This window comes from Lepidochelys kempii, chromosome 10 (genome assembly GCF_965140265.1).
Source record: "Lepidochelys kempii isolate rLepKem1 chromosome 10, rLepKem1.hap2, whole genome shotgun sequence".
Classification (NCBI taxonomy): Eukaryota; Metazoa; Chordata; order Testudines; family Cheloniidae; genus Lepidochelys; species Lepidochelys kempii.
This window is the reverse complement of record NC_133265.1, coordinates 39,409,776-39,553,954: the sequence shown is the minus strand read 5'-3', so window position 1 is coordinate 39,553,954 and position 144,179 is coordinate 39,409,776. Positions and strand designations below refer to the sequence as shown.

The 144,179-nt window shown below is 48.4% G+C and overlaps 1 protein-coding gene across 5 annotated transcripts; it reads left to right on the top strand.

Annotated features, from left to right (window-relative positions):
• The first annotated feature begins 80,785 nt into the window (after positions 1–80,785).
• Positions 80,786–142,933, top strand: LOC140918498 (coiled-coil domain-containing protein 33-like). Of its 5 annotated transcripts, none has more exons than XM_073363067.1 (11): positions 80,786–80,819; positions 111,555–111,691; positions 113,541–113,574; positions 133,990–134,123; positions 134,545–134,633; positions 135,485–135,616; positions 137,437–137,509; positions 137,987–138,108; positions 140,182–140,268; positions 141,245–141,361; positions 142,725–142,933. In XM_073363067.1, exons 2-11 carry the CDS (start codon positions 111,634–111,636, stop codon positions 142,785–142,787), a joined length of 909 nt encoding a protein of 302 aa, XP_073219168.1. In that variant the 5' UTR covers positions 80,786–80,819; positions 111,555–111,633; the 3' UTR covers positions 142,788–142,933. The 5 variants fall into 5 exon arrangements, with proteins under 5 accessions (XP_073219168.1, XP_073219166.1, XP_073219165.1 ...); XM_073363065.1 differs by lacking the exon at positions 80,786–80,819 and adding an exon at positions 107,034–107,110 and having other exon boundaries at positions 133,928–134,123; XM_073363064.1 differs by lacking the exon at positions 80,786–80,819 and adding an exon at positions 107,347–107,464 and having other exon boundaries at positions 133,928–134,123.
• Positions 142,934–144,179: the final 1,246 nt, after the last annotated feature.

Genomic DNA, 144,179 nt, shown 5'->3' with positions numbered 1-144,179 from the left:
TCTTTTCCTTGCCATAGAGGGGTTGCTGGACAGAGTACTTCCTTCAGTCTCCTTTCCTGCACAGATACAGCATGTAGACCAGTCTGCCTCCTCCACTCCTGCCTTGCAAGATTGATCCTTCAGGGCCAATTGCAGGGGCTGCTCTCTACCCAGACCTCTCTCCTATGCAGCCAACTTTTTCACTAGGAGGGTGGTGAAGCACTGGAATGGGTTACCTAGGGAGGTGGTGGAATCTCCTTCCTTTGAGGTTTTTAAGATCAGGCTTGACAAAGCCCTGGCTGGGATGATTTAGTTGGGGTTGGTCCTGCTTTGAGCGGGGGTTGGACTAGATGACCTCCTGAGGTTCCTTCCAAACTTGGGGAGGCACAGTCGGCCCCCTTTCCCAGCATGGGGCTGATGAGATGGAAGAGAAATAAAAACCAGCATGTAGGCCAAGGGGTCAGACTGGGCTGTGAACAGGCACAGGGCGGATCTGTTGAGAAAGGCAGGTGCCACAGATACCTAGCAGCTCACTTCAGGGAATTAAGCCTCAAAAGTCTATAGGCCTCGAATGCCACTGTGACACGGGGAGGGATTATTATCCCCACTTAGCAATAGAAAATTAGGGCCAGAGAGGTTAAGTGCAAGGCTCTAGCAGAGCCAGGAATCAGACCCACAACCATGTTCTGTGCTCCTAGTCCCAGGAGCCTTCCCCTCTCATTGGCTAGTTCACAGCCCCAGCAGGAGTCAGACAGAGCAGCACCTCTGAAAGTGAAGCCCATAGTGCCCAAGATCTGTTGTTTGACAGGGTTTGATTTTTTAGAAGCCTTGCACAACTCTCTTCCTGCTTTGTGTGCATGGATATCCCAGCTGGGCACACCAACATGGCCACAGCACGTGGAAATTAGGGACAGGATTGCTCTCACAATTCTAGAGGCAGCTGGAGGCTTCTGGGCTATTGAAAATCAGGCCCACAGGATCTTGATTTCTAAGAAGCAACCACAGGAGAGAATATGGGTTATTCAGAACCCTGCCCCCCTGCTCTGTTCAGCTCTGATCCATTACTTACATTCAAGCTCTCTCCATCTAAGCTGTATTGTTGTTTTTTCCAGAGACCGGATATGTTTCTCACCCCATCCAACATTGACACTCTTCCCGTCCTGGATCCCAAACTCCTGAGGAAGATTGGGGCAATCAGAGAGCCCTGGGCACAATCTTCCTCTCTTATACCATATGCTTCCGTCAAAGGGGACAAATCAAAGTTAGTACCTCAGCCCCTGGACAAGGTAAGTTCTCTCCTTTCCCTGCTGACACAGGTTGCCCACATAGGATTTAGGAGCATTGCATGGGAATCCAGGTCTCCCTGAGCAGGGTGCACTGCTGTCTATTAGCCAATGAGATTTTCTCAGCCCTGCACTGGATTTGAATGGGTCTCTGACCTACTATGGAGATAATAAAATGGCTGTTACGATTCTTTCTCTCAGCCCCTTGGGGATGGCATGTGCCATTCATTCCTTTTTCTTTCTAAATTGCAAGTGGCTTTCATGTTGGTGAAAGCAGCCAGATAGCGGTATTTTACACTGATGTGATAACCCTAATGCTCCCTAGATCTCAGAGCATTTAAGAAAGGAGGGTAAACATCATTCTCCCTAGTCTACAGGTGTGGAAACTTGCACGTGGACACCAGCCCCAAGATCACACAGAGCAGAGTTGGGAATGGAACCCAAGCCTCTGCACTTCCAAGTCCATGCACTGTGTCCACAGGACCATGCTGCTTCCTCCTCTACAGAGGCTTGAACCTACAGCTGCTTGCAACACAAATGATTCTGCTGTGCATGCATTTTTTGGCTTTGTTCTCTAACTGTGGTTACCAAGAAGCTTCCCCATGGGCCATACTTGCCAGCTGCAGAGATTCTTACTCCTTCCCCTGACCACTGTCAAAGACAGGATACTGGGCTAGATGGCCCATAGGTCTGATAAGATCTAGCAATTATAATAATATTATATAATCCCTTCTTTCTACAGGGACTCGGGTTTTCTTTCTTTTATCTAAGGGGACTGTTGGCCCCTTACTAAAACTTAGTGAGGGGGGAGATTGGTTGGCCATCTCCCAGTAACAAAAGGAAGGGTCAGTGGGAAATCAGGACCCTGAGACTGACAGTCCCAGCAGTTACCTGAGAGGCAGTGACCATGAGATGGTTGAGTTCAGGATCCTGACACAAGGAAGAAAGGAGAGCAGCAGAATACAGACCCTGGACTTCAGAAAAGTGGACTTTGACTCCCTCAGGGAACAGATGGGCAGGATCCCCTGGGAGAATAACATGAGGAGGAAAGGAGTCCAGGAGAGCTGCTGTATTTTAAAGAATCCTTATTGAGGTTACAGGGACAAACCATCCCAATGTGTAGAAAGAATAGTAAATATGGCGGGCGACCAGCTTGGCTTAACAGTGAAATCCTTGCTGAGCTTAAACACAAAAAAGAAGCTTACAAGAAGTGGAAGACTGGACAAAGGATGAGGAAGGAGTATAAAAATATTGCTCAGGCATGCAGGAGTGAAATCAGGAATGCCAAATCACACTTGGAGTTGCAGCTAGCAAGAGATGTTAAGAGTAACAAGAAGGGTTTCTTCAGGTATGTTAGCAACAAGAAGAAAGTCAAGGAAAGTTGTCCTTATTGAATGAGGGAGGCAACCTAGTGACAGAGGATGTGGAAAAAGCTAAGGTACTCACTGCTTTTTTTGCCTCTGTCTTCACGAACAAGGTCAGCTCCCAGACTACTGCATGGGCAGCACAGCATGGGGAGGAGGTGACCAGCCCTCTGTGGAGAAAGAAGTGGTTCGGGACTATTTAGAAAAGCTGGCCGAGCACAAGTCCCTGGGGCTGGATGTGCTGCATCCGAGAGTGCTAAAGGAGTTGGCGGATGTGATTGCAGAGCCATTGGCCATTATCTTTGAAAACTCATGGCGTTTGGGGGAGGTCCCAGACGACTTGAAAAAGGCTAATGTAGTGCCCATCTTTAAAAAAGGGAAGAAGGAGGATCTGGAGAACTACAGGCCAGTCAGCCTCACCTCAGTCCCTGGAAAAATCATGGAGCAGTCCTCAAGGAATCAATTCTGAAGCACTTCTAGGAGAGGAAAGTGATCAGGAACAGTCAGCATGGATTAACCAAGGGCAAGTCATGCCTGACTAATCTAATTGCCTTCTATGATGAGTAGACTGGCTCTGTGGATGAGGGGAAAGCAGTGGACGTGTTATTCCTTGACTTTAGCAAAGCTTTTGACACAGTCTCCCACAGTATTCTTGCCAGCAAGTTAAAGAAGTTTGGGCTGGATGAATGGAGAATAAGGTGGATATAAAGCTGGCTAGATTGTCAGGCTCAACAGCGATCAATGGCTCCATGTTTAGTTGGCAGCCGGTATCAAGCGTAGTGCCCCCAGGGTCGGTCCTGGGGCCGGTTTTGTTCAATATCTTCATTAATGATCTGGAGGATGGTGTGGATTACACCCTCTGGAAGTTTGCAGATGACACTAAACTGGGAAGAGAGGTAGATATGTTGGAGGGTAGGGATAGGATACAGAGGGCCCATGAGGATTAGGGGATTGGGCCAAAAGAAATCTGATGAGGTTCAACAAGGACAAGTGCAGAGTCCTGCACTTAGGACGGAAGAATCCCATGCACCACTACAAACTAGGGACCGAATGGCTAGGCAGCAGTTCTGCAGAAAAGGACCTAGGGGTTACAGTGGACGAGAAGCTGGATATGGGTCAACAGTGTGCCCACAACAGTGTGCCAGGAAGGCCAGTGGCATTTTGGGCTGTATAAGTAGGGGCATTGCCAGCAGATCGAGGGACATGATCTTTCCCCTCTATTCGACATTGGTGAGGCCTCATCTGGAGTACTGTGTTCAGTTATGAGCCCCACACTACAAGAAGGATGTGAAAAATTTGGAAAGCATCCAGCAGAGGGCAACAAAAATGATTAGGGGACTGGAACACATGACTTATGAGGAGAGGCTGAGGGAACTGGGATTGTTTAATCTGTGGAAGAGAAGAATAAGGGGGGATTTGATAGCTGCTTTCAACTACCTGAAAGGGGGTTCCAAAGAGGATGGATCTAAACTGTTCTCAGTGGTAGCAGATGACCGAACAAGGAGTAATGGTCTCAAGTTGCAGTGGGGGAGGCTTAGGTTGGATATTAGGAAAACCTTTTTCACTAGGAGGGTGGTGAAGCACTGGAATGGGTTAGCTAGGGAGGTGGTGGAATCTCCTTCCTTTGAAGTTTTTAAGATCAGGCTCAACAAAGCCCTGGCTGGGATGATTTAGTTGTGGATTGGTCCTGCTTTGAGCAGGGGGTTGGACTAGATGACCTCCTGAGGTCCCTTCCAACCCTGATATTCTATGATTCTAATGGGGAGAGGCCAGTGCTCCAAGTCAGCCTGACTGACAGGGCAGGCAGGGTAACAAGGGAGTCAGGAGGCTAGGGGAGTCCGGTCCTCCTTGTGAGCGGAACTGCTAGACATTGCAAACCCACAAAAAAACTGCAGAAATTGGGCTTGTTTTTGGCTTAATTGGCTTGTGAGTTGCTTGTTGACTAGTTTTTTGCTTGTTGCTTGTTTGGCTTGTAGCTTGTTGCTTCTTCTTTTTTTTTTTATAGGCTCCCTGCAAGCAGGGGCAATGGGTGGGGAGAGAGTCAGGGGTGCACAGCAGCCCCACCACAGTCCCAGACTGCACGACGGGGGGATCCAGTTCCATAGAGTGTGGGGGTTCTTAGGGGGATTGGCTTGGTTTGGCCTTGTTTTGAAATGGGATTAGCTTGATTTTTGGCGTATTGTGAAACTCGGAGTGCTTATTTACCATGTGAAAGTTGGCAACTGTGGGAACTGCCTGGAACAGAGTATGACCAAACTGAGAAGGGAGCAGGGGCCTGAGCTGAGCTCGGGAGCAGGGCCTCGCCAGCCACAGACAATCAGAGAAGCAGCCTAGGGAGCAAGTCAGTGCTGGGAGCAGAGCCACAGAAGTAGCCCAGGGAGCAGGTCAGTGCTGTGAGCAGAGCCACAGAAATAAGAGCCAGAGAAGCAGCCCAGGGAATAGGTCAGTGCTGGGAGGAGAACTGCAGCACCCAGAGCCAGAAGGGCCAGAGAAGCAGCGCAGGTGGCTGTAGGCAGAGCAGCAGCAGCGCTGGGGCTGGACTTGGGGCTGGAGCTGGAGCAGTACGGAGCTGGGTGCAGTGAGCAGCTGGGAAGAGCGAGGGGAGACCCTGGGCAGTGGACTCAGTGCAGGGAGACCCCAGCCAAGAGACCTTGCAGGCCAGACTTGGAGGGGTATCATAACCTCGATTGGGGGGAGGGGCGGACAACGCTGTGGGAAAGGACCCTGCCACCTAGAGTCTGAAGGTGTGTGGCGACCACCAGAGCAAGTGTCTGACCCGCAGAATCCCTGCAGCACAGCCAAGGCCTGGCCAGGAGGCCTGGGACGTGTGAGGAACAGACTGTGAATCATAGAAGATTAGGGATGGAAGAGACCTCAGAAGGTCATCTAGTCCAACCCCCTGCTCAAAGCAGGACTAACCCCAACTAAATCATCCCAGCCAGGGCTTTGTCAAGCCGGGCCTTAAAAACCTCTAAGGATGGAGATTCCACCACTTCCCTAGGTAACCCATTCCAGTGCTTCACCACCCTCCTAGTGAAATAGTGTTTCCTAATATCCAACCAAGACCTCCCCCACTGCAACTTGAGACCATTGCTTCTTGTTCTGTCATCTGCCACCACTGAGAACAGCCGAGCTCGATCCTCTTTGGAACCCCCCTTCAGGTAGTTGAAGGCTGCTATCAAATCCCTCCTCACTCTTTTCTTCTGCAGATTAAACAAGCCCAGTTCCCTCAGCCTCTCCTCGTAAGTCATTTGCCCCAGTCCCCTGATCATTTTCATTGCTCTCCGCTGTACTCTCTCCAATTTGTCCACATCCTTTCTGTAGTGGGGGGCCCAAAATTGGACACAGTACTCCAGATGTGGCCTCACCAGTGCCAAATAGAGGGGAATAATCACTTCCCTCGATTTGCTGGCAATGCTCCTACTAATGCAGCCCAATATGCTGTTAGCCTTCTTGGCAACAAGGGCACACAGCTGACTCATATCTAGCTTCTCATACACTGTAATCCCCAAATCCTTTTCTACAGAACTGCTGCTTAGCCAGTCAGTCCCCAGCCTGTAGTGGCACATGGGATTCTTCCATCCTAAGTCCAGGACTCTGCACTTGTCCTTGTTGAATCTCATCAGATTTCTTTTGGCCCAATCCTCTAATTTGTCTAGGTCACTCTGGACCCTATCCCTGCCCTCCAGTGTATCTACCTCTCCCCACAGCTTAGTGTCATCTGCGAACTTGCTGAGGGTACAGTCTGTCCCATCATCCAGACCATTAATAAAGATGTTGAACAAAACCGGCCCCGGGACTGACTGCTGGGGCACTCTGCTTGATGCCGGCTGCCAACTGGACATCAAGCCGTTGATCACTACCCATTGAGCCCGACATTCTAGCCAGCTTTCTACCACCTTATATTCCATTCATCCAATCCATACTTTTTTAACTTGCTGGTAAGAATACTGTGGGAGACCATATCTGAAGCTTTGCTCAGGTTAAGATATATCACGTCCAGTGCTTTCCCCATATCTACAGAGCCTGTTATCTCATCATAGAAGGCAATCATTTTGGTCAGGCATGACTTGCCCTTAGTGAATCTATGCTGACTGATCGTGATCACCTTCCTCTCCTCCAAGTGCTTCAAAATTGATTCCTTGAGGAAGTGCTCCATGATTCTTCCAGGGACTGAGGTGAGGCTGACCAGTCTGTAGTTCCCCAGGTTCTCCTTCCCTTTTTTAAAGATGGGCAATATATTTGCCTTTTTCCTCTCTCGATCGCCATGAGTTTTCAAAGATAATGACCAATGGCTCTGCAATCACATCAGCCAATTCCCTCAGCACCCTCGGATGCATTAGATCTGGACCCATAGACTTGTGCATGTCCAGCTTTTCTAAATAGTCCTCAACCTGTTCTTTCACCACTGAGGGCTGCTCACCTCCTCCCCATACTGTGTTGCCCAGGACAGCAGTGTGGAAGCTGACCTTGTCTGTGAAGACCGAGGCAAAAAAAGCATTGAGTACTTCAATTTTTTCCACATCATCTGTCACTATATTGCCTCCCCCATTCAGTAAGGGTCCCACACTTTCTCTGACCTTCTTCTTGTTGCTAACATACCTGTAGAAACCCTTCCTCTCCCTTGCTAGCTGCAATTCCAGTGATGTTTTGGCCTTCCTGATTACACTCCTGCATGCTCGAGCAATATTTTCATACTCCTCCCTAGTCATCTGTCCATGTTTCCACTTCTTGTAAGCTTCCTTTTTGTGTTTAAGCTCACCAGAGATTTCGCTGTTAAGCCAAACTGGTTGCCTGCCATTTTTGCTATTCTTTCTGCACATTGGTATGTTTTGTTCTTTAAAATATAGCCAGCTTTCTTGGACTTCTTTCCCCCTCATATTAGCCTCCCAGGGAATCCTAAGGGAGTCAGAGTCTGCTTTTCTGAAGTCCAGAGTCCGTATTTTGCTACTCTCCTTTCTTCCTTTTGTGAGGATCCTGAACTCAACTATCAACTGCCCTGACATTCCAGCGACGGCTATTTGTGGTTCCCTATGCCCACAGAGCAGGGTGATGGGTTTTCCTTTAATCTTTCCCATTTTTCCCTTATTTTTGTAATTAGTTGCTGTTTAATAAATTGTATTTGCTTTGAACTATATGCAATGATCAGTGGGTCAGGGAACCGTCCAGGGAGAGCACCCTGGAGTGGGGAAATCCTGCCCTGCCCTAAGTGACCACAGCAAGGTTGGGGGTCGAGCCCCCAGGAATCCAGATTTGTTGGGGTTATAAGGACTCTGCTACCCAGGAAAGTGGAAGGGGAGCCCTCGAGGTCAGGCAGGCCTCTGGGTAAAGGGCGTGGGAGCAAGGACTCAGATCCTTTCGCTAGCCCGTTTCACTGGGGTAGTGTATAAGCCAGGAAAGTTCCCCACAACAGCGGGAGCATTCCCCTGCTTACATTTAGGTTTGACTCCTGGGGGTTCATTAGAAACATAGATGGTTATTCCTGGATCCAGCCCGAGAAAGGCCAGGGCTGTAGCTTTGGGTGACTGGTTAGGGAAATGGTCCAGTTGCGCAGCAACAGGGTAAGCGTTCCCCAGCTGGGTCTGGTCAGACAGGGGCTAGGGGGCACTGTCCTAGGGAGAAGAGGAGGCTGTCTGGTATTAAAGAGGGAGCTGGCTCAGAGAGGGTTGGGCTGGAACCCAGTTGTGGGGGAGAACTGCAAGAAGGCTTTAGTCCTGGGTTGGGGACAGAATGTCAGGGCAGGTGAGTGGGTACAACTTGGAGGAGACGTGAGGTGAGAAGACTCCACATATCCTCTCCTATGGAGCAGACCCAGGTCCAGAAGTAGCTTCAGCAGAAGGCTCCTAGGGAATTGGGCAAGGACCAGAGGCAAAGGGCCTCTGTGGGTCACTGAGCTGACAAAAGGATGGAGGGAAGCGGGAGGGGAGTGTGAGTTCTCAACCTGAAGGGCTGGGAGTAGGTGGTGAGAGTGCTTAATTGGTGCCACTCTGGGAAGAGACTGAGAAGACATCCCAAAGCTTTGGGGTTGACTATGTGGGTGTTGATACTGTGAAGGAAGGGGGCCAGGTTCCTTAATGACCTGGCATAACTGACAATATTTCAGGCACGGAGCTCCTGGCTGAGAAGCGGGGCATGCGGGAAAGGGAGGGATCATTGCAGGCTGACCTTGGTGGGGACATGCTGTGTGATCCCTTCAGATGCAGGGGCACAGGCTGTTGAGCTCTCAGTGCTGCTGCTTGGGACCACCATTACCCCACTGTCTGCACAGATCCGTGGCTCAGGAAAGAGGGGGAGGTGAAATGGGAAATGTGAGGAGCACGGGGGGGGGGGCAGTAACTGTTTAGGTTGCACTGCCTCAGCTAGGAGGGGAGCTTTAGGCCTGTCCTGAGCACAGAAGCCGCCTGCTTTGTACCATACCCCAGGAGAGGAGTAGGAGTAGTCATTAGTGCTTAGGGCTCTAGCTCAGGAGTTGAGACCTGGGTTCAATTCCCTGCTCTGGGGCCAGTCACTCCACCTCTCTGTGCAGTGAGGATGGCTGCCCTGTCCTGCCCCACTGGAGCATGTGAGGATACATCCTGTAAAGATTGTGAGGTTCTCAGATACTAGGGTTGCCAACTTTCTACTCACACAAAACCAAACACTCTTGCCCTGCCCCTTCTCTAAGGCCTGACCCCCTTCTCTGAGCCCCGCCCCTGCTCACTCCATCTCTCCCTCACTCTCCCCACCCTCACTAACCCATTTTCACCAGGCTGGCTCAGGGTTTTGGGGTATGGGAAGGGGCAGGGGCTCTGGCTGGGGTGCAGGCTGCAGGGTGGGGCCAGAAATGAGGAGTTCAGGGCGTAGGAGAGGGCTCTGGGCTGAGGAATTGGGTTGGGATGCAGGAGGGGGTGATGGCTCTGGCTGTGGGTGCAGGCTCTGGTGTAAGGCCAAGGATGAGGGGTTTGGGATGCAGAAGGGGGATCCAGGCTGTTGGGTGGTGCCAAGGGACTCAGAGTATGGGAGGGGGTCCCGGACTGAGGCAGGGGGTTGGGGTGCAGGAGGGGGTACAGGCTCTGGGCTGGGAGTGTGGGTTCTAGGGTGGGGCCAGAAATGAGGGGTTCAGGGTGTGGGATGGGGATCAGGACTGGGGCAGGGAGTTGGGGTGCAGGGGGGTAAGGGCTCTAGCTGGGGGTGTGGGCTGTGGGGTGGGGCTGGGGATGAGGGATTTCATGTGCAGGAGGGGGCTCCAGGCTGGGGCTGAGAGGGTGGGAGGATCAGGGCTGGGGGCATGGGGTAGGGGCACAGGAAGGGGTCAGAGGTGCAGGCTCCGGGCAGTGGTTACCTCAAGCAGCTCCCAGAAACAATGGCATGTCTCCCCTCTGGCTCCTACTGGAAGCACAGCCAAGCGGCTCTGTGCACTGCCCTGTCCACAGGCACCACCCCCGCAGCTCCCATTGGCCATTGTTCCCGGCCAATGGGAGCTGCAGAGCCAGCGCTTGGGGCAGGGACAGCGTACAGAGCCCCTTGGCTGCCCCTACACAAAGGAGCCAGAGAGGGGACATGCCGCTGTTTCTGGGAGCCGCGTGGAGCCATGGCAGGCAGGAAGCCTGCCTTAGTCCCACTGATCCGCTGACAGGACTTTTAACGGCCCAGTCACCGGTGTTGACTGGAGCCGCCAGGATTCCTTTTCAACAGGGTGTTCCGGTAAAAAACCGAACACCTGGCAACTCTATCAGATACTGTGCTGATGGGGAAGGGGGCGTCCAAGGCCCTGAGAGAGCTCAAACTGAGCCTCGAGGGGAAAGTAGTCCCTGGGTTCTCTGGACTGAGGCCCAGATGGACTGACTGGGGAAAAATCCCTCTGTGGCTAGTGCTGTAGTAAACCCAGGGGTTTAGAGACCCTGGTGTAATGCCCAGATTTACTGTGTCTCTTCCTGGAGCTCAGGAGATTGGAGCACTGCAGAAGCCACAGGCTTCTTCCATGGAGGGGAAGGCACTTCAGCCAATGTAGCCCATTGACTTTATATCAGTACTCAGTAAGCTCCTACACACCTTCCCCTATCACAGGGGCACTGTGGCAGTGGGGAAAGCACTGACCGTGGGTGGCTTTATGCAGGAGCAATGCCAAGAACTGGGCCAGGGTAGAAGTGACATATCTACATGCAGGAGAGGGGCTGCTTGCACAGTGAGGCATGGATGTCATATGGGGATGGGGAAGTGCAGTGTTTTTAATTGGCTGCCAAAGCAGTAGGGTAGGGTGGGAAACTAAGAGACTGTGAAATAATCATGGCTCGCTGTAACTTATTCATGGCCTTTGCTGCCTCCTCCACTCTGTGAGCTGCTGGGAACAGGCTTTCTGCTCTTGGTGACTTGGGGATGCTGTGGTTGAATACTTCCAGTCCGTGCACATCCCCAGCCTCCCCACTCCATCCCGGCTTGTGTAATATGGCACTGACAAGCCCCACCCACCTCCACAGTCTGATCATGGGGCAGACTGCAGTGATGGGTGGGCTGTAGATACACTACCAAAAGAGCCAGGATCCTGGGGGGAGGGGGAACATTGATTTCAGACTCTTTAAAGAGCCTGGTGTTGATGGTTCTAATCCTGAACAACCCAACAAAAGCCTTTCCCAAGTCATACCCTGTGTGTGCTCCCCACTATACCTATCCCCACCTCCCCCATTTCATTAGGGGAATTTCTTCCCTCCTTTCCTCCTCTCCACTGCTGGGCCCAGAGCTCTCGAGATCTAAACAAATGGTGGAGGAGGAAGAAAATGTTTGAACTAGGCCATTTGTGCCATGGCTTTAAATATTCATCAGCCCATCAATAATCCATGGAGCTAAACTCTGTTTGAATGTTGCAGTGTCGCATGTGCCCAGTCGGAGATGAAGTTTGCTAACAAGACCTTTCCTGCAGGGAAGGGAACAGGGAGCTCAGCTCTTTGTTCACAATATGTTCGGTGGGTTTTTTACCAAGAAAAGCAGAGCTCCTTTGAGTTCGTAAACTGGGAGCTCAGCTGCAAGGTGTTCTGCTGAAATGCTTTTCACAGGAAGATTGGTGAGGATGTGGTCTAACGCAGAACTCTCTGGGGCACACGTGGCACATAGGAACTGCCAGATTGGATCAGATCTGAGATCCATCTAGTTCAGTGTCCCATCTTTGATGGGGCCAGCACCAGAAGCTGCAGAGGAAGGTGTAAGATCCCTCAGTTGCAGAAGTGGGATAATCTCCCCATCACATAAATCTCATCCTGAGCAACAATAGAGACTGGCTTAAGCTCTGAAGCATGAGATTTGATATCTCTTCAAAAACTTCATTAGCATCAATTATTCTAAAACTAGATGCCATTGTTATCCATATAAATGTTCAGTCCCTTTGTGAATCTTGCTCTCATTGCTTAGTGGACCAGGACTGAGTCCATGTCTGTTCTGCACTGAGAGCAGGACCTGAGATACCCCCCATACCCATTTGAAGTTGCTAGATCCATCTAGATGCCCCTCAATATCAGGGCTTGTTGTGCTGGGGCTATCCATACACACAGCGAGAGAGAGGCTCCTCCAAAGAGCTGACATTCTAAATAGACAGGGGATAGTAGACAAATAGACTATGGCAGGGCAGTCTTAAACCCAAGTGTGAGAATAGCATAGTAATGACGCCATTCCTAGCATGGGACTCAGAGACAATAGACATCTGTGTAATTAGTTTTCTTTCAGATGGTTCCATTCCCTGACATATTGCATGGCAATATAAATATGTAGGTTTGCACATTGAGTTCAGATTCTTGCCCTTCCTCCAATGTTTCCCTTTCTGCTGTGAAGTCTGAAGCCACACATCCTCTCTTCAGAATCAAATCCATCGCCCCCTTCCCCCCCAAAAAAAAACAAGAAAAAATGAGAGTTCAGATCTTTAGCTTTGAAAAAAATTCCCCAGGCTTTGTAGGAAGGTTTGAGTGACAGAGAAAAACAAACTGAAGGCTTAGTACCTTTTGAATGAATAGCTATATCAGAAACTTGAGGAGAAAAATCTCTTATTGCTTTATTAAAATATAGGAACATAGGAATTGCCTGAATGGATCAGACCCAAGCTCCATCTAATGCAGTATCCCACTTCTTACAGTGGCCAGCAGCAGATGCTTCAGAGGAACATGGAATAATCTGCTCCCCACATTGGTCTCATCCTGGTCTCTAATAGCTAGAGATTGGCTTAAGCACTGCAGAACAAATTTGTGGTCATTAATGACAACTCGGGATATTTCTTGTTGTTATCTATACAAATATCCAATTCCTTTTGGAATTTTGTTAAATTCTTGGTCTCAGCAGCTTCCTTTGGTAATGAGATCCAGTCTAAACACACTTTGTGTGAAATATTTCCTTTGATCAGTTTTGGATTTCACACCTTTTGATTTCATTGAATGTCCTCTGGTTTTTGTATGATGAAACACAGAGAACAGACACTCTGATCTCCCTTCCCTACACCATTCTTTATTTATATACTTTTAGCACATCCCTTCTTATTTGTCTCCTTTCTAAGGTAACACTTCAAATCTTTTCAATCTCTCCTCATAGAGTTTTTTCAGACCCTTGATCCTTCTCTTTGCTCTTCTCTGAACCCACTCCAGTTCTGCACTATTGCTTTGGAGATGGGGTGACCAGTCCACCACACAGGATCCCAAATGAGGCCACATCATTGAATTAGATAAAGGTATTATAATATTTTTGATATTATTCTCCATCCTAGTCCTTATGCATCCTAACATCTTGTTTGCTTTTTTGACTGCAGAGGTCTCCATTGAGCTGTCTGCCTTGATGCACACATCCCCTTCTTGAATTGATAGCTAATTTAGAGCCAGTTAGATGTAAGAGAAGTTTACATTTCTCCCTCCCATGTGCATTACTTTGCATTTGTTGACATAAAATTTCCATTTGCCATAGAATCATAGAATATCAGGGTTGGAAGGGACCTCAGGAGGTCATCTTGTCCAACTCCCTGCTCAAAGCAGGACTAGTCCCCAACTAAATCATCTCAGCCAGGGCTTTGTCAAGCCTGATCTTAAAAACTTCAAAGGAAAGAGATTCCACCACCTCCCTAAGCAATGTGTTCCAGTGCTTCACCACCCTCCTAGTGAAAAAGTTTTTCCTAATATCCAACCTAAACCTTCCACAGTGCAACTTGAGACCATTACTCCTCGTCCGGTCATCTGCTACCACTGAGAACAGTCTAGATCCACCCTCTTTGGAACCCCCCCTTCAGGTGATTGAAAGCAGCTATCAAATCCCACCTCATTCTTCTCTTCCAGAGACTAAACAATCCCAGTTCCCTCAGCCTCTCCTCACAAGTCCTGTGTTCCAGTCCCCTAATCATTTTTGTTGCCCTCCACTGGACACTTCCAATTTTTTCCACATCCTTCTTGTAGTGTGGGGCCCAAAACTGGACACAGTACTCCAGATGAGGCCTCACCATCATGTTGCCCATTCACTTATCTTGTTTAGGTCTCTCAGAAGTTCTCCACAGTCCTCTCTGATCCTGACTAGCCTAATTGACTTTGAGTCATCTGCAGATTTTGCTACTTCACTGCTCATTTCCCTTTCAAGATCATTAATAAAGATATTAAACAATGTGGGACCTAGTATGAAACCCTGAGGCCCACACTGTTCACCTTTAGTCCTAGTAAAAATTCACCATTTAATCTTACTCTTTGCTTCTGCCTGTTAGCCAGTTTTTAATCCATGACAATACTTTGCCTCTCACTCTGTGACAATTTAGCTTCTTTAGTAGCCTCTTGTGCAAGGACCTTTTCAAAGCCTTTTTGGGAGTCTAAATAAATTATGTCAACCAGTTCTCCTTTATACACACACACATGCATGCTGTTGGGGACACACACAACTGCCCACTTCATCCTGCCCTGAATTCGAACAGCTTTATGCTAGGTTGGGTACAAAGCTATCCAAAAGCCAGCGGTTCTGTGTGATGGCTTGGCTGATGGCAAATGGGAGGGGAGAAGGCCCACAAAACAATGTCTAATGAAGATGTGATCTGCCTTTTGAGTACATTGCGAATCCCTGTGCGAAGGGGAGCTGTGGTTTGTTCTGCTTCACGCATCATCACTGCACTATTGGCTGCATTCTGATTGCGTGTAAGTGGCAGGTTTTCAGAAGGATTCAGCCCACTGGATGGGTGTGGAGTCATTTTGAAAATGTGGCCAGAGGTGTCACAGAGAGCAGCCGGATAGTAAGGGCTTTGGAAAATTGGCCTATGTTCAGATCCCTAAATGGGAGCAGGGCTCATTTCCAAATCTGGGCTAATGTGTCTAGATGATCTAAATGTTCAACCCTGAATCCATTTAGCAAATTCTTTCCTATTACAACTGCATTATTCTATGGACCTTCGGCATCATACAGCATCTACCGTTTAGCTCCATAAAACGGATGACTGCCATCTTCAAACCTTTGGTACTGATAAATTGTACTGTTGTGTGAATAAATCACCCTGTACTGCAGTAATGCTTCATGCAATCTCTCCATCTGGTTTTAAAATAAAATGTCATTAAATCTCAGCCATGGTTACTAAGAATCGTGGGGGGTGGGTGAAGAAATAGTGTATTAGATTGTATTTAAATGCACTAGATGTATGCAAGGTAGGGGGGCTGCAAAATCACTTAAGTTCAGATTTACCAAATTGCATGCACAAATATCCCAGTTCCAGACCTGGTCACTACTCCTGCCAGTGGCTTGTGCACACATTTCCAATAATTGCACATGGGCACAACTCTGCATGTCTGGCTCTTAGCATAAACTCAGGAAATACAGACTGAAACACCAGAAGGTAGAAGATGAAAGGTGTGGGTGTGTGCATGGTGTGCGTTGTGTATGTGTATGCGTCCACTACAGTGTGCATTGGTGAGTCAGTGGGTGTGTCAAGTACACAGTGTATGTTTGTGTGTGCACGCACACGCACGCGCGCATGTATCTAGTATGATTTGTGTGTCTTTTGTGTAAGTGTCTACTTTGGGGTGGGCATATGTCTAGTACAGTGCATGTGTGTTGCTTTGGTGTGGGTATGTGTCTACTGCCATGTCTGACACTAGTGTGTGTGTGTTTAGAACAGTGTGCATGCATATTGTGTTGGTGTGGGTGAGCCTATGTGTATTTTGCGTTGGTTTGTGTATGTGCCCAGTACCATGTAGATGGGCGTAGATTTCTTGATGACATTAATGCTTTAGAATCATAGAATATCAGGGTTGGAAGGGACCCCTGAAGGTCATCTAGTCCAAACCCCTGCTCGAAGCAGGACCAATTCCCAGTTAAATCATCCCAGCCAGAGCTTTGTCAAGCCTGACCTTAAAAACCTCTAAGGAAGGAGATTCTACCACCTCCCTAGGTAACGCATTCCAGTGTTTCACCACCCTCTTAGTGAAAAAGTTTTTCCTAATATCCAATCTAAACCTCCCCCACTGCAACTTGAGACCATTACTCCTCGTTCTGTCATCTGCTACCATTGAGAACAGTCTAGAGCCATCCTCTTTGGAACCCCCTTTCAGGTAGTTGAAAGCAGCTATCAAATCCCCCCTCATTCTTCTTTTCTGCAGGCTAAACAATCCCAGCTCCCTCAGCCTCTCCTCATAAGTCATGTGTTCTAGACCCCTAATCATTTTTGTTGCCCTTCGCTGGACTCTCTCCAATTTATCCACATCCTTCTTGTAGTGTGGGGCCCAAAACTGGACACAGTACTCCAGATGAGGCCTCACCAATGTCGAATAGAGGGGAACGATCATGTCCCTCGATCTGCTCGCTATGCCCCTACTTATACATCCCAAAATGCCATTGGCCTTCTTGGCAACAAGGGCACACTGCTGACTCATATCCAGCTTCTCGTCCACTGTCACCCCTAGGTCCTTTTCCGCAGAACTGCTGCCTAGCCATTCGGTCCCTAGTCTGTAGCTGTGCATTGGGTTCTTCTGTCCTAAGTGCAGGACCCTGCACTTATTCTTATTGAACCTCAGATTTCTTTTGGCCCAATCCTCCAATTTGTCTAGGTACTTCTGTATCCTATCCCTCCCCTCCAGCGTATCTACCACTCCTCCCAGTTTAGTATCATCCGCAAATTTGCTGAGAGTGCAATCCACACCATCCTCCAGATCATTTATGAAGATTGAACAAAACCGGCCTCAGGACCGACCCCTGGGGCACTCCACTTGACACCGGCTGCCAACTAGACATGGAGCCATTGATCACTACCCGTTGAGCCCGACAATCTAGCCAGCTTTCTACCCACCTTATAGTGCATTCATCCAGCCCATACTTCCTTAACTTGCTGACAAGAATACTGTGGGAGACCTTGTCAAAAGCTTTGCTAAAGTCAAGAAACAATACATCCACTGCTTTCCCTTCATCCACAGAACCAGTAATCTCATCATAAAAGGCGATTAGATTAGTCAGGCATGACCTTCCCTTGGTGAATCCATGCTGGCTGTTCCTGATCACCTTCCTCTCATGCAAGTGCTTCAGGATTGATTCTTTGAGGACCTGCTCCATGATTTTTCAAGGGACTGAGGTGAGGCTAACTGGCCTGTAGTTCCCAGGATCCTCCTTCTTCCCTTTTTTAAAGATTGGCACTACATTAGCCTTTTTCCAGTCATCCGGGACTTCCCCGGTTCGCCACGAGTTTTGAAAGATAATGGCCAATGGCTCTGCAATCACCGCCACCAATTCCTTCAGCACTCTCGGATGCAACTTGTCCGGCCCCATGGACTTGTGCACGTCCAGCTTTTCTAAATAGTCCCTAACCACCTCTATCTCCACAGAGGGCTGGCCATCTCTTCCCCATTTTGTGATGCCCAGCGCAGCAGCCTGGGAGCTGACCTTGTTAGTGAAGACAGAGACAAAAAAAGCATTGAGTACATTAGCTTTTTCCACATCCTCTGTCACTAGATTGCCTCCCTCATTCAGTAAGGGGCCCACACTTTCCTTGGCTTTCTTCTTGTTGCCAACATACCTGAAGAAACCCTTCTTGTTACTCTTGACATCTCTTGCTAGCTGCAGCTCCAGGTGAGATTTGGCCCTCCTGATTTCATTCCTACATGCCTGAGCAATATTTTTATACTCTTCCCTGGTCATATGTCCAACCTTACACTTCTTGTAAGCTTCTTTATGTTTAAGATCCGCTAGGATTTCACTATTAAGCCAAGCTGGTCGCCTGCCATATTTACTATTCTTTCGACTCATTGGGATGGTTTGTCCCTGTAACCTCAACAGGGATTCCTTGAAATACAGCCAGCTCTCCTGGACTCCTTTCCCCTTCAAGTTAGTCCCCCAGGGGATCCTGGCTATCCGTTCCCTGAGGGAGTCGAAGTCTGCTTTCCTGAAGTCCAGGGTCCGTATCCTGCTGCTTACCTTTCTTCCCTGCGTCAGGATCCTGAACTCAACCAACTCATGGTCACTGCCTCCCAGATTCCCATCCACTTTTGCTTCCCCCACTAATTCTACCCGGTTTGTGAGCAGCAGGTCAAGAAAAGCGCCCCCCCCCAGTTGTCTCCTCTAGCACTTGTGCCAGGAAATTGTCCCCTACGCTTTCCAAAAACTTCCTGGATTGTCTATGCACCGCTGTATTGCTCTCCCAGCAGATATCAGGAAAATTAAAGTCACCCATGAGAATCAGGGCATGCGATCTTACTTTTTGAAGTCTGCTTGCCTACACCCTGTCAAAACTCTGGTCCATTTCTCAACCATCAGCTGACCAAGCCCAGCCTTAAAAACATACACAGAGAGAGAGTGTGAGTGAGTAAGTGAGTGAGTGGAGTGTGTTCCTGCTTGAAGTTTTCTGAAAAGTAGGAAAAATGCTGGCAATAAAAAAACCTAACAATAAAACAACCTTGGAAAGAGCTATTTTTCCTCTAGCCTTTTTTTTATTCCAACCAATCCATTGAGTTTTACTGCTTCATCTTTCATTACAGCATCCACAGTCTTATACATAACATAATAGAAATACATATAGTGTATCAGTAGGTGGATATTGCTGGCCTAGCAAACCCTATGTAAATGCACTGCAGAGAGCATTCCAGCACCAGACACGTTGCAAGTGGGGAAGGGGGTTCAGAGGTCAGGTCTCAGTCCCTTGGGCTGGGTTTGAGATCTAATGAGCATAAGCTTTTATCAGCCTCCTGATGCCATGGTGGGGCTAGAAATGCCCCTGGCTGGTGCAGTAATGGTGAGAGGAGACAAAGGGAGTATCAGGAATGGCAGAGTAGGTAAAGCATGGGGCCCAGTAGGAGAGAGCAGAGGCCAAGGTGAAGGTAGGGTCTGATTGCATCCCAGTGGACAGCAACACTGACATTGCCACACATTCACTTTGCAGCCCTTCTTTTTCTTATGATTTCCTCTGCTCTCCATTCATAGCCTGCCAGAGCCATGAATGGCAGTGGCCCCTGTATTCAGCTATCTATAATAACACTGCGCACTTAGGACCAATCCAAAGGCCACTGCAGCCAGTAGAAAGATTCTCATAGACTCCAGTGTTGGGCTAGACCCTTACATAGCACATTTACAAAGCTCTTTACAAAGCAGGAATATTACTGGGGTGCCACTGAGCCCCCTGACCCATCAGCCTGGGCTCCCTCTCACACTGTATTGCTGTAACAAGCTGCAAAGCCCTCCAGCCTACACTTTCACCAGCATTCATACAGGTAGGGACACAACCAGCTGCAGTTACATACAGGCTCTCTAATCACCAGCTTCCCAGCCTGGGACCCCAGAGCAGTACCGTCCTGCCCTGGTCAAATCTGGCCCGTATATGGGTTTAATACCTGGTCCGCCTCTCCCTCAATTTGAAGAGGACCATGCACACTTGTGGTAACCAAGCTGAGATTTTCCCCAGACAGCTTAGTCAAACGCACACTGGTTTGGATTAAAACATAAAATAAATTAACTACAAAAGGATAGATTATAAGTGATAGCAAACAGATTAAAGCAGGTTACCTGGTAAATAAATAAAACTGCAAACTGAGTTTAACATACTAGATAGGGTGAGAATTTGCTAATTTATATCCTACCTGAGTGATAAACAAGCTGGCAGATTCTTAAGGCATAAACTGCCTCAGCTTTGCAGCTTGGTTTTTTCCCCAGGTTTTTATATATAGAAATCCCTTTGGCCTGGGACCATCACTTTCCCCCTGTTCAGACTTTATTCCGCTGGTGTTTCCAGGTGTGTTGTTGTAGGGAGAGTGAGGTACCATCATGATGTTATTTTCCCCCTTTTATATCTTTTTCCCACTTGCTGGAAAGCTCTTTTGCTGTGACCTGGGTCAAAACAGTTCCCATTGTCTAATGCTATCTGAGTGGTTTCTGTTGTACACAGTTACTGGGGTAATCCTTGTGCTTGTGATTGCATTTCCTCACGAAGCCATTAACCTTGTTTGGCCTTTTTTACTGTTCTACCTGAAAGGCTTGTGGGTGTTTTCAACCTCACAACATGTTTCAGTAACACATATGTAGCCAAACTTCATAACTTCACATACAACGATAGCACATACAATCCAATGAGATATTAATGTCTAGAAGATCAAGCCTTTTAGAATGATACCTCACAAGGCACACTTAGTACAAAACATGTCCTAATTACATGACAGTGGTGAATATTGGGGTGCCAGGGTTTCACACTGTGCACTTAGGGCCAATCCAAAGGCTGCTGCAGCCAGTGGAAAAACTCACTGACTTCTATATTGGGCCAGATCCTTACATAGCACATTTTCACCATATTTTCATAGCACCAGCCCAATGGCTGTAAATAAAAGACAGGATGGTACCATCTGATGTATTGATGGTAATCTTAAACACAAAAAAGAAGCTTACAAGAAGTGGAAGACTGGACAAAAGATGAGGGAGAAGTATAAAAATATTGCTCAGGCATGCAGGAGTGAAATCAGGAAGGCCAAATCACACTTGGAGTTGCAGCTAGCAAGAGATGTTAAGAGTAACAAGAAGGGTTTCTTCAGGTTTGTTAGCAACAAGAAGAAAGTCAAGGAAAGTGTGGGCCCCTTATTGAATGAGGGAGGCAACCTAGTGACAGAGGATGTGGAAAAAGCTAATGTACTCACTGCTTTTTTTGCCTCTGTCTTCATGAGCAATGTCAGCTCCCAGACTACTGCACTGGGCAGCACAGCATGGGGAGGAGGTGACCAGACCTCTGAAGAAAGAAGTGGTTCGGGACTATTTAGAAAAGCTGGCCGAGCACAAGTCCATGGGGCTGGATGTGCTGCATCCGAGAGTGCTAAAGGAGTTGGCGGATGTGATTGCAGAGCCATTGGCCATTATCTTTGAAAACTCATGGTGATTGGGGGAGGTCCCAGATGACTGGAAAAAGGCTGATGTAGTGCCCATCTTTAAAAAAGGGAAGGAGGAGGATCCGGAGAACTACAGGCCAGTCAGCCTCACCTCAGTCCCTGGAAAAATCATGGAGCAGGTCCTCAAGGAATCAATTCTAAAGCACTTCAAGGAGAGGAAAGTGATCAGGAACAGTCAGAATGGATTTACCAAGGGCAAGTCATTCCTGACTAATCTAATTGCCTTCTATGATGAGATAACTGGCTCTGTGGATGAGGGGAAAGCCGTGGATGTGTTGTTCCTTGACTTTAGCAAAGCTTTTGGCATGGTCTCCCACAGTATTCTTGCCAGTAAGTTAAAGAAGTATGGGCTGGATGAATGGAGTATAAAGTGGATAGAAAGCTGGCTAGATTGTCAGGCTGTATGGGTAGTGATCAATGGCTCCACGTCTAGTTGGCTGCAAGTATCAAGTGGAGTGCCCCCAGGGTCGGTCCTGGGGCCGGTTTTGTTCAATATCTTCATAAATGATCTGGAGGATGGCGTGGATTAGACCCTCAGCAAGTTTGCAGATGACACTAAACTGGGAGGAGAGGTAGATATATTGGAGGGTAGAGATAGGATACAGAGGGACCTAGACAAATCAGAGGATTGAGACAAAAGAAATCTGATGAGGTTCAACAAGGACAAGTGCAGAGTCCTGCACTTAGGACGGAAGAATCCCATGCACTGCTACAGACTAGGGACCGAATGGTTCGGCAGCAGTTCTTCAGAAAAGGACCTAGGGGTTATAGTGGATGAGAAGCTGGATATGAGTCAGTGTGGCCTTGTTGCCAAGAAGGCCAGTGGCATTTTGGGATGTATAAGTAGGGGCATTACCAGCAGATCGAGGGACGCGATCCTTCCCCTCTATTCGACATTGGTGAGGCCTCATCTGGAGTACTGTGTCCAGTTTTGGGCCCCACACTACAAGAAGGATGTGAAAAACTTGAAAAGCATCCAGCAGAGGGCAACAAAAATGATTAGGGGACTGGAACACAGGACTTGTGAGGAGAGGCTGAGGGAACTGGGATTGTTTAGTCTGCAGAAGAGAAGAATGAGGGGGGATTTGATAGCTGCTTTCAACTACCTGAAAGGGGGTTCCAAAGAAGATGGATCTAGACTGTTCTCAGTGGTACCAGATGACTGAACGAGGAGTAATAGTCTCAAGTTGCAGTGGGGGAGGTTTAGGTTGGATATTAGGAAACACTTTTTCACTAGGAGGGTGGTGAAGCACTGGAATGTGTTACCTAGGGAGGTGGTGGAATCTCCTTCCTTAGAAGTTTTTCAGGTCAGGCTTGACAAAGCCCTAAATGGGATGATATAGTTGGGGATTGGTCCTGCTTTGAGCAGGGGGTTGGACTAGATGACCTTCCAACCCTGATATTCTATTATTCTGTGATTGGGAGACAAAGTAGCCTGGTTGTGCTCTGCATCTGGATTCTTGCAAACATAATGCAGGAGGACAATGTCACTCCTTTTGCAGAAAGATTGTGGCTTCAAACAGCAAAATTCTCACCCAGCGCAAATCCACGTCTTTCTGTGCCTCTTCAATTTTTCTTAGTGACAATGTCTATTTTTGTTCCTTTGCACAGAACAATGGGGGACGGGGTGAGCACTTTCCAGTCTGTGAAAACTTGGTTTTTTTTTTCCACCTAAAGTGAGAATTATTTTCACTTGGCTTCAGTTAGAACAGAAGGGCTTTCAAGAGATTTCCAGATGCACTAGCTGGGTTTGTTGTTTTAAGTACCTACAGCTATCCTTTCAAAATACCTCTGTTTGTCTGCATAGAAACAGCTTCCTGACAGTGCGTGAATCTGGACTGGCACCTGATAATAGAGCAGAATGTCCATAAGATACTATAGGAACGTTTACAGTCCCATTGACAATCTAGCTCTTCTAAAATGTTTCAGGTTCAGGGACTGGGAAACTCATCTGATCATAGCCAAGTGTTGGTTTGCCTGCTAAGCCAAACTTAACAACTGGGGCCTGTAATGCAGGTAAATCACTTCCCATTAACATGCCTGGATCCGTGGTACTTTGGGGAGCCTGTTCTGGATCTTCCAGTTATTGCTTTAATTAGATACAAATTAGAAAGCGAGGGAGGAGGCTGGAGTAAGACATGCACAAAAACCTCAGCCCAGGGATAAAAATACAAGTTAAGGCACCAGATCTTCAGCCAGTTTAAAGCCACTGATGTCAATGGATCTGGCCCCACATGGCCCAGTGATAGGAGTGGGCAGCATGCTCCATTAGCATATAGCTCATGGCCTTAGAATTCCAGATGATAATCTATCTCAGAGAATGTTCCCCAACGGCCAGGTGAGATGAAAGGATCCCGGTGCAGTTTCTGTTAGGGAAACAAAATATGTTTGCTTTGCCAGTAGAGTACCATACCAGTGCAATGCCACTGGGGGTGAGAGGGAAGCCAGGCCTGCTGCATCTGCCTCTTACTGAATAGCTTTGTAATAGGCTACAGGGCTCTCATATCAGGAGATGAATAATTTAGAAGTGGTATTTAAAGATTCAGTAGTGTTTCTCCAGACTCTTCAAACTGGTGTAATTTATTTATTTTTAAAGGATTTTCTGCCTTGTTACTCTTAGTTCCTCATCCTTAGGTTCCTTCAGGCTCCAGATCCTTTGTTCTGCTTCCTTGAGCAGTTTTTTTGTGTTTGTTTTTGGCTGTGCCAGCAGAGGTGTGTCTGGTGGGACTGACTGCCATTCATTCCCCTACTGGCATTTCTTCCCCTCCACTGTGAACTTTCCATGCATTTGATCAAATTATGTTAACAACTCAGCTGGGCGTACCACCGCAAATACATGGTAGAATCACGCCCTAGATACATGCATTCTTGTCTCAGATTCAGCTGCTTAGATTTATCTCACTGAAGCTGGGAATCTTGTCAGTTCCATGCCATGTAGCTGTTTGGTGTGTGAAAGCTGCCCATCTGTCCTGTTTTCTAATCACCATGTGATCTATTGGGGAGGAAGAGAATGCCAGCCATATGGGCTGGGTGAAGGGCAGTGTGGAGGCATGATGCACCCACAGAGTGGTGCCTCAGAGCCACTCCTTGGCCTGGCACAATCAGAAGCCACACTGGAAAGGGGCAGAGGATTGGATTGTTGCACATTCCAAAGCTTGCCAGGGGAGCCCAGGGTGCCTCTGTCTGCAGCTGTCACAATGCCATCTAGTGGCAAATAATAGCATTCCACAGCCCAGCTAGAAACCTAACCAAAGGCATTTCAGCTTCTTATACTATAGTGATTGTTGCTCTATTAATACCAAGGAGAGGAATGGGCCTGGGCTCCCAAAGATGCAGGGCCTGATGAGGGCTTTAAGCCACTGGATGAGTGAAAAGGGGCTGCTCAGTACCTGGAGGAACTCTGACTCCGCCAGGGTCTCCCAGGCAAAGCACACTGGTGCTGTGATTTTACCATCCTTCGGAAGGGGGCAGCATGCATTCTCATGTAGTCTTGTGGAGTGGGGGCAGGGGCATACCCTCTCTTGTCCCTTTCTAGGCAGACTAGCTTTGACAGCCCTAGCCTTGTACAGTGCCTTCACTTCCCCCAGTTTGATTGTGGCTAGCCCAAAAGGGAGGGAAAAGGTGGCCTTGTACCTTCTCTGTACCCCATCTTTACCATGCAGGACCCACCAGAATCAGCACATGGGTGATGGGAACATCCCACGATTTGCAGCATCAGTTCAGGGAACCACTCAGAAGCCTGGATGTTTGCCAGTGCTATGTGAACCTGACAGATCTGCAAAGCTCACGCTGGAGATGGCCCTCTCAGGAGGTCTCCTGGTCAATGTCTGGACAGCCTGTAGCTTTTCTGCTTCCAGCAGGACCAGAACCTGGAAGCACAGCTGCACTGAGAAAGAGAAAACAGGACGTTAGCCAGACTTCCTTGATTCAGGAGGCCTTGCTCAGTCACATGGGTATTCATCCATTGTGTGTTTCCCAGGAAGGTTCAGTTCTGTGCGTATGGGGAGGGGGATTTCCATGGATCCAAACCAACCTGAAATGTGAGAAAGTTTGGATCTGGATCCCCTGCTAAGAGCTGCACACAGGAAGCCACTTGCAGTGCATAGTAACAGCACGCTGCAGCTTTATTAGTCCTACAGGCTTGTGAACAATATAAGCAGCCCTGCCCAGAGGCTCCAACTCCCCCAGTTCCTGGGCAGTGCTGGACCCCCACTCTGCCCCAGGTCTTTCCCCCCCTCCACCCTTTCCCTCAAACCCCCATCTCCACCCTGCCTCTTCCAGCCCTGTTCTGCCCCCTCCCACTCCTCTTCCTGCCCCTGCTCCCCCAGTGCTTCCTGAATGCCACTGAACAGCTGATCACAGCAGGCATGAGGCACTGGGAGGAGCTGATCCGTGAGCAGGAGGGCTGGCAGGGGAGGAGCTGATCCGCAAGGCTGCCGTGGGTGCTGAGCACCTGCTATTTTCTTTTTTCAGCAGATGCTCCAGCCCCAGAGCACCCACAGAGTCGAAGGCCATGGCCCTGCCTCTATAGCAGGTTAAACCCAACCAGGGTCCCAGCAGTCCATCAACCTGGGGAAAGGGCAGCGTTGCAAAGGCTTTTCTTTCCTGTGCATGGTGTGTTTGCTCAGGGGGAGAGGGACAGTTGGTGGCATATCAGTTTTTTACATCCAGTCAGGGGAGCTGAAAAAAGATTCCAGCACCATCAGTTTGTTCCTCCTGCCAAGCATCTGGAGAGCCCCCTTCTGGAGCTAGCCTGAGTTAGGCCATAGCAAGGAAAGAACACTCAGAGCCTGCAAAGTGGCTTTCTGTTGTGTGCTGCTGATTTGGGGCCATATGCACCCTCCCCTGTATCCGATTGCCCAGAAAGGGAGCACTGAGCTGCCTGCAACAAGGCCTGGGCTGGGCCACCCCTGGACCAGGTACCCTTTGGCAAAGTAGCTGAGTCACAACATTTACTAGAACAGGATTCCATCCATGTTCAGGGACTTGCCCATCAGCACTTGTCCCCAGCCCTCCCCTGCACCAGCCTGTGTCCCTGCAGTGCTGCTCCCCTGACTAATCCCCAGGGCCTAAAAATCCTCCAAGGGGCAGTCACTGATACTCCAGGCACCAGGAAGACAAGACTCCTACAGCTGTCTTGAGAAGGGATGGTGGCCTCTGGAGTAGATGTTCCCAGACTCCGCCTCCTCTCCCTTCAGCTACTGCCCATGGCCATGCAACAGACAGGATATTATGGTACCACTTGGGCATCTTCTCTCTCAGTGCAACTGATTCCCTCCACATCAGAGGGAAGCAAATAATATGTAGCCTGTGTGATGTTTCCCCTGGGGTGCCACCTGGAATTGGAGTACCATTGAGCCCCCTGACCCACCAGCCTGGGTTCCCTCTCACACTGTGCTGCTCTGTCAAGCTGCAAAGCCCTCCAGCCTGTACTTTCACCAGCATTCACACAGGTAGGGAGACACCCAGCTGCAGTTACATGCAGGCTCCAACCACCAGCTTCCAAACCTAGGACCCCAGAGCAGTTCTTGCCCTGCTCAAATCTAGCTGGTATATTGGTTTAATACCTGATCCACCTCTCCCTCAATGTGAAGAGAACAATGCACACTTGTGGTAACCAAGCAGAGATTTTCTCCAAGCACTCCAAAACTCACTGCTTTGGATTAAAACATAAAACAAGTTTATTAACTACAAAGATAGATTTTAGTGATGGTGAACAGATCAAAGCAGATTACCTAGCAAACAAACAAAAAATGCAAACTAAGCTTAATATACTAAATAGATTGGATATGAATTAGCAGATTCTCACCCTGAGAAATGATACAAGCAGACGGCAGATTAAGGGGCAAGCTGCACTTGCTTTACAGTTTGGAATCCCCAGGTCTTTCATACACAGGCTAAAAATCCCTTTAGCCTGGGTCCAGCATTTCCCCCAGTTCACTCTTTGTTCCTCAGGTGTTTCCAGGAGTCTTCTTTTGTGGGGAGTGAAGAACACCAGAGGATATTACTCCTTGCCTTATATGCTAAAGCTATATGACAGGAACCCTTTGTTTCAAAGCTTGATTCCCAGACTGGTTTGTGGAAAAATACTGACATCCCAAGATGGAGTCCAGAATCATGTGGCCTGGTCACATGTCCTTGTAGAGTCATAGAAGCCATTACTTACAGGCTGTCTGGAGTGTTCTCAGGAAGGCTCACCAGGTGGGAAATAAGCTTCTCCTAAGGCCTGTTTTTCCTAGTGGCCCATTTTCCTGAATAGGCCCTTCCCAACCAGCTATCTAGACTGAAAACATTTTGTATAGTGGGTGTTACCCATGTGTAACTACATTTGAAGTACAGATACATAGTCGGTATTTATAACTTCAGATACTGAAATGATACATGCATACAAATAGGATAGTCATATTCAGCAAGTCATAACTTTTCCAATGACATCTCACATGACCTGTACTGCATAAAATGCATCATAATTATGCTCTAACCATATCATAATATCACTATGAAGAATATGGGGTGCAGTGTCACAGCGTGTAGTCTAGCAGAGACAGAATGGGAGCCTCTGGAGAGCGTGCCTCAAACTTTGTAAGTCACAAATGACATGGCCTAAGGAGCCATCGTGTACCCTTCTCTTGGGGGCCGTTAATCCGGGTCCCACTGTCTGGTGCAGGAGAAGCCTGTAGTCCAGAGAGGCCCCAGATCAGTTAGGTGCAGGAGTGGCTGAAGATCAGGAATAAGGAGCCATGTGAGCATGAGGGGGAGATCACACAGATCAAAGGATCAGGTATGTGGGCATGTTTGAATGTTCAGACTGCAAGATCTAACTGCAGTTGAGAGAGAGATCATTTTTATAGCTCTATTGAGAGGTATTCATCCATCAAATTATTCTCTCTCCTTTTGAATTAATATCTGTCCTGTTCTACACTACAGCTGCATTCCAGTGTAGCTATCCCAGCAGCACCCCCTAGTGTAGGCACACTGTATTCCAACAGAAGGGGTTTTTCTGCAGGTGTAGTAACACCAGTTTCCTGAAGGACATTAGCCATGCCAGAAGCACTCTGCTGTCGGCATAGCTGCATCTGTACTTGGGGTTTGCCAGCATAGCTCTGGTGGCTAGGGAGGTTTTTTTTTTTTACCCCCCTGTCTGACAGACAGATATGCCAGCAAAATTTTCTAGTGCAGACCTAGCCTCCCTCTAAAAACTCAAGACCATCATTCTCCTTATCTCCCAGCACTCCAGCAAGGATAGCAGGGAACTAGTTAGACACTTTAGGCCAAATTATGGTCTTAATGACACCCCCTGTGCAGCATCAGTTCAGCCATACAAGAATATTGGGCAACGTATGGCCTTGTGGGTTTTGAACACATCAGGTCAGATCAGTGAGCATCAAATGCAGTGAAGACCTAGGACATTCAGAGGCTGCCTGCCTTCTTTGGGTGTCCATTGGACCAGGCCAAAGCAGCTCTCACTCTCCACCAGGTGGGATTCATCTCTGTGAAGGGGGTGATTTCCATGTGGTCTCTGTGCTGGATGAATGAGTGGGGCCCCCAGCACATCCGTCATGCAGGGTTAAGCAGATTAATAAGGGAGACCTATAAATCAACTAATGTGAATCCAGGAGATAAGTATGGCCTTGTTTCACTTCTCAAAGGGATTAAGTGTTGGGCAATTTATTTCCCTCCCATCCCCCCCAGCAATGGTTAGCCAAGAGCAAAAGGCCCTGAGCTGAGCTCAGAGCCAAGGAGGATTTAAAGAGACTGGACAGCAGACCAGACCCAGAGAGCTCCTAGAAAAGATACTATTTTCCAGACCATGTTGTAGCTGGATGGTCCAGACCACATGGTACAAAGTTGCCAGTGATGGTGAACTACCAAAGCTCTGGCAGATCAATATTGAGAAGGCCCCAAAAGGCTGGAATGATTTCTTAAACTTTTCAGGTGTGTTCTTTATTGGCCTGGGAAACATTTTGCATCAGGGTGTAATGATGTACTGGAGGTGTAGTGTCACTCTGCTGACTCAGGCTGGCAACCAGGCTCTCTAACTCCAGTGCAGATGTATAAGGTTGAGAGTCTCTCCAGGGCAAGCAAGAGCTAAGGAGAGGGACAGGAGACAGCTCTGGAAGCATCTCAGACTCAAGTCTGACTTAAAGCCTTGTCACTTCTGTTAGGATTAATGCCAAGCCCCATGACAGGGATATGGACGTGGACATGGTGTGCTGAGGGAAATGGGGGAGGGACTTGACCCTCTGTGTGCCATCCTGCATGGCCAGTAGGAGGCCTGGAGCAATGCAGGGCTCTTCAGCTGGACTTTGCAGGCTGAATCGATAAAACTCAGGAGCACCCTGCAGATTTCAAGTTGTTGACCCCCATTCCTCTTGAGTCCCACTTGGTTGCTTGGATAACACTTGCTCCCATTGACACGATCTGCTGTGCAGGGGCTAAAAGAGCTCCCATGGCAGAGGCCTGTAAATGTGAACCAGGAGTGTATGCATAGAATATCAGGGTTGGAAGGGACCTCAGGAGGTCATCTAGTCCAACCCCCTGTTCAAAACAGGGCCAATCCACAACTAAATCATCCCAGCCAGGGCTTTGTTGAGCCTGACCTTAAAAACGTCTAAGGAAGGAGATTCCATCACCTCCCTAGGTAACATTCTAGTGCTTCACCACCCTCCTAGTGAAAAAGATTTTCCCAATATCCAACCTAAACCTCCCTCACTGCAACTTGAGACCATTACTCCTCGTCCGGTCATCTGCTACCACTGAGAACAGCCTAGATCCAGCCTCTTTGGAACCCCCTTTCAGGTAGGGAAAGCAGCTATCAAATCCCCCCTCATTCTTCTCTTCTGCAGACTAAACAATCCCAGTTCCCTCAGCCTCTCCTCATAAGTCCTGTGTTCCAGTCCCCTAATCATTTTTGTTGCCCTCCGCTGCACGTTTACCAATTTTTCCACATTGTCCAGTTTTGGGCCCCACACTACAAGAACACAGTACTCCAGATGAGGCCTCAATGTCGAATTGAGGGACGTGATCGTTCCCCCTCTATCTGCTAGCAATGCCCCTACTTCTACATCTCAAAATGCCATTGGCCTTCTTGGCAACAACGGCCCACTGTCAACTCATACCCAGCTTCTCATCCACAGTAACCCCTAGGTCCTTTTCTGCAGAACTGCTGCCTAGCTGTTTGGTCCCTAGTTTGTAGTGGTGCATGGGATTCTTCCGTCCTAAGTGCAGGCCTCTGCACTTGTCCTTGTTGAACCTCAGATTTCTTTTGGCCCAGTTCTCTAATTTGTCTAGGGCCCTCTGTATCCTATCCCTACCCTCCAGCGTATCTACCTCTCCTCCCAGTTTAGTGTCATCTGCAAACTTGCTGAGGATTGCAATCCACACCATCCTCCAGATCATTTATGAAGATATTGAACAAAACTGGCCCCAGGACCAACCCTTGGGACACTCCACTTGATACTGCCTGACTTGATACTGCCTGACAACTAAACATGGAGCCATTGATCACTACCCGTTCAGCCCAACGATCTAGCCAGCTTTCTATCCACCTTATCCATTCATCCAGCCCATACTTCTCTAACTTGCTGGTAAGAGTACTGTGGGAGACAGTGTCAAAAGCTGACAAAGTCAAGGAATAACATCCACTGCTTTCCCCTCATCCACAGAGGGAGTCTTCTCGTCATAGAAGGCAATTAGATTAGTCAGGTATGACTTGCCCTTGGTGAATCCATTCTGACTGTTCCTGATCACTTTCCTCTCCTCGAAGTGCTTTAGAATTGATTCCTTGAGGACCTGCTCCATGATTTTTCCAGGGACTGAGGTGAGGCTGACTAGCCTGTAGTTCCCCAGATCCTCCTCCTTCCCTTTTTTAAAGATGGGCACTACGTCAGCCTTTCTAGTCATCTGGGACCTCCCCCAATCACCATGAGTTTTCAAAGATAATGGCCAATGACTCTGCAATCACATCTGCCAACTCCTTTAGCACTCTCGGGTGCAGCACATCTGGCCCCATGGACTTCTGCTCATCCAGCTTTTCTAAATAGTCCCAAACCAATTCTTTCTTCACAGAGGGCTGGTCACCTTCTCCCCATGCTGTGCTGCCCAGTGCAGCAGTCTGGGAGCTGACCTTTTTCGTGAAGACAAGAGGCAGAAAAAGCAGTGAGTACATTAGCTTTTTCCACATCCACTGTCACTAGGTTCCAACTCATTCAGTAAGGGGCCCACACTTTCCTTGACCACCTTCTTGTTGCTAACAAACCTGAAGAAATGCTTCTTGTTACTCTTAACATCTCTTGCTAGCTGCAACTCCAAGTGTTATTTGGCCTTCCTAATTTCACTCCTGCATGCCCGAGCAATATTTTTAAACCCTTCCCTGGTCATTTGTCCAATCTTCCACTTCTTGTAAGCTTCTTTGTGTTCAAGATCAGCAAGGATTTCACTGTTAAGACAAGATGGTTGCCTGCCATATTTACTGTTGTTTCTACACATCAGGATGTTTTGTCCCTGTAACCTCAAGAAGGATTCTTTAAAATACAGCCAGCTCTCCTGGACTCCTTTCCCCATCATGTTATTCTCCCAGGGGATCCTGCCCATCAGTGCCCTGAGGGAGTCAAAGTTGGCTTTTCTGAAGTCCAGGGTCCATATTCTGCTCTCCTTTCTTCCCTGTGTCAGGATCCTGACCTCAACCATCTCATGGTCACTGCCTCCCAGGTTCCCATCCACTTTTGCTTCCCCTACTAATTCTTCCCGGTTTGTGAGCAGCAGGTCAAGAAGAGCTCTGCCCCTAGTTGGTTCCTCCAGCACTTGCACCAGGAAATTGTCCCCTACACTTTCCAAAAATTTCCTGGATTGTCTGCACTGCTGTATTGCTCTCCCAGCAGCTATCAGGGTGATTGAAGTCTCCCATGAGAACCACGGCCTGTGATCTAGTAACTTCCATTAGTTGCATGAAGAAAGCCTCGTCCGCCTCATCCCCCTGGTCTGGTGGTCTATAGCAGGGCCACCACGACATCACCCTTGTTGCTCATGCTTCTAAACTTAATCCAGAGACTCAGGTTTTTCTGCAGTTTCATACTGGAGCTCTGAGCAGTCCTCCTGCTCCCTTACATACGATGCAACTCCCCCACCTTTTCTGCCCTGCCTGTCCTTCCTGAACAGTTTATATCCATCCATGACAGTACTTCAGTCATGTGAGTTATCCCACCAAGTCTGTTATTCCAATCACATTATAATTCCTTGACTGAGCCAGGACTTCCAGTTCTCCCTGCTTGTTTCCCAGGTTTCTTGCATTTGTGTATAGGCACTTGAGAGAACTTGCTGTTTGTCCTGCTTTCTTAGTATGAGGCAGTAGCCCTCCCCTCTCACGCTCTCCTGCTCGTGTCCTCCCGGTATCCCACGTCCCCACTTACCTCAGGGCTTTGGTCTCCTTCCCCTGGTGAACCTAGTTTAAAGCCCTCCTCACTAGGTTAGCCAGCCTGCTTGCCAAGATTCTCTTCCCTCTCTTCGTTAGGTGGAGCCCATCTCTACCTAGCACTCCTTCTTGGAACACCATCCTGTGGTCAAAGAATCCAAAGCCTTCTCTCCGACACCACCTGCATAGCCATTCGTTGACTTCCATGATTCGACAGTCTCTACCCAGGCCTTTTCTTTCTACAGGGAGGATGGATGAGACCACCACTTGCGCCTCAAACTCCTTTGTCCTTCTTCCCAGAGCCACATAGTCCGCAGTGATCTGCTCAAGGTATTCAGCACTCCACTCACGCTCCATCTTCTAGAGGGGATCAACAATCTGCCTAGGCCCTCCTTCCTCAAACAGTTCAGTCACAGTCCAATGCCAGATGGTCACAGGATCCTCCCCCCCCCCCCCCCAAGTGCTGAGTGGAGGAAGATGCAATATTTAAAGGGGATCATTTTGCATTAAAGATCCCATTGATCAGGCATCACTTCCACCAGTGGTATGGAGTGTGGGGGCATGGTACAGATTTCAGGAGAATCTGTTAGAGAGGAAACAGAGCAGCAGCAGATGCAGAGGACAAGGCAGAATAGCAGAGGTCGGGTGTGGAGAGAGGAGTGACAGAAGGGAGCAGTAATAGCTACTGCCCTGGGGTGCAACCTGGGGGGACTGCTGTGCTGCCTTAACTCACTAATCTGGGTTGTCTCAATGCTTTACTGGTAACAAGCAGCAAGCCCCTCCAAGTGCTGTAACCGCTCAGTATAACCGCCTGTGGAGCCCTATACCCAGCCAGATTGCATGATCTGCTTCCAGAGCCACCCCTGAATCACAGAGAGCAAGACACCTGCCAAATCCCCCAGGTTTGCACCTCAGGAATACGCCACCTTGGACTGCTCAGGACCCCTTCTTGAGCAGTGCAAGTTTATTAATTGGTTCACCACTTCATCAATGGAAAGTGGACATACACCAGCCTTTGTAACCTGAGCAGATTTACCAAGCACTTCAGTCAAACCCACTGGTACGGATAAACATTATAATAAGTTTATTGATTATAAAAGAGAGATTTTAAGTGCTTATAAGTGATAGAAAAAAATCAGTATTTACCAAAAGAAAATACTAGATAAGCATGCGTCTAAATCCTCAACCTCATTAGGTTAAGCAATATCTGGACTAAGCAGTTTCTCACCCCACTGAATACTGCAGATTGGTTACAGTCTTTCATATGCAGGCTCTCCCTGTCAGCCTGGGGACCAGTCTCCCCACCTACAGCATTCTTGTTATCTTCAGCATAGGTGGGGGAAGAGACAGGACAGACAATGCGGCCTCTGTGCTCTCTATTTTATATCCTCTTTCCACGTGCTTGGAGAACACAAGTCCAGGCATGTCTAGTGGGCATTCCTGAGTCAACAGGCAAGTTTGAACAATTCCCCTGGTGTGGCCTTATGCAAATGAGTCATTGAATTATAACTCTTGCTGGACAATTGGTTGTTCGATACCCGCCCAGGTGTTTGTTAGCTCTCGTTTCTGAGGAGCTAATATCTGGGCAATTCCCCAATTTACAACATATTTTAGTGACAATCATACAACATAATCTCATAACTTCATATGCACTAACAATATACATATTTAGATAGAACACTGGCTTTCAGCAGATCATAGCCAGTCCCACAATACCTTATATGGCATGCTTTATATGAAATATCACACATATAAATGATGAATCTAGGGGTTACAGGGTGCTCCCCCAAGGTACAGAGTGTCACAGCCACTACGCAAAATTGTTTTTACTGGGGGAAGAGTGGTTTGTACATTATGACAGCACTAGGCCTCAGGATATCAGGCTTCCTGACAGATCTTGGGCAGGTCACTTTGCCTCAGTTTTGCCATCTGCAAAAGGAGGCAATGTAATCAACTCTCAGAAGGATTGAGTGAGGTTATATTCATGAATGGTTGGGAAGCATTTTGAGCTCAACAGATGGAATACGCTAAGAGAAGGACAAAGTATTATCTGGCTCATCCCTCATATTAAGCCTAATATATGGCTTATAAAGGGTTAACAATCAATCAATGGGGATTATAACAGTTGATTAAGCAGTTATTAAGAGTCCCACAGGTCAATAGACTGTTTATAATTGTTTAATTTAGCATGCCTCCTGCCCTTGAGCTAGACTCAGCTATGTGTTATAACCATTCATAACACATCGTGCTCATGTCTGTAACATGTTTATAACATCCATTCATCATTTATTACCCTTTGTAAGTTAGCTATAAATGAAACCTGCATCTAAAGTGTGGACACTATATGCAGTAATGAGCTGCCAAAATCTTAACAACCAGTTCCCTCCTCACCCCACGAAGGGGTTGTAGCCCATCCCTGCCCCCCGGGACTCCTGCCCCATCCAACACCCTGTGTTCCTTGACACCCCACCCTGGGACCCCTGCCCCATCCACGCCCCTCCCCTGTCTGCCCCCAGAACCAGGCAGGAGGGTCTCGTGGGCCACCGTAGTGTGTGTCCACCCTGCCCCTAAGAGCCAGAGGGACCTGCCGGGGGGCAAGGTGGGGAGTCCTGGCGTTGCTTACCTGGGGCAGCTCCCAGGAAGCATCCGGCAGGTCCCTCTAGCTCCTTGGGGTGGCGTAGCGTAGCTAGGGGGGAGCAGCTGCTCCCCCCACTGATCACATCAAAAGTGGCGCCTTAGGCACTGACTCCGTGGGTGCTCCGGGGCTGGAGCACCCATGGGGAAAATTTGGTGGGTGCAAAGCACCCACCAGCAGCTCCCGCACCCGGCCCCAGCTCACCTCCGCCTCCTCCCCTGCATGCACCGCCCTGCTCTGCTTCTCTGTATCCCCGCCCCCAGCTTCCCACAAATCAGGTGTTCACGCAGGAAGCCTGGGAGGGCTTTGCAGTCAAGCCCAGGGAGGCGGAGGTGAGCTGGGATGGGGAGCGGTTCCCCTGCGCCCCACCCCCAGGTTACCTGCTGCAGCACGGGTGGCCCTCCTCACACCCCCCCAGGTCTGAGCGCAAACAGCTGATTTGCAGGAAGCCAGGGAGGGCGGAGAAGCAGAGCAGGGCGACATGTTCAGGGGAGGAGGCGGAGCGGAGGTGAGCTGGGGCCAGGCGGGGAGCTGCCAGTGGGTGCTCTGCACCCACCAAGTTTTCCCCATGGGTGCTCCAGCCCCCGAGCACCCACAGAGTCAGTGCCTAAGGCGCTACTTTTGACCAGTTGTTAAATTTAGAAGCTTTTTTAGAAGCTGTTGTCCCTCGCAAGGGACAACTGGTTCTAAAAAGGCTTCTAAATTTAACAACTGGTTCCAGCAAACTGGTGCAAACCAGCTCCAGCTCACCACTGACTATATGTTGTATTCTCTGTAGCAAACCAGACCACAACTGGGGTTGCATCCTGGAGCCCTGCCTTTGCTCTCTTGTTTTCTAGTGGTATCGGAATAACCCCTTAAGGGAATGGAATGTATCAAGCCAAATTCCTCCTTGGTGCATGTAACAAGGTAGGGGTTTCCAAGCACCCATTTCTTTGGGGTAGGATGCTCAATGGACTTCCACTGATAAGACTGTCCTTCTTTGAAGGACATTAAGGTCTAAGGGTCCTAGTCAGTGGCAAATCTCTGGTTTGCAGGGTAGGAGGGCCTAGCGGCCAGAGTCAATGAGGAGTCCCTGATTCACAGGGCAGTTGGCAGTCCCCTGGGGGAGAGTGGCAGCCTAGGGTAGGGGGACCCAGACCCTCCCTATTCCACTGGGAGTCAGCCCAAGGGGCTATTAGTGGCAGAGGGTTCTGCCACTGAGGCCATCAGGGATCCAATCGTAACACACTGCCTGTGTCCCACCCCGGGCTACTTCCTACCGTGGTTCTGGTAGCAGTAGTTGAGGCATCTTCGAGTTGCTTGGCTGGGGCTGTTCCTGGTGTCTCCGCCTCCTTCTGTGTATCAGCAGGTGTCTGGGCATCAGCTTGGGCCTCAGCACTTTGGGCTTCCATAAAGTGGGTTGATAGCTACTCCCTGGCAAGAGCCTGTAGACTATGTCCTTCCACTCTGGTGGTCAGCCCCAACTGAAATGGCCTTCCTGCCTTTATAGAGCCATTGCATCTGGAGCATGCCCAGTAGGGCCATGGGGGCGTGGCTTCCTCAGCCACTAAGGAAGAATTAACCCCTTCCTGTCCAGTGTGGGGTGAGTACACCCCATCACAGTGCAACTCCCCTGAAATCATAGATTCCTAAATTTGGAAGGGACCGTGGTGATCATCTACTCTCACCTAAGAATGTGGGGGCCTTTCACTTTTGCAGACCAAGACATAAGAAGATACAAGGGCTAGGAGTCAAAGTTAAACAAATTAAACTTTGAAATAAGGTGAATTTTCTTGGAGACAGAATCTTTAAGCACAGGAGCACCTTACAGGGATGGTGATGAACTCACCGTGGCTTGGAGTCTTTAGAACAAGATTAGATCTCTTTCTAGCAGACATGCTTTAATCCAGCTTCTGGGAGAAATTCTACAACCTATGTCCTTGGGGGGTGGGGGACAGGCAGGGCTGGCTCTAGATTTTTTTTTGCTACCCCAAGCTCGGAGAGCACAACTGCCCAAGCGAAAAAAAAAAAAGCAGAATGCTGCCCCTGGAATTGTAGCGCCCCAAGCACATGCTTGCTTTGCTGGTGCCTAGAGCCGGTCCTGGGGACAGGTCATACTAGCTCATCATAGTGGTGTCTTTGGCCTTAGCCTATGAATCCATCTCACAGGCCAAAGAACCACACCTAATAATTTCTGCATCAAGCCCATCACTTCTGTTTGAGCTACAGGCTCTCTTCTGGGAAGGATCCACTCTTGACTTAAAGACTGCAAGTGATGGAAAATCTACCACACCCCCAAATGAACTGGTCTGATGGCTAATTACTATCACCCTTAAAACATGGTGCCTTATATCTCATCTGACTTTGTCCGCTTCAGCTTCTAAACCTTAGCTCTCATTACTCCTTTTTCATAGAATATCAGGGTTGGAAGGGACCTCAGGAGGTCATCTAGTCCAACCCCCTGCTCAAAGCAGGACCAATCCCCAGTTTTTGCCCCAGATCCCTAAATGGCCCCCTCAAGGATTGAACTCACAACTCCAATGCTCAAACCACTGAGCTATCCCTCCCCCCTGCTAAATTAAAAAAACATCTGTTATCAGAAATCTCTTCCCACATAGGCATTTGTAGAACATGATCAAATCACTACTCTAGCATCAGCAATTGGTCTCTCACTGTAAGACAGGTTTCCCAGAGCTCAAATCATTCTTGTAGTTCTTTTCTGAACTGTCCTTTCAATAAACTACATAAACAAGTGTTTGCATCAGGGATGAATTTGACCTCATCCTGTCCACTTTTGCAGGGCCTGTAATTCTGTCCACAGCTTTCCAAGTGATGATCACATCCTGGGCCAAACACAGGGCTGTGAACATTACCAGATTAATGGTGGGAGAGCTGGGTGTGAACAGAAACCATCTATGAGGAAGGAAACAAAAATACATGGCAGATTCATGGGGGTGTGCTCAAATACAACATACCCTTTCCATTTCCATGTATGATGGGCTTTTGACATGATTTTACCACCTTCTGCTCCACATTATTCCTCTTCTTTTTAAGGATGGAAATTGCCCCCTCTTTTTGTCCAGGGCAGTTAAATGAAATTAGGGCATTGTCCTTTACCTAGAGGCACTTGCTGAGCAGACAATAGGAGCTGATGCATTTCATGGCAGTGAATAGCACCATCAGATATGGCTCTCTGAAGTGCTTTGCATTACAGCCCTAATCCCCAGTTAATGTCACCCAGCACGTGTCTGCCTGAAGGCTAGTTATTACCGAGTCACAATTTTCAGGCATCTTGTGCTGATTCCCTATTGAAGTGTCACTTTGGAGAGAGGCTCCCAGGCAAGGGCAGTGAGAAGGGGCTAAGAGCTAGCTGGCAATATGGCAGTATGGGGCTAAGAGTCAGAACTCAAACCAGAGTGAGACGCTGCTTCCTGAGGGAAAGTGGGGACTTATTTTCTTGGACACAGATCCACAGAGATGGCCGAGGAGAGAGACATGCAGCAGCAGCATTCAGGGGATGGCTCGTGGCTGTTTCAAGCAGGATCTCACAGACAGGGATGTGGGGACACATATAGACCCTGCTCCATGGCGTCAGATACTGGGTTAATGCACTGCCCTGAGCAGCTCTGCAGCAGGTATCTGCCCTCATGTTACCAGCTTCAGTGATCTGGCCTCTCCTGAAGACGGCCCACTCCTGCAGCCCTGCCTTCAGCAAAACCACTCCTATGACAGAGGCCCGCAGGATCAGACCCTTGGCACCTACACCGCAAGAGAACACCATGATAGCCTGGCACTGAGGGAGACCTGCTGCCCTTGGGGGAAAAGAGGAGCCTGGGGAGTTGCACAGGTGCCCTAAGATCCTAAGGATTTCTCTGTGGATCTCAGAACATGGGGATGACTGAGGTTGGAGAGCCATGCCCTGTGCTGCCCAGCTAGCCTAGTAACTTTACACATGGGAGGGTACAGTTCATCCTGCAGCTGGTGGTGTGCTATGGAATGAAAGGTGACATGTAAACACAATCATTCTTATTGTTCAACACTGAACCAGGGCTCCCATGATCCTCGTTGCTTCTTAATGATACTGCACTCTTTATGTATTCAGCATGGCACTGCTAGATGTACAGTACTAATCATACCTAGCTCTTGTAGTATTTTTAATCAGTAGATCTCATTATCTTTTCAAATGCAGTCAGTATCATTATCCTCATTTTACAAGTGGGGAAATTGAGGCATAGAGTGGCAAAGTGACTTGCTCAAGGTCACCCAGCAGGCAAGGAGCAGAGCTGACAATAGAAGCCAGGTCTGAGTCCCAGACCAGAGCTCTATCCACTAGGCCACACTGCAGTACTAGCCCCTGTCAGTGGTGTCATGGCAGTATCTGTGGCTTTTACTCTAGAATGCTGGAGTCAGGTGCCTTGGCTGCTCTAGGGGTTGGCCTCTTCAGGAGCAGAGAAGAAGTAACGCGGGAGGGCCAGATTCTCTGTGGCTGGTGTCAATGGATGAAATTGCACTGAAGTCAATGGAGCTGCACCCATTTACCCCAGCTGAGGATCTATCCTGGAGAACTTTCTGGCTAGGCGGGGTGGGGGAACCATAGGGAAGAATGAGCAATGCCTTGTCCTCCATAAACATCAGTGGGGAAATCATGGCAGTTTTATCATTGACTTTGGTGGATTTAACCCCAAAAGTTTTACTCTCTTTGGGCCATTCAGGGGCATTTGAGCAATGTGTTGGGTCGTTTTCAGTCCATCTTCCAGGCACCCATATTACAAACACTCTGCCACAGTTGGTCCCCTTGTTGACAGTATCCACAGAAGGGTAGAAGAGAACAGTCCATGGAGATTGAATTCTCCTTTGAGTTCAGGCGAGGCCCCTCCAGGAGACACATATGCAGGATGGCCCAGTTTGTGCTGTGCAGTAGTTGAATAGAAAGCTGGCTAGATCGTTGGGCTCAATGGGTAGTGATCAACGGCTTGATGTCTAGTTCGCAGCTCGTATCAAGCGGAGTGCCCCAGGGGTCGGTCCTGGGCCAGTTTTGTTCAACATCTTCATTATGATCTGGATGACTGGATGGATTGCACCCTCAGCAAGTTTGCAGATGACACTAAGCTGCAGGGAGAGGTAGATACGTTGCAGGGTAGGAATAGAGTCCAGAGTGACCTAGACAAATTAGAGGATTGGGGCAAAAGAAATCTGATGAGGTTCAACAAGGACAAGTGCAGAGTCCTGCACTTAGGATGGAAGAATCCCATGCGCTGCTACAGGCTGGGGACTGACTGGCTAAGCGGCAGTTCTGCAGAAAAGGACCTGGGGATTACAGTGTAAGAGAAGCTGTATATGAGTCAACAGGTGCCCTTGTTGCCAAGAAGTCTAATGACATATTGGGCTGCATTAGTAGGAGCGTTGCCAGTAGATCAAGGGAAGTGATTTTTCCCTTCTATTCAGCACTGGTGAGGCCACATCTGGAGTACTGTGGGCCCCCACTACAGAAAGGATGTGAACAAATTGGAGAGAGTCCAGCGGAGAGCAACAAAAACTATTAGGGGGCTGGGGCACATGACTTATGAGGAGAGGCTGAGGGAAGTAGGCTTATTTAGTCTGCAGAAGAGAAGGGTGAGGGGGGATTTGATAGCAGCCTTCAACTACCTGAAAGGGGGTTCCAAAGCAGAGGGAGCTAGGCTGTTCTCAGTGGTGGCAGATGACAGAACAAAGAGCAATGGTCTCAAGTTGCAGTGGTGGAGATCTAGGTTGGATATTAGAAAAAACTATTTCACTAGGAGGCTGGTGAAGCACTGGAATGGGTTACCTAGGGAGGTGGTGGAATCTCCATCCTGAAAAGTTTTTAAGGCCCAACTTGACAAAGCCCTGGCTGGGATGATTTAGTTGGGGTTGGTCCTGCTTTGAGCAGGGGGTTGGACTAGATGACCTTCTGAGGTCTCTTCCAACCCTAATCTCCTATGATTCTATGAATAGCTTCAACCTCCAGTTACCTCCCGACAGCCTGAACCCCCAAAGACACACAATGGGTTTGACCCTGCTGGAGCGGCTGAGCCCTCAACACCAGACAAATTCATTGGAGGAGTAATTGGTTCTATCAGCTGCTCAGGATCAAGCCCGTAATAAAGGCTCCATCCAAGCCCTGTTGCCCTGTACAGTGCCAATGCCAGGCAGATATGACTGCAGGTCCATTGAAGGCTCTGGGGCATTGCTAAACCGCATTGAATTAGGCTATGTCTACACTGTGCACCTTACACAGTGTCACACAGTAGTGCCGATGTAAAGTACACAGTGTAGCTGCTCTTTGTCAGCAGGAGAGAGGTCTCCTACTGACAAAATAAATCTATCCCCAATGGGGGTGGTAGCTTTGTCGACTGGAGAGCGTCTCCCACTGACAAAGCACTGTCCACACTGGCACTTTTCGTCACTAAAACTTTTGTCGGTCAGGGATGTGTTTTTTTCACACCCGTGAGCAACAAAAGTTTTAACAAGGAAAGTGCAGTGTAGACATAGCCTTAGTCGCTTAATAGTTAATAAATCCTGGCTTTACTAGTAACTTTGTGAGCCAAGACGACTTTTTCTAGTGCTAATTAAGCAGCAAACGAGCCTTGTTGGTGTCTGTTGTTTTTCCATTTTAATTAACAAGCCCAAATTATTTTGAGCTGATTAGGAGAATCAGCCAAGCAGGGTGGATCATCTGAGCAACAGCCACCCTCTCCACAGCTAGAAAGGGCTGAGGCTGGTTGGCATGGTGGAAGTAAATTGAATGGCTAAGGGGTGAGATGTCACACATTTTCAGTTCATTAGCTAGGGTAGCGCTGTGACATTAGTGCTGCTGAATGTGGCCATTTTATCGACTGATTCACACTCTCTGATTGAATGGAGGAGGGAGTTTTGTCCGTAAATAAAGCCCATAAATAAGCAAACATTTAAAATATATGGACACAGAGCAATCAATAAATTGCATGCAGTGTGTGAGGGTGGGGAGATCATTACATCAATGCCTGTAAATTAGAGATGGGAGGGAACAGTGAATTTTTATACCTCTTTGGGCAATGATTTCCCAAATGTTGGGGGAGCCAAATGCTTAGTGATCTCTTTGAAAGCATAGGCCTAAATTCTGAAATGCAATTAATAACTTTTGGACATTAAGTCATTGAGATCCAGTGTAGAGGTCTCAGAATGGAGCTGGACCTTTGAGTAAATTACACTGGTGCTTTCCATACGGCCATATCACCAGGTAGCCCGATGCTATTGCAAGTCTTGCATTAGTTATTTTTTCTTAAAGCTTCAACTCCTGGAGTCATGTGATTGTTGGTTTTCCTTTTAAAAGAACATTTCTAGCAGAGAAAAGCTTGAAAATGTGACCCCCCCTTAAAGGGTCTCACACAAGGATGATGATATTTAAGCCAGTCTCGTGACTCTTTAAGTCAGTCTCAAGGATTTTTTTTTTAGCGCCGAACTCGTGATTTTTGAACGCTTGTGGCTGGCAAAACTGATGCTCTATAATGGCAAAGTGTTGTCAGGCCCTCCTGTATGGGGGTGGGGGGCAAGGTGTCCTACTAGTGTTTTAGTGTTTTAGACTCCTGCTGTGCCTCTCATCCTAAGAGATCAAAGCACCATGCAAGCACTAATCGGCAAGACACACCACTCCTGTGACTGGGAGCTCACAGAAGGGGAAATTGTGATACAGAGAGATTGAGTGTCTTGCCCAAGCTCATACAACTGGTCAGTGACAGAGGTCCCTAACTCTCTGTCCCCTGTTCTAACCCTCTCTCTTCCATGCCAATGGTAATCCAGATTCTGATCTGTTAGTTACATTGGTGTAAATCCAGAGTTACTGTGAATTTACACAAGTAAAACAGAGATCAGAGTTTGGCCTACTGGATCTGAAAGTTTCACAGCTCAGAGTAAAGCCATCATGGCCCCAAGCCCACAGTTAGATATGTGTAGATGAACTCTTGTACCTGCACAGAGCCACTGCAGGATCAGGGCCCAAGCCAGCATGTTAGCAGGCCAGGTTGTCAAACACCTGTTCACGGATGGATGGCCATTGACTCCAGGGAGGGGAAAGGCCTCCCAGGCTCAGATACTTCAGTGATGAGTCTATTTACGGCAGCGATTGGAATTCTAGGTAAGTGAGAGAGATTCATTACTCAGTTAATTAATAAATTATTCATTACTCAGTTAATTAATAAATTATATATAAATAATAAATAATTATAATAAATAAATAAACAATAAAGGTGCCCTTGTGGCTAAAGCACAGGACTGGCAGTCAGTTGATCTGTGTTTCCCATTCCTGACTCTACCACTGATTCACTGAAGGTATGTCTACACAGCAAAGATAAACCCACCACTGGCCCATGCCAGCTGACTCGGGCTGTTTCATTGCTGTGTAGACTTCTGGGCTCTGGCTAGATCCTGGGATTTAGGACACTGCAGTGGGAAGGTTCCAGAGGTCAGGCTCCCTCCCAAGTCAGTTGGCATGGGCTAGCTGCGGGTATCTGGTTGCTATGTAGACATACCCTGCATGACCTTGGGCTGGTGACATATCTTCTCTGTGCCTTTGTTTCCTTATCTGCAAAATGGGGATAGTGCTTTCCTACCTCCCAATGAAGTTTATTACTGTCTATAAAGTGCTTTGAGATCCTCATATGGAAGGACAAAGTGTTATCATTAATATTCCAGAACTAGGAAGGCCGATTCTTAAAACCAACATATGTAAACATGAAGTGATGAGTTTAATATATTAACTGTATGATTTAAACAGTAGCTAACATATCTTGGAAAGCTTTGAATCCCATATATGTTTCCTTTCCCCTCATTCTTAACTACAAGGCACACCTGGGGAAAAGCAGGACCTTCTAAGATGTCACCTGATCCTGCTGCTCGTTTCCCCAGCCTTCTCCTCTGGTTGTTGTGACACAACAATCACAATCATGAGGTCTTAGTCTGAAGACCTTGCATTCATCTGGAGGAAGAAGTAGCAGGACAGGACCTTCCAAGCAGTCCACATCCTTTGTTGATCCAAACCTCTCTAGTAATGAAGGAAGAGAGATCCTAGACTGTCAAAATCATTCAGCCAAATTGTTCTTCCACAGTTTTCTTTTTCACATTTCCTGCACAGGAGCAGGTGACCTTATACAGTGTAACAAATTGAAAGATTAGCAGGAATGTGTTCGAATGCCCCTTATTGGATGGAATCAGAACTTCTTAACTCCCTATCACTGCCTACATTGGATGGAATCAGAACTTCTCAACTCCGTATCACTGCCCTTTATTGGATGGAATCAGAACTTCTTTGCTGCCAAAAGATTAACTGCTACAGAGCAAATGCATGTGTCTGTGGAGCCTTATTCCATGGCTGTGCGGGCATAGTAAAAACATCTCCTGTAAACCCTAGGTATTTGTTAGAGATGGCCCCAGACCAGAACCTGAGATCTAAATCTCCACCTCCACCCTCATTTGGGCACGGGAGAAGCTGTAACTGAGTGCACAGGTCCAAGACAAACCACTACAGTTTTATTTCCCAGGTCAGATCCAAAACCAAAAGGGCTTTATTTGTCATTTGGATGCAGCTCAAGATGGTGGAAATCTTTCAGAAGCATCTGATTTCATGAGATCTCCACCATTCAAGATGGCAGAATTCTTGAGAGACTTCTGCCATTTTGGAGCTGAAACTGAGATGTATGTGCCACTGAATCCAAACCTGAATTTCAACTCCAATCCCACCCTAAGCTTCATTCACATCTACATACCAGCTTCTCAGGCCCAGGCTAGGACTTATGAATCATGCAACAATTGCCTTTTGCCATCCTGATTTGAAACTCCCCAAAAGGGTGCAAGTCCCTTTTCCTTCTGGCATTGGCCATGAAGTCATGAGCCAGTCACTCTGTACCTTCCAGAATCTTATGGAATAAATAGTTTGTGGAATGAGGGAGAAAAGTTAGCAAAGTCTCCATAATCAGTGCTGGTTCTGGCTGACATCATGCAAAAAGCCAGGAGACTTTTTTTCTCTATGGAGGGATGGGTTTTATTATTACTATTCCTTTATAATTTTTGTCAGAGATCCATGTCTTTGAGACGAAGCCAATTTGTTTGCCAATAACAAATCTTTGAGCTCACCCAGTCAGAGGTGACAGGAAAGTCATTTTGGCAGCTTTCAAGTCATCTCAATGCTCTTAGCCATTTCAAAAGAAATGGGAGGGATAGAAAGCAGCAGTGAAATAAAAACTAGATGGGGGAATCATGTTCTTTGCTGGCTGGAATAGCTGCTTTCTGAGCCTTATCTTGACAGAACAGACAGAGGAGTAAGACACAGAGAAGCTAGTGTACTCTGCAGAGAGCTTGTCGGCTCAGAGAGTTTACCAGTGTAATCTGGAAGCTTTTATTTCCTTGTTAAATATGATATCAGCAAACGGCAGCTGGACTGAAGCAGAACGATGATGGCAATCTGTGCTCCCCAAAATCACTGGCCAGATGCGGGGGAGGGGGGGTGGCATGGATACAGAGTCTCTATTAAATCGAACTCAGCTGAGATTAAATGCTTTTCAATCCAATCCAATTAACTCTCAAACTGACTAGTAATGCTTTCGCTAATATACCCCCTTCAGCACATTTTTCCCCTTTCCTGTCACAGACCGCTGCTGAAATGTAATCAGGGCTGTAGATTACCATGTGTGGGAAATGAGAGTTCAAACCTGGTTTAATCAGATAAAAGGGTGGTTAATTGCAGCCTCAGACCAGCTGACACACAGGGCAGAAGGAAAGGGGAGAGGGCAAGTGGCATGCAGTGTTTGTGTGTGGCTATGGATGGGCTCTGTGTTAGAACTGCTCAAAATGCCCATTCTTGCTCTTGAGAAATTTCAAATATTGTTCTGGGGTTTTTTTCTTTTCAAAATTTCCCACATTTTTTCTATGACAAAAGCCAAAGTATTTTGGGTTTTTCCAAAAACTGTTTTTGATTTTAAAAAAATTCAGTTTTTGAAAACTGAATATTTTTGTCTTTCAGTTTTTCATGGAAAAAACAGAAAATTTCAACCAACATTAAAATTTTCTCTGAAAATGTTCATTTTCATCAAAAAGTCACTTTTCGCCAGAGGAATACGTTGATGGAAAAGTGTTGACCAGCTTTGTTATCAATAGACCCAGGAATCACATTACTCCTTCAGTGCGGGTTGGTTGGCTGTTTGTTTCTCAGGTGCGGGGGGTGGGGAGAATAGACAAAATGGGACCCTGAAGAGCTACCTCTATCTCCATGTTTCCCCTCATCATCTGATCATCTCAAGCTTCCTAATGATGTCATCCCATGAGAAGCACTGAAGTGTTATCATCCCCATATTCAGATTTTGCAGCCAGCCGGGCCCATTAGATCCTCTAGTCAGACCTCCTGGATAGCACAGGCCAGAGATCACATCCAGCTTCTCCTATACTGAACCCAAGAATTTGGGATTGGCTAAGCATCTCTTCCAGAAAGCCTTCCAGTCTTGATTTTGAAGACATCAAGAGATGGAGAATCCACACTGGACTGGGACTCAGGAGAGCTGAGTTGTGTTCCCACTCTCTCACTGGGTGACCTTGGGCAAACCACGTCATCGCTCAGTGCTTCAGTTTCCCCATCTATAAAATGGGGATCTGATGCTGCCCTCCTTTGTGAAGTACTTTGAGAGCTACTGCTGAAAAGCACCATATGAGAGGTAGATATTATTACAGATGGGGAAACCGAGGCACACACAGAGATTGACTGTGCCGGTGACTCACAGACCTGTCCTGCTCCAGACCTGTATCCTTCTGCCCAAACTGAAATCTTGTCCTGTCTCACTGATATCTCCTCATAGAATCATAGAATCATAGATTTTAAGGTCGGAAGGGACCATTATGATCAGCTAATCTGACCTCCTGCACAAACCCCAAATTTATGTCTGAGCTATTGAAGTCCTCAAATCGTGGTTTAAAGACTTCAAGGTGCTGAGAATCCTCCAGCAAGTGACCTGTGCCCCAAGCTGCAGAGGAAGGCGAAAAACCCGCATGGCCTCTGCCAATCTGCCCTGGAGGAAAATTCCTTCCTGACCCCAAATATGGCGATCAGCTAAACCCTGAGCATGTGGGCAAGACTCACCAGCCAGACACCCAGGAAAGAATTCTCTGTAGGAACTCAGATCCCACCCCATCTAACATCCCATCATAGGCCATTGGGTATATCTACCGCTAATAGTCGAAGATCAATTAATTGCCAAAATTAGGCTTTCCCTTCATATCATCCCCTGAATGAGGGAGGCAACCTAGTGACAGAGGATGTGGAAAAAGCTAATGTACTCGATGCTTTTTTTGCCTCTGTTTTCACTAACAAGGTCAGCTCCCAGACTGCTGCGCTGGGCATCACAAAATGCAGAAGAGATGGCCAGCCCTCTGTGGAGATAGAGGTGGTTAGGGACTATTTAGAAAAGCTGGACGTGCACAAGTCCATGGGGCCGGACAAGTTGCATCCGAGAGTGCTGAAGGAATTGGCGGCGGTGATTGCAGAGCCATTGGCCATTATCTTTGAAAACTCGTGGTGAACCGGGGAAGTCCTGGATGACTGGAAAAAGGCTAATGTAGTGCCAATCTTTAAAAAAGGGAAGAAGGAGGATCCTGGGAACTACAGGCCAGTCAGCCTCACCTCAGTCCCTGGAAAAATCATGGAGCAGGTCCTCAGAGAATCAATCCTGAAGCACTTGCATGAGAGGAAAGTGATCAGGAACAGCCAGCATGGATTCACCAAGGGAAGGTCATGCCTGACTAATCTAATCGCCTTTTATGATGAGATTACTGGTTCTGTGGATGAAGGGAAAGCAGTGAATGTATTGTTTCTTGACTTTAGCAAAGCTTTTGACACGGTCTCCCACAGTATTCTTGTCAGCAAGTTAAGGAAGTATGGGCTGGATGAATGCACTATAAGGTGGGTAGAAAGCTGGCTAGATTGTCGGGCTCAACGGGTAGTGATCAATGGCTCCATGTCTAGTTGGCAGCCGGTATCAAGTGGAGTGCCCCAAGGGTCGGTCCTGGGGCCGGTTTTATTCAATATCTTCATAAATGATCTGGAGGATGGTGTGGATTGCACTCTCAGCAAATTTGCGGATGATACTAAACTGGGAGGAGTGGTAGATATGCTGGAGGGGAGGGATAGGATACAGAAGGACCTAGACCAATTGGAGGATTGGGCCAAAAGGAATCTGATGAGGTTCAATAAGGATAAGTGCAGGGTCCTGCACTTAGGACGGAAGAACCCAATGCACAGCTACAGACTAGGGACCGAATGGCTAGGCAGCAGTTCTGCGGAAAAGGACCTAGGGGTGACAGTGGATGAGAAGCTGGATATGAGTCAGCAGTGTGCCCTTGTTGCTAAGAAGGCCAATGGCATTATGGGATGTATAAGTAGGGGCATAGCGAGCAGATCGAGGGACGTGATCGTTCCCCTCTATTCGACATTGGTGAGGCCTCATCTGGAGTACTGTGTCCAGTTTTGGGCCCCACACTTCAAGAAGGATGTGGATAAATTGGAGAGAGTCCAACGAAGGGCAACAAAAATTATTAGGGGACTGGAACACATGAGTTATGAGGAGAGGCTGAGGGAGCTGGGATTGTTTAGCCTGCAGAAGAGAAGAATGAGGGGGGATTTGATAGCTGCTTTCAACTACCTGAAAGGGGGTTCCAAAGAGGATGGCTCTAGCCTGTTCTCAATGGTAGCAGATGACAGAACGAGGAGTAATGGTCTCAAGTTGCAGTGGGGGAGGTTTAGATTGGATATTAGGAAAAACTTTTTCACTAAGAGGGTGGTGAAACACTGGAATGCGTTACCTAGGGAGGTGGTAGAATCTCCTTCCTTAGAGGTTTTTAAGGTCAGGCTTGACAAAGCCCTGGCTGGGATGATTTAACTGGGAATTGGTCCTGCTTTGAGCAGGGGGTTGGACTAGATGACCTTCTGGGGTCCCTTCCAACCCTGATATTCTATGATTCTATGATTCTATGATTCATCTCCTCCATAAACTTATCAAGCTTAGTCTTGAAGCCAGATATGTCTTTTGCCCCCAGTGCTTCCTTTGGAAGGCTGTTCCAGAACTTCAGTCCTCTGATGGTTAGAAACCTTCATCTAATTTCAAGTCTAAACTTCCTGATGACCAGTTTATATCCATTTGTTCTTGTGTCCACATTGGTACTGAGCTTAAATAATTCTTCTCCCTCCGTGGTATTTATCCCTCTGATATATTTATAGATAGCAATCATATCTCTTCTCAGCCTTCTTTTGGTTAGGCTAAACAAGCCAAGCTCTTTGAGTCTCCTTTCATAAGACAGTTTTTCCTTTCGTCTGATCATCCTAGTAGCCCTTCTCTGTACCTGTTCCAGTTTGAATTCATCCTTCTTAAACATGGGAGACCAGAACTGCACACAATATTCCAGATGAGGTCTCACCAGTGCCTTGTATAACAGTACTAACACCTCCTTATCTCTACTGAACATACCTTGCCTGATGCATCCCAAGACCGCATTAGCTTTTTTCATGGCCATATCACATTGGCAGCTCATAGTCATCCTGTGATCAACCAACACTCCGAGGTCCTTCTCCTCCTCTGTTACTTCCAAGTGATGTGCCCCCAGTTTATAACAGAAATTCTTGTTATTAATCCCTAAATGCATGGCCTTGCACTTTTCACTATTAAATTTCATCCTATTACTATTACAGTTTACAAGGTCATCCAGATCTTCCTGTATGATATCCTGGTCCTTCTCTGTATTGGCAATACCTCCCAGCTTTGTGTCATCTGCAAACTTTATTTGCACATTCCCACTTTTTGAGCCAAGGTCGGTAATAAAAAGATTAAATAAGGTTGATCCCAAAACAGATCCTTGAGGAATTCCACTAGTAACCTCCTTCCAGCCTGACAGTTCACCTCTCAGTGTGACCCGCTGTAGTCTCCCCTTTAACCAGTTTCTTATCCACCTTTCAATTTTCATATTGATCCCGATCTTTTCCAGTTTAGCTAATAATTCTCCATGTGGCACGGTATCAAATGCCTTACTGAAATTGAGGTAAATTAGATCCACTGCGTTCCCTTTATCTAAAAAATCTATTACCTTCTCAAAGAAGGAGATCAGGTTGGTTTGACACGATCTACCTTTTGTAAAGCCATGTTGTATTTTGTCCCAATTACCATTGACCTCAATGTCCTTAACTACTTTCTCCTCATGGATGTCTGGTCACCAGCTCAAGCTCAGCATGCTAAAACAGAGATCCTCCCCCTCAAGCCCTCCCTGCTACCTCTTTTCTTGAGCTCTGTGGACAACAACACCATCCTCCCTGTCATGCAGACCTGTAACCTGGGCGTCACCTTCAATCCGGACCTCTCTCGAGAGCCTTACATCCGGGTTGTGTCTAAATCCTGAGGATTCTTTTTGTATAACAGCTCTAAGATACGGCCTTTCCAGTTCATCCATGCAGCTAAAACTCTTGTCCAAGCTTTCATTGTTAGGGGGCTTATTCCTTCACCCTCTCACCTCCCTGGTTCTTCTCACATGAACAGAGAGCAACAATACCCGAAGTCCGAAGGTACAAACAATTTTATGTTTATTGGGGTGAACTTTTAGCAAACAATGATTCCAATTTCCTTCCTCAGTATCCCCCTCCCCAGCTCTGATGCCACAGAGCCTTGCCTGTGTCCCTGTTCCCATTCCCCGCACTTAGCAAAACACGATTCCAGTTCCCCCCTCCTTACTTCCTGATTGACTGAAGACTATATAGTTAAACTTGAGTTCTGCTTAGCGATACCTTAACCAATCATTTTACTGAAATTTAACGAACCAATCCTAACATATTGTAACATGATTATCTAACCAATTATATTCCACCACCTTAATTGGTTTACACCCAACAAAATTAATTATACAGCAGACAGAAACAATCACAGAACCAGACAAAGATTATACAGACAAACATTAGGGAAGTGGGGACTACAGTGATAGAACAACAAAGAAAGGAGGACAAGTTTCAGAGTGGTAGCTGTGTTAGTCTGTATCAGCAAAAAGAAAGAGGAGTACTTGTGGCACCTTAGAGACTAACAAATTTATTTGGGCATAAGCTTTTGTGGGCTAAAACCCACTTCATCAGATGCATGCAGTGGAAAATACAGTGGGAAGATATATATATACAGAGATAATGGCAACCCCCATTTTTTCATGTTCTCTGTATATATATATATATATATGTATATATCTTCCTACTATATTTTCCACTGCATACATCTGATAAAGTGGGTTTTAGCCCACAAAAGCTTATGCCCAAATAAATTTGTTAGGGTATGTCTACACTACGAAATTAAGTCGCTTTTATAGAAGTGAGTTTTCAGAAATCGATTTTATACAGATTTATACAGCGTATGTCCACACTAAGCGCCTTAAGTCAGTGGAGTGCATCCTCACTACCTTGGCAGACATCGACTTTTGGAGCAGTGCACTGCTATCCCACAGTTTCCCCAGTTTCTGCCACCCACTGGGATTCTGGGTTAAGCTCCCAATGCCTGATGGGGCAAAAACATTGTCACGGATGGTTTTGGGTACATGTCGTCAGTCGCCCCTCCCTCTGTGAAAGCAATGGCAGACAATCGTTTCGCACCTTTTTTCCATGCAGACGCCATACGACGGCAAGCATGGAGCCCGCTCAGTTCAGCTCATTGTCACCCCTGCTGCAGTGTCCTGGGTGCTGCTGTCAGCAGACGGTGCAGTACGACTGCTAACCATCATCATCCACCACTTCTGCTGCAACTCTGCTCTCCTGCTCCTGTAAATGAGCTCAGTCTCAATATTAAATTTCTCCATGTTGTTGTCATCCACCGCTTCCACTGCAACTTTGCTCTCCTGGTGCCATCTTGCACCATCTTGCAGTCCTCTCGTCGTTCTGTATAAATATCTATTCTTGTGGCATCTGTCGTCATCCACTGCTTCTGCTGCAACTCTGCTCTCCTGCTCTCCTGCAGATGCCATACCACAGCAAGCATGGATCCTGCTCAGCTCATTGCTGCTGGTGTGAGCATCGTAAACACCTCTCACATTATCCTGGAGTATATGCAGAACTGGGCTAAGAGGCGCCAGCACAAGGACAATTTTGATGAGGACATGGACACAGACGTTCCTGAAAGCACAGGCTGTGGCAATTGTGACATCATGGTGGCAGTGGGGCTGGTTGATACAGTGGAAAGCCAATTCTGGGCCCGGCAAACAAGCACAGACTGGTGGGACCACATAGTGTTGCAGGTATGGGATGATTCACAGTGGCTGCAAAATTTTGCATGCGTAAGGCCACTTTCCTGGAACTCTGTGAGTTGCTTTCCCCTGCCCTGAGGTGCAAGAATACCAAGATGAGAGCAGCCCTCACAGTTGAGAGGCGAGTGGCGATAGCCCTGTGGAAGCTTGCTACTCCTAACTGCTACCAGTCAGTCGGGAATCAATTTGGAGTGGGCAAATCTACTGTGGGAGCTGCTGTGATCCAAGTAACCAATGCAATCATTGATGTTCTGTTATCAAGGGTAGTGACTCTGGGAAATGTGCAGGTCATAGTGGATGGCTTTGCTGCAATGGGTTTCCCTAACTGGTGGGGCGATAGATGGAATGCATATTCCTATCTTGGCACTGGACCACTTTGCCAACCAGTACGTAAACCACAAGGGGTACTTCTCAATGGTGGTGCAAGCACTGGTGGATCACAAGGGACGTTTCACCGACATCAACATGGGATGGCTGGGAAAGGTGCATGACGCTCGCATCTTTAGGAACTCCGGGCTGTTTGAGCAGCTGCAAGAAGGGACTTACTTCCCAGACCAGAAAATAACTGTTGGGGATGTTGAAATGCCAGTAAAAAGTAAAGGAGTACTTGTGGCACCTTAGAGACTAACAAATTTATTTGAGTATAAGCTTTCGTGAACTACAGCTCACTTCTTAATCCTTGGGGACCCAGCCTACCCCTTGCTCCCATGGCTCATGAAGACTTACACAGGCAGCCTGGACAGTAGTAAGGAGCAGTTCAACTATAGGCTGAGCAAGTGCAGAATGGTGGTAGAATGTGCATTTGGATGTTTAAAAGCACGCTGGTGCAGTTTACTGACTCTGTTAGACCTCAGCAAAACCAATATTCCCATTGTTATTACTGCTTGCTGTGTGCTCCACAATATCTGTGAGAGTAAGGGGGAGACATTTATGGCGGGGTGGGAGGTTGAGGCAAATTGCCTTGCCGCTGAATATGCGCAGCCAGACACCAGGGCGATTAGAAGAGCACAGCAGGAAGCGCTGCGCATCAGAGAAGCTTTGAAAACCAGTTTCATGACTGGAGAGGCTTCGGTGTGACAGTTGTGTGTATTTCTCCTTGATGCAAACCCACCCCCCTTGGTTGATTTTAATTCCCTGTAAGCCAACCAACCTCCGTCCTTCGAAATAAAGTAACTATTGTTTTGAAACCATGCATTCTTTCTTTATTAATTAAAAAAAAGGGAGATAACTGACAAGGTAGCCCAGGTGGGGTGGAGTGGGGGAGAAAGGAAGGACAAAGCCACATTGCTTATTGTAGCCACACTACAAATCAAACTGTTTTAATGACAATCTTCTGTTGCTTGGGCCATCTTCTGGAGTGGAGTGGCTTGGTGCCCGGAGCCTCCCCCCGCATTCTTGGTCGTCTGGGTGTGGAGGATATGGAACTTGGGGAGGAGGTCCGGCAGTTGCACAATGGATGCAGCGGGGGTCTGTGCTCCTGTTGGCTTTCCTGCAGCTGCACCAGATTCTTTATCATGTCCGTTTGCTCCCCCATTAGCCTTAGCACCGCCTCCTGCCTCTGCTCTTCACGCTCACTTAATGCTTTCCTAGGCTCTAACACTGAATGCCTCCATGCATTCAGCTGTGCCCTATCAGTGCGGGAGAACTGCATGAGCTCAGAAAACATGTCCTCGCGAGTGCTTTTTTTTTTGCCTTCTAATCTGCGATAACCTCAGGGATGGATACGATAGGGGAAGCCTAGAAACATTTGCACCTAGGGGGAGATAAAAAGGGAGAGTACAATTTAAGATGATACATTTCTGAAAACAAAAGGGAGACTCACAGTGAATCAAGCAATTCACAGCAGACAGCACATGTGCTTTAGGTACAAGGTCACATTTTGCCTTTTATATTGAGTGCCTGCTGGTATGGTGACATATAACACACAGCTGGGCAACAGAATTCGGTTTCCATGCAGCCATGGTAAGGCAAGGGGTACGCGGGGTTGGCTTCTTACGCATAACATGTGGGAATGGTTTCAACTCCTTTCCCATAGCAAGCAATGGTTTGGGTTTCACATTTAAAAGCAGGGGCTGCGGTTTTCGGGTGAATGTGCAGCACACACCTCCCCCCACCCCACCTCATGGCTGTTCTCTGGGATGATCCCTTTTAGCCAAGCGCAAACAGCCCAGCATGAACGGGGTCCTTTTACTGTTCCCTTACAAAAATTCCCCTATTAGCTCTAAGATACAACCACGTTTGCTCCAGTCCCTCAGACAAACACCTACAAGATCTCTATCAAGCATTCTTAAAACTACAATACCTACCTGCTGAAGTGAAAAAACAGATTGACAGAGCCAGAAGAGTACCCAGAAGTCACCTACTACAGGAAAGGCCCAACAAAGAAAATAACAGAACACCACTCACTGTCTTCCTAGGCTTCCTAGGAGGAGTCCACCTAGAATCCTTCTTTTTGTAGTGTTGGTAGGAAGGTCTCTGTGGATTAGTATGTTGTTCAGAGGTGTGTTGGAAATATATTTCCCCGTGTTTATTTCCTTCCTCCCCCCCACCACCACTGTTCCTCAGACGTTCCTGTTAACTGCAGGAAATGGCCCACCTTGATTATCACTAGAAAAGGTTTTCTTCCCCCACCCCCCTGCTCTCCTGCTGGTAATAGCTCATCTTAAGTGCTCACTCTCCTTACAGTGTGTATGATAACACCCATTTTTTCATGTTCTGTGTGTATATAAATCCCCTCACTGTATTTTCCACTGAATGCATCTGATGAAGTGAGCTGTAGCTCACGAAAGCTTATGCTCAAATAAATTGGTTAGTCTCTAAGGTGCCACTAGTACTCCTTTTCTTTTTGCGAATACAGACTAACATGGTTGCTACTCTGAAACCTGTCAATATAGATAAGGATAATGAATGACAAACAGTGAGCAGAAGTTATAATGTTGAAGCAGTGCAAGTTTCAGTGATTCAAGCAGCAATTGGATTGAAAATGAAACTCAATTAGCCAGTTATTGGGGTACCTGGTTTTATGAATGAATGTAGTTTCAGTCATAAAACTTTACTTATGAAGTTATATTCATAAAGTGAACAATTAAAAACAATTTCATTGATCAGTTCTACACCAAGAACCTATCCTTGCAACAAAGCCTGATGCCAACTCCGTCCACATATTTCTTCAAGTGACACCATCATAGACCTAATCACATTAGCCACGCCGTTCACCTGCACATCTACCAATGTATTATATACCATCATGTGCCAGCAATGCCCCTCTGCCATGTACATTGGCCAAACCAGACAGTCTCTACGCAAAAGAATAAAGGGACACAAATCTGACATCAGGAATCATAACATTCAAAAACCGGTAGGAGAACACTTCAATCTCTCTGGCCACTCAGTAAAAGAATTAAGGGTGGCAATTTTGCAACAGAAAAGCTTCAAAAACAGACTCTGTCATAAATATGAAGGGAAGGGTAACCACCTTTCTGTATACAGTGTTATAAAATCCCTCCTGACCAGAGGCAAAACCCTTTCAGCTGTAAAGGGTTAAGAAGCTAAGATAACCTTGCTGGCACCTAACCCAAAATGACCAATGAGGGGACAAGATACTTTCAAATCTGGAGTGGGGGGGGGAACAAAGGGTTTGTCTGTCTGTGTGATGCTTTTGCCAGGAACAGATCAGGAATGCAGCTTTACAACTCCTGTTAAGTTAGTAAGTAATCTAGCTAGAAATGCGTTAGATTTCCTTTTGTTTAATGGCTGGTAAAATAAGCTGTGCTGAATGGAATGTATATTCCTGTTTTTGCGTCTTTTTGTAACTTAAGGTTCTGCCTAGAGGGGTTGGATAAGGGAAAGAGGGTCCTGGGGGGCAGTCAGGGAGCAGGGGGCAGTTGGAAGGGGGTAGGGTCCTGGGGGGCGGTTAGGGGCAGGGGGTCCTGGGAGGGGGCAGTCAGGGGATGGGGAACATGGGGTGGTTGGATAGGGCAGAGGTTCTGGGGGGGCAGTCAGGGGACAGGGAGCGGGGTGGCTAGATGGGGGTGGAGTCCCGGGGGGCAGTTAAGGGTGGGGGTCCTGGGAGGGGGCGGTCAGGGGACAAGGAGCGGGGGGGGGGGTTGGAAGGGGTGCTGAGGGGGGAGCCAGTCTGTTTGGGGAGGCACAGCCTTCCCTACCTTGCTCTCCATACAGTTTCGCAGCCCAATGTGGCCCTCGGACCAAAAAGTTTGCCCACTGCTGTTATAGGTAATTTAATCAAACTCTATCATACAATCTCTATGGATAGAAATTCCATGCTCTAATAATAATATAGCGGTAGGGATATATTACCGACCACCTGGCCAGGATGGTGATAGTGACTGTGAAATGCTCAGGGAGAGGCTATTAAAACAAACAACTCAATAACAGGGGATTTCAATTATCCCCATATTTGACTGGGTACATGTCACCTCAGGACAGGATGCAGAGATAAAGTTTCTTTACACCTTAAATGACTGCTTCTTGGAGCAGCTGATTCTGCAACCCACCAGAGGAGAGGCAATTCTTGATCTAGTCCTAAGTGGAGCACAGGATCTGGTCCAAGAGGTGAATATAGCTGGACTGCTTGGTAATAGTGACTATAATATAATTAAATTTAATGTCCCTGTGGCAGGAAAAACACCACAGTGGCCCAACACTGTAGTATTTAATTTCAGAAAGGGGAACTGCACAAAAATGAGGAGGTTAGTTAAACAGAAATTAAAGGGTACAGTGCCAAAAGTGAAATCTCTGAAAGCTGCTTAGAAACTTTTTAAAGACATCATACTAGAGACTCAACTTAAATGTACACCCCAAATTTAAAAACATAGTAAAAGAACCAAAAAAGAGCCACTGTGGATAAACAACAAAGTAAAAGAAGCAGTGAGAGGCAAAAAGGCATCCTTTAAAAAGTGGAAGTTAAATCCTAGTGAGGAAAATAGAAAGGAGCATAAACAATGAATTGTAAAAATGAATTGCCAAATGAATTGTAAAAATACAGTTAGGAAGGCCAAAAGAGAATATGAGGAACAGTTAGCCAAAGACTCAAAAAGTAATAGCAATTTTTTTTAAGTATCATTAGAGATATCATTAGAGGAGGTTTTGGAACAAATTGATAAATTTTAAAAAGGGCTCCAGAGGTGATCCCAGCAAATACAGGCCTGTAAGCCTGACTTCAGTACCGGGAAATCTGGTTGAAACTATAATAAATAACAATATTGTCAGACATATAGATGAACATAAATTGTGGGGAAAACATGCCTCACCATTCTACTAGAATTCTTTGAGGGGGTCAACAAGCATGTGGACCAAGGAGATCCAGTGGATATAGTGTACGTAGAAAGCTATTGACAAGGTCCCTCACCAAAGGCTCTTAAGTAAAGTAAGCTGCCACGGGATAAGAGGGAAGGTGCTCTCATGGATTGGTAACTGGTTAAAAAATAGGAAACAAAGGGTAGGAATAAATGGTCAGTTTTCAGAATGCAGAGAGGTAAATAATGGTGTCCCCCAAGGATCTGTACTGGGCCCAGTCCTATTCAACATATTCATAAATGATCTGGAAAAAGGGGTAAAAAGTGAGGTGGCAAAATTTGCAGATGATACAGAATTACTAACGATAGTTAAGACCCAGGCAGACTGCAAAGAGCTACAAAATGATCTCTCAAAACTGGGTGACTGGGCAACAAAATGGCAGATGAAATTTAATATTGATAAATTCAAAGTAATGCACATTGGAAAGCATAATCCCAATTATACATATAAAATGATGGGGTCTAAATTAGCTGTTACCAGTCAAGAAAGAGATCTTGGAGTCATTGTGGATAGTTCTCTGAAAACATCCACCCCATGAGCAGTGGCAGTCAAAAAAGCAAACAGAATGCTGGGAATAATTAAGAAAGGGATAGATAATAGGACAGAAAATATCGTGTTGCCTCTATATAAATCCATGGTTCGCCCACATCTTGAATACTGTATGCAGATGTGGTCGCCCCATATCAAAAAAGATATATTGGAATTGGAAAAGCTTCAGAAAAGGGCAACAAAAATTATTAGGGGTATGGAATGGCTTCCATATGAGGAGAGATTAATAAGACTGGGACTTTTCAGCTTGGAAAAGAGATGGCTAAGGGAAGATATGATTGAGGTCTATAAAGTCATGACTGGTGTAGAGAAAATAGATAAGGAAGTGTTGCTTACTACTTTTCATAACACAAGAACTAGGGGTCACCAAATAAAAATAATAGGCAGCAGGTTTAAAACAAATAAAAGGAAGTACTTCTACACACAACAAACAGTGGAACTCCTTGCCAGAGGATGTTGTGAAGGCAAAGACCATAACGGGGTTCAAAAAAGAACTAGATAAATTCATAGAGGATAGGTCCATCAATGGCTATTAGCCAGGATAGGCAGGAATGGTGTCCCTAGCCTCTGTCTGTCAGAAGCTCAGAATAAGCGACAGGGGATAGATCACTTGATGATTACCTGTTCTATTCATTCCCTCTGGCACACCTGGCACTGGCCACTGTTGGAAGACAGGATACTGGGCTAGATGGACCTTTGGTCTGACCAAGTAGGCCATTCTTATGTTCTTATGTCATTGAGGCCTGGTATGAATGACGTGTGCTTGACATTAATACGTGCGTTGCAAGTTAACAACCAAAGCAGGAACTTAAGGTCAAGGACTATTAGAACTATTTGTGCAAAAACAATCTTGTTATGTGCTGAGAAAAATCATAGAATATCAGGGCTGGAATGGATCTCAGGAGGTCATCTAGTCCAACCCCCTGCTCAAGCAGGACCAATCCCCAATTTTTGCCCCAGATCCCTAAATGGCCCCCTCAAGGATTGAACTCACAACCCTGGGTTTAGCAGGCCAATGCTCAAACCACTGAGCTATCCCTCCCCCTATACAGAAAATAATCAGAAAGGAAACAACACCAGTTGAACTGATACAAAATTGTATAAGAATTGGAGGAAATGGCATGCCTATGATCATGGCAGCACACCCAGGATTATCTCTTTGGAATTGTGTGTGTAGAAGGCCTAGTAAACAAAGGCAAAGAACTGATGATGCAAGAAAATGGACTATAAATGGTTGCCTATGATTTCTGCAAATCAGAGTCGTTTATTGATCCAGAGTCCCGTGTGGATATAGATGTGGTTTTCACTGGCTCCCCACATCTTATGATCTTATGATCAGAAGGAATCTCAGCTGGCCATCGGGACCATTCTGACCTTTGGACTTTAATATAGTATGTTTGGGGTGTGAATGTGTAGTGAGTAAAGTTTGTTCTGTAATCAATAAAGAGCATTTAGACTATTATATACCAACACTGTGTCCGGTATCTGCCTGCTCCCCATCCCATAGGGAGACCTCTATTGCAGGGTCTAACAATGATGCCATCCTCCACAGTCCCCTTGTTACACTTTCAAACTTTGTGCTTTCTCCCAGGCTGCCCCCCATGCATGGGAGGAGTTCCCCATATACCTCTGCAAAGCTACTTCATTGTCCCTGCTTCCAGTCACTCCTCAGAACTCTTCTTTGCCAGAATGCCTACAAGAAACTTGACAACGGTTAGGCTGCTGGGGTGCAGTGACCACTCCCTGTCTCTCAATTTTTCCTGGCGATCCCCCAGCTGTCGATTTCCATCTGTTGTCTCTTGTCTTCTACTGAGATTGTAGACTCCTTGGACAGGCGGTGTGTTTTTGTTCTGTTTATACAGAACTTTGCACAATGGGTGCCTGATCCAGGACTGGGACTCCTATGCCCTGTGGTAATACTACTAGGAAATATGAATAAGAGCCTGATCCAAAGCTCCCACTGACTTGGGCCCTAGATGACAAGGCTGAAAAAGCAGTTGAGAGACTAATTGTCCTCTGGTGCTTTCCTGAGTATTTAAACAGAAAGGGAGAAAAAATGGGGATTTTTTTCCTCTGATCATACTAAGCTGCTGCAGCAATTTTTCTCAGATATGCAAATCTGTGCCTATCTCATCTTCATAACAATGAGGGAGCTTGCTTTGATATTACTGTGAGGGAAGGGTTTATTATTGAAGAGATTCTGTGGCATCCTAGGCTAATATGCAGCCTGGAGCTGAATTTAAATGCATCTTTGTTCACAGGTGAAATGAGTTGTACGTTTTCAACCTCACTTCCTAATAGACTTTTATCCACAGTAACATAAATGGTATGTATCCTTGAACTGAGATAGTAGAGAACTTTTAGATCTTGGGAGAGAGGTATTGGTTTTGCAGGACTGGAATAGCTAGGCAGGTATTTGCAGTGCCCTGAACTGGAAGAGCAGGATGTGTTGCACAGGTCAGGACTGAGATGCATTGGCAGAGCTGTGTGGATGCCTCCCCACACAGTGCCAGCCTCTCCCATTGCTGCCAGTCCTTGCTCAGAAAGGGGACAGTAGAGAGTGGCCTCATGTGAGTGGACCCCTTGGGATCCTGTGCCCCCTGTTGCATCTGGATTCTTCTCTTGTGATGAGATCAGGGCAGCCCTCTTCGTCCAGAGGGTGCCAGAGAGGAAGGAATTCCCAGGGTCAATGCACTTAGAATCATAGAATATCAGGGTTGGAAGAGACCTCAGGAGGTCATCTAGTCCAACCCCCTGCTCAAAGCAGGGCCAATCTCCAATTTTTGCCCCAGATCCCTAAATGGCCCCCTCAAGGATTAGACTCATAACCCTGGGTTTAGCAGGCTAATGCTCAAACCACTGAGCTATCCCTCCCCCCTCACTTATAACATTGATCATCACCACATACAGCTCAATCTCTCCCTGCCTCTTTGATGCTGCATGAGGAGACCAGGTAACTTTTCCTTTCCATTGGTTGTAGGTGTCTATGCTGTGTATGAGAGTAGCAGCTGGAACAGGGAGGCCTGCAGGAGGCTACAGGGAAGCAGTTGCATGGCTGATTGGATCTGGTCCATTGGGAATGAATTCAATCACTTCCCCACGATCCCATCAAGGCCAGTCTTTGACTAGACAACTCACCTCCTGCCCCACAGTGCCAGGGAATCAATTTGACTAAGGGACTGTCAGCAGTGAGACTCAGTTGTGGGGCAACTCTTTTAAGGTGCAAATGAGCCCTTCTCCCCCCACCAGCCCCATCTCTCTGCTCAATTACATTCCATTTGCTTTAATTGTGCTGCAGTCATGAATAAAGTTGAAGATTATTGGGAGGAAAGGAACAAGGTGCTGTTCCCCCCAACATGACAAAAGGGCTGGGACCTGGAGGTCAGGCTGTACCCTCAAGATCTACCCCTGATACTGATGGGCATTGCCCATACATCTCAGAGGGGAGGGTATCCCAATATATGCACTTGGATACCTGCTCCTATCTGGGGCAGCAAGGCCAGGTGCTGGACATCCTTTTAAAAGTGAAAGTTAAATCCTAGTGAGGAAAATAGAAAGGAGCATAAACTCTGTCAAGTGAAGTGCAAAAATATAATTAGGAAGGCCAAAAAGAATTTGAAGAACAGCTAGCCAAAGACTCAAAAAGTAATAGCAAAAATGTTTTAAGTACATCAGAAGCAGGAAGCCTGCTAAGCAACCAGTGGGGCCACTAGATGATCGAGGTGCTAGAGAAGCACTCAAGGACGATAAGGTCATTGTGGAGAAACTAAATTAATTCTTTGCACCAGTCTTCACTGTTGAGGATGTGAGGCAGATTCCCAAACCTAAGCCATTCTTTTTAGGTGACAAATCTGAGGAACTGTCCCAGGTTGAGATATCATTAGAGGAGGTTTCAAAACAAATTGATAAATTAAATAGCAATGAGTCACCAGGTCCAGATGGTATTCACCCAAGAGTTCAGAGAAACTCAAATGTGAAATTCCAGAACTACTAACTGTAGTCTGTAACCTATCATTTAAATCAGCTTCTGTACCAGATGACTGAAGGATAGCTAATGTGACACCAATTTTTAAAATGGGCTCCAGAGGTGATCCCGGCAATTAGAGCCCGGTAAGCCTGACTTCAGTACCAGGCAAACTGGTTGAAACTATAATAAATAACAAAATTGTCAGACACATAGATGAACATAATTTGTTGGGGAAGAGTCAACATGGTTTTTGTAAAGGGAAATCATGCTTCACCGATCTACTAGAATTCTTTGAGGGGTCAACAAGTATGTGGACAAGGGAGATCCAGTGGATATAGTGTATTTAGATTTTCAGAAAACCTTTGATAAGGTCCCTAACCAAAGACTCTTAAGCAAAGTAAGCTGTCATGGGATAAGAGCGAAGGTGCCCTCATGGATCGGTAACTGATTAAAAGATAGGAAACAAAGCATAGGAATAAATGATTAGTTTTCGGAATGGAGAGAGGAAAATAGTGGTGTCCCCCAAGGGTCTGTACCAGTACTTTTCGACTTATTCTTAAATGATCTGGAAAAAGGGGTAAACAATGAGGTGCCAAAATTTGCAGATGATACAAAACTATTCAAAATAGTTAAGTCCAAAGCAAACTGTGAAGAGCTACAGAGGGACTGCACAAAACTAAGTGACTGGGCAACAAAGTGGCAGATGAAATTCAATGTTGATAAATGCAAAGTAATGCACACTGGAAAACATAATCCCAACTATACATATAAAATGAGGGGGTCTAAATTAGCTGTTACTAGTCAAGAAAGAGATCTTGGAGTCATTGAGGATAGTTCTCTGAAAACAGGCACTTAATGTGCAGCAGCCAAAAAAGCTAACAGAATGTTGGGAATCATTAAGAAAGGGATAGATAATAAGACAGAAAAGATCATATTGCCTCTATATAAATCTATATAGTATCCATCTTGAATATTGTGTGCATCTCACCCCATCTCAAAAAAGATGTATTAGCATTGGAAAAGGTTCAGAAAAGGGGAACAAAAATTATTAGGGGTGTGGAACAGCTTCCGTATGAGGAGAGATTAATAAGATTGGGATTTTTCAGCTTGGAAAAGAGATGACCAAGGGGGGATATAATAGAGGTCTATAAAATCATGACTGGTGTTGAGAAAGTAAATAAGGAAGTGTTATTTACTCCCTCTCAAAACACAAGAACTAGGGGTCACCAAATGAAATTAATAGGCAGCAGGTTTAAAACAAACAAAAGTACAACACACAGTCAACCTATGGAACTCTTTGCCCGAGGATGTTGTGAAGGCCAAGACTATAACAGGGTTCAAAAAAGAACTAAATAAATTCATGGAGGATAGGTCCATCAATGGCTATTAGCCAGGATGGGCAGGTACAGTGTCCCTAGCCTCTCTTTGCCAGAAGCTGGGAATGGGCGACAGGAGATGGATCACTTGATTATTACCTGTTCTGTTCATTCTCTCTGGGGCACCTGGCATTGGCCACTGTCGGCAGACAGGACACTGAGCTAGATGGACCTTTGGTCTGACCCTGTATGGCCATTCTTATGTTCTTATTTTATGTATGTTCTAGACAGACGATAGAGCAGAGGATGGACTCTTCACCTCCCAGGCTACCAATCCATGCCCGGGGCCCGATTGGGTGCCCTCAGCATTGGGTTGGTTCTCATGGAGGCACCTTCAGTCTACTGGCTGTAGCAACCATCTGCACACCCTGGCACAGCCCACTGAGGGAAGAAGGCAGGAGACTCCACACAGCACTGACCCTGCCCTTCCCCATGCCCTGCTCCTAACTGCATCCTGCTTCACTACCCAGGTTGTGCCATCTCCTCAAGCCCTGCCCTTTTCACGCCAGTCCCACTGGTGCCCCTGCAGCTGCAGTAGCTGGGGTAGGATTCTTCCCATAGCCGCTTGCAGATAAGTTTTGCTCACACAAATGGCTGAAGGCTCAGCCTTGGTCGTTTCCCAGGGCAAACAGAGGGCACTTCTTTAATTAGCGGAGCAAATGATTTCTAATGCATAAGGATAACCAGCCATTCTCAGGGATCCAGCCGGCCACTCCCTCTCCAACTGGCAGGGGGCAGTTAACAACTGGAAAGGCACTGCCATTTCCACCTGCACCATCACACTCCTAAGGCTCAGTGAAGCCAGGCTCTTGCACACACCCTGATCAGCAGGTACAGTGAACCCGAGAGATCTAGCCAGGTGGTAATAAAAGACTCAGGAGGATCCCTGAAACCCCTGTCAATTGCCACAAGAAACGTTGCTCCTCAGCCAGTAAATTAAAAGCTGAGGGGCCTGATTTTCAGAGGTGCTGATTGCCTGCAGCTTCCATTGATGTCTGTGGAGCGGTGAGTGCTCTGCTGCTCTGAAAATCAGGTCCTGTGGTTGGCAGGGGCTATGCCAGTCAATGCTCAGGATGGCCAGCAGATCCCAGCATTGGCTGCAGCGCAGTGCAAGCCTGCTGGGTAACCAGCATAAGTTATATAGCTCCAAGGTTAGAAGTCTCTCTCTTGTGACATTACAGACAAACAGAGGGTGCTGAGGGGGGGTGCGGGGTGGAGGGTGGGCCCTGTCAGCCTTATTGACTGATTCATCCTGCCCAAGTGATTGCAGTTGGATTCTTCCAAAGGTGAGTTGGAGAGGTAATGAGTGTACATAATTAAAGGCCATGAATATGTGATCATAAGATTTATAGATACTGTGCTTACAATAAATGCCATTAAGGGCGATCATTATACCAAGGCATGCCCGGGCTAGACCATTACCTATAATGCATGCACATTGATTGTATATATATTTTGACAGCTCCCTTCTTCCACCCCCAGCACTTCACACACTGGCAATATGCAATGCAAAGAAATAACACGCTGTGCTTGTCAAGCTGCCACTGCCCAAGAAAGCCCCCAAGTACTACTGATCATAATGTGTCCAACCACCAGCCCCCTAAACGCCCACAGAGATCAGGATGCGAGGAGAGTGACTAGGTCTGGAGGCTGGGGCATAAACTGGGTCCCTCTATAAATGGGACCCACAGCCATGATGTGTGTGCTGGTATTTCTGCACAGAGAAGAAAGAGCTGGTGAAAGAAGGGGAAGGGCTGTGAGAGCCTTGGGCTACCTAGAGATGGGCTCAAGCCACAGGATTAGGAGCTGGACGTTACACCCAGACTTTTGGTTCAGCCCATTATAAAGACAAGGGCCCTTTGCAAGATTTGTCTAAGGTGCTTATCTGGCCCCCATCATCACAGTATCTGAGTACCTCCCAGCCTTTAATGTATTTATCTTCACCCAGCCCTGGGAGGAGAGAAGGGTGATGGGGGCTTAAGCAGAGAGATGCTAAGGGACATGCCCCCAGTCACACAGAAAGGCTGTGGCAGAGCAGGGTCTCTGGCTAGGGCTTGAAGCACTGGCCCACCCTCTGGATCTGACTCTGGTTCTTGTTGATGACAATGTTGAGAGGCCATTCAGGCCAGGGGCTCCAATACCCTTCGCTAGTTTTGAAATGCAGCAGTTGCTCTCCTCCTCCATCCACCCCAGGGGATGCTGTCCTTTAAGGGAGAGAGGTTAACTCATGTTCCCTTTAAGTCCTTTCTTGGCAGGGTGTCCGGATGAAAGGCTGCAGGTGCTTGTACCCACCACACATCCCTACCTCTCCTGCACCAGATCTAGAGAGGTTTCAGAGTAACAGCCGTGTTAGTCTGTATTCGCAAAAAGAAAAGGAGTACTTGTGGCACCTTAGAGACTAACCAATTTATTTGAGCATGAGCTTTCGTGAGCTACAGCTCACTTCATCAGATGTATGCCGTGGAAACTGCAGCAGACTTTATATATACACAGAGAATATGAAAAAATACCTCCTCCCACCCCATTGTCCAGCTGGTAATAGCTTATCTAAAGTGATCATCAGGTGGGCCATTTCCAGCCCAAATCCAGGTTTTCTCACCCTCCACCCCCCCGCACAAATTCACTCTCCTGCTGGTGATAGCCCATCCAAAGTGACAACTCTTTACACAATGTGCATGATAATAAAGTTGGGCCATTTCCTGCACAAATCCAGGTTCTCTCACCCCCTCACCCCCCTCCCAAAACCCACACACACAAACTCAGTATCCTGCTGGTAATAGCTCATCCAAAGTGACCATTCTCCCTACAATGTGCATAATTAAGGTGGGCCATTTCCAGCACAGTCGGAGAACACTTCAATCTCTCTGGTCACGCAATCACAGACATGAAGGTCGCTATCTTAAAACAAAAAAACTTCAAATCCAGACTCCAGCGAGAAACTGCTGAATTGGAATTCATTTGCAAATTGGATACTATTAATTTAGGCTTAAATAGAGACTGGGAGTGGCTAAGTCATTATGCAAGGTAGCCTATTTCCTCTTGTTTTTTCCTACACCCCCCCCCCCCCCAGATGTTCTGGTTTAACTTGGATTTAAACTTGGAGAGTGGTCAGTTTGGATGAGCTATTACCAGCAGGAGAGTGAGTTTGTGTGTGTATGGGGGTGGGAGGGATGTGAGAAAACCTGGATTTGTGCTGGAAATGGCCCACCTTCATTATGCACATTGTAGGGAGAATGGTCACTTTGGATGAGCTACTACCAGCAGGATACTGAGCTTGTGTGTGTCGTTTTTGGGAGGGGGGTGGGGGGGGGGTGAGAGAACCTGGATTTGTGCAGGAAATGGCCCAACTTTATTATCATGCACATTGTGTAAAGAGTTGTCACTTTGGATGGGCTATCACCAGCAGGAGAGTGAATTTGTGGGGGGGGGTGGAGGGTGAGAAAACCTGGATTTGGGCTGGAAATGGCCCACCTGATGATCACTTTAGATAAGCTATTACCAGCTGGACAATGGGGTGGGAGGAGGTATTTTTTCATATTCTCTGTGTATATATAAAGTCTGCTGCAGTTTCCACGGCATACATCTGATGAAGTGAGCTGTAGCTCACGAAAGCTCATGCTCAAATAAATTGGTTAGTCTCTAAGGTGCCACAAGTACTCCTTTTCTTTTTGCAGATCTAGAGAGCCAGTCCGGAACTTCTCCCCATGAGGCCATACTCATATGCCTACCCCAGCAGCTTTAACAAGGAGCAGGAGCCGCTTATCTTTGCCCCTCTTGTTGGAGCTCATGTACAGCAGTGTTTCTCAGCCACGCCCCAGTGCTGCTCTTAGTGCTGCTCTCCCTCTCCATTGATAGCTCTGTCTATGCTATCGGAAGGCTGTCAGGTCTGCTCCGCCAGTCTTTCTCTCGCCATCACATCTCACTTGGCTTCCATCACTCTCTCCCCACTTTCAGTCTCAGTGTGATCATGGGCTCGCCCAGCAAGAGCTGGACAGTAAAGCACCTTTCTCTCTTGATCGGAGCTCCTGGCCAAGTAGATGTGCTTTCCAGTCTCTCCTAGTTCCTGCCTCTTGTGTCTCAGGTAACCAGGATGCCCTTTACTTATGGACTTTCTGAGCACGGCAAGGGTTCAATCAGCCTGCTGAAGATGACTGAAACTTTATTTCCATTGGTCAATTGTGAACCAACCAACCTGAAATTTCTCACCTGTGCCATTCTCTTGGCCACGTATTTTATAGGACCATTTGGTGACAATCACATAAGCAGCAGGAGAGCTAGATGTAGATGTAGAGCCCAAGGCTGAATGGCATCTGAAGACTGTACTGGTGCCAACACAGTGTGCACCAACACCAAAGGTGGTACTGGAGAAGGAGCTTTGGAACCAATTTCAGTTTTCCAGTGCCATATTTCCAAAGGGATGTAGCACCAGATCTCCCCCATTTCATTCATTGCATTATATTCAGTGAGGACTGCTGCCTTTGCTTCTGCTTGGAAAGGTTGGGTGGGTCATTTTTAAGTTATCTCCTCCAGTTTGGGAGAGATTCAGAGAACTTCAGGCCATCTTGTGAGCATTATGGTCTGGAGTCTCATTCAGGTTTTACAATAACTGAAGCACCCCTGTTCAGCGGCCAGCCTGAGACCAGTGTACCACTTCAGGCTCCAAAGAGTTTCCTACATGGGATTTAGGTGGGGGTAGGATTTGCATCAGCCTTCTGAAGGGTGGTGAATTTCACCCAGATGGTGGAAATTTTCATCTCGGTGATGTCTGGAGTTCATATGCTGCATGTAGGAGAGGACTGGGCACCCAGGCACAGATCCTCATAGGTATTTAGGCTCCTATCTCCCATATCTTTGAGGAACTGGGCCTCTGTGGCGGTTCAGTGATGAGACAGAACACAGCTTTATGCAAGCAAACAGGCTGGTCAGCGGAGATGGGCTGTTCTGCCCCCCCGCCTTCCTCCTTCTCCTTTTATTATATTTCTCCCCCTAAGCATTACACACTGCTACACAAAGGAATGTATGACGTTGATTCATATGCTTAGTTACCATCCTCTATCTACTACAATCCTGGTTCTCAGGCCTTGAGCCCAGGCTAAAAAAACCTCCCACAGTTGCTGTCCAAACAATCAAGTTCTCAGGGTTCATATCTAGCCCTTGTCCTTGGATAGAGCAATGCGTGCATTGCTTCTAGGAAACAGTCAGGGTGTGCCCCGCCTGCTTCCAGGTGGAATAGCTAGACATTAACCCTTCATCTCCCCGTTTTTTATTTATTGATAGTTGGCCATCTCATGGTAGCCGTCAATTTGTTTTGTCATGCTATTTAACTCCCAGACAGACAAGGACATAACCTGGGGAGCTTTCCAGGGCAAAATTTTACAAAGTCTTAACAAGGAAGGAATACATTATACACAGCAGCAACAAAAAATAAGCCCAATGATTACAAACACAAAATAACCAAAAGCTTAACATCTGCAATATAATCATCTAAAAGGGGTACACTTCTTTTACTACAATTGTGACCAGCAAAAGGCAATATAAGTATCATTCTACTAAGACAGCAAAGGGTGCCATCACTTAAATTTGCAGGAATATAATTAAAGGTGCATGAACCACAAGTAAAAACCCATCCTGATGGTAGGATGATATGGCCATAAATATATGAAACATTAACAGCATGGGAACAATTTAAAAGGGATTGAGAAATTTTTTGACAGCCCAAGGGCACCTTTGTACTAGTGCAGTTAACTACACGCGCACAGGTGACATTGTGAGCCCCGGCCGGGTACGGTGTGTGGAGGGATATAGCCGTGCGAGGCAGAGTATAGTTGGCCGGGTCCCAATTAGCCATGCTAGAGTACTGGGAGGAAAGATTAGCATAAGCAGAGAACAGTGTCTTATTCTCCTTCGGGCTTGTAACGGGGGAGGCGCTTCCGAGCCAACCCCTACAGGAAATAGCAGGCACAAAAGGCACACAATCATCACAGAATTAGCAGTGATTTGGGCGAGAATTGCCACAAACAAAGTCTTAGGAGTTTCTGGCTGCTGATCTGCTGCCAGTTTTCGTTGAGCCGTGGCGACCAATGCTTTTACTGCTCCCCATGTCACGGGCTGGCTTGGGACGCTACGCCTCCTCCGTTGCCGTCCCGTCGTTGTCGACTCGGGGGGCAACGCGGTCTCCTCCAAGGTCAGCTGAAACTCTGGCATGGGATTCGACAGCCCCTGGTGCCACGCCATGTTGTTTCAGTGCCGGTCGCACACACCGGGCTGGAACCCACAACGGTCCTGCAGGGAGAGACACAGCAACATATCCCCGACCCCAAGTGATTAGAGGTGCTGGGCCCAGCCACTGTGGATCGGGCAGCTGACGGTAAAAGACACGCGGTCTTTCCAGTACCTCAGATTTGTGAAAATGCCGATCCGCAGGGGTCTGCTGATCTGCATTCAGTGTTAAATTATTTAAAGTAAACAAGAGGATATGCATTTGTTGTTGAATGTCTCCTAAGGTTCGGAGACGCAGCTCCCCTTGTTTTAATTGTTTATCTAGCAAGGTTTTGAGTGTGTGATTGGCACGTTCAACAATGGCTTGGCCCGTGGAATTATAAGGGATTCCGTGTTTAAGACGGACGTCCCAGCGGGCACAAAAGGTGGAGAGGGCTGCAGAGCAGTAGGCTGGGGCATTATCTGTTTTAATTTGGCAGGGGCGACCCATAACAGAAAAGCAGGCCAGCAAATGGTGAATAACTTTGTTAATGGCTTCCCCACGTTGTGGGGTTGCCCAAAGGAAGCCTGAATAAGTATCAACGGAAACATGTAAAAATGAATAGGGGCGGAATTGTGGCACATGAGTAACATCCATTTGCCACAGCTGATTTGCTGCGGTACCTCGAGGGTTAACGGCATAAGAAAAAGTAGGAGCAGCAGCAGCACAGTGGGGGCAGGAACGAACAATGGAACGTGCATGATCAGCAGGAATGTGAAACTGCCGGGCCAAAACAGAGGCAGACTGATGAAAAAAGGCATGGCTTTCAATGGGGTCAGAAAAAAGGGAATTTACCTGACCACGCAACGCGCGATCGGCGCGTGCATTGCCCTCAGTGAGTGGCCCAGGCAGAGGGGTATGACTGCAAATATAAGCAACAAAGTAAGGGAAATAACAAGTGGCAAAAAGGTGCTGCAAAAACAAAACAGGTGAAGGAGGTCTGCATCAACCTGAGGGGTAATGAGGGCAAGGGGTAAATGAGCAATTACCTAATAAACATAATGGGTATCCACAATTAAATCAAAGGGACAATCAGCAAAAGGTTGAAAGGCCAAAATAACAGCAGCTAATTCTGAGGGCAAAGGGGGATGGTAAAAAAACAATCTTTTAAATCTAACACACAAAGTTGATCGGTTTGAGGAATTAAATTTGGATTTGGTAAGCCAAATTGCAAGGGGCCCATAGGTTGGATGCGTTTATTTATTTCCCTTAAATCATGTAACAGCCGCCAAGCACCTGATTTTTTCTTAATAACGAACACCGGGGTGTTCCAGGGACTGGTGGAGCTCTCCAATCGCTGTGCTTGCAAATGCTGCTGCACAAGTGAATGAAGCGCTTTCAGCTTTTCTAGAGGGAGGGGCCACTGGTCAATCCATACAGGCTCTAAGGATTGCCATACCAAGGGTAAGGCGGAGGGCACGGTGGATGAGGGAGGGTTTTGGGCCATCAGATGTTAATATCGAGGGTGGTGTCTAACTTTGTAAGTAAATCACGGCCCCAAATATTGAGGTGGACAGGGAGCACAAAAGGGCGGATTGTAGCAAGGGCACGGCCTCCTGGTTTAGAGACCGTGACCCAAGACAAACTTTGGCGCCCGGGTTTGCTACCCCCAATCCCCCACAACTCTTTAGAAGGAACCGTAGGCCAACTAACTGGCCACTCCAGATCACGAATCACTGTAACGTCAGCTCCAGTGTCCACCAGCCCTGTAAAAGGAACATCATTTAAGAGAAGTGTTAACTGAGGTTTTGAGGGGTGGACTGACATTGTCAGAGCAACAAGTGGAGAAGACGCGCTGTGAGACGGCGAGTGAGACAACGTCGATCCAAAGCCTCCTCCGCCCCGAGTTCGATCCTCGGCAGCTGGCACCTGATAGGGGACTAAAATCAACTGTGCAATTGACCGTCCATGCGGGAGCGACTGTGGAAGATGAGTCCACACCTGAACCTTAATAATGCCAGTGTAATCAGCATCAATGACCCCTGGAATGACAAAAAAGCCCTGTTTCCCAGCATGTGAGCGAGGGAGAACAAGACCTACAAAGCCGGCAGGGAGAGGTCCCATCACCTGTGTAGGTATGGCACAGACCTCCCCTGGCAGCCGAAAGTCAGTGTCCTCCTGCATGATCAAATCAAGCCCTGCACTTCCAGCAGTCGCTGCCCTCATAGAGTCTACGGATTCCAAGGCAGAGGAGCGATTGCCTGAGTAGGAAACACCCCCGTTTGGCCCTGGGTTCGGGGGGGACCCGTCGCGCGGTTTCCCGACCCGCTACGACACTGATTAGCCCAGTGATAACCTTTCCCACACTTGGGGCACTTCTTTGAGGGTCGGGCTGGTGCCTTAGATGAGCGGCACTCCCGCTGAAAATGACCCTCCTTACCACAGCGGTAACAGCGCTTCCCCTCCTTCCCAGTTTTTCTGAGGGCGGCAGCCAGAACTCCAGCCTTGTGGGCTTGTGTGCCAATGTTCTGGCACGCCCGCAGCATGTCTGAGAGCTCTAAAATACCAGAGGCTTGTGCTGCCTGGAGAGCACAGCGGCAATCCTCATTTGCATTTTCAACTGCCAATTTTAACAGGAGCTCGTGAGCTGCCTCAGTGTTATCCACCTGTCGGAGGATAGCCTCCTGCAATCTGTTGGTAAAATCCAAAAAGGACTCTAAGGCACCCTGACGGATACTGACAAAGCTTTTGGTAGGCTTGCCTGAATCCGGGACCTTCTTGAAAGCATGCTGGGCACAGGTGGAAATAATGGGGAAGACGGCCTGAGGGAGTTGAGACTGCATCTCAATAGTAGCAAACTGGCCCTCCCCTTTTTTTATTTATCTCTCTATGTACCTGAGCTTGGCGTTCTGCCATCTGCCGATACTCACTAAGCCAAATAACATACTGACTGGGTGACAACATCATGCGCAGCAGCGTTTTCCAATCCTCAGGGATTAGGGAGTACCCAGTACCCATCCCTTCAATGAGACCACGCACAAAGGTGCTAGTCAGGCCAAATTCACGAATTGCTTTCTTTACCTCTCTAACCACCGAGTATGGCAGAGTGGTCCAGGTGCCCACGGGGTTGCCCTGGTCATCATTCTGCCAGGTCACCGGGCAAACGGAGACCAGATCAGCCAGCTCCTCTGCTGTAAGATCTAATCGAGCTTTCGCTGCGTGAACCATTTGTTGCACCAGCGAAAGCTTCTGAGCAGATGCAGATGACCCTCCGGGGGGCCCCACGGGGGGAGGGTGATCACACACCAGCTCCGGTGGGGAAGGCCAGGGAGGCGGTGGTAATAGAGGCACTGGGGGCGAAGCAGGGGGAGGGATGGCTGCAGGAGCGGACGGGGGTGGCAGGATCGGCAGCTCCTCTGTTGGTGCTGGAGAGCGCCTTTCCGAGCGCATCGCCAGGAGGGGGGATGGCTGCAGGGGCGGACGGGGGCGGCGAGAGCACCAGCCTCGCGAGGGAGGGTCTGTCCGAGGCGACACGCTGTACCACGTCGCGGCAGAGGTGCCAGGCATGTAAAGCCTGCACGGGCGCCCGAGGCTCTTCGTGCAATGTCTGGCCCAATCGCTCCCAGTCCGCTAGCTTAAGGCTTGCGGCTTCAGGATACCACGGGCACTTGGCACGCACCTCCTGTAGCAGGAGAGTGAGTTCTCGAGCCGGGCAGTCATGCTGAGCCTTACGCAGCAAATACTGCAGCTCATTGCGGTGTTGCACTTGCAAAGCAGAGAGGGAGCTTCCCATACTTACCACAATGAAAAATACTCACCGGGATCCACGAAGCGGATGAGTGACGCGTCTGAAACCCTTGCCGGGCGAGGTGAGTGCTGAGGGCCCCACGTTTGGGCGCCAGTTGTGGCGGTTCAGTGATGAGACAGAACACAGCTTTATGCAAGCAAACAGGCTGGTCAGCGGAGATGGGCTGTTCTGCCCCCCCGCCTTCCACCTTCTCCTTTTATTATATTTCTCCCCCTAAGCATTACACACTGCTACACAAAGGAATGTATGACGTTGATTCATATGCTTAGTTACCATCCTCTATCTACTACAATCCTGGTTCTCAGGCCTTGAGCCCAGGCTAAAAAAACCTCCCACAGTTGCTGTCCAAACAATCAAGTTCTCAGGGTTCATATCTAGCCCTTGTCTTTGGATAGAGCAATGTGTGCATTGCTTCTAGGAAACAGTCAGGGTGTGCCCCGCCTGCTTCCAGGTGGAATAGCTAGACATTAACCCTTCAGGCCTCAGATAGCACTTTGTGATCATGGCACAGATTAGACAGAGTGAGCTCTGGGGCACGGGTCTCCTGAAAGCAGTGATTCCAGTGGGGTTTGGATCAGCCCCCAAAAGAGGCTCTGGATTGGCCCAAGGGGTGCTCTAGGTGCATGGAAGGCTCTAACTAGAAGAAGAGGGAGGGATGTTTTAGTTGCCAGGCTGCCCATTTTGGGCATTTTAATCTGCCTGAGGTTTGGTTCAGGCATCCACAGGCGCAGCCTATAGAAAATGTAATGCCTGCAAGGCCTGATGTGGGCATGCCAATGCCTACAAACTCCCCCTGGCCTCCTGTGGAGGTGATAAACCCAGCAGGGCCTCCTGCAGTGGTTTTTCACTGCACTGTTTCTTCACATGCCCAAAGATGAATACTAATCTTTTGAAACTAATTGAATACATCAAAGTGTCACCTAGCAATCTGTAAAATAAATAAAAAAGCCTAAGCAAATATGGAGGAAAAATATCTTGTTCAAGTGGCTGAAAGACTATAAATCCACGTGTGATTGCTAAAAGGGAGGGAAAGCTTCTGAGGATTGTACATTTAAAAAGAAACTAGCAAACATCCGACTGCCAGTAAATTCAAAGGTGTAGGAATGACAGATGTGGATATGTAGCCTTTATCTCAGTTGTGCTGTGCAAAGCAACATTTGAAAGTAGGCATAAGCACACAGAGGAAAGACAAACTTAGCTCTGTCCTCTTAGCCCTGCCATCTTCCACCAGAATTCTTCAGACAGCCTCCTCGCTGCCAGGCCCATCTTCAATGACCACATGCCCTCTCTTCTAACAATGCAGTGCAATCCCTTTGATATTAATTAACTGGAGTTCCAATGCAAAATCCCCGTAAGGCACTTTAGAAATGTAACTAGTGGTGTTGGGTACAATGTGGGGCGGGGGAGCTGGGGGCACACTCAGCCCCCAAAAGGGAGTTGGGATTGCCAGTGATCACACACACATACATCCCTTTGACAGGCTCATTCTCACTCCTCTGCTGCCTCACATCTCCAGCAGCATCACGTGGGAAATTCATATGTCATTCCCAGTAGATGGCCCCATCTGGGCAAACCCGTCCTATGCAAAAAGGTCTTGATGCAGCATGGGCCCAGCTCATAGTGCATGCTCCATCTGGCCCCCATCCACCAAGGGTTTGATCTTTCTTTTGCTTCATAAGAAAGAAGCTAAATTTCCTGACGGCGGTGCAGTTCTTTCCTGGTTCCAGGCAGTGTTCATGGGCTCAGTATCGAGGTTACGCTGAGGTGCTGGAGCAGCCATTAGAGCCCAAACTGAGTTGGGAGTGGGGCTAATCGCATTGTAGACTAATTCAGACATATGTATCTGTCAGATGTGTTAGAGGTGGAGGTCAGAAACAGACAAAGACACCTGATAGACACAGTCACCCCGCCCCATCCTGCACGCTGACCACAGGGAGATTCATGTAGCCACATGTTAATTTACATATGATTATGTGAGTAGTAGTTGAGTACATTGTAGCTTTGATTTGGTAAAATTAACATTGATCTTCTGCTGGAGAGAGGAAGGATGGTCCTGTGATCAAGGCATGGGACAGGATTGCTAGAGATTTGGGCAAAATGCCTGCTCTGCCACAGATTCCCTGTGGGACCTTGGCTGTGTGCCTCAGTTCCTCATCTGTAATATAGGGATAATAATACTCTCTTGTCTCTAGACTGGAAGCCCTTCAAGGCAGGGACTGCCTGCTCCGTGTCTGTCCAGCTCTTTGCACAATGGGGCCCTGTCATAAATATAAAGGGAAGGGTAAACCCCTTTGAAATCCCTCCTGGCCAGGGGAAAGCTCCTCTCACCTGTAAAGGGTTAAGAAGCTAAAGGTAACCTCGCTGGCACCTGACCAAAATGACCAATGAGGAGACAAGATACTTTCAAAAGCTGGGAGGAGGGAGAGAAACAAAGGGTCTGTGTATCTGTCTTATACTGGTTTTCTGCTGGGGATAGACCAGGAATGGAGTCTTAGAACTTTTAGTAAGTAATCTAGCTAAGCATGTGTTAGATTATGATTTCTTTAAATGGCTGAGAAAAGAATTGTGCTGAATAGAATAACTATTTCTGTCTGTGTATCTTTTTTGTAACTTAAGGTTTTTCCTAGAGGGGTTCTCTATGTTTTTGAATCTAATTACCCTGTAAGATATCTACCATCCTGATTTTACAGGGGGGATTTCTTTATTTCTATTTACTTCTATTTTTATTAAAAGTCTTCTTGTAAAAAACTGAATGCTTTTTCATTGTTCTCAGATCCAAGGGTTTGGGTCTGTGGTCACCTATGCAAATTGGTGAGGCTTTTTATCCAACATTTCCCAGGAAAGGGGGGTGCAAGTGTTGGAAGGATTGTTCATTGTTCTTAAGATCCAAGGGTCTGGGTCTGTAGTCACCTAGGCAAATTGGTGAGGCTTTTTACCAAACCTTGTCCAGGAAGTGGGGTGCAAGGTTTTGGGAAGTATTTTGGGGGGAAAGACACGTCCAAACAGCTCTTCCCCAGTAACCAGTATTAGTTTGGTGGTGGTAGCGGCCAATCCAAGGACAACGGGTGGAATATTTTGTACCTTGGGGAAGTTTTGACCTAAGCTGGTAAAGATAAGCTTAGGAGGTTTTTCATGCAGGTCCCCACATCTGTACCCTAGAGTTCAGAGTGGGGGAGGAACCTTGACAGGCCCTGACCTCGGTTGGGATTGGATGTGCTGTTGTCATACTGATAGGTAACAATAGTAATAATGATCAAATAACCCAGGGACTGTAAAGATGAATTCTCCAGGTTGTTGCTTGGCTGTGCTGCTCACACCTGCCTGGCAGGAGGGAAAAGTCATCCCCACAGGAGTGCTGTGGGTATGGTTGCCCTGCAGCTAGAAGCATACCACTCAGCCCAGGTTGTTGTTCATCCTTCGAGTTCGAAGATGACCGTGACATTACTGGTTAGTTTGGTTTCTGTGAAGACGTGAGTGGCTGATCAGGCCAATTTGAGTTTTGAACTGTCTGTGGCACACTGAAGAAGAGACGCTGCTTTGGGTTACTTGATTAACAGTGGACATGCTGCTGTTGTGAGATTTACGCTGCTGGCGCTTCTGTTCTACTGCAGTAGTTCTCCTCTGCTCACAGACTGTAGCTCCAGTATGGATGAGACTTTGCTGGGTAGACAGACTTCAGCTATCATGTTAAAAATAGCAGGGTGGCCCTTGTGGCACAGGTGGTGGCTCAGGCTAGCCACCAGAGCTTGGCCTTTGTGGCAGGCTTGGCCTTGGGCAACTAGCTCACCATCCACAGTGCTATTCTTAGCATGCTAGAGCTAGTGTGAGTCTGTCTCCCTCAGCTAGGAGGCTCTCTTCCAGCTCCAGTGCAGATGTACCCTGTGATAGTCAATGGGCCAGCTCGTCTATTTGGGCTCCAGGACTGAGTGTGGTTAGAGCAGCACCGTGACAATGGAGTGGGCCCCAAACCAGAGCACTGGCTCCAACCCCCTCGAGCTCTGGGAAGGTTGGCCCAGCATTCAGACTGGAACATGGCAGCTCAGACCCACTGGGTAACTCAGACCCTCCTCCAGCTCCCTTTAAAGCTGGTGGGAAGGTTCTCGTCGACTCTAGTCGGTAACAAATGGCTCTGTTTGGAGTCAGCTCCCACTCTGCTGCTCACTAGAACCCAAAGGGCAGGTGCCCTAGTGCCCTAGGGCAGCATCACACTTGTTGAACTACAAGCCCCCCACACACACACTCTTTCTGACGTTGCCCACCTTGCAACATTTTCATTGCCAGGTTGTGCAGACCCATGGCAAAGCATCCCAGGAGCTCTCTCCCCACTCTTGTGAAATTACACACATGGCTGGGGATGCAGCTACAAGCGCCTATGTACTTCAGGACAGGGCAGAGTCACACAGTCTCTGTATCTCCTCCAGACCACAGGTGGTGGCTCTTCTATCCAACTGAGGAGTCCTAGCTTCCACCTGCTCCTCAAACCCTGCTGCTGAGGGGTTCATTGCCCCACCTTAACTTGAATTCCCTCTAATTCCTGCAGGGATTCCACCTGCCCCTCATTTACTTGACTCTTCCAAATCCCCCCCAATGATTCCGTCTCTGACTACTCCCCAAAACTCTCTACCATTTCCTTTCTGAGCTCCCCTCTTTGCTCCCCTACCTGCATGCACTCCATGCTCCAGCTTCCTGAGTTGCCAACTTGGAGTTGTGAGGACCTCTGTGGAAACAGCCCTCCTCTCAAGCCCTGCTGTTGTGCCAGCCCTGCATCTTTGCATATGACGCCACAGCCTAACATAACACTGAGCATGATGGGTAAACCCCAGGACCAAGTCTTCTGGTTTCTACAGGTGTAAAGATCTCATGAACACCCTCAGCTCAAGTCAGCAAGGATTTCTGGCATGGAGGAGGAAAGGTCATCATCCTCGTCTCTGTTCATCTGTGGCTTCTGGGGAGACAGCCTCTCTGCCTTGAGAATGACTCCTTGAGAAGCACAGACCCAAAGCAGAATCCAGATGGTGGCAGTCCAAGCCCTCTCTTATCAGTACCATGTGAGGGCTTGTTATGAGCTTATCTCAGCAGCTGTGAAGAGCTCTGATTTCCATGTGGGAAAGGGCAGCCTCTCCCAGAATGTGTCTCAGGACTGAAATGGGGAGCTGTCAGCATTGTGCCCTTCTCTGATGCTATCACTTAGCACTCCGACTCCTGCAATCCTCACCAAGCATCTCCAGAGAAGCTGGGGGCCCAGCCCTTTCGCCCCACTGGTTGCCTCCTCTTGTACTTACAGGACTGCTGCTCTCACTGCAGTGGAGAGAGTTTAGATAGTTAAGTCCAAAGCTGACTGTGAAGAGTTATAAAGGGATCTCCCTAAACTGGGTGCCTGGGAGACAAAATGGCTGATGAAATTCAATGCTGATAAATGCGAAGTAATGCACACTGGAAAACATAATCCAAACTATACATAGAAAATGGTTGGATCTAAATTAGCTGTTGCCACTCAAGGAAAAGATTTGGAGTTATTGTGGACAGTTCTCTGAAAACATCCACTCAATGTGCAGCGGCAGTCAAAACAGCCAACAGAATGTTAGGAACCATTAGGAAAGGGATAGATAAGACAGAAAATATTATAATGCCATTGTATAAATCCATAGTGTGCTCACATCTTGTGTACAACGTGCAGATCTGGTCACCCCATCTCAAAAAAGATATATTAGAATTGGAAAAAGTACAGAGAAGGGCAACAAAAATGACTAAGGTTATGGAACAGCTTCAGTAAGAGGAGAGATTAAAAAGACTGGGACTGGTCAGTTTAGAAAAGAGACGACTAAAGGGGGATATGATAGAGGGCTATAAAAATGTTATTTACTCCTTCTCATAACATAAGAACCATGGGTCACCCAATGAAATTAATAGGTTTAATTATTGTTTAAAACAAACAAAAGGAAGTACTTCTTCACACAACACACAGTCAACCTGTGGAACTCGTTGCCAGGATATGTTGTGAAGGCCAAAATATAACAGGGTTCAAAAATAATTAGATGAGTTGACAGAGGATAGGTCCATCAATGGCTGTTAGCCAGGAAGGTCAGGGACGCAACCCCATGCATTGGGTGTCCCTAGCCTCTGTTTTCCAGAAACTGGGAATGGATAATCACTTGATTACCTGTTCTGTTCATTCCGTCTGAAGCACCTGGCATTGGCCACTGTCAGAAGACAGGATGCTGGGTTAAATGGACCATTGGTCTGACCCAGTATGACCGTTCTTACGTTCTACCTGGCACTAGACATCCTGTTGTTGTTTTCCCAGTTCCTGTGGATACTGAATGCATGGTTCTAATTACTAACCTGTAACAGGGCGTATAAACCCCCACACAATAGACCTAGATGGGACTCAAGTACAAGCTTAGTTCCTGTGCAGGCAAGCTGATCAGTGTGTGACTCGCTGATCACTGTGTTCTGCATCCCCTTCTGCGCCTGATCCAAAGAGAACACAAGTCTGTCACAGCCCAGCTCGTTGGTTCAAGTTGTAGCAACTCCTGATTTTACCTCTGAAAGTCCCTACTTCAGACCCCCATGTTGGCCAAATTGGCCGCCATCTCATAAGGGGGGCTTGTTTAGGATTTGAACTGCTGTTGGTCTCAGAGTCTTGGGATGAGCTTCCTCTGTCCAGAAGTGGTGCGTAATCCACCAATCAGTGCCCGACTATGTAACCCCACTGTGCCCAAGATGGCCATTGTCACAACTGCACCATCTCAGCCCTAACCCAGAGTGGGAATTCACTGTGTTCTCAGCCTGGAACTTCGTATATTGCTTCCCCTTATGCACATCTGGCTAGGCCATTAGCTTTCCTCACTCTTCAGATTTTCCCATCCTTTTCCCCTTTGTCTGTGGGAGTGGGGCTGGTGACATCATACAATAATTTCCTCCCTTCTTCCTTTGCACCCCCCACCAGTGGTGAATGAGTGGGAAGTTCTAGCAGCCATGTGAGGAACAAGAACCCATGTGGAGTAGGGATGGGAAGGTCCTGGCCTGGGCTATAGTGAATGTGATGGCTGAGCCAAACTACACATCTCTCTGTTAGCTGGGAGGGTCTGGGGAAGCTTCATTTTATGGGCACTGCTGGTTGTCCAGGGCCTCCAGTCTCCACTCCATTGTCCTTTATGCACAGCACCCATCTCTGGAGCAAGTTCTCATTGGAACATGTAGATGTCTCTACAGAACTCAGTGTCAGGGTCAAAGGTCAGAACAGGGCAAGCCCATGGAAGGCAATAACCTTGGCTTTTATTTCTTTTTCCAGATGGCCCCCATTGAGCTCGAACGCAAGAAGTCCCATGTCAATCTGTTGTTGGTGAGTAAGTAACCACAGGGATGCTTTCCATCACTAACCATTAGACTGGTGGTTGGGTTTGGGAGTCAGAACAGGTCTTTCCCTGGGGCAACGTGTGAAGGTGAAGTTCTGGTAGGAATATACAACGGACATTTACAAGGACTCCCCAGTGACAGCAATGTAAGCACTGCCATACCGGATCAGACCATTTTCCAGCCACAGCCTGCATCTTGCTGTATGGGATCCTTGCCATCTAGGCTTGTATCTCACTTCCTACCAGGACAGTTTGGATCATGGCTCTACCAAGCCCCCTGTGGCACTGTCAGCTTTACTGAATCATTCATTGGGTTGGCTAGTTCAGTGTCCTGCCTTCTGCCATTACCACTCTGCCCACTTGTATTCCCACCTCCTGCCATATTGCAAAATGCTCCACCAGATCTAATGACCCTCTTGTTAGCAGTTTTGGCACAGAGGCTAAGAATTGACTGATAACATGCCCAGATTAAGGTAAATCAGGGCCTTAGGCAAACCATGACCCAGGGTCCTGGCAGCCTCACTCTTGCCATTGCACCAGAAAGGCAGGTACAATGGCAAGGGGCCACCTTATCCCCCCAGGAGCAGCAGCTGTGTCCCCCATCCTCTTAGGAGCAGCAAAGCTTTCCCTGACAGGTGGGAATTATCTGCTTGGGTAGGTGGGGTACGCCTGCTGCCATGCTCAGAGCCCTGTGGGGCGAGAATTGGAGATAACACCACATTGAGATGCATGGGGCAATTCACCCCTCTCAGAGCTATTGTTTCAGGCTGTCTGCAGACTCAGGCAGAAGTTACTGTTCCAGCCACACTCAGGTCACGTTTTCAAACTTTTCTTATCTAGCATGAGGGAAGAAAGATCCTTTATTTTCAAATGAAATCTGAGAGTACAATATAATCATCTGACTCCTGCATCTGGGGCCCAAGGCACAGGCCTGTAGCAGCTACTTCATCCAAACTTGACTGAGAACAGAGACTCAGTTCCACCCCCCGCCTCTCCAGAGGTGGTCCTTCAAAGTCAGGACTGAGGTACATTGTTGTGATGGGGGTGTAGGCAAAGCTAGTTAGTGCCTCTGCCTTCATGGTCCCTGCTCTATGGAGGCAGTGAGGCTGTCATTGTCCAGGACTGTCAGTCCAGCACCTTTCACCAAGACTAAAGAAAGGGCAGATCCAGCATAAATAACAACCCAACTTCTCCCCCAGTCTGGCCCTGGATCTTGGAGAGAAAGTCGCAGCCTGGTGCATTATTGATGGGGCAGTTAATTGCATGCTTCCTAAAGCACACAGAGTCCTTGATTAAAAATTTATGACATTGGCTGCGGTATTAAGGAGAGATCAACTGGCTCTGGCTCCACTTGTTTCTTAACAAATGTTGAAGGAGACCTGAGTCTGGGATGCCACAGCAGGTGAGAGAAGGAACAGAACCTGTTGGGGCCTCTCCAAGATTGAGGCCACATTACAGCTCCTGGCTCCTCCTGGCTGGTGCAACGCTGCGATGCCTTCCAGAGAAGAGGGGGACACACCTCACTTTAAGGGTACCACTAAGTGGTCGGGTGGTAGGCAAGTCACTGGCTGGCTGACAGGGTGCTGGCTGCCTGACAGGGTCATGGCAGGGTTCTGGCTGGCTGGCAAGGTAGTAGGCAGGACACTGGCTCTCAGGGCAGGACATTGGCAGGGTGATGGATCACTGGCAGGATGGCAGGCAGGACACTGGCTGGCTTGCAGAGCAGCAGAAGAGGTGCTCGGTGGCAGGCAGGATACTGGCTGGCAGGGCAGCAGGTGAGGGGCTGTCTGGGCATTGGCAGGGCACTGGCTGGCTGGCAGGACAGCAGGTGAGGGGCTGTCTGGGTGGCAAGCAGGGCACTGGCTGGCAGGGTGCTGGCTGGCTGGCAGGGCAGGGCAGCAGGTAAGGCACTGGCTGGCAGGGCAGCAGGCGAGGCACCGGCTGGCTGCTAAGCAGCAGGCAAGGCACCGGCTGGCTGGCAGGGCAGCAGGCAAGGCACTGGCTGGCAAGGTGGCAGGCAGGACACTGGCTGGCTGGCAGGGTGGAAGCTGGTATAGTTGTGTGCCCTAACAGCTGCAAATCAGTCAGGCAGCGAGGGGGGAAGGACTGGTTGATTACCTAAATCTCCAGTGATATCCCGCATCAGGATGTATTCCTAAAGCTCAAATCTCCTGTGGCTCTGAAATATTGGGCTCCTCCTCGACTGCCAGAAGGGACCAGGAGCCACCAGGATGGACAGCAGGAGCCATGGATCTGTAGAACTGGAAGGAAAGTACAAACAAGCACACAAGAAAAGCGGGTGATGAACTGGACAAATCATCCTTGGGAGGCATAGAGAATTCCCCTTGTCCAGCGTGATGCTATGGATGCTCAGAAGCAGCAGATTGAGTATTCCTGACAACTTGGCAGGCCTCAGGAGCTATGTCACCAGCTCACCCCATGCAGGATTATTTTGCCCAGATGGTTACCTCCGAAAAGAAAGTATAAGGCAAACCTCAAGTGTTTCTCATTTCCTGGGGCCACATGAACAGAGAGTAACGCCAGGCAGCCATCCTGGATTGACAGCATTCTGGCTAGACAAGGAGGGGGCTGGCAAAGCCCTTTGGTTGCACTGCGAAGATTTTGCTAGCAAATATCATAATGGAGCCATTCCATGGCATGCTCTCTGAGTCACAGATTGCACAGCACTCCCAGCTCCAGCTGAAATCAGTGGGATCTGTGTACTACGAGGCTGCAGCGTGAGCAGAGAAACACCAGGCGCCATGTGCTTGAGTAGAGAGCTGGGGAATGAGCTGCCTCAAAGTCCTTCACTTGATTAAATTCGTCTTGCAGTATATCCTGGTCCTCTCTCTGTCTGGAGCTGGAGAGCTAAGAACTCAATGGATTCAACTCCCCACTCAGTACCTCAGTACATCGGGCCCCACTAATGTGTCTAGTGTAGGGTGCTGCACACAAACATACATGCTCTGCAGCCTGTATCATTGAGGCATTATTGGAACACCCCTCTGTGACCAATTTGGCCTCACTCTGACAGAGGTTGCTTATCTTCCGCTGTCTCTCCACTACTTAGCATATAAAGGGAATGAGGGCTGCAGATTACCCCACTACTCAAAGGGACTGTTAGCTGGTGGGACTCACTCCAGTTACAAATGGGTGATTACTCTTGCCTCGGTTTCCCCTTCTATGAAATGAAAATGGCACTGTGTCTAACCTAGAATCCCTTTGCTTTAGCTGTGTTGAGATTTGCCTAAGTTTGGGGCAAGGCAGAACAGAGCTAAAGCCTGAGTTTCACCTAGGGAAGGTCACAGCAGAGACTCTCTCATAGACAGGATCTGAGATGCTGAGAGTCTTTAGAACTTAACTGGACAGGACGTGTGCATTACAGGGAAGAAAGCAGAGTGATAGGTGCTGGCGCTCAGCCTCTGAGATCCAATGGATGGAAATGAGACTCCACAAGTGTGAAAGGACCAATAACTTTCCTCTTGGAGTCCATAATAATATCCACCAAATTGCCTGGGTAGGTCTCAGCTCCTGGGAGCTAGAGATAAGTGCAAAGAAAGGTAATGTCAGGCCCAGAGACAAAGGGGGCAGCCAAAAAAATGACAAGTTTTTAAAATGCTTATATACCAATGCTAGAAGTCTAAATAAATAAGATGGGTGAACTAGAGTGCCTTGTATTAAATGAGGATATTGATATAATAGGCATCACAGAAACCTGGTGGAATGAGGATAATCAATGGGATACAGTAATATCAGGGTACAAAATATACCAGAAGGACAGACCAGGTCATGCTAGTTGGGGAGTGGCACTATATGTGAAAGAAAGCACAGAATCAAATGAAGTAAAAATCTTAAATGATCTAAATTGTACTATAGAATCTCTATGGATAGTAATTCCATGCTTGAAAAATAAGAATATAGCAGTAGGGCTATATTACAGACCACCTGACCAGGATGGTGTTAGTGACTCAAATGCTCAGGGAGATTAGAGAGGATATTAAAATAAATAACTCAATAATAATAATGGGGGATTTCAACTAGCCCCTTATTGACTGGGTACATATCACCTCAGGAAGGGATGCTGAGATAAAGTTTCTTGACACCTTAAATGACTGCTTCTTGGAGCAGCTAGTCCTGGAACCCACAAGAGGAGAGGCAGTTCTTGATTTAGTCCTAAGTGGAGCACAGGATCAGGTCCAAGGGGTGAATATAGCTGGACTGCTTGGTAATAGTGACTATAATATAATTAAATTTAATATCCCTGTGGCGGGGAAAACTCCACAGGGGCCCAACACAGTAGCATTTAATTTCAGAAAGGGGAACGACACAAAAATGAGGTTAGTGAAACAGAAATTAAAAGGTACAGTACCAAAAGTAAAATCCCTGCAAGCTGCGTAGAAACTTTTTAAAGACACCATAGTTGAGGCTCAACTTAAATGTCTACCCCAATTTAGAAAACATAGTAAGAGAACCAAAAAAGAGCCACCGTGGTTAAACAACAAAGTAAAAGAAGCAGTGAGAGGCAAAAAGGCATCCTTTAAAAAGTGGAAGATAAATCCTAAGGAGGAAAATAGAAAAGAGCATAAACTCTGGCAATTAAAGTGTAAAAATATAATTAGAAAGACCTAAAAAGAATTTGAAGAAGAGCTAGCCAAAAACTGCAAAAATAATAGCAAAAAATTTTTTAAATACAACAGAAGCAGAAAGCCTGCTAACCAACTAGTTGGGCCTCTGGACGATCAAGTTGGTAAAGGAGCACTCAAATACAATAAGGCCATTGCAGAGAAACTAAATTAATTCTTTGCATCGGTCTTCACTGTTGACGATGTGAGGGAGATTCCCAAACTTGAGCCATTCTTTTTGGGTGACATCTGAGGAACTGACCCAAATTGAGGTGTCATTAGAGGAGGTTTTTGAACAAATTAATAAACTTAACAGTAATAAGTCTCCAGGACCTGATGGTATTCACCCAAGAGGTCTGAAAGAACTCAAATGTGAAATTGCAGGACTACTAACTGTCATCTGTAACCTATCATTTAAATCAGCTTCTCTACCAAATGACTGGAGGATAGCGAATGTGATGCCAATTTTTATAAAGGGCTCCAGAGGTGACCCTGGCAACTACAGGCCAGTAAACCTCACTTCAGTACTGGGCAAATTGGTTGAAACTATCGTAAAGAACAAAATTGTCAGACACATCTATGACCATAATTTGTTGGGAAATAGTCAACATGGTTTTTGTAAAGGGAAATCATACCTCACCAATCTATTAGAATTCTTTGAGGGGATAAGCAAGCATGTGGACAAAGGAGATCCAGTGGATATAGTGTACTTAGATTTTCAGAAAGCTTTTGACAAGGTCCCTCACCACAGGCTCTTAAGCAAAATAAGCAGTCATGGGATAAGAGGGAAGGTTCTCTTATGGATTGGTAACTGGTTAAAAGATAGGAAACAAAGGGTAGGAATATATGGTCAGTTTTCAGAATGGAGAGAGGTAAATAGTTGTGTCCCCCAGGGACCTGTACTGGGCCTAGTCCTATTTAACATATTCATAAACAACCTGGAAAAAGGGTGGTGGCAAAGGGTGGTGGCATAAACAGTGAGGTGGCAAAATTTGCAGATGATAAAAAACTATTCAAGATCGTTAAGTCCTAGGGAGACTGCAAAAAGCTACAAAAGGATCTCACAAAACTGGACAACAAAATGGCAGATGAAATTTAATGTTGATAAATGCAAAGTAATGCTGTCAAGGTTCCTCCCCCACTCTGAACTCTAGGGTACAGATGTGGGGACCTGCATGAAAAACCTCCTAAGCTTATCTTTACCAGCTTAGGTCAAAACTTCCCCAAGGTACAAAATATTCCACCCGTTGTCCTTGGACTGGCCGCTACCACCACCAAACTAATACTGGTTACTGGGGAAGAGCTGTTTGGACGCGTCCTTCCCCCCAAAATACTTCCCAAAACCTTGCACCCCACTTCCTGGACAAGGTTTGGTAAAAAGCCTCACCAATTTGCCTAGGTGACTACAGACCCAGACCCTTGGATCTTAAGAACAATGAACAATCCTCCCAACACTTTCCTGGGAAATGTTGGATAAAAAGCCTCACCAATTTGCATAGGTGACCACAGACCAAACCCTTGGATCTGAGAACAATGAAAAAGCATACAGTTTTTTACAAGAAGACTTTTAATAAAAATAGAAGTAAATAGAAATAAAGAAATCCCCCCTGTAAAATCAGGATGGTAGATATCTTACAGGGTAATTAGATTCAAAAACATAGAGAACCCCTCTAGGCAAAACCTTAAGTTACAAAAAAGATACACAGACAGAAATAGTTATTCTATTCAGCACAATTCTTTTCTCAGCCATTTAAAGAAATCATAATCTAACACATACCTAGTTAGATTACTTACTAAAAGTTCTAAGACTCCATTCCTGTTCTGTCCCTGGCAAAAGCAGCATACAGACAGACACAGACCCTTTGTTTCTCTCCCTCCTCCCAGCTTTTGAAAGTATCTTGTCTCCTCATTGGTCATTTTGGTCAGGTGCCAGCGAGGTTACCTTTAGCTTCTTAACCCTTTACAGGTGAGAGGAGCTTTCCCCTGGCCAGGAGGGATTTCAAAGGGGTTTACCCTTCCCTTTATATTTATGACATCCAGATGAAATTTAATGTTGATAAATGCAAAGTAATGCACATTGGAAAACATAATCCTAACTCTACATATACAATGATGGGGTCTAAATTAGCTGTTACCACTCAAGAAGGAGATTTGCGGAAAAGGACCTAGGGGTGACAGTGGACGAGAAGCTGGATATGAGTCAGCAGTGTGCCCTTGTTACCAAGAAGGCGAATGGCATTTTGGGATGTATAAGTAGGGGTATAGCGAGCAGATCGAGGGACGTGATCGGTCCCCTCTATTCGACATTGGTGAGGCCTCATCTGGAGTACTGTGTCCAGTTTTGGGCCCCACACTACAAGAAGGATGTGGATAAATTGGAGAGAGTCCAGCGAAGGGCAACAAAAATGGTTAGGGGTCTGGAACACATGACTTATGAGGAGAGGCTGAGGGAACTGGGATTGTTTAGTCTGCAGAAGAGAAGAATGAGGGGGGATTTGATAGCTGCTTTCAACTACCTGAGAGGTGGTTCCAGAGAGGATGGTTCTAGACTATTCTCAGTGGTAGAAGAGGACAGGACAAGGAGTAATGGTCTCAAGTTGCAGTGGGGGAGGTTTAGGTTGGATATTAGGAAAAACTTTTTCACTAGGAGGGTGGTGAGACACTGGAATGCGTTACCTAGGGAGGTGGTAGAATCTCCTTTCTTAGAAGTTTTTAAGGTCAGGCTTGACAAAGCCCTGGCTGGGATGATGTAATTGGGGATTGGTCCTGCTTTGAGCAGGGGGTTGGACTAGATGACCTCCTGAGGTCCCTTCCAACTCTGATATTCTATGATTCTATGATTCTGGAGTCATTGTGGATAGTTCTCTGAAATCATCCACTCAATGTGCAGTGGCAGTCAAAAAAATGAACAGAATGTTGGGACTCATCAAGAAAGGGATAGATAAGACAGAAAATGTCATATTGCCTCTATATAAATCCATGGTATGCCCACATCTTGAATATTGCATGCAGATGTGGTCGCCCCATCTCAAAAAAGATATATTGGACTTGGAAAATGTTCAGAAAAGGGAAACAAAAAATTATTAGGGGTATAGAACAGCTTCTGTATGAGGAGAGATTAATAAGACTGGGACTTTTCAACTTGGAAAATAGGCAACTAAGGCAGGATATGATAGAGGTCTATAAAATCATGAGTGGTATAGAGAAAGTAAATAAGGAAGTGTTATTTACTCCTTCTCATAATACAAGAACAAAGGGCCGCCAAATGAAATTAATAGGTAGCAGGTTTAAAACAAACACAAGAAAGTATTTTTTCAAGCAATGCACTGTTAGCCTCTGGAACTCCTTGCCAGAGGGTGTTGTGAAGGCTAATACTATAACGGGGTTCAAAAGGGAGCTAGATAGATTTATGGAAGATAGCCATTGATGGACCTATTAGCCAGGATGGGCAGGAACGGTGTCCCTAGCCTCTGTTTGCCAGAAGCTGGGATTGGGTGACAGGCCATGGTTCACTTGATGATAACCTGTCTGTTCATTCCCTTTGGGGACCTGTCAGTGGCCACTGTCAGAGGACAGGATACTGGGCTTGATGGACCCTTGGTCTGACCCAGTATGGCCGTTCTTATGTTCATGTTCTTATGATGAAACCAGCAAATATTATCCATCTGGGGAGTATGGGAAAGTACAAGGGGAGAAAGGGGACAGGGGGAGTCAGGGGAAGCAGAGGTCCATGAGAGGTGGGGTCTGGGTGGCAGAGATCATAGAGAGAGGATGTGTGGGAAGCAGAGATCAGAGAGGGGATGTGGGGGGAGCAGAAATCATAGAGAGGATGTGGGGGGAGCAGAGATAAGAGCGAGGGGATTGTGGGAGCAAAGATCAGAGACAGGGAACTGGGGGAGCCAAGAACAGAGAGAGAGGGGATGGGTGAGCAGAGATCACAGAGAGAAGGGATGGGGAGCAAAGTTCATAGGGAGGAATCTGGGGGAAGCAGAGGAGAAAGAGGTTCTGGGGGCAGCAGAGAAGAAATGGGTGTGACAGGTTCCCCCGGGGTGCCACCTGGAATTGGGGTACCACTGAGTCCTCTGAACCACCAGCCTGGGCTCCCTCTCACACTGTGCTGCTGTGTCAAGCTGCAAAGCCCTCCAGCCTGCACTTTCACCAGCATTCACACAGGTAGGGACGCACCCAGCTGCAGTTACACGCAGGCTCTATAACCACCAGCTTCCGAGCCTGGGACCCCAGAGCAGTACCATCCTGCCCTGGTCAAATCTGGCCAGTATATGGGTTTAATACCCGGTCCGCCTCTCCCTCAATGTGAAGAAAATAATGCACACTTGTGGTAACCAAGCAAAGATTTTCCCCAAGCACTCCAGTCAAAGCTCACTGCTTTGGATTAAAACATAAAACAAGTTTATTAACTACAAAAATAGATTTTAAGTGATTATAAGGGATAGCAAACAGATCAAAGCAGATTACCTAGCAAATAAACAAAAAATGCAAACTAAACTTAATATACTAAATAGATTGGCTATGAATAGCAGATTCTCACCCTAATTGATGGTACGAGCAGGCTCCAGATTCTTAAGGCACAAGCTGCATTAGCTTTACAACTTGGGTTTCTCAGGTCTTCATGCGTAGGCTAGAAATCCCTTTAGCATGGGCGCAGCACTTCCCCCAGTTCAGTCTTTGTTCCTCAGGTGTTTCCAGGAGTCTTCTTGTATGGGGAGTGAAAAACCCTGATGATGTCACTCCCCTGCCTTATATAGCTTTTGCATATAAGCTTGGATCCCAGACCAATCTGTGGAAAAATACTGACATCCCAAGATGGAATCCAGCATCATGTGGCCTGGTCACATATCCTTGTAGAGTCATAGCAGCCATCACTCACAGGTTGTCTGTGGAGTTCTCAGGAAGGCTCACCAGGTGGGAGATAAGCTTCTCCTAAAGCCTTTTGTTCTCCCTAATGGCTCATTGCCCTGAATAGGCCCTTTCCAACCAGCTATCTAGACTGAAAGCATCTTGTCTAGTGGGCATTACACAGGTGTAACTACATTTGAAATACAAATACATATTCAATATTCATAACTTTAGATACAAAAATAATACATGCATACAAATACGATAATCATATTCAGCAAATCAAAACTTTTCCAATGACATCTCACATGATTTATCTTGTACAAACTGCATCATAATTATGTCATAATCATATCATAATAATATCACTCTGAAGAATATGGGGTGCAGTGCCACAATGGCGTCTGGGGGATCAGAGATTAGAGAGGAGGTCTGAGGGAAGCAAAGAAAGAGGGGTCAGGGGAGCAGAGAACAGAGGGGGGCGGTATCTGGGAAGAAAAGAAATCAGAAAGGGGCTTGGGGGAGCAGAAATCAGAGGGTGAGAGAAGTTCTGGAGTGGGGAAGCAGGGATCAGAGAGAGGGTGTGGGGGGAGCAGGAATCAGTAGAGAATCTGAACTAAATTCACGGCTGGCTTTAGCAGGCATAACACCATTACTGTGAATGAGGTTGCACCTGTTTACCCAGCAGTGTGCTGTGCTTCTCTCTGGGGTAAGGGCCTGCAGGAGAGTCTGCTCGGGGGCCAAGGGAAGAAAGATCAAGGAGTTTGGGGTTTGTTGGGAGAAGAGTCCAGGCGGGGGATGTCAGTGCAGGGATTCTCCATCTGAACTGAGTTTCAATCCCCAGCCAGATGAGCTAGGCTGTGCATGTAAAACACACTGCCTTTTGCCTGCAAACTTTATGTCCTTCAAGTAGAGCTTGAAGCAATCACAGTGGGGTTCCCAGTGGCAGCTCAGGCAGGGAGCAAATGGAGTTTATTATTCAGGCACCCATCTGGCGCTGTCTCACAGGTGATGCTCTGAGAGAAACAGGAGTGAAATGGACTGGGAGGGCTGGGAGACTCACAAGGGACCAACAGGATGATCCTCAAGCCCCAAAGCTCCCAAGGCTGCTCAGATTCAGAAACTGGGGGAATCACTGGGCTGGGCCCCTCTGTTCACTATGGGGAGACTGATATTTTGTGAGGACTGGGACCAGAAAAGTGAAGGGTTTTAGCCCTGGGTGCATCTAGGACAGCATTTCTCAAATGCGGCCATCATGGCCGCATTTGGCCACAACAACTTCCTAAGCGGTGATGTGGAGTAGGGAACGCATTGGCTCCTCCCCCTCCCTCCCTGTTTCTCCTGGATGCACTGCTCTGCATGTCTCCAGAGGCAGGTGGGGCACAACACTGAAGGAGAAAGTGAGTTCTCTAACTGGGGAGGGACGGGGGCTTCGTGGACTTCAGCCCTGAGGTGGTTGGGCAGTGGGGACTTAGGGAACCTGGCTGCAGACCAGGGCTCCATCCATGGGGCTTCAGGCCCCAATACCCAGCTCTGGCCATGGGGTTTCAGATGCTGACCCCCCAGCTCTGGCCATGCAATCTTGGCCTTCAGCCATGGGGCTTCAGACTCCAACCCCTGGCTATGCAGCAGCGGGCTCTGATCCCTGGCTCTTGCTGTGTGGTACCGACCCCTAATCCTGGTGGCGGCTGTTGGCCCTGAGAACTGACCCCTGTCCACGCACTCCAATCCCCAGCCCTGGCCACTGACCCTAGGTGCCAACCCTGGGGTTCCAGTGGCTGGCAGCCCTGGGTGAAGATCCCCAGCTGCAACTGCTGGCCCTGGGTGCAGATCCCCGGCACTGGTCTTGGGCTCTGGCAGGTGCTGGCTCTGGATGCAGATCCCAAATGCCAGCCCCCAACACTGGCGGCAGCCGACCCCTGGCTGCACACTCTAACCCCCAGACCTGGCCACTACCTCCGGGCACTGCTCCTGGATGTCAACTCTGGGTTCTGGCAGATGCTGGCCATGGACTCTGATCCCCAACCCCAGCTGCAGATCCCCAGCCCCAGTCACGCAGCAGCAGGTGTCAGCCCAAGGCTCCTGTGGGTGCTGGCCCAGGACATTGACTCCTAGCCCTGGCTGTGCAGCATCAGGCGTGGACCCGAAGGCGTGGACCAGGACTGGGTGCTGGCTCCAGATGCTGACCCCCAGCTGCATGGCAGCGGGTGCTGATCCCCAGCCCTGGGCGCAAATCCCCCGCCCTGGCCACACAGCTGCAGGCAATCGATACTAGGCTCCAGGGGGTGCTGGCCCAGGGCACTGACCTCCAACCCCAGGCGCTGACCCACACACCCAATCACGCGATGGCAGGGCCCCCCATATATTGCCCCTGGCCTCTGCTGCCTCACCCACCCCTCCATCCATCTTCCTTGGCCACTGCTGCCTCACCCCCCATTCCTCCATCCAAGTCTTAACTTGCCAGGCCTTGCTGTGAAAAGTGATATTAACAAACATACAAATATCATTTTTCACAGTATTATTTTTATTATTGAGTATGGAAAAAAACCCTACATAAATAAATTACAATGATTTGGGTGTGTGTCCATGCATAGCTTTTTGTTTTTCCGAAAGTTATTTAAGTATTTTAGGAAAAAGTGTCAGTGCGGCCACGAGCAAGAGTTGGTGGCTGCACTCTGAGGCCACCAAAAATTTTTTGAGAACCCCTGATCTACGAAGAGTGCACACAGCTGTCCCCGTGCTGCCTCTGCTTTGGGAATCACAGCCTTAAAGACATCCCCACAGCTTCGCCAATGCTGCTGCAGGGCCTGATGTGGCAGCCCTGTTAAGTGGATACATACTTGGTTAAAAAAGGCAAACAAAGAGTAACTATTAATGGAATGATGTCGGATTGGAGGGAAGTCCCAAGTGGGGGTCCAAGAGGTCCCAACTCTGGGTCCAGAGTTCTTCAACATTTTTATTAATGACCTGGATGTAGGTATAGAGTGCATACTGATCAAATTTGCACATGACGCAAAGCTGGAGGATACCAATACTTGCTAATACTTTGTAGGATAGGGCTAAAATTCAGCAAATCTTGACAAATTGGAGAACTGGACTATAGACAACAAAATGAAATTCAGCAAAGACACATGTAAGGTGCTACATTTAGGGGAAAAAACCAAATGCACAAATACAGAATGGGGCTTGGCAGCAGCACTTTTGAGAAGGATCTGGGAGTTGTGATGCAGTTGCAAAAACAGCAAATGCAATTTTCAGTTGTATTAACAGAGGCATATCATGCAAGTTACAGGAGTGATAGTGCCACTCTACTCAATGCTGGTTAGGCCTCAGCTGGAGTACTGTGTCCAACTTTGGTCGCCAATATATAGAAAGGATGTAGAGAAACTGGAAAGGATCCAAAGGAGAGTGACAAAGATGATCAGAGGGATGGAACACAAGCCATATGAGCAAAGGCTGAAGAAACTGGGTATGTTCAGTTTGGAAAAGAGGAGATTGAGGGGGAATATAATAGCGGCCTTCAAATACTAGAAAGGCTGCCATTAAAAAGGTGGAGAAAAGTTGGTCTCTTTTACCACAGAGGGCAGGACAAGAGACAATGGGTTCGAACTACAGCCTAGCAGATATAGATTAAATCTGAGGAAAAACTTCCTAGCTGTAAGCACAGTAGGACCATGGAACAGATGCCTAGGGAGGTCATAAAAGCTTATTCGCTGAAAGTTTTCAAAAGACTGGATAGCCATCTGTCTTGGATGGTTCAGACACAATAAATCCTGCATCTTGGTATGGGGTTAGCCTAAATGTCTATAATTCCCTCACACAACTGTGCCAGTGCTGCTGCAGACCCAGCTTGTCCTGTCCTCTATGCAAAGTTTTGGGTGGATGGCCTGGGGCATCTGTAGGAAATGTTCCACTAGGCACTGACCTGCTGGAGGAGTCCAACGGGGTATGCTGCAGTCGCATTCAGTATTCAACCATGCATTAGTTTCCATTCAGTGTTGTCTAGTCTCTCTTCCCTTCCTTTCTGAGGCCTCTTGGAGAGGAGGTGAGATCCTGTGGGCTTTGCTGTGAGCAATATCATGGTGACACACAGTTCTGTAGCTCTATAGCTCCTTCTTGGCACCTCCATGGGGTTGTGTGGCCCTCATCGCCATAGTATATGAGAGATTAACAGAGATGTCACCTGTGTGAGGCGTGCAAATTGTCTATAAGAGATTAGCACCTGCACAGAGAGCAGCGAGCTCAAATGGACTGCAGGGAAGGTTGGAGTGGTGCAGGGGGAATGAGGAAATGCTCCAAAGAGCTGCCAAAATGTTGACTTCTTCTGCCATCAAAGTGCTTCACCCTCCTACCCTAAGTGTGGGTCTCGGGCCCATTATCACTAATCCTGTCCAACATCGTAGCTGCTTCCGCTTGGCAGGAAATGATGCCCCTTGCTCTGCAACGAGGATCCAGCCATGGGGACTGTGCCTTGGTCTCCTCCAGGCTGGACTATGATAACTCACTGTGCTGTAGCTGGGCCTACATATGGAAACCACGCTGAATCTCCAGTTTGTGCAGAAGGCAGAGCCCATCTCCTTAGCTAAGGAAGGGAAGCACAGGACTCTTCACACCAGGGTTCCTTGCTCTCCAGTGGATCAACATCTGCTTTCAGTGCCAATTCAAGGCCATGGACTTGAATGGCCAGGGACCAGCTGCATCAGAGACCTCCTCTCCATCCTGATCTCACCGAGACAGCTGTTCTCCCTTGGAACAATGCAGTTGACAGTGCCCAATGTGGAGTCCTTGGTGAGGCTTTCTCCACTGAGTTGTTCAACTGCTGAATAAGCACACAGAGGAAGACCACGCCAAAGCCTGTCATTATTCCTAGTGTGTTGCAAGACTCTCCTCTTTGTAAAGCCACACTGTGTTATACCAATAAAATAAAAACCAGCAGGATCTTATTAAAGGGGATAAGACAAAATGTCACATTTATTGTGAATACAAAAAGAATCGTAGTAGGCAGTCAGTTATAGCTATAACATTTCATTCAGTTTCACATTCAGTCACACATTCGTTCATACACACACACAGGTTCTGCAGCTGCTGTATAGTTACCAGTCCTGAATATAGCTTGAGTTTGTGGCTTGGGTTCATAGCTTGTGGTAGCTAGCTGGCCAGGAAAGCCAGGCACAAGGAAGAGCCGGGTCTCTGTTGGACATGCACCGATGCCCTTCCATGTTGGCAGCAGAATGTTACCCTCCAAAGTCTTCCATCTCACCCATCCTTTTTGTAGGCTTTAGTTTGAATCCAGAGTCTATAGGTCTTGCTGTGTCACGCTGCCTCTGGGTTCGGTGTGATTGATCACCCGTCAATTACAGACATGACTTTCAGCCTAGGACCTGGCTTTAATGTTTCTTCAATTGCACTTTTGTTCTTTTCTTTTGAGGGTGGACTCCTCTTACTTTGTCAGAGCTGTTGTCTGCATCTTCAACTGTTGGATGTTTACACCACTTTATTTCATCAGGACAGGCTGGGGCTGGAGGTTGATTCCATCATCCATACATACCTCATTCACACATCTGAACTAAACTAATAAGATTACAGCAAAAAGAAAAGGAGTACTTGTGGCACCTTAGAGACTAACCGATTTATTTGAGCATGAGCTTTCGTGAGCTACAGCTCACTTCATCGGATGCTGTAGCTCACGAAAGCTCATGCTCAAATAAATCGGTTAGTCTCTAAGGTGCCACAAGTACTCCTTTTCTTTTTGCGAATACAGACTAACACGGCTGTTACTCTGAAACCAAAGATTACAGCAGGGTTTTGCAAAAATGAAGGTTGCAGCAAGCTTTTACAAAATGGAGTGAGCATTTTAAAATGGAGTTTGGGACAAGTTAAAATGGAGTTTGAGTTACAGTATGAACAAGTGTAAGGAATGGCAAACAGTGAACAGAAGTTACAATATAGACAAGTATAATGTATGACAGACAGTGAGCAGAAGTTACAATGTTGTAACAGTGCAAGTTTCAGCGATTTAAGCAGCAATTGGATTGAAAGTGAAACTCAATTAGCCAGTTATTGGGGTAACCAGCTTTATGAATGAATGTTGTTTCATTCATAAAACTTTGCTTATGCAGTTATATTAATAAAGTGACCAATCAAAAACAATTTCATTGATCAGTTCTACAACTGCAGCAATCTCAATGACAGGTTTCAGAGTAACAGCCGTGTTAGTCTGTATTTGCAAAAAGAAAAGGAGTACTTGTGGCACCTTAGAGACTAACCAATTTATTTGAGCATGAGCTTTCGTGAGCTACAGCTCACTTCATCGGATGCATGCCGTGGAAACTGTAGCAGACTTTATATATACACAGAGAATATGAAAAAATACCTCCTCCCACCCCACTGTCCAGCTGGTAATAGCTTATATAAAGTGATCATCAGGTGGGCCATTTCCAGCACAAATCCAGGTTTTCTCACCCTCCACCGCCCCACACAAATTCACTCTCCTGCTGGTGATAGCCCATCCAAAGTGACAACTCTTTACACAATGTGCATTATAATCAAGTTGGGCCATTTCCTGCACAAATCCAGGTTCTCTCATCCCCTCACCCCCCTCCCAAAAACCACACACACAAACTCACTATCCTGCTGGTAATAGCTCATCCAAAGTGACCATTCTCCCTACAATGTGCATAATTAAGGTGGGCCATTCCATCACAAATCCAGGTTTTCTCACATCCCCCCCACCCCCATACACACACAAACTCGCAATTACAACCCAGAACACAGGGAGCAAAAGCCATGACCCATGCAGAAGCAAGGAGCAGAGTCTACTATGGACGTCTCTGAACTGCACACTAATGGGTATCCTTGTAGTATCATACACAGATCTCCTGGATTGAGCATGTAGCCCAAGTTTATTTATTTACCAGCTCTCAAAATAGGGACCCCAGACAAGGATACAGAGGTGTTTGAGGTGTTTGAGGTGTGGGGTGGTCTGATTCCTAATGCAATGTCTGCTTTGTAATCAGTGGCAATAATTTGCCAAGGAACCCTTGGGGTGATAACCTTGGGGTGATTCAGCCATGGAAGACAGGCAGTGGAGAGACACATTAGGGACCTGCCTCTTTCCCATTCTAACCAAAACTGGTCTGCAGCTTATTGGTCCATTCTTCTGCATACACAACTGATTGGTCCATCCATTCCCTTGCAGCCCCAGCTGCCAGATCCTACCCACCCAGGCCCCAGCACTCAGCCCTGGGAAGGGGGGTCCCTCAGGGAGACACTGACTGATGGCTGTTGTTGCATCCTGGGCTTGTGCCAGCAGCCCTGCCACTGGGACAGGGAGCAACATTCCCCCCACCTCCAGTGAGTTCCCCTAGTGCAGGTACCCCCCACAACTTTCCCGCTCCCCCCGCAGTGTCCTCATTTTGGGAACCTGACATATGGTAACCCTACCTCTGAAGGACCTGGCATTGGCTGCTCTTGGAAGACAGGATACTGGGTTAGATGGCACCTTAGTCTGACCCAGTATGGCTGTTCTTATGTTTGTATGTGGATGTGTGGACAGATGGATAAACTGTATCGGTGATAAGGAGGTCTTCCCCAGGCACTGGGCTGAGATGGATGACATGGCTGGATAGAGAGATGGACAGTAATGCTGTTGTAGACACCGTCTCCCTGGAGTGGGGCCTTGTATGACTGATTTGGAGAGATGCTTGTGATTCCATGTGCCTGTCTGTCACTTCTGGAATCACTTCCCGGGCATGCCCCCGTGTCTGGGAATTGCATCACACCATCAAGGACTCTAGCCAGTGTTCTCATTCCCACAAGTACCTAGCACTTACGTTCTGGCTACACGTTCTGGCTTTGGTGTGTCTGGCTGCACTAAGACAGAAGGTCCTTGTGATCCTGCAAAATGATACCTGTGTGCATAGAAAACATCATTGTATCATTCATAGAATCATAGAATCATAGACTATCAGGGTTGGAAGGGACCTCAGGAGGTCATCTAGTCCAACCCCCGGCTCAAAGCAGGACCAATCCCCAATTAAATCATCCCAGCCAGGGCTTTGATGAAAAGCCTCCATGTCTAGTTGGCAGCCGGTATCAAGTGGAGTGCCCCAAGGGTCGGTCCTGGGGCCGGTTTTATTCAATATCTTCATAAATGATCTGGAAGATGGTGTGGATTGCACTCTCAGCAAATTTGCGGATGATACTAAACTGGGAGGAGTGGTAGATACGCTGGAGGGGAGGGATAGGATACAGAAGGACCTAGACCAATTGGAAGATTGGGCCAAAAGGAATCTGATGAGGTTCAATAAGGATAAGTGCAGGGTCCTGCACTTAGGACGGAAGAACCCAATGCACAGCTACAGACTAGGGACCGAATGGCTAGGCAGCAGTTCTGCAGAAAAGGACCTAGGGGTGACAGTGGACGAGAAGCTGGATATGAGTCAGCAGTGTGCCCTTGTTGCCAAGAAGGCCAATGGCATTTTGGGATGTATAAGTAGGGGCATAGCGAGCAGATCGAGGGACGTGATCGTTCCCCTCTATTCGACATTGGTGAGGCCTCATCTGGAGTACTGTGTCCAGTTTTGGGCCCCACACTACAAGAAGGATGTGGATAAATTGGAGAGAGTCCAGCGAAGGGCAACAAAAATGATTAGGGGACTGGAACACATGAGTTATGAGGAGAGGCTGAGGGAGCTGGGATTGTTTAGCCTGCAGAAGAGAAGAATGAGGGGGGATTTGATAGCTGCTTTCAACTACCTGAAAGGGGGTTCCAAAGAGGATGGCTCTAGACTGTTCTCAATGGTAGCAGATGACAGAACGAGGAGTAATGGTCTCAAGTTGCAGTGGGGGAGGTTTAGATTGGATATTAGGAAAAACTTTTTCACTAAGAGGGTGGTGAAACACTGGAATGCGTTACCTAGGGAGGTGGTAGAATCTCCTTCCTTAGAGGTTTTTAAGGTCAGGCTTGACAAAGCCCTGGCTGGGATGATTTAACTGGGAATTGGTCCTGCTTTGAGCAGGGGGTTGGACTAGATGACCTTCTGGGGTCCCTTCCAACCCTGATATTCTATGATTCTATGATTCTAAGCCTGACCTTAAAAACTTCTAAGGAAGGAGATTCTACCACCTCCCTAGGTAACGCATTCCAGTGTTTCACCACCCTCCTAGTGAAAAAGTTTTTCCTAATATCCAACCTAAACCTCCCCCACTGCAACTTGAGACCATTACTCCTTGTCCTGTCCTCTTCTACCACTGAGAATAGTCTAGAACCATCCTCTCTGGAACCACCTCTCAGGTAGTTGAAAGCAGCTATCAAATCCCCCCTCATTCTTCTCTTCTGCAGACTAAACAATCCCAGTTCCCTCAGCCTCTCCTCATAAGTCATGTGTTCCAGACCCCTAATCATTTTTGTTGCCGTTCGCTGGACTCTCTCCAATTTATCCACATCCTTCTTGTAGTGTGGGGCCCAAAACTGGACACAGTACTCCAGATGAGGCCTCACCAATGTCGAATAGAGGGGAACGATCACGTCCCTCGATCTGCTCGCTATGCCCCTACTTATACATCCCAAAATGCCATTGGCCTTCTTGGCAACAAGGGCACACTGCTGACTCATATCCAGCTTCTCGTCCACTGTCACCCCTTGGTCCTTTTCCGCAGAACTGCTGCCTAGCCATTTGGTCCCTAGTCTGTAGCGGTGCATTGGGTTCTTCCGTCCTAAGTGCGGGACGCTGCACTTATCCTTATTGAACCTCATCAGATTTCTTTTGGCCCAATCCTCCATCATTCACCTTGGCATCCCCAAACAGGGAATTTGGCAAGGACCCAGAACACTCTAGCTGGTTTATTATTAACCTGGTCTTAAATGTGTTCTGGAGCTTTGAATTTCAGTGAGGTCTGAGACATCTCGAGCTTGGGCTGGCTGACAAGGACTGTAATGATACTGAACTAGGTTTTGGATCAGAACCAGAGCATGCTTTCTTGTGGACTTTTGAGCCTTGCCAGAATACAGCAATGCATGGAAATGAAACATATGGGGGAATAAATCAGATATTTCATAACCTTCCTAAAAGGTCAGTAACAGAGACAGGTAGCGGGTTTAGAAGCAAGGGTGGGGTGGAATTGTGACATTATTGACATAAACTGTAACCGTATAGATCATTGTTGCAACCACTGTTATATATTTGCAGCAAATATTGTACAAAGGCTGTCATGTGAGGTGTCTAAGACATGGTTATGTTTTGCTGGTTATGATTATGCTATTTGTATGCATGTATCATTTTTGTATGTAAAGTTATAAATATTGGCTCTATATTGTCTGTATTTCAAACTTGTGCTATGCTTCTGGGTGACCCCCCAGACCAGTTAACATCAGCACTGCCTAGCCTGCTTGATGGCCCATTAAGGACCATCAGCTATACAATTGACACATTGAGAGAAGGCAGCTACACCTTGTGACTCAGCAAGGCATGCAGGGACATGCCTATGGACAGAACTCTAAGGTTTTTCCATGCCATGTGCTGGGTAGCTTGTGGTTGGAACAAAGAAAGCACAAGCCACATGGCAAGAGACTTTGAAAGGCAGCTGCATCTCCTCCATCTTGTCTTCAGTCCTGCTTCTGATCTCTGGAGGAACTTTGCTACAAACTGAAGCTCTGAACACAGGACTGAATGACCTGTCCCAGCTGTGGTTGTACTCCAGAGACTTTATTTGAACCTGCAGTTTATTCCATCACTGCTAGAAGCCTGAACCAAGAACTTTGCCATTACTGTATGTAATTGATTCCATTTAACCAATTCTAGCTAGCATCTATATTTCTTTCCTTTTATGAATAAAACTTTAGATTTTAGATTCTAAAGGATTGGCAACAGCGTGATTTGTGGGTAAGATCTGACTTGTATATTAACCTGGGTCTGAGGCTTGGTCCTTTGGGATCGGGCAAACCTTTTTTCTTTTACTGGGGTATTGGTTTTCATAACCATTCATCCCCATAACGAGTGGCTGCTGGTGGTGATACTGGGAAACTGGAGTGTCTGCAGGAATTGCTTGTGTGACTTATGGTTAACCAGTGGGGTAAAACCAAAGTCTTCTCTGTTTGGCTGGTTTGGTTTGCCTTAATAGTAAAGGAACTCCAGCTTTGGGCTGTAACTGCCCTGCTCTAAGCAATTTGTTGTGTAGCTCACGAAAGCTTATGCTCAAATAAATTGGTTAGTCTCTAAGGTGCCACAAGTACTCCTTTTCTTTTTGCGAATACAGACTAACACGGCTGTTACTCTGAAACTTGTCCTGAACTGATACTCTCAGTTGTGTCCTGCCAGAGGCAGCATCATTACAGGGGTGTCTTATTTTTTTTCTGGGTGGGCTGTCTCTTCCCTGCCTCTAAAGTTTCCTTTTCTAAATAAAAGTTAGAGGGGTGATTGTGAGGTTTTTATATTTAGGGCCCAATTCTCCATTGCTTTACACCTTGTGTACATCTGTGCAGTGTGATTGGAAATGATCTCAACATTTTATACCAGCTTAGCACAGGCATGAATGATGACACAATAATGCAAGGCAGAGAAGACCCTCCCCTGTAGTATTTTGCTTATGGAACACTATGCTAGAACAGAAATCTCTCTTTTTAAATAGTCACTGTAAGGTCAAGTTTGGCCCAGAATTAGTCTTTGTAAACTAGTTTTCATAGACCAAAACACCCATTGAAATGGGTCCAAATGCAGAGGTAACATTTAAATGTTAAACAGCCCTAAAGTTAAACTTCCCCAGCAGCACTGCCAATCCAAAAGCTGGTATACTGGACTCTTGCAGGTAGAATTGACTAGAACAGTGGTTCTCAACCCAGGGCCTGTGGGGCACTTGTGGCGCAATCAGCACACAGCTCCAGCCCGTGTGACATCCTCAGGGCCATACAGGCAGCGATGAGCTGCCAAAATCTTAACAACCGGGTCCTATAAAAAGTTCTGATAGAAGGGATGTGCCACAGTATGTATTTTTTGTACCAACAGGGTCACCATACGTCCGTATTTTCCATACCATACGTCTGTATTTTTAAAATTTAAAAATTCTTCCCGGACGGCGATTTAAGAACCAAAAAGCCTGACCTGTCCGGGAAAATACGGCTGTATGTTAACCCTGCCTAAAGTTCTTTTTTTAAAAGATGGGCCTGAACTAGAAACAAGCTCCGTTTCACATGTGTGGGTCCCCGCCACTCCCTGGGGCTGTGCTAGGGTGACCAGATGTCCCGATTTTATAGGGACAGTCCCGATTTTGGGGTCTTTTTCTTATATAGGGTCCTATTACCCCCCCACCCGTCCTGATTTTTCACACTTGCTGTCTGGTCACCCTAGGGTGTGCACATGTGTTGGTCCCTGCTGCTCCCTACCCCCCTCATTGAAGCAGGTGTGCAGGGTTACTGCCCTGGGAACTGCAGGGCACCAGTGGACGTGGGGCCAGCTGCAGACAGGGGCATGGGGCAGGGCTAGTTGAAGGCAGGGGGTTTGGGGCTGGCTGCAGGCAGGGCAGGGGGTGCGGAGCTGGCTGGAGACAAGAGGGTGCGGGGTTGGCTGGTGGCAAGGGGGTGTGGGGCTGGCTGGAGGCAGAGCAGGGGCTGACTGGAGGTAGGGGCTGGCTGCAGGCAGGGCAGGGGGGTGCAGGGCTGTCTGGAGACAGGGGGTGTGGGGCTGGCTGGCTTTGGGCAGGGCTGCAGGGGGGTGCGGCAGGGGTTGGCTGGAGATGGGGGGGTGTGGGGCTGGCTAGCTTCGGGCAGGGGAGTGCGGCAGGGGTTGGCTGGAGACAGGGCAGGGGGTGCGGCAGGGGTTGGCTGGAGACAGGGCAGGGGGTGCGGCATGGGCTGGCTGCAGGCAGGGGGTGTGGGGCTGGGTGCAGGCAGGGAAGGGGGTGCGGGGCTGGTGGGGGCAGGGCAGGGGGTGCGGAGCTGGCTGGAGACAGGAGGGTGCGGGGCTGGCTGGCAGCAAGGGGGTGTGGGGCTGGCTGGAGGCAGAGCAGGGGCTGACTGGAGGTAGGGGCTGGCTGCAGGCAGGGCAGGGGGGTGCAGGGCTGGCTGGAGACAGGGCGTGTGGGGCTGGCTGGCTTTGGGCAGGGCTGCAGGGGGGTGCGGCAGGGGTTGGCTGGAGACGGGGGGTGTGGGGCTGGCTAGCTTCGGGCAGGGGGGTGCAGCAGGGGTTGGCTGGAGACAGGGCAGGGGGTGCGGCAGGGACTGGCTTAGGCAGGGGGCTGCATGCGGCAGGGGTTGGCTGGAGACAGGGCAGGGGGTGCGGCATGGGCTGGCTGCGGGGCAGGGGGTGTGGGGCTGGCTGCAGGCAGGGCAGGGGGTGCGGCAGGGGCTGGCTGCGGGCAGCGGGTGCAGGACTGGCTGGAGATAGGGCAGGGGGTACGTGCTGCAGGGGTTGGCTGGAGACAGGGCAGGGGGTGCGGCAGGGGCTGGCTGCAGGCAGGGAGTGAGGGGGTAGCTGGAGGCAGGGGCTGGCTGCAGGCAGGGGGTGCGGGGGTGGCTGGAGACGGGGGCTGGCTGCAGGCAGGGGCTGCGGGGGTGGCTGGAGGCAGGAGCTGGCTGCGGGCAGGGGTGCGGGGGTGGCTGGAGACAGGGGCTGGCTGCAGGCAGGGAGTGCGGGGGTGGCTGGAGGCAGGGGCTGGCTGCAGGCAGGGAGTGCGGGGGTGGCTGGAGGCAGGAGCTGGCTGCGGGCAGGGGTGCGGGGGTGGCTGGAGACAGGGGCTGGCTGCGGGCAGGGAGTGCGGGGGTGGCTGGAGGCAGGGGCTGGCTGCGGGCAGGGAGTGCGGGGGTGGCTGGAGGCAGGGGCTGGCTGCGGGCAGGGGTGCAGGGGTGGCTGGAGGCAGGAGCTGGCTGCGGGCAGGGAGTGCGGGGGTGGCTGGAGGCAGGGGCTGGCTGCGGGCAGAGAGTGCGGGGGTGGCTGGAGGCAGGGGCTGGCTGCGGGCAGAGGGTGCGGGGGTGGCTGGAGGCAGGAGCTGGCTGCAGGCAGGGAGTGCGGGCGTGGCTGGAGGCAGGAGCTGGCTGCGGGCAGGGAGTGTGGGGGTGGCTGGAGGCAGGGGCTGGCTGCGGGCAGGGAGTGCGGGGGTGGCTGGAGGCAGGAGCTGGCTGCGGGCAGGGAGTGCGGGGGTGGCTGGAGGCAGGAGCTGGCTGCGGGCAGGGAGTGCGGGGGTGGCTGGAGACGGGGGCTGGCTGCAGGCAGGGGGTGCGGGGGTGGCTGGAGACAGGGGCTGGCTGCAGGCAGAGGGTGTGGGGGTGGCTGGAGGCAGGGGCTGGCTGCAGGCAGGGAGTGCGGGGGTGGCTGGAGGCAGGAGCTGGCTGCGGGCAGGGGTGCAGGGGTGGCTGGAGGCAGGAGCTGGCTGCGGGCAGGGAGTGCGGGGGTGGCTGGAGACGGGGGCTGGCTGCAGGCAGGGGGTGCGGGGGTGGCTGGAGACAGGGGCTGGCTGCAGGCAGAGGGTGTGGGGGTGGCTGGAGGCAGGGGCTGGCTGCAGGCAGGGAGTGCGGGGGTGGCTGGAGGCAGGAGCTGGCTGCGGGCAGGGAGTGCGGGGGTGGCTGGAGACGGGGGCTGGCTGCAGGCAGGGGGTGCGGGGGTGGCTGGAGACAGGGGCTGGCTGCAGGCAGAGGGTGTGGGGGTGGCTGGAGACAGGGGCTGGCTGCAGGCAGAGGGTGTGGGGGTGGCTGGAGGCAGGGGCTGGCTGCAGGCAGGGAGTGCGGGGGTGGCTGGAGGCAGGAGCTGGCTGCGGGCAGGGGTGCAGGGGTGGCTGGAGGCAGGAGCTGGCTGCGGGCAGGGAGTGCGGGGGTGGCTGGAGACGGGGGCTGGCTGCAGGCAGGGGGTGCGGGGGTGGCTGGAGACAGGGGCTGGCTGCAGGCAGAGGGTGTGGGGGTGGCTGGAGGCAGGGGCTGGCTGCAGGCAGGGAGTGCGGGGGTGGCTGGAGGCAGGAGCTGGCTGCGGGCAGGGAGTGCGGGGGTGGCTGGAGACGGGGGCTGGCTGCAGGCAGGGGGTGCGGGGGTGGCTGGAGACAGGGGCTGGCTGCAGGCAGAGGGTGTGGGGGTGGCTGGAGACAGGGGCTGGCTGCAGGCAGAGGGTGTGGGGGTGGCTGGAGGCAGGGGCTGGCTGCAGGCAGGGAGTGCGGGGGTGGCTGGAGGCAGGAGCTGGCTGCGGGCAGGGGTGCAGGGGTGGCTGGAGGCAGGAGCTGGCTGCGGGCAGGGAGTGCGGGGGTGGCTGGAGACGGGGGCTGGCTGCAGGCAGGGAGTGCGGGGGTGGCTGGAGACGGGGGCTGGCTGCAGGCAGAGGGTGTGGGGGTGGCTGGAGGCAGGGACTGGCTGCAGGCAGGGAGTGCGGGGGTGGCTGGAGGCAGGAGCTGGCTGCGGGCAGGGAGTGCGGGGGTGGCTGGAGGCAGGAGCTGGCTGCGGGCAGGGGTGCGGGGGTGGCTGGAGACAGGGGCTGGCTGCAGGCAGAGGGTGTGGGGGTGGCTGGAGGCAGGGGCTGGCTGCAGGCAGGGAGTGCGGGGGTGGCTGGAGGCAGGAGCTGGCTGCGGGCAGGGAGTGCGGGGGTGGCTGGAGGCAGGGGCTGGCTGCAGGCAGGGTGGTGGGTACTCATGGGGAGAGCGGCTCGGAGCAGCCCGAGCAGCAGGACGCAGCCCAGGCCCAGCTGAGCAGCCAGGGACCCACCAGGCAGCAGCAGGAGCCCCAGGGCCAGGGGTCGGGGAGCAGCCGGAGCAGCAACAGGGCTCGTGCCCAGGGCCAGGCGGCAGCCCACATGGCTCCCGCAGTGCAGCGCCCCCAGCGGCCGGAGGAGGAATTGCATCACTTCCGGGCCAGAGCCCATCAAAGCCTCAGTGCTCCCTGCAGGGAAGCGGGTTAAGAACCGTTTCTAACACTACTTCAAAATTTAACAACTGGCGCGTGCGAACCGGTGCAAACCGGCTCCAGCTCACCACTGCATACAGGTAGTATACATATTGTGTGGATGAGGCCCATATAACATATAGATGCATATGTAGCCCACAGTGGTAAACAGGTTGAGAACCATTGGACTAGAAACTGACTTACTACATAAATGAAACCGACCACTTTATTTTCATTGTCCCAATCAGAGAATGCAAAGGATAAACTAATAGAATTAATGGTGAAAAGTCCATGACATTTGTAATGACTTACGGGGTAATAAAGATAAAGAAATCTAGGTGCCCAGCAGATGTAAATCTGCATAACTGCATCAATTTATTCCATCACTGACTTCAATTGAGTGGTGCCCAGGGTTGTTTTTTTAGCTTGGCAGTACCCATGTAACAAACTGCTTCGATGGAGACACAGAACAACAGGTTTGTGTTGCTCAAGGTTTTTCATCTAGGCTAACTTTTTCAGTGCTTCAGTCCACCCATAGATGTAGAACTAGAAGAGGCCTGATCTTCTGGTTCTGAAGTCAATGGAAGCCTGGGGGCTCAGCACCTCTGCTAATCAGGCAGGTGTCGAAACCTGGATTTGCATACTTGACCTTAGGCCCTTGACTCTCCATCAGAGCGGCTCACCCCTCTCTTTCCTTTCCACACATCTGCTGTGGCAGTGAGAAAACCTGTGGGGTGCACACTTTGTGCACTGAAGCTGGAGTTCAAAGGGAGCCTTTCCTGTGCGGTTGCTAAGAGGAACCTTCTTGTTGTAGCAACAGCAGCACAGTGTGAGCTGTGAATGCACAAAGGAAACAGGTGGTGCCTGCGTAAACCTAAACCCCTCTTGCTAGCAAAAAGTTCCTCAAAGACGCCTGGCTTCCCTCATGCTGCAGGCTACTAACTCCTCTGTAAGTTTGGTGTCCTACTGCCTTTTCCTAGGCAGCTTGCAGCCTTGGTAGGGTGTGTGTCCAAGCCCCCTGTGGTCAGGACAGCAGAGAATGGGATCGCTGATTTGCCTTTGAGCTCTGGAGTTTGCATAGTTCTGTGGGTGTTGCTGTTTGACGTGACAGACACCTGGCAACGAACTGGTTATCACGGATGGCTGGCCTGCCAGTGAAGGGTGTCACCAGTTATCTCTGGAGCCCAGAGTCTCTCAGGAGCAGCAGCAGCAGCCTATGGGAGACGGCTTGGAATGAGCTAGTAGGATAGGGGCCAGGTACAGGTGGTGGATGGCTTGGTATTACAGGCCGTTCTCCTCAACCGTGAGTATCCAGGGCTGCAAACGGGGGTAGGGGACCATGAACCATCTCTCTTTGTCTCTCACATTAAATTAAGTGCTGGCAAAGGGTGCCAGACTGACAGCTCTGGGAGTGCATTCTTCTCATTAGCAACAGCACAGACGCAGCCCAGGCGATGCACACTAACCCCTTCTGCGCCATGCAATCACATGGCAGCCCTAATCTAATGGAGAGACCATTTCAGAACAGGAGACCCCCCATCCCCATGACCCATTCAGTTCTTAGCCTCGCTGCTAGCAAAGGGGGCAGGTAGCTCTTGCCATTGTAGGGCCCCTCACAGCTGTGAGGAGACAGGGCTTAATTGTAATGAAGAGCAAGAGGATTGTTTGCCGAGCCTGCTGGACACAGGCAGACCCTGGGATCCTCTCTGCTCTCTAGCTCTCAGGCTGACTAGCGCTAGCTAGTGTCAGGGCCTCTGTAGCTCCTGGCCAGGACTCTGCAGCCACGGGTAGACTGCTGCCCCTGCTGCAGTACTGAACATGGCTTTTGTGAGCATTACATTTTGAAAGCTCATGTGTCAAGGTATCTTTCCACCAGAGGTGATACAACATGATCAGATGCTGCGTCAGATATAACCAATATGCTTTTATGGTTGTGGTCACCAGAGTGTCGTGGCGGGGAACAAATCATTGTGGATAATGGAGGTTCTAGCGAAGCAGGTATATTTTCAGAGTTAATGACTAGCAGTTGGGAAACATGACCCTGCTTTGTGTTACAGAGAATGTGAGATAACTGAATTAGCAATATTTGGGCTTGCACTGGATTTCTATCACTTGAGTTAAGAAAATCAATGTTTCAAAGATTGCCGGGAGAGAACTTTGTTTGCACTGTGTCACCTCTGTTTGATTAGTTCAGCAATGTGTGGTGTTCACTGAAGTAGGATTTGTCCCTGATAATTAGGCACCAACGAATCGGATGTAAATCACTCATTTACATGAAGTATACAATGCAAAGTGTGCACAGTTCCATTTTGATGAAGTGAAGAGATGCAAAAGACTGTGTTGTCACCATGCCTCAGTGGGTCACAGCTGAGGATACGAGATTCAGGACAAACTGCTGAGAAATAGGGCAGACTCACCCCAAATTAGTGATTATTCTATTATTAGATATACCAAGCCTGAAACAAAAGTAAACTTCTGTCTTACCACACTAGTTAACTAGAAGTCAGAAATGCAGTCTCCTTAGGCATTCCAGCACACATTTCACCACCCAGACACTAGACTTTATGATGAATCATAGAAGATTAGGGTTGGAAGAGACCTAAGGAGGTAATCTAGTCCAACCCCCTGCGCAAAGCAGGACCAACCCCAACTAAATCACGCCAGCCAGGGCTTTGTCAAGCCAGGCCTTAAAAACATCTAAGGATGAGTGCTTATTGAAAACCAATTTCATGAGACAAAGAGTCCTTCTAATCCCAAGAGATCAGCCACGCAGCCAGGTCAATATATTGCTCAGATCTTACCTAACAATCATGCTGTTGCCAATCCTTTAGTATCTAATATATAAAGGTTTATTTATAAGAGAAAAGAAAGAGGAGAGAGTTAAAATGGTTAAGGAAATCAAATACATATAATCCTTGCAGAGTTCTTATATCAGGTTTGAAGCAGTGATGAATAAACTGCTGGCTTGTAAAGTCCTCAGTTCATTGATTGGAATACTCCTTTTAGTGTAAGTCTATAGTCCAGAGATCCGAGCAGGAAAGAGGCAAATGGAGATGCTTCCAGGGTCCTTTATATCTTCTCCCAGGTGGAGGGACTGCTCTCAGTCTTAGTTTGTGGAAAAGTACAGGCACAAGATGGTGTCCAGGGTCACATGCCCTTGCATTCTTTGATGACTCATAAGAGCAGCCATTACCACTGTGCCCTCTAAGCTGTGCGCATGTGCACGCGCACCCAGATCCTAAACCCCGGGCACACGGCGAAACACCGCACGCACAAAAATTTGCACAGAAGAAATTTTTTGCCCACACGGCCTGTCAAAAATTAGAGGGAACATTGGCCATTACCCATATTTTGGCTAAAGCATCTACAACGCACTCGGCAGGGATAAGCTTCTTCTATGGCCCATTTTGTCCTTTAATGGGCCATCTACTTGAATGGTCCATGTGCAATGTGCTGACTAGACTGGATGTAAACTACCTTGTGGGTGTTACCCCAGAAGCAAACACATGAAATACTGGTACATAATCAATATTTATAACTTCAGATACAAAGATGATACATGCATATAAACAGGATAATCATATTTGATTGACTATAACTTTTCCACTGATACCTTACATGACATACTTTGTACAAGATTTGTTTCAATAATAGTGGCAATATTAATCATATAAATGGTCATATTTCAATCATACAGCATCATGTGTGTTCACCAAACATACCCACTACTTTAATAAGTGGGTGAAACAGTTTATCTCAGGTCTTAGGTGGCCCCGTCACTCTAGTAGCTGAGTCCCTCACAGTGCAGCAAGGATTTAGGAGCCCTGTTCTAGAGCTGGACCCACAGTGGGTAGGGTGGTCACCTTGGGTGGGGTGAACTGGGGTGAGGAGGCGAGCAGCAGCCAGGTGGGCACACCGGATGGATGGCAAGGAGATTAGCGGGGAGGCTAGGGATGGCCCTGGCCCTTAGGCACAGAGAGCAGACATGACATACCCAAGGTCACACATAAGACCCAGCTTTCCTGAGCCCAGTCCAGTGCCAATCATCTTGGCAAATTTGCACTGAAATGTCAAGGCTGCCTGAGAATTAGTGATTAGGCTGAAACATCTGGAGGCCTGAGAGAGACTGAATGTAACTGATCCCTCTGGAATTGTGCCAGAGTTAACGACTCATACCAATGCCAAAAGTGCCTTGTGTGATCTTCAGTGACCTTATAATACATAAAGTGGGGGGATAGCTTCCTTTGATGGACACCCAGCCAGCCACCTGACCAAAAGAGCCAATGGGAAGGTAGAACTTTTTAAAGTTGGGAAAGAAACTTTCCCTTTGTCTGTTCTCTCTGGGCTGGAGGGTCAGAGTAGCCATGCCATAAGCAGCTAAGCCAGGTATGATTATAAGTCCTCAGATCAAGCCTAGAACTACTTATCTGAACTCCAATGTGTAAGTAGATCAGAATGTTAACTAGATGCAGTTAGGGTTATTTCTTATTGGCTTGTGGACTCCTCTGTGCTAACCCCAGATGCTTTTGTTTGTGTGTAACCTTTAAGCTGAACCCCCAAGAAAGCTATTTCGGGTGCTTGATTTTTGGAATTGCTCTTTTAAAATCTAGCAAAAGCCTAGGTTCCAGATGTATTTTCTTCCTTTTTGTTTTTAATAAAATTTACCTTTTTTAAGAACAGGATTGGATTTTTGGTGTCCTAAGAGGTTTGTGCATGTTGTTTGATTAGCTGGTAGCCACAGCTAATTTCCTTTGTTTCCTTTTTCAGCTCTTCCTGGGATGGGGGTGAAAGGGCTTGAGGGCACCTCACAGGGAAGAATTCCCAAGTGCTTCTTCCTGGGTTCAAAGGGGGTTTTGTTACATTTGGGTGATGGCAGCGTTTATCAAGCCAAGGTCAGAGAAAAGCTGTAACCTTGAGAGTTTAATACAAGCCTGGAGTGGCCAGTATTCATTTTTAAAATCCTTGCGGGCCCCACTTCTGCACTCGGAGTGACAGAGTTGGGATTCAGCCTTGACACAGCGGTCCTGGGCTGTGCTGTTCATCTCCTCTGAAAGATGAAGCATCGGAAAGACCAAACAGGGCCAAGTAAACAGCCAGACCAGATGAACTCTTAGGAAACACAGAGCATCTCTTCAGACAAGTGCCCTAAGTAAAGAGAGAAGGAGAGGAAGGAAATAGGAGAGCTTCTGTTATGGTATCAGCCTGGCTTCCATGTTAGGGACCAGATCTGGAAATCAGCATCAATCCACAGAAGTCAGCAGAACTTTATGTCAATTTACATCAGCTGAGGATCTGGCCTCAATTCCCTCACCCGAGGTGTTCTGCATGGCACCGGCCCCACTTTCTGTAAGCTTTGCTCCATCCATGGTGACCTTCTAAACTCCTTCTTACAGCTTAACCAAGATAATGACGTCTCCCTCCCGCCCCCTGATGCTGTAGCTGAGATTCTGCCAGATAAGCAGATGCTCCTATATGAAAAGGCAGGCGGCCCAGCAGACAGTGACGTGGATGATGCAGACATGCTCAGAAGGTATGGGGAGCAGTGTTCCAGCTTGGGCTGGAAATCTCTTTGTCTCTGGTAGATGTGTCCTTAGGCACCTCCCCTGGTCCTCCTGCACCAGCTTCTTCCTCCTGCCTCCCACTGGTAGTCCATTGCTAGTGTCATTTTAGGAACATAGGGATTGGCTGACTGAACCAACCCCAAGGTCCATCTAGCCCAGTATCCTGTCTCTGTGGTGGCTTCAGAGGCAGGTGTGAGACCTCCACCTTGGGAAGCTAGGGAATAACCTGCTCTTATCAGAAGTTCCCTCCTAACCCCCAGCACTTTCTTTTTGTGAATATTTTGCCCCTGCTAGTAAGAGAATGATGGTCCTGACTGGAGCCAGTGACAGTGTGGGGAGTGGTGGGCAACCTTCCCTGTGATCCCTCCCTGAACCCATCCTGCAGTCCTGTGCCCCACACAGTTGGGCCAATGTCCTTCCATCCTGATATGTCTCACCGCTGAATCGTGTTGAATTGGGCCAGGCTGAGAAGTGGCTTCTTAATGCAGACACATCCCAAGGGCTCGCTGGAAGTCATTAGTAGACTCACTTCACTAGGACCACAAGTGAGATTGTACTCTGGTGCAAGAGCACAGCAATGGTGCAAGAGCGCAGCATTAGCATGGGGCACACACATCCCAGCTCACTGGGCTTTGATTAGTTTTCTGGGGCACTTCCTGCCTCCCAGCTGACTCACAGCCCAGCCAGATAAAGTCAAACCATCTCTCACCACCTTCTGCTCAGCCCTCTCCCCTTCTCCTCCTGTGCTTCTCTGCCTCATTGGGCATAGGCTGCTCACTTCTGAGCTGGGTCTTCCTGGGGCAAGCCTGGCCAGCTGCTGGCCTGGTGGGACAGCACAGTGCATTAGGAATCACTTCACACCACAGAGGTCTGTCCATAATGTATTGCAGTGGGACCCAGCATGCCATTCAGCAGCAGGACCTAGTTCAGAAGGAGGTAAGCTGGTCAGGTTAGTCCATGGTAGGGGAAAGAACTAGAGGATATGGGGAGACAAAAGACAGGTGGTATTTAAGGACCCAACATCCTGTGCAAGGCAAAAGGCCCAGTTCCCCCCCCCCCCCCACACACACACACACACACCTGCACCCTTCTCACAGCACCCTCATCGTGCCTGCCCCAATGGCCAGCTTCCAGCCTGCCTGACTTCTGGAAGCCCTCCTCCAGTATTGGGTTTCCATCTTGCCCAGTACAGTTGGCACAGGCTTCCCCAGCGCCTTGGGCAGGAGCGAACTGGTTGAGACCCCACCTTGACAGCACAGAGCTGATGCCTGGAGGCTGGGGCAAGCCACCAGAAGAAATGGCATGCCTTGACAGGGAGTACAGCTGTTTCTCCTTGTATTGCCTAGTGACTTGGGGCTGCTCCTGGATGCTCAGTTAGCTGTGGTGGCTGAGAGTTTGTTTGTTTTTCCATCTACCTTTGGCAAGAACCTAGGGACATCTCCACAGTCATCCAGGCCTTGTAAGTTCCAAACTGGGACCTGATCCAAGGTCCTTTGAAGTCAACAGAAAGACTCTCATTGACTCTGATAGGCATTGGATCAGGCCCTGGATCAGTGCTCTGGGCTACTGGCTGTCTGCCAGACTAGCAGTGGCTCAGAGCAGGGGCATGTCACCCTTTGCTCCAAGATCTGCACTGGCTCCCAGGCAGCTTGAGGTGTTATTTTGGGCACCAGCAAACCAAACCGTCTTGAGACCTACCTGCTTCCTCCCTCAGGCAGGGAGTGACAAAGGGAAGGGACTTCACAAGTTATTTCTTGCTCAGATGGGCTTGCAGGTTGCCTGGCTCCCATCCATGACCCTTTGCTTTCTGTTCTGCAGAACCCAGGATGTCACCAGGTTCCATCTGGATCAGGTGAGTAAACGTGGCTGCTTGTTTTCACTCCTAGAGGAGACATGATGGTAAGGAACCAGGGAGGGCAATGGACAAAGCAGGCTAGAAATGTGGGTAACTGGGCACTCCAGGTCTGGCAAGGTACAACTAACATTGGCCAGACAGGAAAGGGGTGGGATGTGAGGCAGGGAGAGAAATGAGTGAGTCAGGACAACATGGGGCTCAGTGGACAATGTGAGTAACACTCTGTGGACACTGCTGGGCTTGGGCAGTGCCAGGTGGGTGGGAAGTAAGCAGCATGGGTGTGGTGGAGGCCTGTTGTTAGTCAATGGCTGTTGACTGTTTCATGTTGTTCTCAAGTGAGCTGCAAACCAAACCGCCAAAGATTCATCCAGCTGTAGTGCACCATTCTGTGCTCTGGCTCTGCAGCCTGTCTGTTGGAGGAAGGGCTAAATGAAGTGTGTGGCTTGTCATAACTTCCCAGGATAGCCATGGGAACAAGATCCATTCCGTTGATAATATACAGATAAATAGCTTAGCAGCTATTTTCCATTAAGGCTTGATCCGGAGCCCACTGAAGTCAGTGAGGATCTTTCCCTTGATTTTAACAGGATTTGTATCAGACCTGCAGCTAACTCTGTGTGTGACATGCACAGGGCCTCCCACCTAGATACCAGCAACCTACAGAGAGCAGGAGAAGCAAGAGCAAATGATGAGACATCCCAGCTGGCTGGCCATCTTAGTATTTGCAATTAAATGCTGCCCTCTGCGGGAAAGAATAGGAAGTGCCAGAGCATCATGCAGAATTGATCATGAAGGGATTTGATTTGAGCAGGGATTTAATTTTGTTTCAATTGTTCCACAATTTCAAAAGAAAAAAAATAATTTTGTAGTGGTACAAAAAAAAAGAACTGAAATTTCCCACAAAAGAACTTTCTGGGAAAAAATTGGGGCAGCTGGAGTGTGAGAGTGAGATACAAACATGCAGAGGGACTAGTCAGAGAAAGGTAACTGGGATGTGTTTCTGTATTGCCTTGCAATGAGCAACACTACATTGGACAGGGGGTAATTAGATACAGGCTAGTCCCAGGTAGCACCAAACTCCAGGCTGGGATTTCCCATGGACCATCAGCAAGCAAAGTCTGTGTTACATAGAGCAACCTATCCAGAGTCAGGTCAGAGATTAGGGGTTCCTGGCTTCTAGTGTCATGCTCTCCAGTGAACCACATTGCCAGTCAACAAAAATGAGGGGAGAAAGCAGAGCAAACCCGTTCTGTGAATGCCCGTTGATGTAAGCGCAGAGCTCTTCTGGGTGAAGATTTCACATGGGACAGCTGACCTAGCATCCCAGACAGCACAGTGCACATGGCCACATGCCAGCAGCAGACTCCAGCACTTGAGGACTCTGACGGCACTCCTTTCATAGCAGCACAGCATGGGGCGCTCAGGTAGGACCAAGGGAAATTACAGGCCCCACCAAAATTGTTGACTTTAACAACAGGCTGACCTGACCCAGCTTCCCAGCCAAGCAGGGGACTCATCAGAGCTGCTCTTGGGCCACCTCTCTTGGGTTCAGAATGGTATGAAGTACTCCCTGCCCCTGCCAGAAGGTCCTCTCTTGTTGATTGTGTAACTATCCTACTGGGTGCAATAGGGAAATCTGTGCTGCCTAGAGGAGATGGTTTAGAAACCCCGTAAAAAGGCTCTCACTCTCTGTTAAATTCTGTGAGGTTTGGGAATCATGTTTGTAAGGACCCCAGAGGTTTCATCCCTATGAAAGTGTCAAAGTCAGATTCAGGACTCACATAATTTGTCAGACCACTCTGTTTATTAGCACCTGCTAGTGCGCCCAGATGTGAGCCCTTCTCTGAGGTTCAAGATAACCTATTTATACAGCTAAGCCAAAGCCAATTTAACATAAGAGACAAAAGAAAGCAGAAACTGACAAATATACATACATATCTTATTTGCATACTAACGTTTACCAATCTCCTAGCTCAGTAGGAGCTCTAAGTTAATTAGTTTGAGGACCCCTTGTCTCACACTCCTTAACGTTTCTCTTCCTGACAACTGTATTTCAACAAACCCTTCAAGTAGCATTTCTTTAATGAATTATTTCAGAGTAACAGCCGTGTAGGTCTGTATTCGCAAAAAGAAAAGGAGTACTTGTGGCACCTTAGAGACTAACCAATTTATTTGAGCATGAGCTTTCGTGAGCTACAGCTCACTTCATCCGATGCATACTGTGGAAACTGCAGAAGACATTATATACACAGAGACCATGAAACAATACCTCCTCCCACCCCACTCTCCTGCTGGTAATAGCTTATCTAAAGTGATCATCAAGTTGGGCCATTTCCAGCACAAATCCAGGTTTTCTCACCCTCCGCGCCCCCCCCCTCCACACAAACTCACTCTCCTGCTGGTAATAGCCCATCCAAAGTGACCACTCTCTTTAAAATGTGTATGATAATCAAGGTGGGCCATTTCCAGCACGAAACACCACTGACTTCCTGACGAAACTACAATCCATCGGTGATCTTCCTGATAACACCGTCTTGGCCACTATGGATGTAGAAGCCCTCTACACCAACATTCCACACAAAGATGGACTACAAGCCGTCAAGAACACTATCCCCGATAATGTCACGGCTAACCTGGTGGCTGAACTTCGTGACTTTGTCCTTACCCATAACTATTTTACATTTGGGGACAATGTATACCTTCAGATCAGCGGCACTGCTATGGGTACCCGCATGGCCCCACAGTATGCCAACATTTTTATGGCTGACTTAGAACACCGCTTCCTCAGCTCTCGTCCCCTAACGCCCCTACTTTACTTGCGCTATATTGATGACATCTTCATCACCTGGACCCATGGAAAAGAAGCCCTTGAGGAATTCCACCATGATTTCAACAATTTCCATCCCACCATCAACCTCAGCCTGGTCCAGTCCACACAAGAGATCCACTTCCTGGACACTACAGTGCTAATAAACAATGGTCACATAAACACCACCCTATACCGGAAACCTACTGACCGCTATTCCTACCTACATGCCTCCAGCTTTCACCCTGACCACACCACACGATCCATCGTCTACAGCCAAGCTCTGCGATACAACCGCATTTGCTCCAACCCCTCAGACAGAGACAAACACCTACAAGATCTCTATCAAGCATTCTTACAACTACAATACCCACCTGCGGAAGTGAAGAAACAGATTGATAGAGCCAGAAGAGTTCCCAGAAGTCACCTACTACAGGACAGGCCCAAAAAAGAAAATAACAGAACGCCACTAGCCGTCACCTTCAGCCCCCAACTAAAACCCCTCCAACGCATTATTAAGGATCTACAACCTATCCTGAAGGATGACCCAACACTCTCACAAATCTTGGGAGACAGGCCAGTCCTTGCCTACAGACAGCCCCGCAACCTGAAGCAAATACTCACCAACAACCACATACCACACAACAGAACCACTAACCCAGGAACCTATCCTTGCAACAAAGCCCGTTGCCAACTGTGCCCACATATCTATTCAGGGGACACCATCACAGGGCCTAATAACATCAGCCACACTATCAGAGGCTCGTTCACCTGCACATCCACCAATGTGATATATGCCATCATGTGCCAGCAATGCCCCTCTGCCATGTACATTGGTCAAACTGGACAGTCTCTACGTAAAAGAATAAATGGACACAAATCAGATGTCAAGAATTATAACATTCATAAACCAGTCGGAGAACACTTCAATCTCTCTGGTCACGCAATCACAGACATGAAGATCGCTATCTTACAACAAAAAAACTTCAAATCCAGACTCCAGCGAGAAATTGCTGAATTGGAATTCATTTGCAAATTGGATACTATTAATTTAGGCTTAAATAGAGACTGGGAGTGGCTAAGTCATAGAATCATAGAATCATAGAATATCAGGGTTGGAAGGGACCCCAGAAGGTCATCTAGTCCAACCCCCTGCTCGAAGCAGGACCAATTCCCAGTTAAATCATCCCAGCCAGGGCTTTGTCAAGCCTGACCTTAAAAACCTCTAAGGAAGGAGATTCTACCACCTCCCTAGGTAACGCATTCCAGTGTTTCACCACCCTCTTAGTGAAAAAGTTTTTCCTAATATCCAATCTAAACCTCCCCCACTGCAACTTGAGACCATTACTCCTCGTTCTGTCATCTGCTACCATTGAGAACAGTCTAGAGCCATCCTCTTTGGAACCCCCTTTCAGGTAGTTGAAAGCAGCTATCAAATCCCCCCTCATTCTTCTCTTCTGCAGGCTAAACAATCCCAGCTCCCTCAGCCTCTCCTCATAACTCATGTGTTCCAGTCCCCTAATCATTTTTGTTGCCCTTCGCTGGACTCTCTCCAATTTATCCACATCCTTCTTGAAGTGTGGGGCCCAAAACTGGACACAGTACTCCAGATGAGGCTTCACCAATGTCGAATAGAGGGGAACGATCACGTCCCTCGATCTGCTCGCTATGCCCCTACTTATACATCCCAAAATGCCATTGGCCTTCTTGGCAACAAGGGCACACTGCTGACTCATATCCAGCTTCTCGTCCACTGTCACCCCTAGGTCCTTTTCCGCAGAACTGCTGCCTAGACATTCGGCCCCTAGTCTGTAGCGGTGCATTGGATTCTTCCATCCTAAGTGCAGGACCCTGCACTTATCCTTATTGAACCTCATCAGATTTCTTTTGGCCCAATCCTCCAATTTGTCTAGGTCCTTCTGTATCCTATCCCTCCCCTCCAGCGTATCTACCACTCCTCCCAGTTTAGTATCATCCACAAATTTGCTGAGAGTGCAATCCACACCATCCTCCAGATCATTTATGAAGATATTGAACAAAACCGGCCCCAGGACTGACCCTTGGGGTACTCCACTTGATACCGGCTGCCAACTAGATATGGAGCCATTGATCACTACCCGTTGAGCCCGACAATCTAGCCAGCTTTCTACCCACCTTGTAGTGCATTCATCCAGCCCATACTTCCTTAACTTGCTGACAAGAATACTGTGGGAGACCGTGTCAAAAGCTTTGCTAAAGTCAAGAAACAATACATCCATTGCTTTCCCTTCATCCACAGAACCAGTAATCTCATCATAAAAGGCGATTAGATTAGTCAGGCATGACCTTCCCTTGGTGAATCCATGCTGGCTGTTCCTGATCACTTTCCTCTCATGCAAGTGCTTCAGGATTGATTCTTTGAGGACCTGCTCCATGATTTTTCCAGGGACTGAAGTGAGGCTGACTGGCCTGTAGTTCCCAGGATCCTCCTTCTTCCCTTTTTTAAAGATTGGCACTACATTAGCCTTTTTCCAGTCATCCGGGACTTCCCCGGTTCGCCACGAGTTTTCAAAGATAATGGCCAATGGCTCTGCAATCACAGCCGCCAATTCCTTCAGCACTCTCGGATGCAACTCATCCGGCCCCATGGACTTGTGGACGTCCAGCTTTTCTAAATAGTCCCTAACCACCTCTATCTCCACAGAGGGCTGGCCATCTCTTCCCCATTTTGTGATGCCCAGCACAGCAGTCTGGGAACTGACCTTGTTAGTGAAAACAGAGGCAAAAAAAGCATTGAGTACATCAGCTTTTTCCACATCCTCTGTCACTAGGTTGCCTCCCTCATTCAGTAAGGGGCCCACACATTCCTTGGCTTTCTTCTTGTTGCCAACATACCTGAAGAAACCCTTCTTGTTACTCTTGACATCTCTGGCTAGCTGCAGCTCCAGGTGCGATTTGGCCCTCCTGATAACATTCCTACATGCCCGAGCAATATTTTTATACTCTTCCCTGGTCATATGTCCAACCTTCCACTTCTTGTAAGCTTCTTTTTTATGTCATTTTTAAGTCATTATGCAAGGTAGCCTATTTCCCCTTGTTATTTTCTACACCCCCCCGCCCCAGATGTTCTGGTTTAACTTGGATTTAAACTTGGAGAGTGGTCAGTTTGGATGAGCTATTACCAGCAGGAGAGTGAGTTTGTGTGTGTATGGGGGTGGGGGGTGTGTGTGAGAAAACCTGGATTTGTGCTGGAAATGGCCCACCTTGATTATCATGCACATTGTAGGGAGAATGGTCACTTTGGATGAGCTATTACCAGCAGGATAGTGAGTTTGTGTGTGTGGTTTTTGGGAGGGGGGTGAGGGGGTGAGAGAACCTGGATTTGTGCAGGAAATGGCCCAACTTGATTATCATGCACATTGTGTAAAGAGTTGTCACTTTGGATGGGCTATCACCAGCAGGAGAGTGAATTTGTGTGGGGGGGGTGGAGGGTGAGAAAACCTGGATTTGTGCTGGAAATGGCCCAACTTGATGATCACTTTAGATAAGCTATTACCAGCAGGAGAGTGGGGTAGGAGGAGGTATTGTTTCATGGTCTCTGTGTATATAATGTCTTCTGCAGTTTCCACAGTATGCATCGGATGAAGTGAGCTGTAGCTCACGAAAGCTCATGCTCAAATAAATTGGTCTCTAAGGTGCCACAAGTACTCCTTTTCTTTTTATAATTTCAATATAATTCATTCTTAATTCATTCTACTTTCACAATCCCTCCTTTTGGTCAAGCTACGCAATGACCAACAATGACTGGGTTCCACATATCAATCGTTCTTTATCTCTTTGTTCATCAGTAATATTTAAAATCATCAAATTAGCACTCTGGTTTGGGGCAGCTATCTGTGTAGCATGCCTGCCACAATTTTGGATACAACAGGAAAGTAACTGAAAATATACAAAAATTATTAGGATTCCAAACAGGAGAGTTAGGGCTCCCTGAAACAACCAGTTTCCTATGCCAGAGAAATTGAAAAGGTTACTTAGCCACTTCCATAAAGAACTTGGCTCTTTGTGGGGAAGATATGTGATTTGTTCTAAGTGGCTAGCATGATCTATTACCTCATTGGTGTTGTCTGGTATATACGCACAGCAGTCTTTTCCAATGAGAGCACAAGTCCCTCCTTTTGCCGCCAGCACTATGTCCAATGCCTGACGGTTTTGGAGGGCCATCTGTCAGATTGCCCCTGTTTCTTTGGCCAGGGCTCTTAAACTTTCTCCGGTTTTATTTGCCATTATTTCAACCACTGCTTGTAACCTTAGGAGCCTTTCTGCATGGTGTATTACTCCCCCTAATGGTATTAAGGAACTGCCAATGGCCTCTTCCCAGGTTAAGGGGCTTATGTTATTTACGTGCCGTTGGGCATCTGTTAAGTCCCTTCTTTTTCGCCTGAAATTGTGGAGGCGTTCTCGAGGGAAGGTTCCTAGCATTCGGAATTGTGGGACGAGACGGGCAGGATAACAGGTTCCTGACCAATTAGCTGTTAGTTCGGTATAAGCTCTGGTCCCACACACCCAGTGGTGGCCTATTAAGGCCAGGAAGGGTCGGTTGCACCCATTTGTCATATAGGTGTTTGCAAAGGAGGAGTAGTATCCCCCAAAGGGTACAGGGTAATTCTCCTTACGAGGAGTGATATTATTTGCATGACATTGAAAGATTATATTGTTTTCACTAAGGTTACTGTAGGGATTGATTTCTCTGTTTGATCCCAGGTTGAGAAAAAATTCATATCTCCATACCCGGCCCGCCACTTTTTAGTTTTGTTTGAATAATCCCATACACCATTGGCCACAATATGCTGAAGGCAACGGCTTTTCCCCTGATCCAGCCCTGTCCCATTACACACCCAACACCAATGACCTTTTCCCTCCACCACACTTATCCATTTAGTTGCATTTATTCCCACCGCTTCCCAAGTGTCATTGCTGATCCGTATTTTGTTAAACGGACGAGGCCCTCCAGTGAGGTCTGGGGACTTGAGTGGGATAGCCAGGACAGGAACACCAGTTTGAGAGTGGGCTGGGATGTGGCTGCAGACTCAGCAATTAGAAATATTAAGGGTCTGAGCTATCCACATCTGCTGCTGGATAAAATAATTGTCATTGTGGTCTCCCCAGACCATAAGATACCAGCAGCCGAGGAATAGCGTCTGCTTCTGGCAACCCTTACGAGAGCATAGATTGTAAGGTATTGCAGACTGTTCCTCTACGTCTTCTTCTGGAGTCAAATTTGACTCTGTGTTGTCCTGAGGTGATGATTGGTTCTCTGGGGATGGTGCCTTTTTACACTGTGAAGCATGTATCCACGCTGCGATGCCAGATAGTTTAACAGCCATCTGTGTAGTAAGCAGTACCTGATGAGGACCCTTCCACTGGGGCTCCAAGGCGTGCTTTTGATGATGGCGCCGTACGTAGACCCAATCACCTGGCTCGAGGTTGTGGCAAGTGTCGGAGGTGGGTTCCGTGGGCCAGGGGGCTCGAACCTGTGAATGGAAGTGACTTTTTACAGCTTGCGTTAGTCCCTTGCAATACTGAAGGAGTGCTCTGTGAGTCAAGTTCAAATCTGGAACCGGAGTAATAGTAGTCATAGCTCGCATAGGGCATCCCATAACAATTTCTCATGTCCATAAGGGCTAATGGTAAGGCTACTGGCCAGCTTAATCCTGCAGAGTCACAAATTTTAGCAAGCTTATTCTTAAGTACACCATTTCGTCTTTCAACTGCACCTGCACTCTGTGGGTGGTAGGGACAGTGCAACAGGTGTTTGATATGCAATATACGGTCCAGGTGTTGAACAAGTTGTCCAGTAAAATGTGTACCCCGATCACTGGACAGAGTAGCAGGAATTCCCTTGGCAAGCATAATATGATTTAACAAACATTTGGCAACAGACAGTGAGTCAGCCTTGCGACAAGGAAAGGCTTCAATCCAACCGGAGAATAAACATACCATAACCAATATAAATTCATATTGTTGACACTTAGGCATTTGTACAAGAACGGTGCTTGAGGCAGGCCCCGGAACCCCTGGGCCACTTTTACAGGTTTACCAATATTATGGCTTTGGCAAATGGTACAGGCTGCACAGTGGCGGGCTGCAAAAGAGCTAAAATGGGGGGGGGGGCCCACCATCCTGTCTTAGTTACAGCAGAGACCATCCCCTCCTTTCCGACATGCGAAACACCGTGTAGCAGGGCGGCCAGAGATGGGTAGAGTGAAAAGGGGGCTACAAAGTCACCAGTAGGCGAGCGCCAAAAGGAATCGGGATGTAGAGAGCAACCTTGGGCAACCCAGGATTCTTTCTCGATTTCTGGGGCAGAGTCTTGGAGCAGGGCGAGGTCAGTGAGGGACAAGGAGGGTAAGAGGAGAGCGGAGAGCAAGGGAATCAGACATTTCGACTAGGCGCGCTGCAGCAGCCACAGCACGCCCGCAGGGGGGTAAGCCTTGGGCAACAGGGTCTAAAGTGGCAGAGAAGTAAGTCACTGGGCGGTTCTTTTCTCCGTGCATCTGAGTGAGAACTCCAAGTGCACACCCAGATTGTTCGTGGCAAAAAAGGGTAAAAGGCTTAGAATAGTCAGGCAGCCCTAAGGCAGGGGCAGAAGCCAAACCCTGTTTGAGGGAAACAAAGGCAGAACTGGCCTCAGGGGGCCACGGCATGGGGTCAGGCACAGAGAATCGAGTGAGTTCCTGGAGAGGTTTTGCAAGGGAGGCATATTGGGAAATCCATTGTCTGCAAAATCCAGCCATGCCTAAAAACTTCCGGACCTGGCGTGGGGAGCGGGGTCGGGGAAAGCTAAGGATAGCTTGGACGCGGGTGAGGGAAAGTACACGGGATCCCTGGGAGAGGAGAAAGCCAAGGTATGTGACAGAAGCTTGACAGAGTTGTAATTTAGAGCGAGAAGCTTTGTGACCCTTATTTGCTAGGGCAGTAAGGAGCACTAAAGAGTCAGTTTCAGAGGCAGACAATGAAGGAGAACAGAGGAGTAGATCATCTGCATATTGGACTAGTGTGGACCTGGACAGGAAAACAAGGTCAGCAAGGTCTCGGGCTAATGCCTGGGAAAAATATGACAGGCTTTCAGTATACCCCTGGGGCAGTGTGGTCCATGTGTACTGTTGCCCCTTGTAAGAAAAGGCAAACAGGAACTGGGAGTCAGGGTGAACCAGAACAGAAAAGAAAGCAGAGCACAAATCAACAATAGTAAAATGAGTTGCATCTGGTGGGATAGAAGCCAGAATCTTTGAGAGAGGCAAGTTTTGATTCTGTCCGCCTATGATTTGCCTCTTCCCACCACTGCATGAAACAATCAACCTCTTCTTTTGCCAATTTAGTTGTAGGTTGGCTGAGTTTGTCTTTTAAGACGTCTACTCGGTCTTTGTCCCAAGATCCTAACAGTGGCCACTGAATTTTGGGATTCTCCAGAGTTAGCCTTTTGCATTCCCATACACATCTTCCCTCCCTCCCACCAAGGTCAGCCTTTTGAAGCCATCCCCCACCCATGTCATGAGGTTTTCTGTTCATTAAAACACAACAATGCTAGCAACAAGACAAACACCACAGACAAACAACACAAAACACAGATCCATGGTATTCTGAACTATTCTTCCGCTGGCGCCAGCTTGCTTGTAGAGTCTAAAAACAAAAGAAACAATTTCCACCCCCCTGGTGGGGACAGATTATTGATTAATAATAATACCACTTTCTTTTACAAATTTCCTTGCTAATTGCAGGAAAAACAGAGGAATTGCCCCCCACATTTTCCTGTTTTTATTCTATAGGCAGGCCAGGTTTCAATGGCTTTTATCTTTTAAGGGTTATGGGGAAATTAACCCACTGTTTAGTCATTAAATCCCTGAGTTTTCCTTCTTATACAGCAGACCAAGTTTATAATGTTTTTCCTGCTGTGTTAAGCTTTAAGTTTTATTTACAGGTAATAACTGAGAAGCATCATTACCATACGACCTTAAAGGGTTTTTCCAAAAATCATACACACTATACGTTGTTACAGGGATACTTATTATCTTTAAATTTATTAAAAATTATCTTGTTATACCATGCCTTTTATTTAGACAATTTGTTTGCTGACCAGGTGTGTCCTTTATCTGCAGCTCCTTTGTGCTGCTAGTTCTTTCCTTCCTTTATCATTTAGGTAATTTGCATTTTCACAGACACTTCCTGCTTTTGGATTTAAAGCCATCAGCAGCTCAGAGACTCTATCTTAAAAGGGACACAATCAACTTTCACCAGAGTTTTGATTACTTTTAACTTCTGCTTCCAAAACACACAGCAATCTGAAAAAGAAAACCCAACCTATTGTGGCTCCCTTTGGAGCCCTAATAGCATTTTAATTAAGTAGCATGGTATGTTTGCATTTCTTTTGCCCCTTCTACAATATACCCTGCACATGTTCTGGGGCAAATGCACATTCCTTCCATAGTTTAACTTCTATAACATTATCCATATCCATTTTTACATAAGGTGTAACTATTTCTTTTTTTTTTTGCTTACAGAGTTTTCATGTACCTTTATCAAAGTGACAGTCTGATGACTCAGAGCCATTTTAAGACTCAGTGTTTCTAACATTGTTTTTTTGTTTGTTTGTTTGTTTGTTTTGTGCTCTTCACCCCTGCTGTTGCTTCAGAAGGGCACTGTCTTTTATTTATTTATTTATTTATTTATTTACTGCAACTCTCATCTGCTATTTTGTTACAAAAACAAACAAACAAAAAGAATCCAGAATTTTTTTTTATTCTCCTGATTTTGACTGCCCTGCTGCAGTCACAACTTAAAAACATTTTAAATTTTGTAAAGCATTGAGTTACCTTTTAAGGGTTAAATGCCAAATCCCAAAGCCAAACAACTAATTACCTGTGTCTAGCAAAAAGGTCTGTCAGTTTTGCAACTTTGAATTAAAGAGTCAAATGGATATTTAGTGGCATTATTTAAAACAAAAACAACCATCTGGTCCTTAGAACTTTACATATTTACACACACACAGACAGATACATACACATTTTCTTTCCCTTAACATCCCTTCCACACTGCTCTGTTTTTGTTTTTTTTTCATCTTACATTCCCTTAATACATTTGAGGCAGTTAAGTTCCAGTAGAACACCCTTACATCCTTTAGTGATTTTGATTACATTACCCAATAGTCAAACAATTTTGATCAGATTCTCTCTCTGCCTGCCGCCTGCAGCAGTCCCTTATAGACCATTTCTGTGGGAAAAGGGCCCATTTTCCCTCAGAATAGCTGTAAAGGCTTCTGGGGACAGAAGCGTAGTGCTGGTAGTAGTCACTCTACCTGACCCCCTTAGCCTAGACCATTTTTCCAGAAATTTACAGGAGTCCGGACTCTTCCTAAAATACATAAACTGAGCCGGTGTTCCTTTAGGGAACTGTCCCGACTTAGACGTCTGGTTACCCATACAGGAGGACTTTACACACCAATCACACAAGAAGGAAAGTTGGGTTTGTCAGAGCGATGCCCGGTGCAACACACAAAAGTAGCCCATAGGCTACTCCCTCAATCGCCCTTGCTTTCACACCAAGGGTTTTACCCAAGGCACGGTGCGGCTGCAATTGCGCAGATTTCACTCACTCAGATCGTGGGGACAGGAACCCTTTGGTCAGCCGATCCCCAGACGGAGACGGTGCCCAGACTCAAACACACCACAGGGAGGAAGGATAGATACAGAGACAAGACAGTCCTCAGTCCAGACAAAACACAGAAATAATTACCTGACCAGATTCCTGATGTCAGATCCCGGGATCCCTACCAGAACAGAGTGGGAACCAACAGGTTCGATGGCGTAGACTTCACTGTGGTCATGCACCCTTCCGTTCTGGTGGAGGACCGCTCGGGTCAAATGCCCAGGTGCCAGCCTGCCACGGCCATCCTAAGAACGGTCAGGAGTCACACGGCCCCAGTGAAGATGGTTGCCATCTCAGTGGAACCTCCAAATTGTCAAAGTCAGATTCAGGACTCACATCATTTGTTAGGCCACTCTGTTTATTAGCAAAGCACCTTGCTAATGCACCCAGATGTGAGCCCTTCTCTGAGGTTCAAGATAACTTATTTATACAGCTAAGCCAAAGCCAATTTAACATAAGAGACAAAAGAAAGCAGAAACTGACAAATATACATACATATCTTATTTGCATACTAACGTTTACCAATCTCCTAGCTCAGTAGGAGCTCTAAGTTAATTAGTTTGAGGACCCCTTGTCTCACACTCCCTAATGTTTCTCTTCCTGACAACTGTATTTCAACAAACCCTTCAAGTAGCATTTCTTTAATGAATTATAATTTCAATATAATTCATTCTTAATTCATTCTACTTTCACAAAAGTCTATATGGCTTTCCCATAAGGAATGCCCTGGGAGGACAGCATGTGTGGCAGGGTGGGAGTTGCAATATTGGGGCTCCTTTGGCACATGGGTCCCAGAATGGCTAATCCATCTGACTGGGTGCTAATCACCCGCAGTGCGTGATGCACACCGGCAAGGCTGGCGCCCCACTGAAGTGGAGAAATGAGACTTGTGCAATTTCCAGCTGATAGTCTCCCCTGTTTAAAAACAAGCAGGTCTCCTCAAGGCTCCGAGCCATGCACAGCTCTCCCGAAGGCCATCAGTATTGGCGCACAGACAGCTCTGTCATGGCTGTCTCTGCCCAAGGCCCTGAGCAATACAGTTGTGGCAGTTGCTGGAGGGGCTGACCCCCTTTCAAATCAGACGTGACTGCTTTCTCCTGTAAAGCCATCTGCTTGTATGTCTGGCACAACATGTTGTCTCCTCACCTTATTCCATCAGTGCCACAAACTATTTAACTGGAGCAAATACAATGGCCTGCCAAGGTTATAGCTTCATAGATTTTAAAGTCATTATGATAATCGACTCTGGCTTCCTGCATAACACAGGCCACATAACCTCACCCAGTAATTTCTGCATCAAACCCATGACTTCAATTGGAGCTATAGCATCTCTTTTAGAAAGAGATCCAGTCTAGCTTTAAGGACTGCAGGCGATGGAGAATGCCTCACATGGTTAATCACCCTCACTGTTAAAAATGTGCACCCTAGTCTGAATTTGTCTCTCTTTAGCTTCCAACCATTGGATCTCATTATGTCTTTTCCTGCCAAGTTAATCTCTTCACCATGGAGGTAGACTGTGCTCAAGTCATCTGTTAACCTTCTCTTGGATAAACTAAATAGATTGAGCTTCTTGAGGCTCTCATTCTATAGCAGGGTTTCCAGACTTTGAATCTTTCTTGTAGCTCTCTTCTGAGCCCTTTCCAATTTTTCAACATCCTTTTTGAAGTGTGGACACCAGAACTGGACACAGTCTCCAGTAATGGGCTCACTAATGCAATACACAGAGGTAATTCCAGCTTCATACTCCTACTTGATATGTCCCTGCATATACAGCCAAGAATCATGTTTGCCCTCTTAGCCACAACATTTCACTGAGAGCTCATGTTCGGTTGGCTGTCTACCATGCCCCCAAATGCTTTTCAGAGTCACAATGTTCCAGGATACAGTCACCCATCTTCTAAATGTGACCTTCAGTCTTTGTTTCTAAAAGTATGACTTTGTATTTGGCTGTGTTAAAACATATGGTGTTCAAATGAGCAGCCCTTACCAAGTGATGCAGATTAGTCTATAGAACTGACTGATCCCTGGCTGGAAGTTGAAGCTAAGACAAATTCAGATTGGAAATCAGGTGTAAATTTTTAACACTGAGGATAATTAACCACCAGAACAACTTATTAAGATTGAATGGGTTCTTTAAAGACATGCTCTAGTTCAGAAGGGATTACTTTGGGGCAGTTCTCTGGACGGTCTTATACAGGAGGGCAGACTAGATAATCACAGTAGTCCCTTAGGGCCTTAGAATCTATGAACACCTGTGATTATTTACCACTCCACCCGTGTATCTGTCACTTTGCCAGGGAATAAGAGAGAGGATTGAGATTCAGGAAGCTGCTTCTCAAGTTACATGGGCTCTGTCTCTCACTCTCTGAAGATGGACACCTCTGGGGCCTGATTCTTAATTGAGTTACTCTTGGTTTACACTGGGCGAGATCTTACCTCTCCCATTAGGAGAGAAGGATTTTGCTGCATGCCCTTTAGCACTGCCAGTATGTAGCTGATATCAGCCAGAGTTGATGTTAAGAATAGAAAGCTCGTGTGCTGTGGAACAAGGAAGTGCATGACAGTGGGATATACTGGCCATAGCTCAAACTTCATTGTCCAGTCATTTTAACTTACTCCAAGGGTTTTCCCATTTCTGGTGGCTCATGGTCAAGCAGCTGCCCCTCAACCATCGTGAGAGCTCCAGAGGATATGGGGAGACAAAGGGCTCAAGGGACAAATCAGCATTTGCCAGCCGTTCCTAGCACTGCAGCATCAGAGTGGCCACAGTCTTTCCTTCTACTTAAAGTAGAAAAGAGCTGTGGGAACCCTTAGCAGTTACTGCCCTTTTACTAGCAACTGCTGGGTGCAGTGTCAGAAGCCATCCAGTGTGCAGAGTACATATCACCCCATTGTTAGCTCCTGTTCTATTGGAATTCTGTTCAGAATAGTGTTGCCTCTGAGGCAGATGTTTGAAAGGATCTGAATTTGTTTTATTTCCTTGTTATTCCTGCTGCATTTTCTCCCACAACCTGTGTGCCCTGTGGCATGTCTGATGCCTCCCTGAAGGGTGGCAGAAGAGCCAAGAGATGTGCCTGAAAAGCTGCACTGAGCTGACACTAAATGTAGGTGTCTCGGGAGCAGTGTGCTGTTGCTTGACTTGTACTGCAGCAGCAGATTTAGCCTGTAGGCTGAGGCGCCTCTTGCTTAGGTCACAAGGTCAAACCACTCATCAGCCAGAAAGGCAGTCACCCAAGGGCTCCTTGAAGTCTGGGGTCATATTTTGTGTATGGGAGTGTGTTGGCTCCCAATAGGATGGATAAGAGACCTACTACGCAGCTGGCATGTTCATCAACAGATCAGGTACATTGTCCCTGGGCATGTATGGACACAGCATGGCAGGTGTGATCTGCCTGAATGCAGCTGACACGTTCATCAGCAGAAAGGTGACCAAGACTCAGACCATGTCAACGAAGTGTGGCAGCTCAGGTATGGTCTACCTGTACGTAGCAGGGAGCCTTGACAGACCAGAAGTGTGCTGTACCTAGGCCCAGCTGGATCTCCGGGAGGCCCAGCAGCTATGTTCTGTATGTTTGGTAGCACTGTTAGATCTGGAATGCCAGGCAGCAATCAACCTCTCTGCCTCACTGCAGCCTGCAGCTGTGTGTGCTGTGGCAGTGGACTCCCTGAGCCTGTGCTCTCCCCAGCTCTAACCTTGGCCAGAGCACACGCTGCTCTTGGCTAATGCAGCTGGCTGTTGTTTTTGTTTCATCCATTCCTGAGATAGGGCTCTGGAGTGTGCCCTTGCCCCTGGGCCCGAACTCCAAACCATGGCAACGTTATCATCTTCCTGTTTGTCTTCTGAGTGCTTCCATGCACAGCAGGCTGGGGGCCTTGCAGGGGGAGAGGTAGAGCTCTTCACTCAGTGGGACTCTTCTTAGAGAAACACAACAGGCCAAAGGCTGTTCTCGCCCATATGAAACACCAGTGGCTTAGCTGGAGTTATGCCAGCGGGAGCGAGATCTCTTCAGCTCCAGTCCCTCAGGAAAGCGTGCATTGATAAATCCAGTCTGTTTCCATGCCCTCATTTTGCCGTAATGATTCCCTGCTCCCTTTCCACTGGTTTATTCCTCTCTCAGGATCTTCACTGACTGTTAGTTGGATTGGTGTGTAGGGAATTCATTCCTATAACATAGGGCAGGCAGATGGGGGGAGGAGGAGCAATGTGGTCTAGTAGGTAGAGCAATGGATTAGGAGTCAGGCTTTTTAGATGCTGTCCCTAGCTCTGCCATTGATCTTGGGCAAGCCATGGTTAATCCCTTGGTGCCTCAGTCTCTCCGCCTCTAAAATGGTGATAGTAATGTTCACACACACCCCTTTAGAAATATTATTAATAAGTTTTAAGGTCAGAAGGGACCATTATGATCATCTCCTCTGACTTCCTGAATAGCATAGGCCAGGGAACCTACTCCAGCGAGTCCTGCACCAAACCCTGTAACTAGGACTGGATGGAAAACAAGGATGTGTGAAAAATTTCAAGGTTTGCAAATTTTTTTTCATTTTGCATTGGAACAAAATGGAGATCTATGTGAAAGTAGCAGCCCTAGGATATGCTGGGAGCAAATCCCTGCTCTGCATGAGGTAGAATAGGGACTTGACCCACATGCTGCTGACTGCCCTAGCCACTGGGATTGGCTGGTCTGGAATGACTCCGACCCTCATTTTTACCAGAAATTCCATCCTAGACCAGAGGCACCTTCCCGATGAAAATTTAATCCAAACTTTCTGCAAAAGGTCTGGTTTTGACTAATTGGTATTCTCTGACCAAAAATGTCTAGTCTAGTCGAAAAATTCACAGGTAGCTTAGCCAATAACCTGTGTTTGAGCTGAAGCACACTTCGCCTGGATTTAGAGGCTCCAAGTGGTGGGCAGTCCAACACATCCATCAGCATATTGTTCCAGTGCTTAGTGACTTTCAGTGCATCTTATTTCTCATCTGAATTTGTCCAGCTTCAGCTTCCGGCCATTGGATCACGTTATGCTTTTGGCTGCTAAATGAAAGAACCTATCAGAAACCTTCTCCCCATAAAATACTTAAAAGAGGGCCCCTAAGAGAGCTGGAGCATCCCTTAACAGGGCCTATTTTGGCATGTGATCTTTTTGCCTGTGGGGAGGCAAATCATCTATAGGGTGTGTTGAATAGGGCGGTAAATCTCCTGGCTCATCAGAGCAGCCCAAGAAGGCTTGGGTAGGAGAGAGTGATATTGACAAACCAGGTATAACTGATGTGCTGTGTTCAGAACTCTGGATGTTGGATAGGAATTATCAGCTGATTTACAAAGTGCCATTTGGTCCTGTTTGCACTGTGGTGGAGCGATGTTTGGTCCCATTTGCTGCCCTCTCCCCAGGTCTGCACAGATGGATCTAGGAAGGACTAGTGATGTTGTGGAGATAAGGGGAACACAGGAGGGAGCATATGGTGTGCTGCTGCCCAATGCAGCTGGGTGGTAATTCTTGTTCCAAGGCCTCTTCAGTAACCTTCTAGGTGAGGAATTCTACCCTGAGAACATCACTGCTGCCATGATGAGAGCTTTAAGAATGAAAGAATTGACGTGTTTCCAGAGCTGGTTCCATCACTCAGTGGTTAATGTGGGACAGATGAGCTGAGGCCTGGCGTGCCAGAAATGTCTGCCAGAGGCCATATTGGGGAAGCACAGGGGCCCTTCTGAAAGGGGTGAAGATGGGTAGTGGGTAAATCTTGGAATGCAGCTCCTATGTCAACTGCTCCTTGGTTAGTCCTGGTCAGTTAACAGACAGAGCAGTGATGCTTGTTTTGGGTGCAGAACACACCATGATGGGACCACTGTGACCTGCCAATGTAGGGATGGGAAGGGAGGAGGATATGGACAGGGGCATGTGGTGGACACCCAGGATGGGAAGGGAGGATACACTTGGGGGAAGGTGGTAGTTACCTGGGATGGCAAAGGAGGAGGATGCAGATGGGGGAAGGTGGCAGCCACCTGAAATGGGAAGGGAGGAGTATATGAATGGGGGCAGATGGGGGCCAGTGCTTGAGGGATGGTGTGAAATGAGAAGATCTTACGAAGTAGAGATGGGAAGAAAACTGCTTGACTCTGGGCTCTGCTAATGAGATACGGAGCCTGTTGCCTCGGGGTCACTCTCTCAACTACGGTTGGCTGTCTGGTGGCCCTGAGTGAAATGGGTTTGATGCCCTCAGTCCAGGGCCTAGTGCAGGGGTGGGCAAACTTTTTGACCCGAGGGCCACACTGGGGTGCGAAACTGTATGGAGGGCCAGGTAGGAAAGGCTGTGCCTCCCCAAACAGCCTGGCCCCCGCCCCCTATCTGCCCCCTCCCACTTCCCACCCCCCTCAAAAACCTCCATCCATCCAACCCCCCCCCCACTCCTTGTCCCCTGACAGCCCCCTCCCAGGACCCCTGCCCTTAACCGCCCCCCCAGACTCCACCCCCTATCTAACCCCCACTGCTCCCGCCCCTGCCAGGACCTCTGCCCTATCTAACTGCCTCCTGTTTCCCATCCCCTGACCACCCCCTCCCGGGACTTCCCACCCCTAACCATCCCCCCCAGGACCCCACCCCCTATCCAACCGCCCCCTGCTCCCTGACTGCCCCCCAGGACCTCCTGCCACTTATCCAACCCCCTGGCCCCAGACCCCTTACCATGCTGCTCAGAGTGCTGCCCGCGCGGCGGCGTGGCTGCGGAGGAGGGGGTACAGCAGGAGAGGGTCCAGGGGCTAGCCTCTTGGGCCAGGAGCTCAGGGGCTGGGCAGGATGGTCCCGCGGGCCAGATGTGGCCCACGGGCCATAGGTTGCCCACCTCTGGCCTAGTAGATAGATGCTACATCACAAGCCTGTTGTTATAGCTGATGCTAGCTGGCGTTCTGGTTGGCAGCCTCTGCAGAGAGACCAGGGACAGCCTAGGTCATGAGGCGTGATCTCCCCTCTCAGCCCTAGAGGTCGTCCCTCAAGGTCAGCATGGAGGCACACATGTGGCGCTGGGGAAGTTTGTCACTTTGTTGGGCAAAGAAATAGGATTCAGGTCCCTGGAGTTGTCAATCTAGCCCCCCTCATCCACCTCCACCCCCACCTCCAGCACTAGATGGACACAATGCTTAAAACAAGGGAAGAAAAATTGACCCTGCTGAGCTGCTGAAACCAAACAAGAATGGACCAGAAGTTTCACCCCAAACTTTCCCATTCCACCTGTGATCAGAAACCCGACTGCTGAGATAGCACAAGACAATGTTTCCATGGTCTTTCCAGCCCCAACAGAGGCAGGAGGTGATGTAAACCTACTGTGACAGTGGCTTGAGATTTCCAAGAATCTCAGATAAGCAGGGGACAGTGTGGTCTAGTTGTTAAGGCAGATGACTAAGATGCAAGAGATTTGGGCTGTAGTCTTAACTCTGCCACTAATGTAGTGACCTTTGGTGAGTCATTTCCTCTCCCTTCTTCCCCATCTGTAACATGAGGTCAGTAATATTTACCCACGCTCCTAAAGTGCTTTGAGATCTATGGATGAAGAGTGCTATATAAGTTCAGTACATTATGGTGCATGCCTGAACACCTGAAAACTATGGCGATTGTGTCCTATAAAGATTGGGTGGGAAACTTTCCGCAGCTCATCCATGTCTTTTGCAGTTCACCCATCCCCACCCAGGCTCTTGCTCAGTCTGGTCCCCCGTGGCAGGAGCCTTTGGCCAGCACCTTTGGTCATTGAGGTGGGTGGGTGGAAGGAAGAAGAAGGGACCTGGCTAAGCATATGTCTCTAAGTTGAGGTTGTGCAAGCTGTAACAGGTAACAGTGCAAGCTGTAACAAGCTGTAACTCCTGTGGCCAACAGGAGCTGGATAATTACTGTGTGGCCATGAAGAAGATGGCAGACGATATCCTGTCTCTGCGCAGGCGTGTTGCCAGCCTGGAGGCAGAGAACAGCACCCTACACCGCAATCTGAGCATGCACGAGGAAGTGGGCCGCACATTGCTGAACGACGTGGACGTGGACGTCATGACCAAGGCGGAGACAGTCGACAGGATAGGTAAAGTACGCACTTCCCACCCCCACCTCTGCATGGCCCAGTAGAGAGCGAAGGAAGGAGGAGGCCGCCATGAGGAAGAGTGAGGAGTGTCTCTGACTGTGGTATTACAGGGAGTGGGAAAGTGAAAGGTTAATAGCCTTGGCTAGAGGCAGGCACGGTGTCAGTGACCCCCAGTCCCTGTTATTCCTGTCCCTGCCCTCTCCTCTGGGACTCTCTCTCTTGGCAGATGCTCCTCAGTCCTCACCATCCAGTTTAATTTGTATTTGAATTTGTGGATCTAACAATCTGATTGGGCGCTGTTGGCCTTGGTGAATAGACCTGCCCCATAGCTGTGTCCCCTATTCCCTGGGAGTCCTGGAAGCTGCTTGTATCCCTCAGACATGCCCCCGTGCCACTGACCAGGCTGTGTGGTCTCTTGCAGTGGCCCTCAAGCGCAAACTGGCTGCTGGGACAGTGGAGATGAGCAGGATGAAGGACCGGGTGCAACAGCTGCAGAATGAGCTGATCCGGGTAACTGTGCCGATGGCTTTGGCCTGCTTGGTCATTATTCCATAGAGGGACCCGTGAGTGTACACAGCTCCTGTCCTGAGGGCCTCATGGTCTAATTCAAACAGATATGATGCCCAGGGCACAAGCACAAGGATCTGGGCTGTCCCTAGTGAGGGGAGCTCTGAAGAAGGCTGCATGCAAGAAGGGAGTTTGACAGAGGAGACAGGGCTCAGCACGTGGGACATCAGAGGTTGCTCCCCAGCCCCAGCCTGCGGAGCAAGAGGCCAGGCTAAGGGTGAAAGTCAGCTGTGCTGCACAGCCAACACCCTCTGCCTTTCTCCTGCTATCCCATGCTGGGGGTCTTCCCCTCCAGAGGAGAAAGGAGGCCACCACTCTTTAGAGCTGCACGCTAGGAGCAGCACGTTCCTGGTTACAGGTGGAAATTAACACAGGCTCAGAGAGGGCAGCCTGGTGCCCGGGAGGCCCTCACTGGGGGCAAGCAGCTTGGAGCTGTGGGAGCCATCTGGAGAAGCAAATATTCCAAGACCCCTGGACAGTCTCACTAAGCTCCTGGAGACTGGGGCTGTAGTTTGAGTTCTCTGCTGATTACCCTCCTCTCCTAGCCCTGCAGCCACCCTGATTGACCAAGGGAGGAGAGTGGAGTAACATGGAGTAACAGGTGAACTCCAGTAGCTTTGGCAGCTCAATTCGAGTCACACCCTGCCATGGTTCCTCAGCCTGATCAGCGACTATTAGGAGCCAGAGAGAACCACAGGTCTGCCTGTGTCCATCCACCTCCGTAAAGAATCCCCTGTGCATTCTGATTCCCTCCCCGAGGGATCTGATGGTTTCCCTCCCTTCTCGCCCACCAGAAGAACGACCGGGAGAAGGATCTGGTGAAGCTGCAACGAGCCCATCAGCAGCAGCAGATGGTGCTGAGGAAGTACCAGGAGAAAATCACCAAGATGAAAGCCCTGGAAGACACTGTGCAGCAGCAGGAGAGGGTGAGCAGAGCACAGGTGCATGGGAGGGTTAGGGGAGGGCACCCAGCTGGGTGTCCCACAGTGCTTTGCCCCTCTTCCATGCTGGGGCAACATGCCCTGTGCTCATAGTGCACTCCCTACAGGGAGACCTTGCAACAAGCCACAGCAAAGCAAACCCATCAGGTCGTGTTTGTTAGCACAACCCAGGCACACAGGATCGGGGCCCCATAGTCTCACTAGCAGGGCGGGATCTTCCTGCCTCCATCTGCTCCCTCTTTGTCACCCATTTCCTGGTGGCAGGGCATAGGTGCACATTGTGTTACACAGAAGGTATTGGATGGATCGCTACAACCAACTGCACCATAATGAGCCAACATTCTGCATTAAGTGCTTGGCTTTTCAGGCTCTTGTGTTGGAACCTGGCATGGAAATAGGCGCTGCAACTGCAGGGCATCTGCTTAGCACCGTGAACTCTCTCATGCACCAGAGAATGGGATCTTGAAGTCCTGTGGGTCACCCAGCCCAGAACTTTGGGATGCAGATGCTTTCACTGAGTCTCTGGTATGGAGCGTGGTGACAGTAATTAATGCTAGCTCTGCAGATCAGCCACTCAGCTTTTCAAAGCCTACAGTCTGGACAGCCTTGGGAATCCTGGGATCTGAGTAGCAGCGATCCCCCATATCCCCAGACTGCAGATTTGCTCTAGAAGTGCATTCCTGCCTAGACTAACAGTCCCTTTGCCCAATCCCTGTAGGTCCTCGTCTCTTAGGGTTGTCTGCACTGCACTCTAAGACCAGATCTGTGGAACCAGGCTTGCAGACTTGGTGTTTCAAGCTCACGCTTGAGCATACACACTGCATTGTAAATCTGGCTTTACAACTGCTGGTCTCACGGCCATGCTAACACATCCATACTGCACTACACAGACCCTCTGACTTGGATCTGCAGCTTGAGCTGCATTCACAGCTGCAAAATGACAGGGTTTGAGCCCGAGTCATAGCAGGACTCAGGCTCTGATCCACACCCCAGCAGGGTCCTAAGACCTGAGTCCTGTGACTCCTGAGTGCTTGGTGACCTGAGTCAGACTGAATTGTGTATGGACAGAAGTAGAGCTTTGCCTAAAAGCTGAGGCCAGGTCTACACTACAAACATACATTGGTATAACTATGTCACTCTGGGGTGTGAAAAATCCACACCCCTGAGTGATCCGGTTAGACCGACCTAACTCCTGGCATAGAGAGCACACTATGTCAACAGGAGAGTTTTTCCCACCCACATAACTACCGCCTCTTGGGGAAATGGATTAACTACGCTGATAGGAGACGCTCTCCCGTCAGCATAGCAGCGTCTCCTCTGTGCCGCTGTCACATTTTAAATGTAGACCTGCCCATGTGCAGTGTGGACACACCCTTAAAGGACATGAGGTTCATTGTCTGTGGCCCATACACAGTCCCCTCCAGCTGGGGAGCAGTGCAGCAAACTGAGCATGAGGGAAGGCCAGCAACAGCATTGCAGAGCTAGGCCTTGTCCAGACTAGGGTTGTGGCGTTAGCATGCGTGACTCACATGTTTTAAAAGTCTAGTGCTGCTAAGGCCACACCGCCTTTAACATGCCAACCTCTGGGCTTCACCTCAGCTTGTTTAGCATGAGTTAAGGGCAATGTACCCTCTGCAGACTAGATGTTTAGACCCTGTTAGTGATCATGTGCTAACAACATGCCCCAAATCTAGTCTAGCCAAGGTCTCAGCTCTCTGCAGCACCCTGCTGCTGTAAGGGTTATGTGGGCCTTCAGGGGGCCATGATGGGAGCTCCCCTCTCCACTGAATTTCTGCCTTCCAAAGGTGATTGAGAAGATGGAGCGCATGCTGGAGGAGAAGGTGCCAGAGGCCGCTAGGACCTGTGAGCAACCGTTGGGTAAATGCCCCCCTCTCTTTTTGTGTGAGAGCCAGGGGCTGGGCTGGGCTCTGTTTTATCTGGGAGCCAGGTAGCTCCTGAGTGATGCAGGAGGGGAGGGAATGGCCCAAGTTACAGCTCAACTGGCCACATGAGAGGCAGGTGGGAGAAGCTCATAGGGACCCAGCAGAGAGGCTCATCATTCAGGGCCATACCCTGCCCCCTCCCTTACTCATGTTGGGCAGCACCAACCAATGGGGCTACTTGTGGAGTAAGTTGCTACTCCACGTGATGTCTGGCCCTGTGGAAGGGAAAAGCAGAGCCCCCAGTCAAGGAAGCCTAAAGCCCCCAGGTTCTGATTCCAGTATGGTAGGCTGTCAGGGGCAAAGGGGAGGTGAAATGACCTGCCCTCTCCCTGGAAGGGGGTGGGTAGTGAAATTGCTGGAGGGTATGGAGCCGAGCAGAGGTCTGAGTGGCTTCTCTGCTCTTCTCCCCCAGCTGATAGCTTCTCCAAGGAGTTCTACTCCACCCTGCTAGCCGAGAACATGAGACTGCGGGAGGAGCTGGGCAGAGCCCGCTACCGCTCTTCTCCCATCATCCTGCAGCAGCAAGCCTTGCCGGTGAGATGGGTCACCTTGGGGCCATGCCATGGGGAGGGTCCCCTGTTAGCCAGTGGGAGTGATTCACTTCATGTGCAGGATATTGTGGCTGGCCGTTCAGTTGCTTTATCAGTGTGACGGGTTCCCCCCGGCGTGCCATCTGGAACTGAGGTAACATTGAACCCCCCTGACCCACCAGCCTGGGCTCCCTCTCACACTGTACTGCTGTGAGAATCTGCAAAGCCCTCCAACCTGCACTTTCACCAGCATTCATACACCAGTGTTCCATCTAATTTTTCCCACACATGTGCGGAATGAATTTTGTTATATGCGCCAATACGAAGGCTCTGGCTGGGGGTGCGGGCTCTGGGGTGGGTCCAGGGATGAGAAGTTTGGGGTGCGGGGAAGGTTCACCTCTCCACACCGTGGCAGCTCCAGGGCTGGACCTGCCTTTCTCCCGGCCATGGCAGGTCTGGGCTGGGGCTGGGTTGGGGGCAGGGAAGGGGGGGCCTCTTCCCCAGCTTTGGCAGATCTGGGGCTGGGCTCTGTTGAGGTTGGGGGAGGGGCACCACAGCAGCCCTGAACGCTTGTGTGGCACTTAGTAGGCTGCTGTGCAGCCGCACAGCTCAGAGGAAACTTAGGTAGGGACACACCCAGCTGCAGTTATACGCAGGCTCTCTAACCTCCGGCTTCCCAGTACCATCCTGCCCTGGTCAAATCTGGCCAGTATATGGGTTTAATACCCAGTCCACCTCTCCCTCAATGTGAAGAGAACAATGGACACTTGTAGTAACCAAGCAAAGATTTTCCCCAAGCACTCCAGTCAAAGCTCACTGCTTTGGATTAAAACATAAAACAAGTTTATTAACTACAAAAAATAGATTTTAAGTGATTATAAGGGATAGCAAACAGATCAAAGCAGATTACCTAGCAAATAAACAAAAAATGCAAACTAAACTTAATATACTAAATAGATTGGCTATGAATAACAGATTCTGACCCTAATTGATGGTACGAGCAGGCTACAGATTCTTAAGGCACAAGCTGCATTAGCTTTACAACTTGGGTTTCTCAGGACTTCATACACTGGCTAGAAATCCCTTTCACCTGGGTCCAGCACTTTCCTCCAGTTCAGTCTTTGTTCCTTAGCTGTTTCCAGGAGTCTTCTTGTGTGGGAAGTGATGAACCCTACCCTGATGATGTCACTCCCTGCCTTATACAGCTTTTGCATATGGCGGGAACCCTTTGTTCCAAAGCTTGGTTCCCAGACCAATCTGTGGAAAAGTACTGACATCCCAAGATGGAATCCAGCATCATGTGGCCTGGTCACATGTCCTTGTAGAGTCATAGCAGCCATCACTCACAGGTTGTCTGTGGAGTTCTCAGGAAGGCTCACCAGGTGGGAGATAAGCTTCTCCTAAAGCCTATTGTTCTCCCTAATGGCTCTTTGCCCTGACTAGGCCCTTCCCAACCAGCTATCTAGACTGAACGTATCTTGTGTAGTGGGCTTTACCCAGGTGTAACTACATTTGAAATACAGATACATAGATAATATTCATAACTTTAGATACAAAAATGATACATGCATACAAATAGGATAATCATATTCAGCAAATCAAAACTTTTCCAATGACATCTCACATGACTTATCTTGTACAAACTGCATCATAATTATGTCATAATCCTATCATAATATCACTCTGAAGAATATGGGGTGCAGTGTCATAATCAGGTTGTAAACGCTTTGGGACAGGGACTGTTTCTGCTGACAAGTTTGTACAGCACCTGGCACAATGGGGCCTTGACCTTTGATTGGAGCCTCTAGCCACTACTGCAATGCAATATTATATTGTATTTAAAGAGCTGCCTTCATCACAGCCTCCACAGATCCAAGGTCTGTTCAGCTCCTCTCTCACTGGCTTTTTGCCCCCCAACCCCAACCTCCTCCCCACCCCCCGCATCAGCACTCCCATTATCTGAATTCCATGGAATGGTGGGGGGAAAGGGGTCACTGGCAGCCTGTGTCATGATGGGAAGGGGATGGAGGGCTAGAGTCTCTAAATCTCACTTGCTGGCTGTATTACCTGTTTGCAGGACATGTTCTCCACCAACTCAGAGAAACTGTCTTTGCTGGCCAAGGTGGAGAAGGCGCAAGGTCGCATTCGTGTCCTGGAAAGCCAGGTAATTGTCATGCCCTTTCTCATGGTCATCCCCCCAGTACACACATCCCATCCCCAATCTCCACCCATTGCATGGTCCTGTGGCATGAATGAGAATGAACTCTGACAACCTGACTCACCCCTTGGTGTGCCCCCTGGATCTGGTGTTTCCTTCGAGGTATCTATATACATGATCACAGGTGGATTAGGGGCTAGATGCAGACAAAGCATTGTCTCATCTCTGCTCCTTTCCCAGAGGAGGGTAGGACTTGTTATGGTTTATTGGCTGGTGAAGAGCTGACTCTTGCAATTGGCCTGGAAGGTGATCAGTTGCTGGTCAGTTGTAACTCTTGTGGACGGGAGTTCCACAGTCAAGCACTGGCTGCTGAAAAGATCAATCTCAAACTAGTCTTCCCCTTGAGTCTCATCATCGCTCGAGAGAACAACGTGGAAGGAGAGGCATCAATTTCTGACATAGCCTAGGCCCAGCCCATGGAGAGCTCAGAAAAGCAGACTCAAGGCCTTAAAGCAGATGTGTCCAAAAGCTCCTTTGCCCACCAGCCTCCCTGGCATTGAGCATTTTCACAGGCTTTCCCACAAATAAGCCCCTGAAGGAGGCTGCAGCATGAGTCTAACAGGTCCCCAAATCAGCACTAGTGAGGGGAAATGGACCTCAAAGGAACACCTTGGGTGTGGCCTCAAAGACCCAGTTGTCCAGGTGCCATGTTTCATATTCTCCAAGCTTCCCCTAATTCCAGCAGCGCTTTGCTGTGTATGGCTGGGTATAGGTTATGGGAGGCAGCCAGCTGGGGAATGTGTGGCTTGGATGGGGAAGCCACAGGTGAGCAGTCTGAGTTGCACAAGTCAATTTCCCATGTGTCCGTGAGCAGAGTGGTGGTGCCATGCACCACCACTGCCTTCAAGAGCAAACCCAGGGTGAGAGGGCAAGCAGGGCAGCACTACCATAGTGCTCTGAGTATCTGTTCTCTCCCTCGCAGCTGGAGGAGTCTGCAAGGAAATGGGGGCGGGAGAAGCAGGATCTCAGCACCCAGCTCCTGGAGCAAGAGCATGGCTTTGGGCGCTCATCCAGCACCATCCTGCATGATTTCTCACTGGTCAGTAACATGCCTGCTATGCCTGCCAAGCCACAAGCTGGGCTCACCCAGCTACGGTCTGACTCCTCTCATACTCAGCTGTTCACCCTCCTGCCATGGCCACTGTCCATGTGGCTGGTGTAAGAGCTGCGTTACTGGTCTCTAAAATTGTCCATCTAGTTTTTCTTAGCCAAAGATTGATGGCCAGGATAGGGGACTGTGTAAGGGCTCAGCACTCTTTCTAGGGCACAGAAGCTGCTCAAGGGACCTCCCCTCCCCACAAGAATATCCAGGCTGAAAGTCTCTGTGGTTTGTGCTAGTATAATGTCGACAGACCCCGGTCGTCGGCAGGCGGGATTGAACCAGGAACCTCTGGAGCCTCTTCCACATGAGCTAAAAGCCAGCTGGCTCTTAGTGAAGGCTGTAGAGCAGACTCATTTTATCTGTCTCTCTAAGTGGTCTTGGTGCCACTAGATGGAACAGAACACCACACGCAGGAGGTGTGTGGGTTACACTACCTCAGTATCACACCCCCTCCACACACTCCCAGGAGGAGAGGGGAGGAAGAGGAGAACCAGGCAGAGCAAGCAGAGGTGGAAGAAGAGCAGGAAAGAGAGTGGATCCTCATAGCCAGCCAGTCCTCTGCTGTGGGAAGGACTGTTGGGTTGACTCCACCCATCTGCACCACAGAGGCAGATCATTGGTCTAAATTTTGGTGCCTGAACAGCTGGTCACAATGAATTTCTTAGTCACCCGTGTCCCTGCAGTGTGCAGGGTTGGGACGGGGCTACCCTCTGTTCCCTGACCCACCCATGTGCTCTCTGGACTGCAGCAGTCTCTTAGCCCCCTCCCCCGCCCCTACACACACACACACACCCCCTTAGGCTCCATCACAACTGGTTGGCCAGGGCCCTCTTTACCTAAGCCCTTTGACTTCTCCTCATATCACGGGGGGGCTGTTGTCAGACTTGTGACTTCCCAATCTTGTAGGGTGGCTGCATTTGTTGATTGGGGTAAGACTGAGTAGAACCTACCCCTGCCCATTCAGCTGGGTGGACAGTCATCCACCATGGCCTGCTCTAGACCACAGGCATGGGGTTTTCAGCATGGCAGGTGGGCGAACATATTACTGAACGGCATACAGGGTCCAGCGCAGAATCTCCTTGTTAAAGCTTTGGGAGGAGAGAGTGGTAGAGCACCAGTCACAGAACCTGGTAGCGTCAGGGCTAGCACACAGGGCACACCCTGGGAACCACGAGATTGGGGCACTGGACACAAAGGACTCTGCCAGCACAGAGGAATGTAAGGGCTGAAAGGAAGTGGGAGACAGATGAATTAAGCTTCCAGGAATATCCCCTGATGTTCATTCTCTTCTCCCACACAGAAGACTTCACCAGACCACACAACACATATCAAGAGGCACCAAATGCTCGATCCTCTGCCCTAACACCTTCTGCAAGATGGACTTATTGGCAGTGCTGGGGAAAGACTGTGAATGTTCTGTCTGGTCTCCCCTCCTTTTCCCACCCCCCACCAAAACCAGACCTCTCCTAGGGGTCTACTGGAGATCTTTATTAAATGCTTGATGCTCAACCCCCAAGTGCTGTTACTGCAGACTGGATGGCCATGGAAAATACCTGTGCCAGGCAGCGCTCAGGGATATGCTTGGCCAAGTGTTAGGATCCGGTCTGTGAAGCCCAGATCAAAGCTTGGAGAAGCGCCAGCTATGGGTGCTATCACAGGGCACTGGGGTTTGGGGACTTTGAATCTGGTCCAGAACACCAGCACATAAATCCCTGCCCCAACAGGTAACCCCCCCCCTCCCCAACCCTATCTCCTCCCCATCTTAAATGACCATCTGTACGTTTCTCTCCCTAAGGCGGTTCAGCTTGGCTTTCAGCATGTTTTCAGCAGCTGATTTTTGCTGGTCCCTTGTATGATCACTTCTGTAGTGTTCTAAGCACAGTTAGATGGCAGCTGGTGTTGAGCTTATTGTATCTTCCCTTCCCCGCCTTCTCCCTCCTTGGCTGTGATGATGGAATGCTGCCCACTGTATAGCACATCAGCTATGCCTGAATGATCAATCTGGATCAGTTTCAGCCTCCAAGCGTGTGATGTTCATGGAGGTTGACATTCTCTTTACCTGTGGTCCACTTCTTTTATGCTTTGTTGGCCTATGCCCCCTAGGGAGTCCTGAGTAGAGAAGCAAAACATCACGGGCCAAATTCATCCCTGGGGTAGCCCCATTGACTTCAGCAGAGTTTCACCAGGGATGATTCTGACCCCTGGAATGGCCCACCAGGCTAGACTTAGCCCTGCAAGGTGAGGTGCTCGGCTAGTATGAGTGATGGGAGCAGCAGCAGCACATGGCCATGAGGGCCCTTTGCCCTGGCTGCCATTCCTCATGTCTGCAAGAACTCGTTTGAAGCTACTGGGCTCCAGATCCTTGCAGCCAGGGCCACTTGTGCAGTGGCAGAAGCTGCTCGTTCTTGTCACTAGCGCCGTTCCGCTGGCAGCAGGTGTTAGCCCCCAGTCAGTGTGTGCTATGCCTCCCGATCTGCAGAGGGAATGGGGCTGGGCCAGCTCTTAGCTTGCACTGTAGAGACTTGGGCTGTTGGCTGTTAGGTCCCTGGTTCAGTCCCCAGTATTGGCCAAGAGGGCAGCCCCCATACCTAACCCCCCTTTGGGTGTGGCAGGTTTAGTAGACAGGTGACAGCCGGGGCTGCACCCATACCAGCTCTGAGCACCGCACGCAGGTTAGCAGGTGCTGCCTGAGCCGTGCTCACCACTGGGGCTGACTTGCTAAGTGTACCTGATATGGAAAAGGCCTCACAGGTGT

Coding starts and splice junctions, on each gene's coding strand:
- LOC140918498 (XM_073363064.1), top strand. CDS start 107,432: ATGGCTTGGTATTACAGGCCGTTCTCCTCAACC. Junction 134,634..135,484: donor TGCAGAATGAGCTGATCCGG/GTAACTGTGCCG, acceptor CTCGCCCACCAG/AAGAACGACCGGGAGAAGGA. Junction 141,362..142,724: donor TCCTGCATGATTTCTCACTG/GTCAGTAACATG, acceptor TCTCCCACACAG/AAGACTTCACCAGACCACAC.